Source organism: Magnolia sinica, chromosome 13 (assembly GCF_029962835.1).
Source record: "Magnolia sinica isolate HGM2019 chromosome 13, MsV1, whole genome shotgun sequence".
NCBI lineage: Eukaryota > Viridiplantae > Streptophyta > Magnoliopsida > Magnoliales > Magnoliaceae > Magnolia > Magnolia sinica.
This window is the reverse complement of record NC_080585.1, coordinates 38059170-38182321: the sequence shown is the minus strand read 5'-3', so window position 1 is coordinate 38182321 and position 123152 is coordinate 38059170. Positions and strand designations below refer to the sequence as shown.

At 40.6% G+C, this 123152-nt stretch overlaps 1 protein-coding gene across 4 annotated transcripts; it reads right to left on the bottom strand.

Annotated features, from left to right (window-relative positions):
- Window positions 1-50927: 50927 nt before the first annotated feature.
- On the bottom strand, window positions 50928-108621 carry LOC131223614 (uncharacterized). Of its 4 annotated transcripts, XM_058219061.1 has the most exons (11): window positions 108269-108621; window positions 88539-92282; window positions 85137-85266; window positions 84611-84699; window positions 68427-68671; window positions 55065-55151; window positions 54827-54926; window positions 54483-54693; window positions 52622-52949; window positions 51574-51637; window positions 50928-51476 (listed from the first exon to the last, which is right to left on the bottom strand). In XM_058219061.1, the coding sequence occupies exons 1-11, from the start codon at window positions 108599-108601 to the stop codon at window positions 51258-51260; spliced, it is 5550 nt and encodes a 1849-aa protein (XP_058075044.1). In that variant the 5' UTR covers window positions 108602-108621; the 3' UTR covers window positions 50928-51257. The 4 variants fall into 4 exon arrangements, 3 of the variants coding, with proteins under 3 accessions (XP_058075044.1, XP_058075045.1, XP_058075046.1); XM_058219062.1 differs by lacking the exons at window positions 50928-51476; window positions 51574-51637 and adding an exon at window positions 53997-54096 and having other exon boundaries at window positions 52801-52949; XM_058219063.1 differs by lacking the exons at window positions 50928-51476; window positions 51574-51637; window positions 52622-52949 and adding exons at window positions 54007-54096; window positions 54188-54256.
- Between the last annotated feature and the right edge of the window lie 14531 nt (window positions 108622-123152).

Below are 123152 nucleotides of genomic sequence, written 5' to 3'. Positions count from 1 at the left end.
AGACAACTGTAGATGCTATCTGAAATAAGTAAATCAGTATGTGGAGGAGGAAGATTGTGGAAGTTCAAAATTCTCTTACAGAGTTTTCGATCTTTATCTACGTAATGTGCGGTTAATGAAATGTATCTTTTTTTTATTGGACGTCATTCATAAATCAGACATCAAACTTATTCTAGATACTAAAGCCAAAACTTCTTTCTATTTCATCTTCTCTTTTATGTACTTCTTCATGCACTCTCTCTGCACAGTGACGCGGGAGACATTCTCAACTCGAGGGTTAAGGAATTGACAAAAAGACCTAAACTCTTTACTTTCTATCATTCTGAAAGGTTTTTCTTCGAGAATCACTAACTAGCATACTACTCTTTTAGCTTTTCTTTATCAAACATATAAGTGGATACTACGCCTTGTGAGTCATCTCCTTCTGAGTTGGTAAATGACAACAATTGTTGGCCTGGAGGTGGGAGTTTTAATCTCTTAGAATATGCCTTCAAATGTCTGTTTAAATGTGTTGTTAATCCTCGTGGAATCTTACTGTATAGCAACTTGCAATAAATACACTTGATCTTCAATCCACCATTAATCATCACTTCTTCAAAGTTATCCCACGTTGTTAATCTCTTCTTTCCTTTGCCTACAGCTGAAAAGGTGTCTCCCTCTACGATAAAAGGAGATGTGGCTGATGTACCCATACCGAGAGTATTTGGGTTTTTATTTTCACTAGTCATTTATAAAATAAAGTTCTTGATATGTTATAATCTTCACTACACCACTCTATATAATTGCAAGATGTAATGCTTACCTTACTTACCTATACCTAGACGGGCATACTTGCCTAATCGTCTAAATCAATCACCTATTTAAGGTTGGATATATTGTAATGCCTTTATTTTTCAATTTAAATACTACATCAAAATTCCCGCAGTATCTCCCCTTATTTCTTTAAAATATATTCATCATGTATTTGATTCCTATGTCAAGCATCAACACAAAGTGTGGACATTTGAAGACGGAAATAAATACAAAAAATACATCCAGAGAAAAAAAAAGAAAAGAGGAGAAACCAAAATAGACATGCGTTTAAATTGGAATAAATGAAGACATTATAACATATCTAACTCTAAACTATCCAAAAATAGGACAATTTGATAATTTCTATGTCTCCAAGAATACACTGTAACTATTCCTGGCAACATAGAAATCCTCAAATGGGTAGTTAATTATCTATCATTATTCCTTACAATATATCTAATAATAACATATAAAAAAATAACTTAACTAATTAACAAATTAACATTTACATCTATCTAACAAAATAATATCACAGATTCACAATTCTCACAATTTAACAAATTAAAGACAATTTAACTAAAAAATAACTTGGCAAATATAAATTAACAAATTAACACTTACAGTTACAATTTCATCTATGATTTATCCAACAAACACAATCTCATAATTTAATAAATTAAAACTAACAAAAACAATTTAACTAAAACATAACTAATTAACAAACACAATATCACAATTGTCACATTTTAGTAATTTATAAACAATTTAACTCAAAAACAACCTAGCAATTAAATTGTAAATTAACACTTACATCTAACCATCATCCAAACCAAATCATCCATACACTTACATCCATCCATAAGTTCATACACTTACATCCATCCATAAATCCAACCATCCCATACATGATACATCCATCATCTATGACCATGATCCATTCATAAAACTAGGCCACCCATCCTTTTACTAGCTCATTTTAAGGCAAGAACCTAAAAATCAAGTAAATTTGAAGCTCAAGTGGACCACATCACAGGCAACTGTGGATTGTCTGCCCACCGTTAAATATTTTTTTTATCAAATTAATATTTGTGTTTTCCCTTGACCTATAGGACAGTGTGAACTTACCAATGGTCCACTTGAGCTTCAAATCTGATTCATTTTTGGGTTCAAAAAACGAATGGACAACTTGGATATAGACAACCAAGTGGGTCGTACCATGGTTGTATGACCAATTCCATGTGTAGCTCACTCGATGATTGGTTCGGCCTGCTTTCCAGAGCATATGATCTTTGTTGCAAGCTGCACCTTTTGGATGTCATACACAACTAAGTGGGCCCTACAATGATCTTCAGCAACACCACCTAATCCCCCCATAAATCCATACACTTACATCCATCCATAAATCCAACCATCCCATAATGACCCATTCATCAAATAAGCAATTTAATTATTTTTAAATCTATAATACACACACACACACACACACACACACACACACACACACACACACATATAGTGGGCTATAGCCCACAGCCACCAGGCCAGTGGCGTCCAACTGTCTGACTGTACCAGATCCACCATTGGTTGGGGTCTGAGACGTCAACCATCCAATTGGGTCATAGCCACCGTCCGATTGTACCAGAGCCACCCGACTTGTGGTCGCTGGTCGGGTGGGGTCCGCTAATTGGACGGACACTACTCGACGGACAGACACTGGAAAAATGGAGAGAGAGGAGATGAGAAGACTCACTTTCAGTTGCCTGTCGTTCGGACAAACGCTAGAAGGAGAGTAATCGTCGGGCACTGGAGAACGGAGATGGATTTAGGCAAACGGCGAGGATTTGGGTGAACGGCCGAGAGGATTTGGGCGAATTAGGCGAAAGGGGGAGAGTTGAGACAATTTGGGCGCTGGGTTAGGGTTGGGAGAACGGGTCAGGGTTGGGCAAATAGGTAATGACTAATGGGGTAACAATTTTTTTTTAAGCTATATATATACTTAACTCAAAACTCAATCCAAGTCGATCTGAGCCAGACCGAGTCGAATCGAGCTCAATACCGAGTCGAGTCGAGTCAAGCTAGGTCCAGCTCAAACTCGACTTAAAATGTTCTGACTCATTAAAACTGGCTCAACTTAGCTCGAATATAATTTCGATCCGAGTCAAGTCGAGCTTTTTCAAATCGATCCGAGTGAGCTAATGAGCTTCCATCAGTCCCAAAACTTTTGGTGTATTAGTTAGGTTCTTGATAAGTAGTATCATAGGTGTCAACACTACATCATGCTTTCTTTTTGGCCATGAAAAAGGCAACATATGAAAAGGGCAACTTAGACAAGAGTAAAAGTTGTCATGACATGAAGGGAGCGACCAAGACACCCAGAGTGTAGTTGTCATGCATGTAAAACGCTATTTGGAAATAATACTAAAAAAAATGGACAATGCCACCACAAAGTGAACCACTACAGACGTCGGCCGTTGAGCATAGTAGAATGTTATAATCCTAAGGATTTCATTGCCTAACTTGGCGTGTTCCATCAGTCTTGATAACATGTTCCATGACATGGAGAGGGCCACCGGACAACCAAAGTGCAGTTGTCATGCATGAAAAGAGCTACCTGGGAAAACAAAAGGGCAGAGTGAGTTCCACCGTATAGTAGAGTATAGTGTGGAACCTTACAATCCCAGGGGCTTAATTGCATAACTTGGCGTCTTTCATCAATCTTAGGAATGTGTTCCACGACGTGGAGATGACTACTAGGACAACTAGAGTGTAGCTATCATGTATGAAAAACCATCATATAATGGACCATGACGGGTGTAGCTGCCAAGCATGGTGGAATGTTACAATCCTAAAGATTTAATTGTATAACTCGATGCATTCCATCAATCATGGCAACACATTCTATAATGTGGAGTTAGCACCGTGAAATGTTACAATCCCAATAATTTAATTGTCTATTTTGAAGCGTTTCATTAATTATGGAGCTTTTGGCATATTGGTTAGGTCCTTAAATGGACAATGGTTGCATTGTCGCATGGGACATGGGTTTTGTGCCTTGTGCCAAACCCATTGTATGCAACATGTAAAACACCTTAGATCTGCAGGGCCAGCTCATGATGTGTGTGAAATCTACTCCATTGGTTGCATCGAGCAACACCATATTCACTGGAAAGAGCAAAAATTAATTGCATTCCATACTCAAGTGGCCCCACAAACAAGCTTTTACTTTCCTCATTGATCTATCAAAATCTTGGCCCCTAAGCCTAACAGAAAGGGGTTCACCCAATAACAGACTGGATGTCACACACAAAGCATGATGTGGCCCCACATATTTCAAGTGCTATGCTATTACAACTGTGATTATAAGGGGTTTACCAAAGTATCACGCTTTATCATAAAAATAAATAAAATTAAAAATTAAAAGTTTAAGAAAAATAAAGAGTGGTAATTGGAGATCCTTTACTAGGGAGCAGATTGTGTGCGACGTTTACAGTGGGGCCACCTTAATGTATTTATTCTACATCCCCACCGTCCATCCTTTTTTCCGAATCATTTTAGGACATAAGCACAAAAATGAAGTAGATCCAAATCTCAGGTGGACCATACTATAGTAAAAAGTGGTGATTGAATATCCAACCATTAAAAACTTTATAGGGCCCAATTTAATGTTTCTGTTATTTTTATTTGTCATCCAAGTTGTTAATAAGGTCACACAAACCTGGATGAAGGGGATAAACAAATATCAGATTGATCCAAAATTTATGAGGCCCACAAGAAGTTTTAATGATCAATCACCACTTTCTCCTATGGCATGGTCAACCTGATATTTGAATATGTTTCATTTTTGGGTTCATGCTATAAAATGTTCTAGCAAAATAGATGGATGGCATAGACATAGAATACATACACCAACGTGGGCTCCATGGCAAGGGCCGCACCATCTTGGGTGAGGGGGGACCACCGGACCGCACCTAATCCTCCCCCTTTATTAGCCTTCTCCCCAAAGATTGTGGGGGTACCAAGACTTGTGGATATCCAAGGACCCGACCTGATTTGAAATTCAGTCAAGTTCAAATTAGCTACCTCTTGGACATTTTTAAACTGATTGAGCCTTAATAGTAATAATAAAAGTACATGTATTAAACAAGAGAAACGCTCCAATGATCTCGTAACAATATAAGTTATAATACTCCTAGTTGCATTGGAACACATTGCTAGTTCTATTAATCCATATAGATTGTTCATTAGGCCCAATGCAAGTTTTAGTAGCCATCGTACAAATGTCACATTGATCTGACAAATATTAACCAGTAGATTAATGCCTTTTAATATAGATGGTCAAGATTATTTACACAAAATAGGTTCACTGAACAATTTCATCCTTTGGACTATCATGGATGGCATATGATTATAAAAAAATCATTTTTGTTTGGTAATCGCAACCATTCACTTATGGCTTGGAAAATGATGGCTTTAGAAAATAAGGTTAAGTAAAGGATGGATTGGATCATGTTGGGATTCAGACCCCCTAATAAACCTAGATTAACTCTATTTGGATGTTGTTTTCTGCAATAGGTGCGCAGGCATGTTACAATTGAAATTGCAGCTTCAATTCAAACTAAACAACAGTGACCCTAAGCGCCAAGATAGGCAGACACGTAGTGTATGACCGAGATCCAAAGAAATCAGTCACCTATTCAACCTCTCTCTCAATGTGTAAAATCGGGTCAAGCGATATTTAGATGTAGGTTCATCCTCTGATAATGGGTTGCAAATTTGCCTTCCATATGAAATGACTTTTCAATATAGACAAAATTGAATGAAAAAGAGATTCTTACAGTCGATCATGAAGAACAGGCGTGGAACACTCTTTCAATTGAAGAATTAAGTTCAGCGTGCGAGAGTAAACTCGATTTATAGCTAAAGATTATCAGCTACTCGATTACCACTACGGATTATACTACGGAATATAAAACAATAAGCTTGAAAAGTAAAGATTACACTATTAAATGTAATTTTCTCAACAAGGTAAGTGAAAGATTACACCATGGAATTAATGTAAATTGATAGGACAATTGAAAGGATAATTAAAAGATAAGTTTGGTTTGTTTGGGTTGGTATGAGATGATTTTCCTTCTTGCATTCATCTTCTATTTATAGCTTTGATCCAAAACTATTCTGAATCCTTCTCACATCTCGACGGTTACCATAACTGTTCTCCATTATTGCTCTCAAGATGCTTCTCACGTGCTTCGTTTCCTTTGCTTCTCCTCTTGCCACCTATCATATAACCTCTCGAGCACAATCGTTTCTCTATCGGCCGCACCACCTGATACGTCCTAGCTACACTTATCGAGAAATCTCTTCCATACATATCTGCATATCTTCGAATGCACTATGTGTATCTGTACAGATCACACGTAACTCCATCTGGTTGGTCATGACATGGTATGGCAATAATGGGGATGAACAAACTCTGAGTATTAAAAATTCAGATTTAAAACTATGATCAATTTGTGCGCTTTACGGAAGCATATAGAACGAAGATGGACTAATAGAATAAAAAAAATCAATAAAACAATCACACAAAGAACATATCAATATTTTTATGTAGAAAACTCTTACGGAAAAAAAAAAACCATGGCACAAAGAGATAAAAATCCACTATAATCATAATCTTAGAATTTACTGACTCACCTTCTTTGATTACAGATGTATTTGATTTCCCTTTATTATGCACAACCCCTCGATAAATCCTTTCCAAGCCCTTAGAAGTGTTGGAAACTCCCCTCACCTTTTGAAAACCCTCACCCTTAGAGAGAACACTCATAAATGTGATAATACCCAAGCCCTAATTGCACTTAGAACTTAAATAGTCATATTTCCACAAATCTATGAAATAGATCTGGATAGACCGAACATACTCGTCAGTCGGAGCAAATCAAAATGAATGGAATTTCAATCGAACTGAAATTGACCAAAACATCATAGCAACTTGAGAATTCTCCAATTTTCAGTCGAACCAAATCTGAACTTCTCTGTACAACAAATTTGGTAGAATCAAGGCATCCCATAAAACAATATCCACCTTGACTTGCATTATTCCAAATCACCTTGAAGACCTCCTATGCAACCTCCACTATGAGTGTAAACCTCTCCGTGTACTCTCCACTTGGAACATAGCTCCATCTACGCCCCTATGTAATGGTGTCCAATCTCATCAATGCCTGGAGAGATTATCAAGCCCAAGCAGTGCTTGAAATTCTTTCTGGTCACCGGCTTTATCGACATGTCCACGGTATTCTCATTGGTATGAATATTCAAAAATAGAATCTCTCCTGAAGTAATGAGCTCATGTATCTTGTGGAACCTTATGTTGATGTGCTTGGTTCATGCATGACACACTTGAGTCTTATATCATCTACATAAAGAATCAGTAGAATATATGAACCATCTTTAAGTACCCTGTAATAAATACAACAATCGTACTCACAATTGTTATACTCAATCTCTACCATTTACAAATTGAACTGCTTGTACTATTACCTTGAAGACTTCTTTAACCCATATAATGACTTCTTCAACCTACACACGTGGCTTTCCTTACCAAGCTCCTCGAATCCTTCAATTTGCCTCATGTAAATAACTTTCTCCAAGTTCCCATGAAGGAATGTCGTCTTCACATCGAGCTGCTCCAATTTCAAATTGGATTCCGCTATCGTCGCTAATGGCACCCTTATTGAGGAATATTTTACAATCGGATAGAAAACTTCATTGTAATCTACTCATTCTCTCTGTAAGAACTTCTTTCTTACGAATCTTACAATATACTTTTCACAACATTTCTCAGTTAATGCTTCATTCTTATTTTAGACATATTTCACTTTATAGTCCATTGACCTTTTGAAAGTTCCACCAACTCGTATGTTTAATTCTTATATGGAGATTTCATCTCATCCGTCATAGCCGACATCCACTTGTCACCATCCTTTTCAAATTTCGCCTATTGAAAAGTGGATGACTCTTCGTTCCTTGTGAACAATGCAAAAGAGACCATATCCTCGAACCCGTATCGAACTGGAGCTCTAATGATTCTTTTCTACATGTTCCTAACTATACATTCTTATGTATAATGCTGATTATTTTGCTCAAAAATTTCGGTCTCACCATGTTTTTCTGACTTCTCTGCGGCTTCCTTGTTGGCCTTTAACATTAATGCGTCATCGAAGATAACATCTCCTAATGACCACTTTCACTGAAACTAAATCTCAAAGCTTGTCACCCTTAACACTTTTTCATACCTGATAAAGATGTGCTTTCTAGACTTTGGATCCAACTTCGACATTTATCGACTCTATACATAGACATATGTTGAACACCCGAAGATCCTCATTCCTAAGTAATCGACATCCTTTCTTGTCTAGACTTCCTCTGCAACTTTAGAATCTAGGGCTGTAAATAGTGACTGATTAACAATGTAGCATGTCATGTTTAACGCTTCTACCCAGAAACTTTTAAGCAACCTCGCATGCAACTGCATGCTTCTCGCCCTCTCCAATAGAGTTCTATTCATCCTCTCTGCCACCCCATTTATTATAAAGTCCCTGGAGTTGAAAAGTACCTTATGATGTCATGTTCCTTGCAAAATTCCATGAATCCTACCTATCTATGCTCTGTACCGTTATCTATCCTAAGACACTTAACATGTCTCTCGGCTTATTTTCTACTTTCACCTTCCATTACTTGAACCTAATGAACACTTCAGACTTGTGTTTCAAGAAGTATACCCAAACCTTCCTCGAGTAATTATCTATAAAGGTCATGAAGTATCATACCCCTCCCTTAGACGGTATTGTCACTGTCACCCAAACATCGAAATGAATATAGTCGAGCACATCGTTCATAGTGTATATAACAGTCTTGAACCTTACCCTATACTACTTCCCATATACATAATACTCACAAAAATCTACCTTGCATGCCTTAACTCCCTTCAACAATTTCCGTTTATGGAGTTCCATCGTGCCCCTCTCATTCATATGCCCTAATAACATATGCTACAAATTAGTGACATCTGTGTTTGATTCTGCATGTGAGGTGGTAGCGGCCTCACCTATTACCATGCTCCCTATCAACTTATACAAATTTTCTATCTTATGTCCCTTCACTAACACAATTACGTCTCCCGTGACCTTTAATACACTGCCCATTGCGGTGAACGTGCAATCATTCATATCTAAAAACCTTCATAGGATATTAAGTTTTTCTTTAGATATGGGACATACCTAAAATCATATAGAGTTCGTATGACTCCTTCAAATATCCTTACATTGTTGGTTGGCCTTTCATGCTACATTATTCTCTATTAGAACACTTCCACTATAAAAGACTTGTAGGAATCGAACCAAGCCCTATCCGGGCACATGTGATAGGAACATCCAGAATTTAAAATCCATATATCTGAGAGTTAGCCTGTATATTAGGAGACTGAGAGGTCTCCTTTTGGGCTCTCTTCTGCTACACTAGTTGATTCATGTGTTCTCTTTTCCTTTATAGCTCATCCTTTCATTTTTTGCAGTCTCTCTTGAAGTGTCCTTTAATGCCGCAATAGAAGTATATGTCATTTGCTTTCGATTTCGATCTAGACTTTTTCTTCTTATCAAATCGAGATCTCTCCACAGATTAGCCATGTCCATGCCCCCCCTTTCGCGACTAACTCTTCCACATAAGATTCCTCATTTCTCGACTTCTTCCTCATCTCCTTAGAAATGAGAGTCGTGGTGATTTCTTCTCGCTTTATTGTATTCTTCCCATATAGAAGAGTGGTGACAAGATGGTCGTATGATGTGGGAAGCAATGCTAGAAGTAACATTGCTTTATCTTATTCCCTGATCGTCTCTCTGAACCTTACCAACTCGTTACACACCTTTATAAATGTATTCGTGTGCTCCGGGAGATCTAACAATTCCTTCAATTTCAACATAAAAAGTTATTTATTCATAAACAACTTATTTATTAGTGATTTCGAAATGTATAGGTCTTCTAGTCTCTTCCTCATCTCCAAGAGAGATTCCTCATCGAGAACGTTGTACATGACTTCGTCCGATAAACATAGACGGATAGTGCTCATAGCCTTCTCCTTGAGATCACTCCAATCATCCGATATCTTTTTCAATTTCATCTCCAACAACGCCTTATTCAGCCCTTATGAGAATAAAATATCATCTACCTTCCACTACCACAAATCAAAATTATTCTTCCCATCAAAATTCTGAAAAGGTGAGCTTAACAGTACTAGAGGGGAGGGTGAATAGGACTATGCCAAATAAAAATTAAAGAGCATAAATAATAAACAAATCTGAGATCTCAATCGCACTAGTATTGAAAAATTGATTCAAACTAGTTCGTAGGACAACCTACACCCAAAACAAAGTTTAGTTATGACAACCTTATTTTACGAATGTTTGTAAGAATTAAGATCTCAAACCAAGCAAGACAAAGTAAACCTATCTATTACAAACATTCATCACTTTTGTATAAAATAAATTACAAAAATTCTCCACAAATATAAAAAGAAAACATTCACCACAAAACACCAAGAATTATAGTAGTTCAGTGTGTACAACAACTGTTCTCAAATAGCCACACCTACTCCACTCCCAAGATTACTAACCTCGTAATCTGGGCTTTCACTATGAATAAGGTTTTCACAGGGTCACCTTAAAACCTGATATAGTTATGATTTTAACGAGTTATCATAAACAAAGAAACCCCTCTCTGAGATTTTCAGGTTATCTCAGATAAAACTTCTAATGAGATTTTTTGGTTATCTTATAAAAAATCAAATACAAAAAGTAAAATGATACTTATCTTCACCGAAGAAGATGCTGTAGCGATAAATCGCTTTTCTTCAATGACGAATGTTCGATGTTCAGTCCAATAAAAAAGGTTTAGGGTTCTAGTTGGTTTTAATTAGATTTAAACCTAAAGGCTACTTACATCGATTCCCTCAAATCTCAATAAGAGTAAACACTCTTTTTAAAATCAAAATGACAGAGTTTTGAGATAAAAAAATTAATAAAAAAGCTATAAAATAAATTTATAAATACCGTTTGATAGTTTGACAGTAAATGAAGCTTCTCTCTTTCTTGAATAAGGGTTTTGATAGGCTTCAATTGTATTTTCGGATTGAGAAAAAACCTTTATTTATAGTCAGAAATTTTGTTCCTTCGACTGGTCAAAGTATCGGATTCAGTTCCAACAAATTTTCAAATTCGAACGGGATAAAATTTAACAGATCTTCGACTAGTTGAAGAGCCTGTTTGACTGGTCGAAGGTGACCCTCGATTGGTCGAACAATCTCTACTGATTGAGCAAGCAGAATCTAACTTGATTTTAGTAGCTGGACTTCAAGTCGAGGAACCTTCGACTCATCGAAGGGGGTCCTTCAATTGGTCGAGGACTCTACTCGACTGGTCGAAGACGCAACAGAATTTCTATTAACTTCGGCTATTTCTTGTACTAATCGAGAAATTTCTTAAACTGGTCAAGGCAGAGTTAGACTAGTCGAAACTCAGTCATTATAAGTATAAAAACTCAATTTAAATATGTTTTGAAAACCCCTAAACCTAAGGTCTTTCTAGGGTTTAAAATACCTATATAGACTGAACTTCATAGGATTAGAAACTTGAAGTTTTCAAATGAGTTTGAACTTCTACTAGTTAATTCATCAGTAAGAGTTGAACTTGTCGATGAAGCTTAATCTTCTTGTAGCATTTTTAGTAGAACTTGAACTTATACTTGAAGGTGAACTTTCCATCTTGATCCATGTGACTTGAACTTATACTTGAAGGTGAACTTTCCATCTTAATCTATGTGACTTAAACTTACACTTGACTTCAACTTGAACATAAGCTTATCTTTAACTTAAAGAACACTATGCTAAGTTGTTTTAATAAGACAAAATTTGACAAACCAGGTGTAAGATGTGCTTTAAACATAATAGCACTTACAAATTCTATATATCAAATTTTGACCTTGACATCTTTACTGAATTCTTGAATGTCTTAAATTCAACGCTCTGATACCACTTTGTTCGGATTCAGACCCCCCAACAAACTCAGATCAACCCAAGGTATTAGAAATTTAAACTAACACCATCGTCAATTTGCACACTTTACAGAAGCGCGTACAACAAAAAAAGAACAACTAAATACAGCAGAATAACTAATAAAATAATCACACACAGAACACAATGATATTTTTATATGAAAACCCCTGTGGGAAAAAATCACGACACAAAGCAACAAAGATCCATTATAATCAAAACCTTAAAGTTTACAGACTCACCTTCTTTGATTATAGATGTACTCAATCTTCCCTCACTATGCGCAACCCCTAGAGAAATCCTTCCCGAGCCCTTACAAGTATTGAAAACCCCTCTCACCTCATAAAAACCCTCCTCCTTAGAGAGAACACCTGTAATTATGATAATACCCAAGCCTTAATCGCACTTAGAACTTGTTAGACCCGTACCATTTTGTAGGCTTCCGCGGTCCTCCCGGTCGAATTCCAGCGATCCGTGATCTGTTATCATCGTTTGCGCGCGATCTTGAGACGTGTCTCGTATATCAGAGTCGGCTCGACCCGAAACTTGTACCCTAGCGATCGCGCTATCACCACAGTTCCAACGCCGCGCCGAGGCGATACCCGGGCCAGGAGATGTGGGCCCACGTTCAGTTTGAGGAAAAATGCTGTGCATTACAAATCCTAGGAGAATGTCACATCAATCACTTCACTTGTCAAAGTATACCCATTACTTTATCCCATCTCTAAGTACCAAAGCAACCCTTAAAAGTCAATTCTATCTCTTACCCAAGTACACCCATCCATCCCTCTCTCTCATCACTCCTCTCCCATCATCTCTCTCTCTCTCTCTCTCTCTCTCTCTCTCTCTCTCTCTCTCTCATTTTTCCTCCCAAGCAACCCACATCCAACCTCCTCATGAGAGAGCTATTGTGGCCCACCTTTCTACCTCCGATCTCCACCATTCAAAGTTCATCTTAACCGTCGAAATCGTTTCCTTGGAGCTCTGAAGACTATAAGTGGAAGAAGGAAGAGAAAATCAAAGGTAGGTGTTCATCATCTAGGTTTTTGGAATTAGGGCCCACTTGTAGTGGGACCCACTTGATGTATGCATTGTATTGAGTATAGGGAGGGCCCATAGCGGCGGGGTCCCTCCCATCTCCATCACACGTCCCTCTCTATCTCTCTCTCTTTCCCTGATTAATGGCCCCACCTTACTGACCTCCCTGTTGTCCGTTTGGACAGGCATGGATGAAGGGAAATATAAATATCAGTTTGATCCAACCAATGGTGGACCATCACGTGAGACCCACCTTGATGTCGTGTCCATACAGGCCGTCGTCCGCTGGACATCCAGCGTGCCTGGACAGGTGAATGAAAACACAAATATTAGCTCAACTTTGAGCATGTGGGACCCACTGCCTGGAAGCCGAGTGGCTGGTGTACCTCAACCAGGTATATAGCTGCAGTAATGACAGCAACGTACGTGGGCCCATGTGATGTTTATCCTCACCATCCTTTTTGGACAGGTGGAACGCCACCATGATGTAAGTGTTTTATCTACTCGGTCCATCCATGCCTGCCCTGGTGGCACGTGGCTCCACACATGGGACCCACATAATGTATGTGTTTCATTCACATGTCTAGTCCCTAGACATGGACGGTGGCCCACCTTGATGTTTTGTTATCCACGCTGTCCACTGATGGGCCCCACGTGGGACCCACCTGTCTGGATGGATTGGCTGGTGTGGTGTACGTTTACACCAGCTATATAGTTGTGGCGCTGACATCAACAGGTTGTGTGGGTTTGATCCACACCATCCATTTGCATGGACCCCACGTGTTGTGTGGATCTGATCCACACCGCCCATTTATATACCCCCCACCAGCACCTGCAACAATAGCTGTTGTATGACATTAATGAGTTCTGTGTGGCCCACCTTGATTCCATATGTTGCATCTACACCGTCCAATCCATGGATGATGGATGCGGTTGGTTAGAGTACCTCACGTCCACTATATAGCTATTGACTAGCATCAGCAAGTGTTGTGCCACCATGATGTATGTGTTTCATCGTACCGTCCATCCGTGGCCCACCCCACACGTGTGGGTGAACCCATGTTGATGTATTTATTTTATCTGCACCGTCTAGATCTTCTAGACGGTGGCAACCCACGTTGTATGTGTGTATACACTGTCCAGGGGCAGGGACCGGACGTTTTTTAAAAAAATAAAATAAAATATAATATAATATAATATTGTATATATGAATATGCACGTGAGTGATGGCCCCATGTGGGACCCACCTAGATGTATTTGTTATATCCAAACCGTCCGTCCACATGGACAGTGGGTCCCACGCTGCACGACATCAGCAAGTTCTGTGGGTCCCATTTGATGTATGTGTTCTTCACATCGTCCATCTATTTTGCCGGGACCCACCATAACGTATGTTTCATCCACACCGTCCACGGGGTCTGGATGGTGCTGGACGATGTTCAGACCGTGCTGATTATTATGTCCAATGTTTGGACAGTGCTGATCATCATTATTAGGCCATGTGCTCCACGCAATGATAGTGTACAGTGGTACACATGTTACACCTACAACTATTAAAATGATTTTTGGAGTAGTCCAGGCCCATTGGTGCAGCCCATCCATGAGGCCCATCGTGATATATTTTGGCCCATGTGCGGGGCCCACCTGTTTGTACTTTTGGCCTATGTAATGGGGCTCATCTGTTTATGTTTGAAGCCCATATGATAAGGCTCATCATGATGTATATTTGAGGCCCATATGATGGACCCACCTACTTGAATCTGAGGCCCATGGGTAACACCCATTGTGATGTATTCGAGGCCTATGGCCAAGGCCCATTGTGATGTATTCATGGCCTATGGACAAGGCCCATTGTGATATGTATTAGGCCCATGATGCGTGGCCCTTTTGATATATATGAGGCCCGGATACGTGGCCCATTTGATACAGATGAGACCCACGTGTAGGGCCCACATGCTATGTATATTTGAGGCCCAAGAGCAGGGCCCACCTGTTGTGTATATAGGCCCACGTGTAGGGTCCACTTGACGTATATGAGGCCCACTAGTGCGGCCCATGTGATATGGCCGACTCGATATATATGAGGTCCATTGCGATGTGTGATTACTCTACAATGTATGTAATGATGATTATGGTGGGCCATGACTTGGGAGCAATGATGCTTTAATGTCCACATTGATGGGTGATGGTGGTTAAATGTCCACATCGTGACCTTCTCTTAGGCCCTTTGCGAGGCCGATTCTATTTGTCGAGGCCAATTTCGATTGTCGACTCCGAATGTCGATCCCAATTGTCGATTCCAATTATAGAGGCCGAGTCTGATTGACGAGGCCGATTCTATTTGTCGAGGTTAATTTTGATTGTCGATCCCGATTATCGATTCCAATTGTCGAGGCCGAGTCTGACTGACGAGGCCGATTCCGTTTGTCGAGGCCGATTCTATTTGTCGAGACCGATTTCAATTGTCAATTCCGAATGTCGATCCCGATTGTCGATTCCGATTGTCGAGGCCTAGTCTGATTAACGAAGCCGATTCTATTTGTCGAGGCCGATTGTTAACGCCGATTTCAATTGTCGATCCTGATTATCGATTCTTATTGTAGAGGCCGAGTCCGATTGACGAGGCCTATTCCGTTTGTCAAGGCTTATTCCGTTTATCGAGGCTGATTATTAAGGCTGATTCTGATTATCGAGGCCGAGTCTGATTGACGAGGCCGATTCTGTTTGTCGAGGCCGATTTCGATTAACGAGGCCAAGTCCGATTAACAAGGTCGATTCTGTTTGTCGAGGCTGATTTCAATTGTCGATTCTAATTATTGATCCCGATTGTCAAGGCCGAGTCCGATTGACGAGGCCGATTCCATTTGTCGAGGTCAATTGTCGAGGCTAATTTTGATTGTCGATTCCGATTATCGAGGCTGATTCCGATTGTCGAGGCCAATTGTCGAAGCTGATTTCGATTGCTAAGGCCGATTGTCGAAACCCATATGATGTATATACGGCCTGTAGATAAGGCCCATTGCGATGTGTATTTGTCTTGTGTTTGAGGCCCAATGTGATGTATATGCTACTCATATTTGAAGCCCATTGTGATGTGTATTCAGCTCGTGTTTAAGGCCTAATTTGGTGAATATGAGGTCTATGTGATGAGGCTCATTATGATGCATTTAAGGGCCAGGCGATGAAGCTTATTATGATGTATATTAGGCCCATGTGAGAGGCACATCGTGATATATATTAAACTCTTGAGTAAGGCCCATGGTGTTGTATATTAAGCCATTATACGAGGTCATGGGTCCACTATATGTTAGGCTCTATGTGGGTCATTCTTTGGGGGTAATGTTGGTTAAATGTACACATTGTCGAGGCCAATTGTTGATGCCGGTTATTAATACCGATTATGAGTATGTGACAGCATAACATCATTATACATGCCCATATGCATCATCTGCATATTTGTTATGAGATGCGGTTGACCATTGCATATGTCATTGGGTAGGTTGTTATGAGACTCCCTGATAGGCGGAGGTTATCTCACATGAGCACATGATATGCGCAGGATTGATGCATGACTAGATTGTATGACTCATACATCTTGCATTATGTGTTGTGACTACTGTACGCCCTAGCGACATCAAGGCCGTAGCAACGGGCTGTCATAGATGGCCCTGGGTGAAAATCCCTAAATCTCCTGGCCAGGAGACGCCCCAACGTCGAGACCGAGTGAATATATGAGCACATGAGGGTCGTATACTAGTAGGCCGCGTCTCCCACTGTGTCGTGGTTGGTTGGGAGGGGGTGTGGCCTTACCCGCCCGAGGGTAGGGGACATAGGTAGGCTGAGTTTGACCAGCTCGTAATTTGGTCTGCTATCGACGTGTCGGGTAGATATTGGCTGACTACTAGCCAGGCGGATAGTGAAGTCTCTTCCACTTGCATGGTTACGTGTCCAGTGGGCGGCGATTGCATGTAGAGTATACTAAACTCCGGTGATGATCTCAAAAAGAAATCGTACTAATAAATGGACCTATCGAGTAGGAGTTGCATATTCATTCATTCATTCACTATCCATTCGGGTTGGTGGTGTGCAACTAATTGTTGTGTACCTTCATAATGGAAAGGATTTCGGTTGGGCGCGCGACTAACCTGAGATCAGGAGTCTACTACATTGAGTCTGGCTATCCAAATTTAGGTATGGGACTGGTTTGGATAGAAGTCCCTTGTGATGGACCCCATAGCCTGTGATACTACGTACTATCATCCCGACTTCACTCCAGCTTGGTCATTTCATTCACACCGCATATTGCATTATATCATCAGCTTCTGATATTTGGCTTACTATCCCCGTATGACATAGCAAATCTATATTGCTTCATCAGTATATGATATTATTTTTATTATATTTTTGCATCGCATAGCCTGGATAAGGCTGATGGTATTTATGGGCCTATCATCATGTTTTCGCATTACTCTGATATCGTATGATTTATGATCTTTCTAGTATTTCTGAAATTGTATGATTTATGGGCTTATCAGTATTTCTGCTTACTCTGATTACCCTGATATCGCTTACTTGGCATTTACCTTATGCACACACTTTCACCACCCACTAAGCTTTCTATAAGCTTATGCACGATAGATGCGTGCAGGTGGTGTTAGGTTGCAGCAACGTTGAGCTTGGAGCATGCAGCGGACCTCTGGAGCTTTGATTTTGTCATATGTATTTTCCTTTCAGCACTGTATTCAAATGTTTATATTAGTGGATATGTGATGATGATGTTGTCTTTGTAATTTGGGTAAACTTGTGGTTATGCTTATTACGAGTTAAATGTACATTAAAAAATCCTCTTTGTAGGAACCCAAGATCGGAACCTGACGTATGGATATTGAGAACTGAGAATGGGGTACTACGGAGGCTGTTGGCACCAAATTCGGTGATCGTAAATTTTATGAGCCCGGTTTCCGAATTTGGAGCGTGACAGAACTTAAATAACCCGATTTCTACAAATTTGCGAAATATATCCAGTTAGACTAAACATACCCTTTGGTTGGACTGAATCAAACCAGCCAGAATTTTAGTCGAACTAAAATCGGCCAAAACATCACAGCGAACAACATGAGAATTCTCCAATTGTCGGTCAAACTGAAAATGGTTTCGGTGAAGCTGAACCTGAACTTCTCTATACAATAGATTTGGCAAAATCAAGGCATTCAACACAACAAATCATCCATTCATACCCATTTTTTGCATGGTGGCTCGTGACATGTATTTTGGAATTAATGGACATTTCAGATCAATGCCAGATAACCTAGGCTACTAGGAACAGTAATCCCACATTGCATTTGTTAGATGGGCTCATCGTGCAAGCCACTCCTGATCTCAAAGAGGGGGAAGCAGGCTATTCGTGCACCAAAAAAGAGCAAGGAGTAGTTAAAATCCAACTCATCTATTAACAACAGGACTAAAATCCAAGCTGCCCATTTATAAGCACACATATTTTCAAATTTTGTAGAGTCAAAGCATTTTTTGTTATGTATTGTAATGGAGTTTTTAGCCCCATATCAAATAGGAGAAGGGAAGAGAAACCTTTTATATTAGATCCCTTTTATTGTTGTTTGTATTAGAAAATAAAACATGCTAAGAGATCAACCATACATGCGCGCCCTTATAGGGTTGTAGTGGTGGTGTGTCTTTTGAGTCCGGAAATTTTAATTTTTTTCTGCATAGATGATATCATGCGCATGAACGCATGGGCAGAGAGCTACCATGCACTGACACAATAATATATTAATTGTCATACACTAACATGGCATTAAATCCTTGTGACTAATTTTTGTTTCCAATCTCTTTAAACGGCCTTCTCATTTTCTCATTTCACACATAGAAAAATTATCTTCTTCTCATTTGATCTCTCTAGTTCTGGTTACTCTCTAGATTGTTTATCTATATATCCTAAGCAAATTAGAAAGAGTATGTTTGAATTCATGTGGCTGACATCATGTGTGCACCTGATCCAAATAATCCATCATTGAGGAGGGTTGTTGTATCCCAAGGATGGAGTGACATTTACCTAATGCACCAAAGATCTACCTTGTAAGGGAAAATATATCTTTAAGATAGAGATCGTAGCATACCTCAACTCTCTAAATAATTCTTTTATTATTTCTTGTATATGATATTTTTGTCTTCTGTTATATCTCTTCATTATAACCAACAACGTGCACATAAAAAATAAAAAAAAAAACCTCTTTTATACACGTAGTATGTGTCAAAATGGCATACATGTGTGCACCTAGCATGTGTTAAAATGGCATGCATGCATGTGTGCGGCTAATCCATCCCTGGGAAAGTTAACAATGTAAATGCCCTTTTTTTACCTAAACCCAACCCAAAACAAAAGCCCAAAAGCCCAAATGGTACCTAAACGCAATCAAATCTGGATCCGAGTTCAAGTCCTTAAAAATGAGACCCGGACTCACAAGGGACATGAACCTAGCTAGCAAGATCTGAACCCGTTCTACTCGAATACCAAATTCTAGTTAGTGGCCCAAACTCAAAATTTTGAGAGCCAGGCAGGAGACAGCACTTGACCAGATTTTAACCATCCAACAAATGGACATTTCCTCATTTAATGGGAATTGTTCATTTGTACGAGTAGACTTGATGATTCAATGACATGGACCATCCTAGCCATCTTAGCCTTTTGTATGAGCTGGATGTGGACCCTTGTTTTGTTTGTTTTCCAAGGCTCTGAAATTGCAACTATTTGACAGATTGGATCCAATTGGCACAATGTCAATCCATCTCCGCATCGTATTTTAATGCTGAAGTGTCATTGGTGGGTGGACCATGTCGTGAACTTTTTCTACACCAATGAATGTCCATTCAATCCAAATGAGAACACTAACCAACAGCAATAACGCTGATGTGTCACCCATAGGACCAACCTTTTCAGGCACTTTTTTTCCACCCTTGATGGGGCATCTCAGCTAACTTACCTACTTCATGGACCATCAACCAAGAGGTGGTATCAAATAGAGGCAAACTCTAAATACTAGATATGACTTGAAAATTAAAAGAGTTACGTAGCTAGATGGGACCTTTTTAGATTGGAGTGTACCGAAAGAAATTTTGGGATAGATTTTATATTCTTTCGGGATAGATTTTATAAGGTTCCCTTAAAAATTGGACATGTGGCCTACAATCCATGCGAACCATGGTTAAAAAACTAGGCTGCTCTAACCAACTCGTTAGCCCTAAGTCAAGTTGAGACTCTCCCAAGTCAGGATGACTCATTGAGCCGGATTGGGTGCTACTGAGCCCAAGTCAACTTAAACAAGTTATGTCACAGGTCATATCAAACTTGTCCAAGTCTTAAAACTATGGTAGGGATTGATCCTGGATAATGCATTTTGGAGTCTCACCCAAGTCAGGACCCACGTCGGGAATGACTGAATTGAATTGGGTGCTACTGAGTCCAAGACAACTTAGACTATTCATGTCACAAGTCACATCAGACTTGAAGTCTTTAAACATGGTAGGGACAGTTCCTACCGGATAAATTTTAGAGTCGGGACTCACCTGAGTCATGGATGACTGTCTCCAGTCAGGTGCTACTGAGTCTAAGTCAACTTAAATGAGTCATGTCACCAGTCATATCAGACTTGTCTAAGTCTTTAAACCATGGAAGGGATTGGTCCTACCTATTATATTTTCGAGTTGAGACTCACCAACTCACCTGAGTCAGGGATGATTCCCAGTCTGAATCAGATTTGCTGTTATTGAGTCCAAGTCAACTTAGATGAGTCATGTCACAAGTCACATCAAACTTGTCCAAGTTGATCTTTAAACCATGGTAGGAAATGATCCTACCCATTTACATTTTCGAGTTGGGACTCACCCAGGTTAGGGATGACGACTCCATGTCCCAAATTAGATTTGGTGCTACTCAGTACAGGTCAACTTAGACAAGTCGTGTCATATCAGACAACTCCAGACTCACACGAGTTAGGGATGACTCCTGGTCTCGAGTCGGAGTTGGTCCTGTTGAGTCCAGGTCAACTTAGATGAGTCATGTCACAAATCATATTAGACTTGTCCAAGTCTTTAAACCCTAGTAGGGATTGATCCAAACCTTATACATTTTCGAGTCGGGACTTACCCGGTGTTGAATTGTGCGCTACTGAGTCAAAACCGACTCATGCAAGTTGTGTAACAAGTCATATCAGACTTATTGAAGCCTTAAAAGGCTGGTAGGAGACAGATTCTACCTAATACATTTTATTTATTTTTAATTGCTGGTTAGAATTCTAGCTTTTTCAAAGTGGTAACTTATTAGGAGAATTTTGAGACATGGTCCTTTGCAATGGACCATAAAAAATAGCATCTCTAGATCACTTAACCATGGGTCCCACTAATGCAAATTGAGTGAATGATGTTGCGATATCCACGGTCGAAGATGCTGCATTCATCCGACGAAGCACGTATGATTGCCCAAAAACACAATCGCAGTTTTAGCCATGGTTAAATGACTCAGCGGCTTGGATGGACTGGTTTGGTCTTGAGTTGCGTTGGAGAGTGAGTCGGGAGTGGATCAGCCTGACTTGCCCAAGTTTTGGGTGACTTAAGAGTATAAACTAGCTTGAGTCTGATTCGTGTTGGACGAGTTGCATGAGACTCACTCCAAGTGCTAAACGCATGGTTCTAGCCAGGAGCGGTTTAGGTGAGACCTTGGCCTCACCCAAGATAGTGCGCCCTTACCATGGGGCCTACCTTAATGTATGTATTATGTATCCAAGTTGTCCATCCATTTTTCATGTCATTTTAGGGCATTATCCCAAAATTGAAGTAGATCTAATAATCGAGTGGGCCATACCAAAGGAAACAATGGTAATTGAATGTCCTACCATTATAACTTCTTAGGGTGCACCTTAATGCTTCCATGCTGTTTATTTTCCTCGGGGTGGGGGGTTGTAGTACCCTAAAATGATATGGAAAAATGGATGGATGGGGTGAGCCCCACGGTAAGGATCACACCATCTTGGTTTACGCGGGGTCTCATCTAATTTGCTCCCATTCTAGCCACCCTCTTGTGGGCCCTTGAGGTCACTAGTCTGACGGATGATATTGTACAATCCGGGCAATTATATTTATAGACCCTATTATTGGTAGGGCCCATAAGATAGTTTGTTGCTAAGTAATGAAAGGATTTCTACCGAGCAATGCCCCACTAGGAAAGATTTAAGGTTATCTCCTCCACCCACTTGGCCACCTGTATTGTAAATATGATTGTTCATCCATTAGGCCCATCATGTGTCACGCCTTGCAATGCGGATATAGTGTGCACTCACAGACTCGAGTTATGGTCCATGACTCATATACTAATTGTGCTTAAACTAGTGAGTCATACCGTTAATCAGAAGCACAAAATTATATGTACTCCAAGTTTCCTTTAAAATCCATCATTCACACACAAACATCTCTAATGTCCACAAATAACCCAACTCATATATAAAATTTCATTCATTAATTTGAATAGGTCCACCCACTTGAGACATTAATAATAATTATTGTTCATAACCACTACATAGTTCATATCCAGCTAAGAAATTTAAGAACATCCACAATACCAAATTCTAAGTAAACAAATGATTTGAATAGAAACTAAGATCTTAAGTAGTTCACTTCCTTTATAAAAAAAAAAAAAAAAAACAATCTAATCATTCTAATGCAGCGACTTCATCTTCAGTTAAGTAGGGCCACATATCTTGTGGATCATTCATTGGCTCAGCGTCGTTCTCCCTTGCCTGTGCCAAAGGTTCATCCATGATCACATCTATATGGTTATTCATCAACAAGCATAAGCTAGCCAGGCCTAGTGAGAGAACCCTGGATAGTTCGTGCATGCTAAAATTAAAATACTAAGACACAGCAAAATACAAGATAACCAACAAAGTGCAAAAATACTTGAATATGTATGAATGCAAGGATGTTGTGCAATGCAATCATGAATGATGCACGTGATGCATCAAGTAGGAAAACCATACACTTGCTTGGGTTGAAAAACCATTAACCCGCATATGGGCTTGGCAGGCTTCTAACATACTGGGTAGGCATGGGCAAGGCCCACATTTGCCCCTTGGGCAAACTTCTATTTGTCGTAGGCATAAAGGGATGGTCCCTTAAGAACTCAACACAAAGGGTGCATGCAATTCATCTAAAGCGAGCTTTTAGGAATCAGCATGAAGTTTGTTATGCAAATGATAAATGCTCAATCATCAATGCACCAACATATATATTCTTGTCAACATCTCATCATGTTAAAGGCAATACTTATTTCATGAATTCAGTGATATAATGACTCGGTACAAGGCAGTTCTCAATAGTAACAATTCAAATCAATGTTCGTTAATCAATAAATCAACGTAGATCAACAATAATATATCAAACATATCAATCACATCAAATCTATCTTAATTCTAACGGTGAGAACATGTTGGGATCACTCACCTGTATTTTGGTGACGATGATTCCGAGATGTTACCTGATTCGATCAACTTATGATTTTTCCTAATTACATTGTATAATCAAATCATACTTTCATTTAAGTTCACATGGGCGAACCACCTTTGACTAATCAAGTTCTATTTTGAGGTCCATGTGAAGGATTACATATATATAAATTAGATTCCTTTATATCTCACCCTTAACATAAGATTTGTTATTATTATTTATCAATGTGGGCCCACTTGATTAAATCAAAGTAGCTTAAGTATTTCAGCATCATTAGAATGATTTAAGGTTGTTTAATATATCATAAGTTTATACTTCCATAAATTAAAAATATCAATATTCGAGTCTGTAAAATAAATAGAATAGTACAATAGTCTACCAATCGAATCAACTCGCATCAATGACCTGTTGATTGATTGAGGTTCAATAAAAAATCCTTCAATCGAATCGAAAATTTTCTTAATTTCAACCTTTGGTCTCTGGATATTTTTTTCCTCCTTCAATAAAATCGACACCAATCATTGATCGATTGAAATTTGTTAGTTTTAACTCGATTTTGACGTTCCAACTTAGAATATTTGGATTTCCCTTATTCTTTATATACTATGGATTGATCACTCATATTGATTAAATCCAAACCATCCATTGGCTTCCACAACATCAATTTAGACAGTAGCTAATGGATCAATTAGATCTGGACTATCCATGATCCATCTCCTTATAACATATTTTAACAATAACCTTCTTGTGATCAGCGTGGACCACCAAATGATCACATCCATCTAATATTCTAGATGTCATTGTACATATATTCCAGAATAATGTGGATGGTATAGATCAGATCTAATGCGTTTGATGATTCATTATAGAACCAAATATACAAATTAACATCTAAGATTAAATCCAATCGTTGTGGCCCATTTGATGGTCAGATTGAATTGACAATTGGGGCCCTAGTATGTTTTGGCTTCAGGGATCATATGATATGTGTAAATCAGATCTAATACATCAAGATGACCCCACACTAATCTCTACTATAAATAGATTTCACATGAGATTTCAATCTTTTTATTGTATATATTAATAGATTATTGTGATGAATGTGTGGCCAATATGCTCCGTTCATTAAATAGATCCAATGGAATTCAAAAAAAAAACAAAAAACAAAAAAAAAAAAAAAAAAAAGAAAAGTCCATATGACCTATCGATTAGAGCTTCTCCAAAGTCTCTCTGCTTCTCTCAGTGCCATAGATAGATAGGCTTTCTTATAGATAAATTAGAATTCTCTCCCTCTCACGTCTCCTTCATTACCAAGGAGAACCCATTACAATAGACAGAGATTTGAGGCAGATATAAAGACAAGGGAATCGGTTCTCCCTCTCAAACTTGAATTCGAAATTTCTTTTTTTCTTTTTTTTAATTTTAAAATTCTAGGGCCGGCCCAAAAACCACACAATTCTCATTAATTGCGAATGTTGGCCTTTTTCACTTGTGGCCCATAGGATCATCAATGAAAAGGTCTGATCACCTGGCGTGGGCCTCACTCAGCACGGTGGTCCTGCAAGCTACCATTTGAGGTGCTCCTCCCTTCACAGGGTAATCGTAAGTGTGCGTTTGTTACCATTCATTAGATAATGACGACTCATTATCCACCGTACATGCACCAGAAATATGCATTAATCAAACCATACCAGTCACGGGCCCCCATCATGGATGGAAAATGGTTAGCGACTTAAATCAGCAACTGAAAATACATCTGCCTGACTATTTTAACCTGTAATTAGTGGCCATCAAAATGGGCAGTAAACACTGAATGACCAGTGATCGGAATCTCAGAGAAAATCGTGTGGTTAAGAACATCAGATCGGTGTAATTTCCACACTGCTGTCCATCTACAAAGGACCCTATGATTTGGATGGTCTGGATTGACAAGCATGCATGCCACGTGTATTGCACTAAGCTTTGTTTAATAAATGGTGGCAAATCCTCACCCTAATCAAGCTTAGCAAGTTGGTCGTCAATCCCATTGAAAAAGGCCCACTGAATTCATGAAACTTTAATTAACACCTAATCAATTCGGACAGATCAAATCCATCCATTGAATGAAAATATAATCAACGGTTGGAAAAGTGTCCGTACTCCTTAGACCAGCTAGACATGTGATCAGCGGCAGCTGGGCTGAGAGGAATGTTCCCTCTTGATTATTAAAGAGTAATTCAAGTTTTCCATAATACAAAGGGACACCCCATGTGTGCTCAGGTGGCCCACCATATCTGCCTCCTAAATGTTTAAGATTTGTTTGATACATTGGTGGAGTATAACTATCCATACACATGCACATATCCACCGGACACGTGGCACATGCGTACATCAATCTAAACCTTCCAATGAATTGGCACCTTTGCCAGATCGTCCTGATCCGAAAATTCTGCAGAACCGATGATCATTGCTGTCCGATTGGTGGATGGTTGGAATTGCATAATGGGTCAGGTTGACCTGACCGGCTTAAACAATGGGCTAGGGCTGAATTTATCAGGTTTAAGTATGTGTTTGGTCTTACTCAACCCAACCTACCCAACTAATTCAGGTTGCATGGGGTTAGATTGGGTTCATTTGGTTCAAACTAGTACATATAACTAAGCAAACTAACACATAAAATAAAACATGACAGGCAAATAATTATTGAAGTTACACATGTAACTATTGAAGTAATAATAACAAAATAAAACTTACAATCTTAGCCTTTAATTTTAAAATTAAATGAGAGCCATTGAAAATTTCCTCCATTATGCTAAATTCATCTACAGATAACAATGTCACAATCTTTCATTGAGTATAATTTCTTATGGCTCAAGAGTATGGACAGTTCCAATCAATGGACCACTAACATGTGAACCTTAATGGGCAGAATACACCCTACATCTGAGTTACAACTGAGGCAAAATGCACTCTTCTAATAGGGTTGTGCGATTCATGATCAATGATCAATGAAGTGCCCTCAAATGAAGGGTTTGGAACATGGGTGAAAGAATCCAATGACCAGCAAACATGTAAGAGTTCTTCTGTTCCATTCACCAAGTTGTGCACGATGTGCATATGTCATGGACCAAAAATAATGGTATTCCACTAATCATGCAAGTTTGACTTGCATGAAACCAATTTCCTATATATCTAGGCTATGATTTTACATTTATATCATATATACCAATCATAACACAGTTGTGTATTGTATACAAGGTTAGGTTAGGGTTAGGTCAGGTTGCCCAAGGCCTCAACACAAATCCAACCCAACTTGGGTTAGGTTGAGAGTCAGGTCAGAAGATTTTCAACCCAAGCTCAATCCAACGTGACCCAGAGTTTGGATTGGACCAATTGAGTTTGGGTTAGATCCAACCCAAGTTGCACCCTTACCTACAACACATCCCGACTATAGCCAAGACTTTGTATGTCACAAGGATGTTAGCCTTTAAATTTAGGTTAATCTTACCATGAATTTTGGGTTAGACCCAACAGCCCAAAACTATGCCATGAACCACACACTTGTGGTAGGATGTGGACGTGAACGTGGACATGGACGTGGTACGGGTGTGGTATGGTGTGGTGTGGTGCTTGCGTGCTTATATATTTTTTTGCTTTTTGCATTTCCTTTTTTTACAACAGTTGACCAAAAACGGCCACTTTTTGAAATTTTGAACCAACAGTTATCCCCTTTGAAAAAATCCAACAGCCATGTCTGTTGGCAAGGATGCTTTTGTACCCCTTCATGGCAACCGTTAAAGTCTATAAAAGGGACTTCTCCGTTGCAATTTAACAAGAGTGCGAAGTCTTTTCTCTCTCGTTCGTTTTGGTTTTGTATTAAGGTCTTCATACATCGAGTGTGTCGGTGTGACAAGACAACATTCGAGAGTATCATGGAGGTCGATTGCCCGGTATTCCTATTGCACTACAGACAACGTCTAGAGGAGGGCAAATCAACTTCAAGCCAAGTGAATATCGTCACGCCTTGAATCTTATAAGTCTTTTTATTCTTCCTTACTTGAATTTCTAATTTCTTTTTAAATATTCTTTTACATTTTTTTAATCCAAATTTTCACAACTACCTATTTACAGATCCAATCTATGACATGAACCACACACGCGCGCTAAGACACGGACGCAAATGTGGCGCGATGTGTAGTGCATGCGTACGTGCACAAGTATATGTGCCTAAATTTTTGTTGCTTTTTGCAATTCCGTTTTTTACAACGGTTGACCCAAATGGTCACTTTTTAAATTTTCAAACCAACAGTCATCTCTTTTGGAAAAATTCAACAATCATGTTTGTTGGCAAGGGTGCTTCTGCACCCATTCATGGCAACCATTGAAGTCTACAAAATGGACTTCTCCAATTCTAATTTTCATAAGCATTTAGTTTTTCTGCAATCTGAAGTTCTAGAAGAGTACAAAGTGTTTTCTCACTTGTTCGTTTTAGGTTTGTCTTCGGGTTAAATAAATAGTGACAGTTTGGGTCTTCGCACATCAAGTGTATCGGTGTGACAAGACAACATTTAAGAGTATCATAGAAATTGATTGTCCAGCATTCTTGTTGCACTACGGACAGCGTCCAAAGAAGGACAAATCAACTTCAAGCTAAGTGACTTTCATCATGCCTCAAATCCTATGAGTCTTTCTATTCTTCCTTACTCGAACTTCTAAATTTTGTTTTAATTTTCTTTTACATTTTTCAATCTAAATTTTCATAATTATAGATTTACATATCCAAAATTTCAATAATCTTGAAGTCGATCTACTGATTTGTACATCTGTAATAGTGGAAAATATCACAGTAAACCTGGCTACCAAATTATCCAAAATTGAGCCATTTTTTGGATGCCATTTTAAAAGTTGGAAACAGAAACTCATATTTGCTTTAGACACTTTGAAAGTATTATAAGTATTGTCTAATACTTTCCAATATAAAGTCAATAAAAAATCTATGGTAAGGGATGGCCACAATTGTAAAATTATATCATAAATTTCCTTTCTAATGAAATATATGATGGTTATACAACATACGAAAGTGTCAAAGATATCTAGTTTGCATTAGTTAAGAAATACATCTTAGAAGAAGATGGTGGCAAAAAACATGTTATTTTCTCTTTTCTTGACTTTTCTATACTAAATAATAAGCCCGTTTCTGATCAGATAGTTGAGTATCAAAGTTTATTACACTGGATTATATTTGAAGGATTAAAAATGGAGGATGTTTTCTTTAGAGGTCCTCTAATTGAAAATTTTCGTCCCTCTTGAAAAGAATGAAAATATAAGATGAAACACAAGAAAAATGAAATGTCCATGAAAAATATTATTGTACGCATCCATATAAAATAACCTAATCATATACGAGATCAAAAGGAAAATGCTACTGCAACTGCTTCTAATACCAACTTAGTTGAAATGACTCAAGAGAATAAAAAGATCAAAGGATATTTTTCTCATTGTGGAAAGGCATGTCAACTTCTCAATCAATGTCGATACTTGAAAGGGACATGTTTCCATTATGAAAAACTAGTCCATCATGTTGAATAATAAAGGCTAAAAAATAAAAAAGTGAAATCGGTATAAAAAAAAAAAAATAGTATTTTAATCGTGACAAACTAGGCATCATATTAGAGAGTGCGGGCATAAGAAGAATGCTTCTAAAGCTTAGACTAATCTAACTAAACAAGATGGATATGATGAAATAGTCATTGTGATATCAGAAGTAAACCTTATCAATACAATTCATTGGGTACCAGACACTAAGGCTATGTGTTACATATATAAGGATCAAAACATTGTTTGCCTCCTAACAAGCAGTAGGAGTTGAACAAGTATTTATAAAAAATGATTGAACTTCCTTAGTAGTTATAAAATGAAAAATAATCTTAAAACTCACTTTTGAAAAGACCTTTGCACTGAATGATGTTCTGCATGTGCCTGACATTAAAAAGAATCTAGTTTTTGGCTCCCTCCTGAATAAAGTTGATGTCAAATTAGTTTTCAATTTAAAGAAGGTTGTACTGTCCAAGAATGGGACATTTGTTGGGAATGGTTATTATTGTAATAGATGGTTTGTACTGAATATATCCTCTATTGATATTAATAAGATAAATTTCAATTCTACTTACTTGATTGAGCCACTTGATTCATGGCACAACAGGTTAGGACATGTAAATGTAGATGTTTTAAAAAGAATAAGAAAACTCAATTTTATACCTAATTTTTGAAATTAAGAACCAAACCAATATGAAATGTGTGTAGAATCCAAACTCCATAAGAAATCTTTTAAATTAGTTTTAAGAGAATCTGAAATTCTAGAACTGATCCATATCGACTTAGATGATTTTAAGAATCACATATATAAAAATAGAAAAAGATACTAACATAACCTTCATATATAACTTTTCTAGGTATACTAGATTATATATACTAAGAAGTAAAAATGAAGCTTTAGAGTTCTTTCTCAAGTATGAGACAAAAGTTGAAAACTAATTAAATAAGAAAATCAATAAACTTAGAACAGATAGGAAATGTGAATATGAATCCTTACATTTTAAAAAATTCTATGAAAAGAACGGCGTTATACCTGAAACTAACGTCCCCAATAGGATACCTTATAAGATATAGTAAAGCAGAAAAATAGAACTTTGAAAGAAATGATGAACAAAATATTGAACAACTCTAATTTACCCTTAAATATGTGGGGAGAAACCATTTTTCTTCTTGTCACATTCTAAATAGGATATCTTATAAGGTTACAAGTAAGACGCCCTATGAACTATGGAAGAAACATCATATTATCTATAAATTGATGGGATTTTCCTCCTCAGGTCAGAGGAGATGTGGTGCAGTTTGGATGCCACAAACAGTGGAATCACCGCACTGCTCGACCAGTCAAGTGAACAGTGCTCGACCAGTCGAGGACTCTGCTCAACTAGTCAAGCTTACGCAGATTTGAGTCCGGATCTTGTGCGAACTGCGAAAATTGAAGGCGGTTTCGCAAGAGGTGCGAAACTATAAATATGGGTACCTAGGGCCTTTCTAGGCAATGCAAGAAGGTTTTCTAAAGCTTTGCAAGGGTTTGCTAAAGGGTTTAGGGCTATCAAAGGTGTGAGAGAGAGAGAAAGAGAGATAGGAAGCTTGTAGAAGGAGGTTATGCTCGTGGAGGTGATCTAGTATGTAATCAACATCTCAGCGCTTCTATGTCCTCGTAATTAATGAGATCTCTCCGTTTTTCTTTTATTCTCTTATTGTTTATCCACTTCTGCGTGAGTGAAGTAGGTTGTAACGTTCTACTTCATAGTGGATTATTGATCTGGACGAGGTCCCGTGGTTTTTACGTCTTTGAGGGTTTCCACGTAAAAAATCTCTTATGTGGTGTGGTTTATGCTTTGATTTATTTCATTGCTTTATTATCCCATAATTCTGTTTTGTTTTGGGAGGGTAGATCCTAAGGTTTTGTGTAAGGCTCCCAACAAAGTGGTATTAGAGCCAAGTTTATTAAACGGAGTGGGATCGGTTTTGAATTGTGGAAGGTGGCTTTTCAAGGATGATCAGCCTCAATAGTTCTAACTGGATCATATAGAAGGCTAAGATGGAGGACTTGCTTTATTGCATGGACTTATATTCTTCAATTTTAGATATATCAGCAAAATTCAAGGATATGTCTGATGATGATTAGACGAAGATGGACCGGAAGGCGGTAGGGTTTATTAAACAATGGTTTGGACGATTCCGTATTCCACCATGTGTCTACGGATACCTCAGCCGCTAGCCTATGGCTGAAATTATAAGGGTTGTATGAGAGGAAGACAGCTGGTAATAAAATTTTTCTGATAAGGTGACTTGTGAATCTTAAGTTCAAAGATGGTAGTTCTGTATCCGAGCACATGAATGAGGTTAGCAATATAGTGAACCAGCTCTCCATTATGAAGATGGTCCTAGATGGTGAATTACAGTCTTTCTTATTGCTTAGTTCGTTGCCTGACAGTTGGGAGACATTGGTGGTGTCTCTAAGTAACTTCGTACCAGATGGAAAGATATCCATAGAATAAGTTACTAGCTGCCTCTTTAATGAGGAGACAAGGAGGAAGTCTCAAGGGTCTACTCAGCAAGAGGCTCTTGTGACACAGGAACGGGGGTGAGGAAAGAACAGGAAGGGCAGGAAGGCCCGAGATAAATCAAGAGGCAAGTCGAGTAATAGAAAGGATGTTGAATACTGAAATTGTAGCAAGAAGGGCCACTACAAGAATGAATGTCGTCAGAATAAGAACGACAAGAAAGGAAAAGGAAAGGAGAGGGAAGTTGAATTAGATTTCACTACGGTCGTTTCAGATGGCGATGTTGTAGTTATTTCTTCAACAAATCATGATGTATATCTCACGGCTACAAGTCAAGACACCGACTGGGTGATAGACTCAGGAGCCTCGTTTCATGCGACTCCACGTAGGGATTTCTTCACAAGCTATAAGTCAGGTAACTTTGGGACCATGAAGATGGAAAATTCTAGCATATCAAAGATCGTAGGGGTCGGTGATATATATGTGAAGACCGATGTGGGCTACATATTAGTTCTCAAGGATGTGAGGCATATCCTAGACCTTCACCTCAACTTGATGTCGACGGGAAGGTTGGATGATAATGGCTATGAAAGCTGATTTGTTAGTGGGCGCTAGAAGCTCATAAAGGGCTCATTGATCACAGCCAGAGGAAAGAAGTGTTGCACCCTTTATAAGGTAAGTGTCAGTGTGTGCAAGGGTAGGTTGTACGCAGTGAAAGATTCAGCTATTGACATATGGCACAAGCGCCTAGGACACATGAGTGAGAAAGGGCTTCAAGTACTAGCGAGGAAGCGGTTCTTTTCAGACGTGACAGGTATGCCTCTCAAAACCTGTTTTGATTGTTTATTAGGGAAACAGCATAGAGTTTCATTTATTAAATCTACTTCTCATGTTAATAAAGTGCATGCATTAGATTTGATTTATTCTGATGTTTGTGGTCCTATGAGGACAAAAACTTTAGGTGGAGTATTATATTTTGTTACTTTTATAGATGATGCATCTAGGAGGATTTGGGTTTGTGCTTTGAAATCCAAAGACGGGGTCTTTGGTGTGTTTAAATTATTTCATGCTATGATCGAGAGAGAGATAAGTAGATCATTGAAGTGCATCCGCACTGATAATAGTAGTGAATACATCTGTGACTTCCACGAGTATTTTAAGTCCCTGGGTATACAGCATGAACAGACGGTTCCCAAGACCCCCCATCATAATGGTGTAGCTGAGCGAATGAATCGCACCATTGTTGAGAGAATCAAATGCATATTATCCTATGCGAAGTTTTCCAAGACATTCTGAGGAGAAGCAATGCACACAGTAGTATATCTGATAAACAAGTCTCCATCAGCCCCGTTGAATGGAGAAGTACCCAAGAAGGTGTGAACTGGATAGGATCCATCGTACAGTCATCTCAGGGTGTTTGGATGCAGGGCATCTGTTCATGTACCAAAGAACGAGAGGTCCAAGCTCGATATAAAAATCAAGCGTGTGTGTTCTTGGGGTACAGTGATAAAAAGTTTGGTTACAGATTGTGGGATCCGACCGAGAAGAAGCTCGTCAGGAGCAGAGATGTGGTTTTCTTTGAAAATCAGTGTATAGAAGATATTGGTAAGCCAGAGAAGAACTAGCCTAGTTCAGGTGAGCTAGATGACATGGATCTGATTAATCCTCCCATGGTACCTGATAACGGGGGAGTACAGTAAGGTGCAGAGGACGAGGGAGTTCCTTTAGAAGATGGACCAAGGGAGCAGCCCCCACCTGATCCACCTGTTGAGCCACAGGTGAGGAGGTCATCTAGGGACAGACAGTCATCCAAGAGGTACTCGCCGCATAAATACATTATGTTGACTGATGGAGGAGAGCCGGAAGATTATTCTGAGGCCCTAACTGACAAACATAAGGGGGGATGGTTGAAAGCTATGTAAGAGGAGATGGAATCCTTGCATAAGAACCACACCTATGATATGGTGAAACTGCCTAAGGATAAGAAAGCTCTAAGCAACAAGTGGGTGTTCAGAAAGAAGATTGAGCAGAAGAATTTATAGACGAGGTTCAAGGCCAGACTTGTAGTGAAAGGGTTCGATCAGAGGAAAGGTATAGACTTCGAGGATATATTCTCACCAGTGGTGAAGATAACATCCATACAGGTGTTGCTTGGGTTGGCGGCTAGCATGGATCTGGAGATAGAGCAGTTAGATGTTAAAACTGTCTTTCTCCATGGTGACCTGAAAGAAGAAATCTACATGCACCAACCAGAGAGATTCGAAGTCAAGGGCAAAGAGCATATGGTGTGTAAGATGAGGAAGAGCTTGTATGGGCTGAAACAAGCTCCACGGCAATGGTACAAGAAATTTAACTCATTTATGTTGAAGCATGGGTATAACAGAATGGAGTTGGACCACTATGTGTTCACACGCAAGTTCTCAGATAGTGATTCTTAGTTCTACTATTATACGTTGATAACATGCTCATCATGGGAAAAGACATCAAGAAGATCGACAGACTGAAATAAGAGTTGGGCAAGTCATTTATGATAAAAGACTTAGGCCCGGCTAAACAGATCCTATGAATGGAGATAACCCGTGACAGAAACAGCAGGAAGCTTTAACTGTCACAAGAGCAGTATATTGAGAAAGTCCTAGAGCGGTTCAATATGAATGCAGCAAAATCGGTCAGTACTCCACTGGATGGTCACTTCAGATTAAACGACAGACAGTGTCCCAAGATGAAGGCAGAGGTGGATGAGATGTAGAAGATACCCTACGTGTCAACTGGAGGAAGTTTGATGTATGTTATGGTGTGTACACGTCCAGACATAGCATATGTGGTTGGTGTTGTAAGCCGGTATATTGCCAATCCTAGCAAAGAACATTGGGCAGCGGTGAAATGGATACTGCAATATTTAAGAGGCTCATCCAGGTTAAGCCTATGTTATGGTGATGGAAAATCTATGTTAGAGGGCTACATAGATGCAGATATGGTATGTGACGTAGACTCCAAAAAGTCTACATCGGGGTTCATGTTCACATTTGCAGGGGAAGCGGTCTCTTAGCAGAGCAAGCTACAGAAGGTCGTAGCATTGTCGACGACAGAGGTTGAGTACATTACAATCACAGAGGCATGTAAAGAGATGCTTTGGATGAAGAGATTCCTACAGGAACTTAGCCTGAAGCAGGAACAGTATGTAGTCTATTGCGATAGTCAAAGTGCTATACACTTGAGCAAGAATCCAAGTCAGCATTCCAAGTCAAAGCACATAAAGATTCGGTATCATTGGATCAAGGATACTTTGGAACAGAAGGTGTTACAGCTTGAGAAGGTCCACACAGACGATAATGGGTCAAACATGATGACCAAAGCTTTGCTCAAGGGTAAGTTTAAGGTTTATAGAAATCAGGCTGGCTTAAAGAATGTGAATTCCTCCTGAGTCAAAAAGGGAGAGATTTGATGGGGTTTTTCTCCTTAGGTCAGAGGAGATGTGGTGCGGTTCGGATGCCACAAACAGTGGAATCACCGCACTGCTCGACAAGTCGAGAGCACTGCTCGACCAGTTGAGTGAACAGTGCTCAACCAGTCGAGGGTTGGCTCAACCAGTCAAGTGAATAGTGCTCGACCAGTCGAGAACTCTGCTCGACTAATCGAGCTTATGCAGATTTAAGTCCGAATCTTGTGCGAACAGTGAAAATTGGAGGCGGTTCGCAAGATGTGCGAAAGGGGGTTTCCAAATCTATAAATATGGGTCCTTGAGGCCTTTCTAGGCAATGCAAGAAGGTTTTCTAAAGCTTTGCAAGGGTTTGCTAAAGGGTTTAAGGCTATCAAAGGTGTGAAAGAGAGAGAGAGAGAGAGAGAGGAAGCTTGTAGAATGGAGGTTATGCTCGTGGAGGTGATCTACTGTGCAATCAACATCTCAACGCTTCTACGTCCTCGTAATCGATGAGATCTCTCTGTTTTTCTTTTATTCTCTTAGTGTTTATCCACTCCTGCGTGAGTGAAGAAGGTTGTAACGTTCTACTTCATTGTGAATTGTTGATCTGGATGAGGTCCTGTGGTTTTTACCTCTTTGAGGGTTTTCCGTGTAAAAAATCTCTTGCATGGTGTAGTTTATGCTTTGATTTATTTCATTGCTTTATTATTCCATAATTCTAGTTTGTTTTGGGAGGCTAGATCCTAAAGTTTTATGCAAGGCCCCCAACATAAATATCTTAAACTGTGGGGATGCTGAGCAAAGGTAGGGATATCGAAAACTAAGAAAATGAAGTTATGTCTGAAAATAATAGACTCTGCGTTCATAGGCTACGCAGAAAATAGTTTAGCTTACATATTCTTATTTTTGAAATCTAAGGATAACATCCTAGACCCTTACACTATCATTGAGGTAAAATACGTATAATTCTTTAAGAATATTTTTCCAATGAAAGTTCATCTAAAGAAACTAAAGATAATGATGCTTTAGATATTGTCTCAACTAGTAAAACCATAGAAAATGAAAACATAAAAGAAATATATAGAACCAATGAGGAGCATAATGGTTAGAAAATACAGTAACCTAGGAAATGAGTTATATACCATTCTCATTGAGGATTATCCTTTACCTTATACAGAAGCTATCAATTCACCATATGCATCCTTTTAGAAAGTAGATATAAATGATGAGTTAGAATTTATTTTGTCCAATGAAACTTAGGAATTAATAAACATGTCACCTGAGAATAAGTCAATAGGCTGTAAATTGATTTTTAGGAAAAATTTAAAACCAGATGATATCATTGACAAGTTTAAGGCTTGATTAGTGCCTAAGGTTTCATATAAAAAAAAATTTTAATAGACTACTTTACCTTTAGCTAGGATCTCTTAAATGGAGATTTAAAAGAATAAATATACATGGATCAACCTAAGGATTATAAAATTGAAGGTAAAGAAAATAAATTATGTAGGTTGATCAAATCCCTATATAGTTTAAAACAAGCTCATAAACAGTGGCATACAAAATTCAACAATGTTTTAAAATATAGTGGATACAAAATAAATGACGCAGACAGATGCATATATAGTAAATTCACAAGTAATGAATAAGTTATTATTTGTTTGTATATAGATGACATACTCATTTTTTAAACCAGTCTTAAGTTGATTTACTCTACTAAGAAATTCTTATAATCACATTTTGATATGAAAAATCAAGGTGAGGCCAATATGATTCTTGGAATAAAAATAATTCAAAAAGATAATGGTTTTATTCTGACTCAGTCTTATTACATTGAAAATATGTTAAAAGGCTTTAATCACCTTGATAGCATACATATTAACACTCCTTATGACTATTTCATACATGTAAAGAAGAACATAGGTGAAAGTGTATTACAACTTGAATATTCCAGAATCATTGGTAGCATGATATACCTAATAAATTGTACACAAGGTCTAATATGGCATATGCAGTAAATAGATTAAGCAGAGATACTCCTTACCCTAGTCATGATCATCGGAATGCTTTATCTAGAGTCTTAAGGTATTTAAAGGGTACTATTGCATATGGTATACATTATATTGATTTTTCCACTATATTTGAAGGATACAACGATGCTAACTAGATTATAGATTCAAATGAAATAAAATTCATAAGTGGATATGTTTTCATTTTGGGTGGAATTATCTCGTGGAAATTCACCAAAGAGACTTGCATTGCTCGATCCACTATGGAATCTGAGTTCATTACTTTGGAAAAGGTTGAAACAAAAACAAAATGTATTAGAAATCTATTTGTTAATATATCTTTGTTGCTAAAACATGTTTCAGCTATATCTTTACATTGTGATTGTCAAGATGCTATAGTAATAGACAATAGTAAGATCTATAATGGCAAAAGTAGGTATATTCGAATCTAACATAATATAATAAGATATTTACGATATGGTGGAGTAATAGCTATTGATTTTATGAGATCATATGAGAACCTGACAAATCATCTGACTAAAGGACTTAGAAAATAACTATTCCTATATACATCGAAGGGAATGGGGTTGAGTCCAATACCATGAGTTATCGATGTTGGCAACCCAATATATATAAATGGAGATCTCATATGATAGGTTTCAAATGAATAAACAAGAAGACACTAGGAGATGTTAAACACTTCAATTAGTAAGCCCCTTATAAGGTGTAGACAGTATAAGTGGGTAATTAGTAAGGTTGAGTCTTGAACTCTTAATGAATCCATATATTATGTATATTTGTAGTGTATTCAGTTGTTGCATACACTTGATAGAATTCACTTATACGAGTGTGGAAGTGGAGTTGCTTCCTCTGAGAATTTGGACTAATTCTCTAGAGCACTAATAAAATCCAAGTAAAAGTCCATGGCCAAAAAGCACCAAACCACATAACCATTTGTAATGGAACAATTGTGTGAGTGGCATGTGTAGTTGTTTTATATTAATAAGAGTCTAGTTGAAAACTGTTTGTCACCTAACTCCTATGAACTCACCTTGTCTATTCTAAGTATCGATTCAAGTTTGTTAGACATTGATATAATGCACAATTACTTCTGTCTAACCCAAAAATAGTTATTTTGAAACATGTGAGAGATTGTTGTACTTTATGTTTCAAAATAAAATTCATTATTTTGTTTGAAAAATAAATTTCCCTCTAAAAATTTTTAAAAGTAACAAAAGATTTTTTGTCTTGTAGTGGTGTCAGTTTAGTCCCACATCGGATAGAAATGGAGAAAACTTGAAGATTATAAGAGAATGAATTTGGATAGGAGGGGGGCATGTGAATTTGGTTGTTAGGGGGAGACTATACCAACAGTCCCAACCTGTGCCATGAACCACACACGGGCACGCATCGGGCTGAGTTGTGGATGTGGCAATTCCATTTTTTACAACGGTTAATCGGAACAATCACTTTTTTAACTTTCGAACCAACAATTATGTCCATTGGAAAAACCTAATAGCCATGTCTGTTAGTAGGGGTGCTTCTGCACCCATTCATGACAACTGTTGAAGTCTATAAAAAGGACCTCTCCGATTCCCATTTTCATAAGCATTCAGTTTTTCTGCAAAAATACAAAGTGTTTTCTCTATGGTTCATTTTGGTTTTGTCTTCAGATTAGACAAATAGTGACAGTTTGGGTCTTCATACATAGAGTCCATTGGTGTGACAAGACAACATTCAAATGTATCTTACAAGTAGATTGTCTGGTGTCCCTGTTGCATAGAGAACAATGTCAAAAGAGGGCAAATTGTTGGGGGAAAATATGACAAGTCAATAAGTCGACTTATACAATAAACCAATTCTACTGACATGGCCCGGACTCACTAGGCACTGAGCCTGACCAAGGCCCACATGTCTAGATCACCGAAAAGAGAGACATGGCCCGGACCCCCTAAGCGTTGAGTCAGACCGAGGCCTACATGTCCAGAGCCATGAGGCGAGACCTTCAAGGAGGTCGATGCACTTTTGGGACCCTCAAAGGGCCTCACAGAGGCCACTCCATACCGACCCATTTCATAGGTCGGGTATCAATCAAGCATAAACCAACCAGGCCTTGGCCCAACCTCAGTTCGACCTATTTTCTAGGTCGGCCAATAGGACGATCGTTAGCCAATTATAGGTCGATTACGGATCGATCGTACCCTATCTAATAACTGATCAAGGGTCAGCCATTTACCAACATTGACATGGGTCCATATACTAAGAGACTCGGCTAACGTAAGCCATTTGAGAACACCAATGCTCTGAGGTCGATCGATGATCAGCCGAGCTCCATCACTTGGTTCTCATTTGGATGCTCATCATCGTATCTCGCCCTAAGCCGAACCAGGAAGTCGGCTCAATATTAAAGATCTCCTTCCAAGATCCTCGGAAGATAATCCTCGATCCCAAGAATTTAGGGATCGAAGATCTTCGGATCGTTCAAGATAATGATCAATCCCCTTCAGGGAAGATCCCGAAGCCATCGGATTACATCTCCTCTATAAATAGAGACGCCGAAAGGTGAAAGGTATACACACATTCTCACCTCTAACCCCTTATCAAATTATTAGACCCAGAGTCCAGGCTTGACTTTGGCATCGGAGGGTCCCCTGTGCTAGCCAGGGTCTCCTTTGTCCCCTTCCTATGCAGGTTATGAATAGCAAAGGGGTTGAGCCAGAAACTGCATTAACAGTTTGGCACTATCTGTGGGAACTCGACATTATAAGTCGTTTTCGCTCTACCAAGAACACTACAGAACCAGCCATGGCAAGAGGAAAAAAGAAAGTTCAAACCCCTCCTGAGGTGACCCCAATCGCAACCCTGCCAACGACTGGTCATGCCCCAGCATGACATTCACAGAGGAAGATGCATGGGGCATCCATCACCCACATGATGACGCCCTGGTCATCTCTGTCACCATTGCAAACCGTAAGGTCTTCAGGGTCCTTGTGGACACCGGATCATCCGTCGATGTACTGTTCACTTAGGCATTCGACAAGATGAGTATTGAACGGTCCATGTTAGGACCAGTACAAACTCCCTTGATCAGGTTCTCAGGTGGACAAGTCCTCCCAGAGGGAACCATCCAACTCCCCCTCACTGTTGGGGACGCACCGAACCAAGCAACGGTCATGGTCGACTTTTTCATAGCTGACTAATCTTTAATCTACAATGATATCATTGGCCGACCCTCACTATGCCTTCTTCGAGCCATAATTTTAACGTACCATCTCTCTATGAAGTTTCTGACCGAGTAGGGAGTCGAAATCGTCAAAGGGGATCAGCACGACACTCGACGATGTTATGTTACAGCTCTAAAAGCTCCATCTGAGGTAGCGATGATCGAGTCTCTGGACTCTCATGACGAATCTCCCGAACGGGGCCAGCCAGTAGAAGATCTCGTCCATGTAGCACTGAACGAGTCTGACGCCTCTAAAACCATTCAAATTGGCTCGCCCTTGATACCGTCGTTGAAGGATAAGATGATAGCACTGCTGCGGCGATATGCTGATGTCTTTGCATGGTCTCATGAAGACATGCTGGGCATCAACCCTTCAGTCATCACTCATCGCCTCAACATCGACCCGATTTACAAACCGGTCTGACAGAAGCAGCGCGCCCTCGGCCCCAAGAGGTATGTCGTGATCGAGGAAGAGGTCACTAAGCTCCTCAAGGCCAAGTTTGTCGAGGAAGTGTACTATCCCAAGTGGGTAGCCAACATCGTACTAGTCAAAAAAGCCAACGGAAAGTTACGGGTCTATATAAATTATACCGACCTAAATAAAGCCTGCCCGAAGGACAGTTTTCCTCTTCCCAGGATTAACCAGTTAGTCGACAGTACTGCGGGGTATGAGTTACTTAGTTTTATGGATGCTTATTCAAGTTACAACCAAATTGTAATGCACCCATCTGATAAATCAAAAATCACCTTTGTCACCAACAAAGGTCTTTATTGTTACCGAGTGATGTCATTTGGGTTAAAGAACGCAGGAGCGACCTACCAAAGGTTAGTCAATAAAATGTGTGCCCGCCAAATAGGGAGAATGATGGAATATACATCAACGATATGCTCGTCAAGAGCATCAAAGTGATAGATCATATTGCTGATTTTGAGGAGATGTTTCTCGTCCTTCGGTAGTACCAGATGAGACTGAACCCGAGTAAATGCGCATTCGGCATAAGCTCCAGTAAGTTTCTCAGTTTTCTAGTTAGTCAGCGAGTGATCGAGGCAAATCCTGAGAAGATCCAGGCTTTACTCAACATGGACTCACTGAAAACGATCAAAGACATCCAGAGGCTGACTAGAAGAGTTGCTGCGCTCAATCATTTCGTGTCTTGAGCCACAGATAAATGTCTCCCCTTCTTCAAGCAGTTGAAGGGTCGGCAGATGGTAAGCTGGACAGAAGAATGCGAAACAACCTTCCAACAACTGAAAAAATACTTAGGATCGCCGCCCTTGCTCTCCAAGCCCAATCCAGGCGAGACACTACTGATCTACTTAGCAGTATCTGACGCGGCCGTAAGCTCCGCCCTGTTCCACGAATATAAAGGAAAGTAGTTTCCAATTTGTTACATCAACAAAGCTCTTGTCCCGGCAAAAATGAGATATCTGACCTTGGAAAATGTGGCCTTGGTGCTGGTCACCTCTTCTTGACGCTTACGATCGTACTTTCAAGCTCATTCGATCGTCATTCTGACCGATCAACCATTGCGGCAAATACTTCAAAAATCGGAAGCCTCAGGGCGACTCATGAAATGGGCAATCGAGCTGAGCGAGTTCGACATCCAGTATAGACACAGGGTCGCAATCAAAGGCCAAGCAGTGGCCGATTTCAACGTTGAAGTCACCCAGCAATCCGAGCCAAATTCAGTCAACCCTGATCAAGTCAACTCTCCTAGAGGGTCAGCTACTCGACAAAAGTCTAATCCCACTTCAATTCCTGCCCATTCCCATTGGCGACTATATTTGATGGCTCATTCAATTCTAAGGCAAGTGGGGAAGGAGTCGTCCTGAAAATCCTAATCATACATACATGCAGTATGCCTTAAGATTTGGATTTCAAGCCTCCAACAACACAGCGGAATATGAAGCTTTGCTCCTCGGACTTTGCTTGGCAGCTAGTTTGGGAGTCACTCATCTCGACGTATACAGTGATTCACAGTTGGTTGTCAACCAGATAGTCGATGTCTACCAGCCTAGAAAAGAGTGACTGAAAGCCTATCTACAAAAGGCTAAAGAGTTTATCGGTGATTTTCAACATTGCCCTGTCGTCCAGATTCCGCGAGCAAAAAACTCCAAAACCAATCTACTAGAGAAGCTCGCTAGAGCTGACGAAGTCGAGATCCCTCAGTCCGTTCTGATTATGTTCATAACTAAGCCGAGCGCCAATGAAACCGATGCCTCGACTGTGCTTCCAATCCACTCGGGACTCACCTAGGCCGACCTAATCGTTCGTTATCTCAAGACCGGCGAACTTCCCGAAGATCAAACTGAGGCCTGGCGACTAAAAATTCGAGCCTCGCGTTACACCATGCTCGGTGGGATACTGTATAAGAAAGGATTCTTTATATCGCTCCTAAGATGCCTGTGACCCAATGAAGCCGACTATGTCCTAAGAGAGATTCATGAAGGCATCTGTAGAAATCACTCTGGAGAATGATCTTTAGCTCATGAGGTTATACGACAGGGTTATTACTGGCCAACCATCCAGCATGATACATGGAAGCTTGTCCAGAGTTGTGATAAATGTTAGAGATTCACCACAGTCCCTCATTAACCACCAGAGGAGCTCACCCCCATGGTCAGGACATGGCCCTTTACTCAGTAAGGAATCGACATCACAGACCTTTCCTTACAGGGAAGGGTCAGACCAAGTTTGCTGTCGTCGTCGTGGTCTACTTCACCAAATGAGCCGAAGCTGAGCCGTTGGCCAAGATAACTAAGAAAAAAATCATGAATTTTGTTTAGAAAAACATTATTCGCCGATTTGGGATACCTCGGACTATTGTCTCCAACAACGAGAAATAGTTTGACAACAAGAAGTACCAAGAGATGTGTAAAAATCTCAGGATCCAACATGTATACTCGTCTCCACGCCATCCATAGGCTAATGAACAAGTCGAGGCTATCAACAAGATCATCAAGCAACACTTTCGAACCAAACTCGACAGAGCGAAAGGAGCTTGGGCCGAGGAACTCCCCAAGGTATTGTGGGCCTACCGAACCACAACCCGGATCGCGATAGGAGAGACCCCGTTTTCCCTAGCATATGGGTCAGAAGCAATCACCCCCGTGGAGATCGGATTACCGACTGCCTAAGAAAGCTCATTCGACGAACAAGACAATGAGGAGCTACTAGCGCTCGGCCTCAACCTTCTGGAAGAACGGAGAGAATAAGCTCAGCTTCGGATGATCGTCCATCAGTAGCAAGTAACTCGGTTCTACAATGCTCAAGTCAAAGTTAGAAGGTTCCGAGTGGGAGACTTAGTCCTCTGGAAGAGATTACAAAATACCAAGGAGGTTGGTAGGTACATTGAGGCCCAACTGGGAAGGACCCTACGTGATTGTAAACACCGTCCGACTCGGTACATATTAATTGAAAGATCTGACCGGCCAACTATTGCATCATCCTTGGAATGCCGAGCATCTCAACATCTACTATCCCTGAGTCGGCTGACAGACAATCATTGCTCAACCTTCATCGATAAATATACAAGGATCCATGACAAACAATGTAAATCGAACAGTGGATTACAAGGAAAAATGTATTCATTGATCAGATAGAAATGTTACATCGGCATTACATCAGCATTTGCATCGGTGTTACATTGGCAAAAAAAAAGAGAAAAATAAAATACATAAGATCAAGGGTGGACAACGCTCGCTTCCTTATACACTCTCGGTGTTCGGTGTGCTTAAAGTGGTTGACGCTGCAGATGCTCTTGAGCTCGGTGCTTGGCATGCTTGAAATGCCTAAAGCTAAAAAAGGGAACAGAAAGGAATTTTGCTTCGCAAAATCAACTTCGAGGCTCGCCTCCGCATCATGGGCCGAAGGGGCTACCTCGGGAGTTGTCTCAGGAGTGGTCTGGGAGATTGCCTCGGGATCAACCGCAACCTCGCCATTAGGACCGTCGGACCCCGACTCACTCTCGTCGAAGCCAGAGAGGTTGAGCTCGGGAAAGCTCTCCTTCATCCCCCTCACGCACTCAATGTAACCTTGGCAAAAGAGAGTGTTCCTCTCATCCTTGAAGGCATGGGACGACTGATATTCCGCCACGGCCTCTGTCTATGTGACGGTGAGAGCGGCCTTGGTCTCTACTCTAATCCGATTGGCCGCATCATGAGCCTCGACACACTCCCTGCAGCATTTATCATATGCCCTCCTAACCTCTTCCAATCACGAGGCTAGATGGGCCCTTTCCACTGCAGACTCCTCAAGGGCAACCCTCGTCACCTCTAACTTGGCCTCAGTAGAGGCGACCCGAGCCTCGGCAGACGATAGTCGAGCCTCCGCCTCTCCAGGCTGCCTATTGGCCCTGGCCAGCTCAACACGGGCCTTCAGCACGCACGGTGCAAGCTGCAAAAAAAAAAAAAGCTCAGTGTCGAGCAAAGAATCTGAACAAACAAGTAACAACAGTCATGGTCTTACCTCAAGGAGCATCATCGTCATCCTAGCGAGCGTCCACTCCATGGAGGGTGGCTCGAAGAGGCCGTCAAACTCCTCCTCGATCCCTTGGCGATTCGCCCAAGGGAGGATCCCCTCGACATGCCGAAGGAAGCTCCCTCTCTCTTCCTCCACTACCACCTCCCTTAGAGGCTCCTCCTCCTCCCTCCTCAGGGGTGTAAGTGTTATAGTTTATATCCCTGTCTGTTGTCAAATTTGTGGTGCCAAAATCACTGTTATATATAACTTGCATAAGTGAAGCTCTCTCAAGGATCAACATTCATAAACAAGCAAAGCTCACAAGACAAGACTCAAGCTGCAAGACTTCAAGAAGAGTTCAAGGCAGTTTGTACACTTTCAATATTGAGCTACATCAAGGTTTCAACTACATCAAGACTTCAAGGCTCATACTTCAAGGTCACTTGTTCCTAATGTTTCAATGTCCATACTTCATGGTTGAGGTTTGACTGACCATAGGTTGACCTTAGAAGTAGGTCATTTTGGATACATAAATCGAATGTTTATTTTACCTAAGTTTGGTCTGTTCTTCGACTAGTCCTAGAGTTGCTTCGACCAGTCTAAGAAATTCCTCGACAGTCGTGAGTTTGTTACAAATTTCAGATGAAATTTGTTAGGCTTCAACTAGTCCAGGAATCTGTTCGACCAGTCGAAGGAACAGTGTCGACTGCATCTTCGACCAGTCGAAAATCTTCGACTCGAAATACAGCGAGGTTTTACAGGTTCTTCGACCAGTCGAAGGAAACCTACGACCAGTCGTAGGTGACCTACAACCAGTCGAAGGAGACCTTCGACCAGTCGTAAAACGGTCAAAGCTTATCCCGCCGAATTTTTCAAATATCTGTTATTGCTTCGACTAGTCGAAGAGCTCCCTAGACCAGTCGAAGACGCGATCTGCTCACCTATAAATAGTGCACGAATCTCAGAAGAAATCATTGAATTAAGTAATCCATTCAAGCCAATCTTCGTCGAACTTCTGAGAGATAATTTTGTGCTCCATCTAAGCTAAGTGTGCTTATTTAATATTCTCTTTCCTTAGCTTTATTTAATTGATTTTGTTTCTGCTATTCCAATCTAATTTGATAAGAAGAATTTTTATTCTCTTTCTTTGGAATCAAAATAAATTAAGGCAAGCTCTATTTGGTTTAATTTAAAATCTATTAGAATTAGAACCATTGTAATTGAGTACTGGACATTGAACTTGGACATTCAATCATCTACTCTGATTTGGTTCTACCGGGCTGCTACAACGAAGGAGATAATCAGGTATTTTACATTTAATTGTAAATTCCTTTCTGTTTTGGTTTCTTTCAAGATTTGCCAGAAAAATCTTGTTGTATTGGTTATCTGAGGAGAGGCAGGAAAACTCAGAAGTGGGGTTTTTTAATTGTGTAAGCCCACGGACAAAGACACAATTGTAAAGGTTTTGGGTGAACCTGGGAAAACCTATTTTGTTAGTGAACGCTAATATCCCCTGTGTGAGGATATTAGGAGTGGGGTAGCATTTTGTGTGGCTGTTGTTTAACAGTTGGTGAACACACAGGCGAACCACTATAATCCCTAGTGTTGTGGTTGAATGATTTATACTTCTAATCTTTAATTATTCTTTTGTGGGATGTATGTATGGTGGTGAATGTTGTAATCATTTAATTCAAGCATTGTGAGAATTTTGTAATAGATTAGAATTTATTTTCTGTTATTCCTTTATCAGCTTGATATTCAATTTCCTTTAAAAGTTGTTCCAGCAAGGTTGCCCTGCCATTTTTATGGTGTATGGCTGTCCCTAGAACAATACATTTGTGATTATAATTTATTTCAATTCAGTTTGTATTTATTTCTGTATTCATCTTTGGTTTGAGATTTGATACAAAGATCTTTCTAGAAATAAGGTTGTCCTACCATAAACTCTGATTTTTGGTGTAAGGTTGTCCTTAGAACAACATTTGTATCAACCTCTCAAGATCTGAATTTTGAGGCTATTTTACTTTCTTGCATTGTGATTTATTTTGGCTATCATATTCTTTTTAATTTCGCTGTTATAAGTTTTATTTGGCATTGTCCTATTCACCCCCCCCCCCCCCCCCCCTCTCTAGGACATATAGCTTGGCCTTTTCAAGGGGGACCTGTTCTGCAACAGGTCCTAGCTTGAGAAACTCCTAAGGTTCGGGAGAAACCGCCTCCGCCACCTCCGTACCCTCGTTCACAACCTCAATTACAGTCGAGTGAGGAGGGGCGGCCTTCCCCTTGCCCTTGGAGGATGGCTTCTACTTCATCGAAGCCCGAGGATCGCCCCGAGGAGGACCTCTGACTTTAGAAGGAGGACGAAGGTAAACCGATCTTCAGACATCTCTGTATCGGAAGTAAAAATGATGTGTCAATGAAATCATCATCATAAAAAAATTTTAAAAAAAATAATCGAGCCAATTCCTACCAGTCAAAACTGCGTCAAGACCCGACTGAAGAAGACGTTCCGGTTGGAGAAGCCTTCTCCAAGATCTGCTCTCCAGACTTAGGGCTCGTAGGTCCTGGATCCGAGCTAAGGAACCAGGATCGAGCCTCGGTGGCTGCTTAGGGACAACTGACAAAGTATGAACAAATGGTCAGAATGCATAATAAGACGAGCCAACCGACCAAAACGATAAAAGCAAGTGACTGTTTAAGATACCTTCCCCAGAGAAGGCTCGGGGAACGAAGGGCCTGAAGGGCCCTGACTTGGCCGTTTCCCAACGACCAAAGGCCCAGAACCACCGATCCCTTCAGTTTTTGTTGGAGGATGGAGGGTCGGTTATCAGAGCCCTGCCAGTATTCCGCCAAGAGCAGAAATAGTACCAGACGAGCTGCTGAGGATTTGATCGTACTTGATATAGGTGGAGGAATTCATCCACGGTTAGCTCGGGCTACTTCATCTCTACCCAGAGAACCATGCAGCCGAATAAGTCCTTCCACCCGTTCGGGGTAACCTGCCCTGGAGTCATGCCGAGGCAACCCAGGAAACGTCGAGCAACCTCCTGAAGTGGTAGATGAAGGCCGCACTGTAGCGTGACCTGTTAAATTGTGACCACTCTAGGAGGGGTCGGTCGGGCAGCTCATCCGGCAGAGGGAGACGCAGGATGACCGACTCGGGAATGTGATACCCGATTCGGATCCGAGACAAGTCATCCTCAGTCAAAATTGAGGGCACCGGCCCCTTAGACCCTTCCTCTACCTCGGCCTCCTCAGCCTCGTCCTCGGCCGGAGGGTCAGACCGGCCAGGAAAACCTTCCATTGTTGTCTCCCGCCTGGGAGACAGATTCAAAGCCCTAACAGACGCCGCCGGCCTTTGCGGCGGAGAATCCAGTACTCTCTACGAATGACGGAATAAGGCATCCGCCTCCACCACTATCTTTGCTAGCAACGAAGGTGATTCTAAGGCAGCTCAAAAGCCACTCGCTTCACCTTTTTCACCGTAAACTCCCTCCCGAGGGCTTACGGAGCCTGACATTTTTAAAATTAAAAGAATGGGAGGGAGAAAGAGCTCACCGGAGTTTTGTGGAGATGTCAGAGAATGCATAGAGAGCAGAAAATGGAGTGCAGAGGACAAAGAGAAGAAAAGTAGAGAGAGCAGAGAGATCAGAAGAGAAGATAGGCATGAAAATGAAAAAGGGAAGGCACTAGGGCATTCCTTTTTATAGTCATGCCACGTGGCTTTGACATTGATTGGGAAGTCGAATCGGCTCCTCCTTGGACGCCCCGGCACAACACGTGGCACCACACCATGCGCCGTTTGGATCCGCCATCAAGCTCCCTGCCACACGTCTTCTTCCCATTCATCCCGCCGCTGAAACGACAGCCTCACGGCTTGTGCGACCTTGGGAAGAGAACCGACGCATGTTAGAACGAGGTAACGTCCTGATATTCGTGGTTACCGTCGTACTGGCAATAAATGCTTCATCATAAGCTCGGTCTAAATATAATCCGACCCAATTTCGATGTACTCCTCGACCTCCACAGGTCGGCACAAGGAGTAGGTGGCTCACTATTGGGGGAAAAATATGACAAGTCAATAAGTCGGCTTATGGAATTGACCAATTCCACTGACATGGCCCGGACTCCCTGGGGGTCGACCCTGACCGAGGCCCACATGTCTAGATCGCCGAAAAGAGAGACATGGCCCGAACCCCCTAGGCGTTGAGCCTGACCGAGGCCTACATGTCCATAGCCATGAGGCGAGACCTTTGAGGAGGTTGATGCACCTTTGGGACCCTCAAAGGGCCTCACAGAGGCCACTCCATACCAACCCATTTCATAGGTCGAGTATCAATCAAGCATAAACTGACTGGGCGTTAGCCCAACCTCAGTTCAACCTATCTTCTAGGTCGGCCAATAGGACGGTCGTCAGCCACTTATAGGTCGATTACGGATCAACCGTACCCTATCTGATAGCTAATCAAGGGTCAGCCATTTACCAACATTGGCATGGGCCCATATACTAAGAGACTCGGCCAGCGTAAGCCATCTGAGAACATCAATGCTCCGAGGTCGGTCAATGACCAACCGAGCTCCGTCACTTGGTTCTCATTTGGATGCTCGTCATCGTATCTCGCCCTAAACCGAACCAGGAAGTCGGTTCAATATTAAAGATCTCCTTCCGAGATCCTCGAAAGATAATCCCCAATCCCGAGAATCTAGGGATCGAAGATCTTGGGATCGTTTAAGATAATGATCAATCCCCTTCAAGGAAGATCTCGAAGCCATTGGATTACATCTCTTCTATAAATAGAGACACCGAAAGGTGAAAGGTACACACACATTCTCACCCTTAACTCCTTATCAAATTATTAGACCCAGAATCCAGGCCTGACTTTGGCATCGGAGGGTCCACTGTGCTAGCCAGGGTCTCTTTTGTCCTCTTCCTGTGCGGGTGTTTGAGTAGCAGAAGGGGTGAGCCAAAAACTGCATCAACACAAATCAACTTCAAGCGGAGTGATTTTCTTCATGCCTCAAATCCTTTAAGTCTTTTTATTCTTCCTTACTCAATTTCTAATTTCTATTTTAATTTTCTCTTACTTCTTTTTTTAATCTAAATTTTCGTGATTACAGATTCGAAGTTCCAACACATACTATGATGAAGTTCACGTTGAACAGGGAATAGTGAAAACTCTCCCGTTGGAATGTCTCAGTAATCGCATGAAGATTCGTCCTGAGTCCGATACATGAAGACTCGCCCGATACTTGGTTTGACTCAGGTTTAATCGGCACCGCGCGATCTTTGAAGGGCAGGATAGACTTTGGGCTGACTTCAGTCAGCTCCAGCGAGTCGCTTGAGGCTCGAGCAAGTTCGTTTGAGTCTGTTCCATGTGAATCAGCCCGACTCATACCCTTTGCTTTGCAATTTTCTTCCATTTCCAACCATTTTCATCTCGAGTCCCTAGAATTAGGTTATTGAAGTTTCTAGGGATGATTTAGGATCCTCCCACAAAGTTAGTAATTTAATACAAATATATTCTTTAAAAAGATAATAATAATAATCTTACTTATTCAGTTTCTAGGCATATTTGAATTTATTTTTTTATTTTTTTTACACTTTGTTTTTCTTTTTTGTGTATGTTATTGGAAAGGGGACGACTTGGCCAAGCCAACCCTGACTCATCCAGTACATCTCAGCCTCAGTATCAGATGAGACCGTCTCAAGTCCCAGTCTTAAAACCATGATTTTAACAATTCAATCAGTTAGCCATTTGAATCCATGATTTTAACAATTCAATCACTTAGTCATTTGATTATGTACAGTCCCATTTCATGTTGGGTCACGACAACGACAAGACCCGACAAGTCGCCATAGATGGGTCAGCTCATAAAATGAGCCGACTCATCATGACTTGCTTGAGAACAACAGATTCATTGGTAAAATGCAAAATATGAATATGTAAGAACTCAAAACTTGCAACCATTTAAATATATCCACCAAGCACCCCTTGCTTGTACTCAAAATATATCCAACAAGTTTAATATTACCCAAACAATATAATTTATGTTTTATTCTTAATATTACTTATTGGGTCAAGTAAAGACTCATTCAACCCAGTTGGACTTCGAGTCGAGCTCCAGGTTTTTAAACCAGTGCCCAAACTGGTCCAACCGGCAACTCCAATCTGAGTCATAAACATTGTTTTGATTCACAAGGTTGGTCCTCAACATCCTCTAGTATTCAATATTTGACCACTGATCATCAGACCCAATAAGGTCCAACCATGCCTACCTATGTAATAAAAAATAAAATGATGTGATTTTTTACCTTTTAAATTACGATTTCGTTCATGAAACTTCCCTCACATATCAACCATTCTCTTCTTTCTCAAGGAAACAAATACAGTAAGGGGGGGGGGGGGGGGGAAGACCTATGGAAGGTAAATAAAAACATGTAGGGGAGGAGATGCACTCTCATGCCACAATAACGTGGATATATGCTTGCACTCTCCCATCTCCAAACCCCTCAGTCTATACAAAAATCTTGGCCATCGACCAAGCTCCATAAACAACTCCCGCTAGAAGACCATTCTACAAAACGAATCTGTACACCTTGCGTAGTAGATTACTCTATAATATGTTAATGCTCCCATCCGATTGGATTGATGATCTCTCACTAGCTAATATCCTCCTGCGCTTGTAGTACTTGGGAAAGTGATTAATGCAGCTCCGATTATGTTTCCTTGCATTGAAGCCCTTAATTGTGCACTTTGCTATGGTAACCATCTTTCTTTTGCGTACATAACATACCCCAAAAAACTTGAATTTGGGATCGGTTCTTCGTTTCACCTGCGGATGTGAAACAGTGGTCAGCAAAATCCAAACTATAAAGTGGATCGTCGTGATAGCAGATGACCTCCAAATAAGAAAAGAAGAGGGTTGATACCAAATTGATTGTAGGAACGATCTCAATGATTCCGGGTTTGCCTCTCCCCTCATCTACACTGACACTGGCAACACAGTGATTATCAGTAAAAGGACTCAAAAGGCTCAGATTGCCCATTATTAGCGACCCAATTTCCTCCCTTGCACTCAAAGTGGACAAATGGCGTGAGAGATTGTGATCCAAACAATTCATCTGGTGGGTCCCACCATGGGAGAAAAGAAATGACAGATTGCTGGCCTACGGGTGGAGAAATAGCCAATCTTAACTGTCATAGACAATAAACAGACCAGATGATCTTACAATAATTAAAAGAAAAAAAAATGGACACAACACACACACAAGCACTGCCGGCCGTAAGCACGCTTTATTGGAGTGATTGTTGAGCAGTCAAGGAACAACATATTCATAGGATGAGTGTGGCTGAAATGAGGATGTCGAGATGGATGAGTGGCAAGACGATGAAGGATAGAATTATAAATGAAGACTTTGGAAAGAACTAACGTGTAGCACCAATAGCTAATAATATGAGGGTAAGTAGACTTTAGGGCCCATTCGGAAACACCCTTAAAGGGACATCTGACACCAAGTAGCCGTTTTAAGCCGCCCCAAGAAATGCACTGATTAGGAGTGAGTTGGATCAAGTTGAAATCCCTAAAAGGGCAAGCAGGAAGGCCCGAAAAGACCTGGGTAGAGGTAGTAAGACAAGACTTCATGACCTATGGTTTAACTGAGGATGTGGTCCTTGATAGAGTGGCATGGCAGAATAGGATTCATGCAGCTGCCACCAACTAGTTGGGTAAAGGCTTAGATGATGATGATGATTGCCAACTGTCAGCATCAAAAAGGTCCATGGATCAGAATGGTAGATCATCCGATCCGAACATTCCACAGATATTGGCCCATTCATAGTGGTCCCACCAAATAAATGATCAAGATTATGACTGCAGCACCACTTCCAATTTGAGTGCAACCAAACAAGGGAATTGGTCCATTGAGTAAGTGCAATATTTCCCCATTAAGAAGCAATGACAAAAACATGAAAACATACTCTATTGATATCTGCTTCACCATTTCGCTCTGCTTAAGAAGTTTAGCATCTTCAATAAGCACCTCAGGGCTTAATCCATCATTGCTGCTCAGAGAAGAATGGCCCATGATCTCTTCACCTATACTGGCTTCACCGTGCAAAGGATGCTCTTCGACATCCATTGAGGGCAATGTTGCAATAGGCACCACTGTTTGGATTACTTCAGAAATAGAGGGCAATGTTGCAATAGGCACCACTGTTTGGGTTACTTCAGAAATGACCATGTGTCTATCACAACCCATTTCATTTTTACTTTTGCGTAGCTCATCTTGAAATTTATCTTTTTTGCCTGCCAAAAAGAGAACATGCAATATAAATGACTATGCCCAGTGATTTCTTTTTAATTTTTTTTTTTTTTAAAAAAAAAAAAAAAAAAAGAAGAAGAAGAAGAAGAAGAAAGAAGGACAACTAAAGAAAAATCAAAAGATTAGTTTTATGATTGTCAAGCCCAGTGCATAGTATTCTCAAGCCCCTAGCTTGGAAATATGGGGCCATTGATATGTGATCCATATTGCTAATCTGATGGGCCCCACTGTTATGAACAATTCTAGCCCTCTTATCATTTGCCTATGGACAGAAGGTTTTTTTTTTCCTTGAAAGATGATACTTTTATTGAAAGAAAAGAAGGAAACAAAACAAACAAAGAGGAGAAAACAGCAACATCCACATTCAACAGATGGATATGAGCCTGCGATCTGAGAGATGTATGATCTATCCATGTTGAAGCCAAGCAGATCAACAACCTTGATTAATAAATCTGTGCGGCCCATTTTTCCAAACTCAATGCTCCAGGATACTGGGTGGATCCCTGGCTCGAGGATCCTGATCAACAATGACCGAGTTAGGACTGACCCGAAATCGATCCGACTCGGTACCGAGTCTAGCATGCCTGACCAGATCCGAGTCTAGGTCTGGCCTGGACTGATGCGGACTGAGTCCGACCCAGTCGGAAGTACCGAGTCAGGTCGAGTTGGCACCATGATGGATCAAGAGATGAGGGAGAGAGGGAGTGAGGGAGTGGAGAGGAGAGAGGGGAGGAGGGTGGTGGTGGTGGTGGTGGTGGTGGGTAGCTGCCAGGCTTGGAAAAGGAGGAGGATGAGGGAGGGAGAGAGAGTTTGGGATCGGGTCAGGGTTAGGTGCGGCGGATAGGGTTAGAGATAGTTAGAAATTAGGTTTTTTTTTTAAATTTTTATTTTTACATATATACCCGAACCCGAGTCGAGTCGGATTTCAGAATCAAGTTTCGGGTCGAGTCAGGTCGAGTTACTCAGTAACTCGGACTCAACTCGATATGAGTTTGGATTGGGCGAAGCCTACTCGGTTCGGACCAACTCACCCATTCAGTTCAGGTCGAGTCAGGTCTGAACGAGTCGGACAAGTCGAGTCAGCATAGTCGTCACGTGCCCAGCTCTTTCGGCTCAAGGATCGTATAATTCCTTAAATAAAAAAACAGATAGTGACGCTCTTTACCGAGTTCTGCCAAAAAATAAATAAATAAGAAAGAAATTGACTTGGAACTCGGGGTACCAGACTACATCTCAGGCAACTTCTTGAGGACACCAACAACTTGGCTGCGTCGATAGTCCAGATCATGTACTAACATATCAACTAAAGATATTAAAAGAAGGCATTTTCTAAATAATCAACTCGGTTGATTTTCATTTTAAGATAGAATCAAATCTTCAAAAAAATAATAATAATAATAATAATTAAAATTTTAAAAAAAAAGCCAAGATTACAGAGTAACTCGACCAATGTACTTTTAGCCTGAGTACCGAGTTTCTAAATCAAGGTCCCAGTATGGAAATAGGAGAACATGTACCTCTTGATCTTGATTCTGCAGCTTTGATTGTACTTGGCATCAGGACTTTCTGGCACATGACAGTGCCTTGAAATTCTAGAAATGTGTATTCTAGAAATTTTAATCTCTCAGGAACCGACATCTTAGTAAACCCGAAGGAAGTAACCCATTTTGGTAGCATCTGCGGGGTTGCTGGCAAGAACAACCTTTCCACCCCTAAATCAGACAACATCTGTGGAACAAATGGGCGAAACAATGTAGTGAGTTAGTGTCCTGTTTGCTAGAGTTTGATGTTAGAAATAGAGAATCGGGGTGGCGTAGCTAGAAGCTCCCAATTATAATACATTACATATTCATGAAATTACCTTCTCTAATTCATTCATAAGAAGGCGGCACATTCCTTGTTGTCGATATTGAACGCGGGTAGCGATTAGAGGCATTTCTGCAACCTTCGCACCAAAGATCCTGAGAAGGGAACATGCCAAATCAGAGGGTCATGTTTCAAGATACCATAACCAAAGGACAACCAACCAACCACCCACCCAACCCAAAAAAAAAAAACTCACTTCCGACAAGTAATGTGTAAGACATGATAAAGAATACCTGACTGTGGCCACAGATATCAGTTCATCCCCGCGCTCCAAAAGCATAGTATAGAACCCCCGAAAGTTCAGCCGCTTCAGCTCTGACCTGAACTGAAAATAAGCTCAGCATCATGCAAACAATAATAACCAACTACACAATCCAAATAGTCAATTATGAATTAACTTTAAAGTGTACCAATGTCCCACATGTGCCAATGTGTCACATGTGATAACAGGACGCATGTGCCCCAGTCCATCTTCAACACAAACATGTGTCATCTTCTGTCTTTGAGTAAAAAATTTATAAAATTTTCTTTTTTCAATGAACAAAATTGGAAATGAAGATAACTTTTTCAAGAAAATCTTGTTTTTTCTTTTGGAAGATAATGGCAATTTTATTAACAACATGCCAAAGGCATGAAAAAAATAAAAAGCAACCCAGAGGAAAACGGGGAAAACCAAACTACATCCAACAAGATTTCAAGAAAATCTTATTGAAAAATAATCAAGAGAAAAGGGTTTTCATTCCTTTTTCCTCAATTTTTTCCACCAATCCAAGTAGGCCATAAGCAAAAACAACCAAGCTAGAAAAATCAAGGCCATGGTAGAACAGCCATTAAAGCCAAAAATAGAGCATATTCCCTTGTAAAAGCTTTCTTATTGATGCAAAAGCTGGCTAACAAGTTCAGACTAGATAGACACTGAAGATTTCAAATGCATCAACACAACTATGAAAATAAAGAAGCCCATTGAGCACGTGCCCAGCATGCCATGGTTGCAACGATAAAACAACAGGCTGCATTTACATGTACAAGTGTCAGAACCCGAGACCAACCCAAAGTCTAGAGGTTTGCCTTGCCTAATCATCGGCTGTGGATTTGGAAAATACATTTTAATTAATCTTAGAAATAAACATTTTTAAATAAAAGCAAAAAGGTCTTTTTCTAGAAGAGCATGGGAAAATTCCTCATTAACAAACATTCCTTTTCTTACTAGCAAGATAATGCCTTTTCAAGTAAAAAGTCATATGACACATAGGTAATTCCTCATGTACAGTTGTGTCGTAATGAAACAGGTAAATAAGCCATGCATGTTGCAGGTAGAGTTGGCCATCAGACCGAGTCGGATAGGATTGGGTCCAACTCGAACCAATCCGAATTCTGCATGGCCTGACCCGAACTCAATCCGATCCGGGACCAAGTCCGGGTCACCTGACTCGAACCGATCCAAAATCTACATGGCCTGATCCGATCCGAGTCCGACTCGGTCAAGAAAACCGAGTCAGATCAGATTGGGCACGATTCGGATCGGTCCAGATTTATTTTTATTTTAAAAAAATAAAAAATAAAAATAAAAATAAAAAATAAAAAAACAACAACAAAGTACAAATGAACGAGGTGGATTTCCCACAAACATTACGGTAGGCCCCACTTAACTTCTCGCAGGAGGGAATCCGCCTCCTTCCATCTAGAGTACGTTTTGCCTCTGTTGCAACTCAGGTTTCAGCATTTGTTGCCAGCTGCTTGGGCCCATCAGCTGAGATAGATCAATGATTTCAACCGTCCATATCACAGTTACAACTATAAATAAGCTATTTTCTCATTATCGACCTTCATTGATCATCTTAACCTTTGATTTTTAGAGTTGAATGCAAGCCATTGGATGATTTTTTTTTCATTGTTCTAAATTCATCCACAAAAAAAGATGGTCATAGTCATTGGATAGTTCGGATAATCAAACTACTCAGCATGTTGGCCTCAATGGGTAGCAACACACATTGAATATTGTATTGCCAGGAAGGCAAAACCACAACTCGTTCTGGTGGGTGATTTCAGATCGGGCGCAAACGGGCTGATAGAGAAGAAGGTTAGGGTTTAAAGAAGAGGGTTAGGGTTCAGAGTTCAACGTTACTTACCTGATTCGAGTTGGGTAGGCAGGGACGGCCGGACGAGAGGAATACCGTCGGCAGGCAACAGCAGGTGGGCTTCGGATTGACCTTTGACGAAGAAGAGTAAAGGATTCCGGGCAGGCAACAGCGCACGCTAGTTCGTTCGGGCAGGAGAGGGTAGGGTAAGAAAGGGGTAAAAACAATCGGGTAGGGAATAGACTTTTTTTAAATGGTAATATGGAACTTCTACTTCCATTAACAAGATAAAACGAGAATCACAACAGAAGGAAGAAGTCCTTATTGAATAGAGATTGGAGCAGGACCCGCTCCTACGCCCAAATATGTTGCCGCTTCATTTCGCGCTTCACGCAACTATAAGCTGGACCCCAAGTCTCACTAAGCTATCAACATCACTATTTCCTTCCTAACTAGAGTGGACGAAAAAAAAACAAAAAACAGCTGTAACATCCCTCATTTCCCTTATTTCCTCCATCAAGTTCAAAATCCAAGGAAAGATTGTGCAGAGGAATCCCATTTTACCACATTTGAAAAATCCCTCTAAAAATGTGGCAACAGATGCAGACATTTTACTTCCTTCAACGGATCGATAAGGTCCTCACCTCTACCTCATTAGGATCATCCTAATAGGGCCCATGAAAATGGCAGCGTACTTTATATGCACTCTACTTACCACCCGATGCCAAACTTCCCAATCCAGCCATGCACTCAAACTGCCACCAGCACAACACCTTCCAATTTGTTCCCAAAACCCCAACTGATGTGTACTTTCCTATCAACCACAACACATCCAAAAGAGAATCCCCAAAGAATTCTTCCTTCAGGTGACTTGTATCCGAAATTCCATGCCACGAGCAACTTAGCCATTGATAAAGGCAACATCCAATAAATCAAATAGATTAATAATATGCACTAGACCCCATGAACGAACAGATGGTAAATGAAGTGACTAACGGATTCCATTGCTCTCAAGCACTATTTCAAAATTGTCAACCAAAAATAAGAACCCAGAAAGACCATTTGTCAAGCTAGTGCCAAAAGCATTTTGTATCACCATTGCATGTGAGCTTCATTTGAGAGGAACAAGCAGCAAATACTCCAATTGGCTCCCACTTCCAAACCATGCCATCACTTCTTTTTGAAAGGCGGCAAAATTTATTTTTAAAAAACAGAAGAAAACGAAAAGACTGCCAACAACCAAGTGACCTCTAGCAATCAAAGGTGGCAGAAAGCAATACGAATCCAAAGACCTCACACGCACAAAGGAAGGCAAAACTACAGACCACTACAACCCACCCAAATTGCACAAAAGGACCACCACTGTACACCCACAAAACTCCTAACCAGTTATCTGTCTTCACTAGGATAAACATACAACCCAAGAGCTGGGAGAACAATTTGATCTCCTAATTTCTGAGATTTTTTCCAAGACGAGGATTCCACACTACATGCTCACTTATCTGTGTGAAGCAAAGATCGATCATACTTTACTTCACTGGAGGCATCTTGTAAACATGAGCTTTGCTAAGCACACATGCATGTGCAAGAAAGCTCGTGTACATGCCACACATGTGCCATCATGGCACATACGTACAAGATCTAATCCATCCATCAAGTTGGTCTGGCCTTCTACATGTTTTTCCAAAAATAAATTTTGGTCCAATCAGCATGTGGGCCCTAAAATTGAAAAAAGGAGGATGGGTTAGAAAAAAATTCAGCCAACTTTTTTCAGAGCCATACATTTGTTTGCAAACCCTGGTCCAACTGACCAGTGGATCAACCTGATTCTTGGGCTAGGGCTTCAATATAGTCATGCCATTCTGATGGATGGATTGGGTAATAGACCTATCGTGCCATGCTAGCACATGTAGGCCGTGTACATGAGCTTTATTGCACACACGTGTGGTTTTAGCAAACCTCCATAAACATTCCTGAAAAGAAAAAATAGGACAGTCATCCCGCAATTTTGTTCCAATTCCATTCCCAATGTATCTTATATTGCCCTGTTGAATGGCATCCCCACTTTATAAATTGCTCTCGAAGCCACTAATATTCTGCATTTCGGACCAAGGCATGGGACCCACCCTTCTTCCCTACACCCTATACTTGGCACTAATCACCTTCTTATTACCATCTTCATGAGAAAATTGCCAAAGCCATTTGCCTAACAATGCCATATTCATAAGCTTCAGTCTTCCGATGCATGCCATCCCTCCGTCGATTTTTTACATTCTTTCCACTCTATAGGTGATATTTCCCCTCCTCCTTCCATTCCTCACCATAGAAATTATTGTTGGACCCTCTCCAATCTATCCATAGCCATTCCCTAAGGCCAAAGGTGGGGCCAAACCGTCATTCCAGGATTTGCAATCCGATATATTTCCATTATGTAATACAGCCAAACCCACCACCTCAAGTGCCAAAGTCAACCCTAGACAAGAAATGAAACAAGTCCAAATGTATAGGCATGTTGGGTAGAACCGCTTTTATTGAGGTAAACAATCTTTCTCCAATAATTCCACCATCAGATCCCAAAGGCCCTTAGGAGGCTTTCCAATACAGAGCAGCAAACCCAAATATGTTGATGGTAAGGAGCCAGCCTTACATCCCAAAGCAGAGGTAAGAGAAATGACTCACCCTCAGCCAGTCCCACTCCAAGCAATTTAGCTTTAACAAATTCACCTTTTGACCCGAGACTGCCTTATAACATCACACTTTAATTCTTCTATGCAGCACTTGCTCTCCCATAATGTCACAAAATAGTTTATGTGCAGCCACACGAGATACGTGTACTATTTTGCGGGCATGCCAGAACCGACTATGATCACCATTGACCCACGGCGTAGAGATAGAGCGGTAATTAACCAATCAGTTAGTAGACAAAGACGTCTATCCAGCCAACAGTGCGCGTGTGTGTCAATCAGGCGATTTGCGAAGATCGAGGCTCTTCCTCCAAATGAACTCTTTTTTTGTCTTGGAAACCAAAGGACTTGCGGAGGTGCAATAGTTGTATGGTCAAACGGAAACATAACAAAATGGTAGATGCAGGTGTGAATGTGACTTACTACTAAAAAGAGATCATCGACCTGGTTAAGAGCAGCAAGGTACTTCCTAGAGTAGTGTGCTGATGAGCAAGATCAAGGCAAAAAACTGTAGATTACAACTATAGTCGACCCAACATAATAGCATAAGTGGATGGATCCTAAAGCTACGGTCTTCTTTCAGATCCAGCTCGCATGCACGGATGAAAGGGAGTTACCACTACTGGCTACGGCTAATGATCAATCTGGCATATGCGCAAGGACAAATTGAAACTAATTCTACCGTAAGGGTCCACTGTTGATGAGCGGAGAAAACTAAACTAAGATAAATAACGTTGCGCTGGATTGGGTTGTTTGTTGGATTGAGGATTCTACCTTTTCTTCGTATATGCCTCTGTTATTTATAGCTTTCCAAGGAGAAATGTGAGAGCAACAGCTTGTCCATGTGGCACCATCACTTGTAACCAACTGGAAAGAGCGGTTACACTTCCTTGATCATAATCTTGTCTTCGTTGGAGGCTTGACACGTGTTCTAGCACTGACGTGGCCACAACGGCTTCTCAACCTTATCTAGAGATATCCTAAACATCAAGGCAAATCCGTAAAAGTGATTTGTCTTTTGTATCTTCAGCACATGCTCCTCGAATATCTTCCATGCCATGTGGCTCATCCTACATCATTGATCTGGTCTGCCAGATTTTGGTACAAACAATAGCATAGCACCATTCATGAACTGTAGCCGACACACTGGAAATCTAATCCGTCTACCTTCAAGGAATCTACTAAACCTAGATTTATGCCTTCGTTGATATTCTATTGAGTACTTCTGCCACCAAAACACATAGTAAGGGGGGGAAGAATATCCCAAGCACCCCAAATTTTGGAAAAAGCCTTTCGACATATCAATTCCTGATACATAGGCTTATTAATTTAAAAGGAGGAACAAAATGAACGTTTATTAAAACGAGAGAGAGAGAGAGAGAGAGAGAGAGAGAGAGAGAGAGAGATTTTTTAAGAGTAATCCTATAAAGAAGTTGTTTTTATGTTTTGAAGTGTAACTTTTTCTTTAATAAAAGGAACCACTAATACAAAGACAGATTGAAAGAGTGTCTCAAGCCTAAGGTATTCCATAATAGTAACAATAGTCATAACAGTCGTTAGTATTTTTTTCTTTTTTTTTTCTTTTTTCTTTTCTTTTCGTTTTTTTTTTTTTTGGAAAAACCTATTTCTAACCTATTATGGGTCAATTTTTCTGCAGCGGCCATTACTACCCCCATACCGTTACAATTATGTAACCATTTTGGAATAACTTGCTCAAGCCCCTTTAACTTTGAATAAAAACCCTTCTGCACACCAGTTTTCAATAAGTAGACTCGTTAACTTAACAATAAGTATTTGAAGGATACAAAAATAATAATAGAGATGCCTCCCCCATTGCTATGATACGGGCCATAATGACCATCAGGGATATATATATATATATACATATATATATATATATAGAGAGAGAGAGAGAGCGAGAGAGAGATGCTCACACACACACACACACACACACACACACACATATATATCTAGAGAGAGAGAGAGAGATGCTCACACACAACTAGTTGGACCGTCCAACTGGTTCTAATTAATTAATGCTAGTTAATTTGGAAAGAGAAATTGGACTTTGTTTGGCGTTAGCTTTCAAAATGATCATTGGCTTGAGTGGGACCTTCTGTGCTGTTAATGTAAAATCCACCCCAACCATAATGTGTGTCACATCGTATTAGACTTAGGGACTGAAAATAAACTCCATTGGTAGTTCAGATGGAACACACAATTGTAAACAGTATGCTAAAAAAGCTCACCCTCCAAAATGATTGTTTGATGAGGCCCACTTGAATCACATATGGATATGATTTTTAAGTCCCGCACCTAGCCTTTGCTTTCACATCTAATGGTTGGAGTGGATTTCACATGCTCATGATTGGGGTCCTGTCAAAATCAAAGGTGGATGTCCCTCCCTCAAATATTCCATTGGTGTGGCTCACCTGAATTACAAATCTACATTATATTCTCTCTAGACCTACAATGAGGTTGCACATCAAAAATCGTAGTAAGCTCTCTCCTACGGTTAAACTTCTTCGTATTCCCCGAGAAAAAAGGTGCCTATTCCCAAAAAAGTGGAAGTACATTGGGTGCAGCCTATACACATGCAGTTCTATGCATCCCTCATCCTGGGCCTACCTTGATAAACGTGTTGTATATCCATTCTCTACATCTATATTTTTAGCTTATGATAAAACAGGATTCAAAAAACGAAATAGATACATATTTCAGGTGGACCACACCATAGAAATAGTGGTGATTGACCATTAAAAACTTTTTGTGTGCCAAAAGTTTTGGATTAAGCTGAAATATATTTTTATTTTCCTTCATCAAGGTCTTTGTGACATTATCAATAACTTAGGTGGAAAGTAAAAAATTAAGTTGGGCCCTAGGAAATTTTAATGGTAAAAGTTCAATTTTCACTATTTTCTATTTGGTGTGGACCACTCGAGATTTATAATTGGTTTGTTTTTGGATCAATGTTCTAAAATGAGCTGAAAAAAACAATGGACCGCGTGAATATACAATACATACATGAAGGTGGGCGACATGGTCAGGGACAAACTGTGTTGCATAAGCAATGGACTGCACTTAATCCACTCTTTATATTTTTCCGTAAGGAAGCCGAAAGAAGCTTAACAGTGGAAGAGGAATGCCTAACCTTATTTTTATTAGGCCGACCATGATGTCTTGATGTGCATGTGAGATCCACTACAACCATCAGATGTGTGATCTTATTCTAAGTCTAGAGACAAAATATCAGGCTGACTTTTGATTTAGGTAGGACACACCAATAGAACAGTAGAGGGAGAGACATCTACCTTTGATTTTTACATACCCACGATCATGAGTAAGTGAAATCCATTCCAACCATTAGATGCCACATCAAAACACTAGGCATAGAAATCAAAAATCAGGCCCATACTTGATTTAAGTGTACCTCATGAAAGGAATTATTTTAAAAGGTGAGCTTTTTTTTTAACACTATTTCCAATTGTGCGGCACACTTGAACCATGGATGGAGTTGGCTTTTGGTTCTTAGATCTAACATGGGTGACACACGTGTTGGTCAAGGTGGATTTTACATTAACACCACAGTGGGGCCCACCCAAGTCAGAGATCATTTTCAAAAGACCTCTTAAAAGGCTAACGTGAAGCAAACGCCCCTCTCTCAACATTAATTAGCATTAGAGAAAATTGTTCTCATTAAATGCCTAGCTAGTTGGACCAAAACTCACGGTCCAACTAGTTGTGTGTGAGCATTTCTCATATATATATATATATATATATATATATATATATAGATATCAGCCCCATAACAGACCATTACAGCCATTACAGGACCATTATGGGTCAATTTTTCCATAAAGGCCGTTACCACCCTGTAACACGTAACGGTTACCACCGTTGTTGTTACGTAATGGTTGTGTTATGTAAACCATTTCGGAATACCTTGGGAGAATGAGGAATCCATTCATCACCTATTCTTTCACTACCCGCTCACTACGGAGGTTTGGAACCATTTCTTCAGCATGTTTTGAATTGGACTCTTTCGGTGGTCGAGGAATTGCTTTTCTGCAAAAGGTAATATCTTATGAAAATGATTCCCTATGCCATAGTGTGGTGCATGTAGTAAGAAAGGAATGCAAGGATTTTTTACAAAAGGTTCATCTTGCAATGCTATTTAGAGAAGGATTGCTATAGTTGCACGAAGCATGAAGAGAAGTAGCAACAGATTCCGGTGGTGGCGAGGGGAGTGTTTGTTACAAAATGTAAACAAGTATAAAAAGGTACGAAGCAGGAGTGGGAACAAGAGTCTGAAGTGCGATTTGAAGCAGCAGCAGCACCTAATTAGAAGGATCCTGCAACTAAAGGATTGCCTCCTCAATGGCAAAAGGAGCCAAAATGAGTTCTCCTAATTACCAATCTATTTGCCCACTAGTAGTTTTTAGCCACATGGTTAAATTTAAATCCATAAGTTTGCTATTTTAACTCCAATTAGTGGAGAGACTTTCTCAGCAGGTTACAATGAGTCAAGTTTAAACTAGGAGAGCAAAATGTGAAGGTCTGATTGTCTATATATACTACACCATATCCATGGTGTAGAGACTCTTACTTGATGATTAAAAACTCGTTTCTTTAAAACCCAAGGTGGATTAACTGGAGGGCTGTCATGCTCCTTTAATCTAGTGGCGTGATGCCCTAGACCATCTTTTATAGAAGTGATATTCCGCTTTGTTCATTTCCTATGTTCTTTAAACTCTACAAGTGATTCATTGCATTTAAGATCCACGTTAAGTTTCAAAATCTGGTACATACGATCTGAAATTTATTCCTACATACAATCTGAATTTTATTTCCTTTAGTTTGGGCTCAACTTCCTCTACATTGTTTTTTTGTTTTTTTGGAAAGGTAACACTACCAAGGTTTGAACCCTGGATCATTCACACACACTATACTGTCTCCACCAGCTCATCTAACAAGTGGGAGACTAGTTAAATTCTAGGTTTGCTTCAAGAGATATAAGAAGGTTGGTATCAGTGTGTGGTAGAATATATGAAGAGTGCTTATTGTTTATTTATCTTTGTACATGCCAAAAAAATAAAATTGTATGGATCCTTTGGGGTTTCAGATATTTAATCTTAGTAATTTTTATTTTTATTTTTGAGATTTTTACTGTAAAGTTTGTCCAGAATTGTGATTTTACAAAACAATGCCTTTGACTAATTGAAGGTCCCAGAAAATGCTTTTTGGAGGGTGAAATGACCAGAATGCCATAAGTTCACTTTTTTTTTCTAAAAAGTTGTGAAGTTGAGCATTGTGGGGATAAATGACCAGAATGCCAGAATTGTGATTTTACAAAACAATGCCTTTGACTAATTGAAGGTCCCAGAAAATGCTTTTTGGAGGATGAAATTACCAGAATGCCATAAGTTCATTTTTTTCCTAAAAAGTTGTGAAGTTGAGCGTTGTGGGGGTACATGGAAAACCCATCCAACAGGTGCACCCCACCATGACAATCAAACGAACCAAATATCAGGCCAATCCAATCACCAGGTGGAAACTAAACTTGTTGCTGGAAATTCATTTCTAGTCCTGGGATTCATGTTCAGCTGAAATTTGTGGTTAACTGCAGTTTATTTGATTATTTCTCACAAAACATACGTATTTGGGAGGTGGAACCAATGTTTTAAATATCGCTATCGCGTAATGTATCGCACCTACGGATACATATCGGTTATCACATGGGATATATCGGCTGTATCATGTAATGTATCGCTGTTGTTGGGAGACATGGGAACATTAGGAAATTGGTCAAATTTTTCATGGAACTTCAAGGATTATTGAAAAAGACATCAATACACACTTAGAAATCAAAACATTACAAAATAAAAATAAAAAAATACACATAATAAGGGTTTCCTTTGTATGGGGTCCTAATACATGCACTGTCCAATTGAACAAAAGCAAGTATATTTAAAGTCTATTCATATAATTTATAAACATAAGAAGACATGTATGGAAACACAAGCAATACATTCAAAAGCAAAAGAAGATTCACTAGATCAAGTATTATGCATGTTTGATTTTGTGTTTGGATGCAACGATTTGCAACTGATTTGCGAGAAATTTCAATTTTTTTCAATTTTCCGCAACTTGCCCCATCTCCCCCAAACCTCGAAATCGAAGCTCCAAATCCATGATTTTTCATTGAAAACATGAAGAATCATAAATTTGTAACCATTTGACATTGATTTAACGTGATTTATAGCAATATATATATATATATATATATATATATATATATATGGATCAAAAATCGAAAATGCTCACCGAATCGAATAGGTGGGATATATCGCCACTACCTGTGCATTTCGTATCGCACAGGTGGGATACAAGATATATCGTGGGATATACCGGCTGATATTGTCAATATTTAAAACACCGGGTGGAACTTGTCATGGAACCATCCCATCTATGTGATTGAAGACTCCAATTAGCCAGGTGCATTTAAATCCTAAATAAATTTCATTAGAAATGAAAATGATTATGAGACGCAGCTATAACTTTCTTCAATGAAGCATGCACTATACTTCAGCATTGGGAAAAACTCGTGATTTAATTATGAAAAACCAAAGACTTTTGCATCAGCTGAAAACTGATGTTAGATTCTTTAATATAATTGTTCAGATTCATGATGGAAGTCAAGGCATAAGTTTGATGATGGCTGCCAACCTGACACAACCCGCCTTTATTTGGGCTTGGGACCAAGGTGTCCCGTATCGGTATCGGTTGGCGTAACGGTGACCTCCAAAACCGATACGGATACGGGGTCGTAACGGCGATACGGGGGCGTAACGGCCCGTAACGGCGTAAAATTTTTTTTTTGCCAAAAAAATATAAAAAAATATATATTAAATCCGGAATATTCTAAGCATTCCAAATATGCATTCATTTATAAATTGGAACATGTTTATGGTGGTGTAACGGTCCACTCTTTGGTGAGAAACTGTATCGGACTGTCTGATTGATTTTTGAACCAAGTAACCTGAATTTGACTACAAAATGTATATATTTAATTTTCTAAATATCTAATTTATATACTTAACAATTTAATATCTTTCTCCTAGTAGTTCTTTAAAAAAATGAAATTAAATTTAGGTAGATGGCATTGCCAATTTCGGGCTGACTTGGAGGACCAATCTATGCCCCAAATTAGCCTCAAATTCATGCAATTTATTGTCATTATCCCACTTATGTATTAGTGGACATTTATTGGATAGTGAATCATGAAAAAAACCAAAAGGCCCTATTTTAAAAAATAAGAGTACACCGAATAACAATTAAAAACTATTCAAATAATTTGATTTTGGCATTGTGAGTTAGCAATTGCAGTTTATAATTTAATTAGTAAATTTTAAGTTAATATGTCTTTGGTACAATTTTTTATGGCCTCAAATTAGGTGAGACTTGGATTGTGAAGTGTAGCACACATGTCAAAATTTTTTGGGCCCCACGCATGATGAATGTGTTATATCTAAACCGTCCATTCATTTGACGAGTTGTCTTAAGACTTGACACGAAAAATAATACAGATCTAATTATCAAGTGGACCACACTGCAAAAAGCAACGAGGGATTGAACGTCTACCATTGAAAACTTTTTTGGGATCACATGACTTTTAGATCAATATAAAATTTGTTTTTCCTCTTCATTTGGGTCTTTTTGACCTTATGAACAGATTGGATGGAAAATAAATGTTACGGTGGGCCTACGAATTGTTTAACGGTGAAAATCATCACCTCCGCTGCTATTTTTGGTGTGGTCCGGACGATCTTTGGATACGATTCATTTTTTAGGTAATGCTATAAAATAATATTTAAAAATAGATGAACGGTGTGGATCTAATAAATACATCACTGTGGAGCCTATAAAACTTTGATCTCCTTTGAACCGTTCGTACAACTCGGAGCTCGAGGAGTGTCAGCGCTCGTCTCAGCGTGACACGTAACGACGGCAGCTTACGCTGCCCAAAAAAAAAAAAAAAAAAAGAGGGAAGGAGAGAGGGAAACCGAAAAGAAAAAAGAGGGAAAGAAGAGAAGAAAAAAGAGGGAAAGAGGGAAAGAACAAAGAGGGAGAGAGAGAGAGAGAGAGAAGGAGGAGGAGGAGGAGGAGGCCGCAGCCGCAGCAGGGCCGTAGCAGGCCGAGAAGAGGAAGAAGAAGAAGAAGAAGAAGAGAGAAGAAGAAGAGGAAAAGAAAGGAAAAAGGTTAGGGTTTTTTTTATTTATTTTCTTCTTTTTTTTTTCCAAGGCCCGTAACAGCCGTTACGGGTCAGTAACGGCCGTTACGCCCGTAACATGCCCGTAACGGCCGTTACGTGTACAAAAAAACGACTCGGCCGATACATAACCGTTTTGGGACACCCTGCTTGGGACTAGCAATGAAAGCACAGAATTCCCACAGGCGCAATGTGATAGACTATTACATGGGTTGATTACAATCAAGCGCTACATGACAATAAGTCTCCTTGGAACTTATGATACTAAGCTTACAAATTTTGAACACTGACCAAAATATTGAGATTTTAAGATGCAACATCAGATCATAAATAAATCTTTTCCACTTGCTAGTAGACAAGACAAAATTTCCTGAATCCCTTGAGGATTAGGCAAAGGATGCCACCGTAAACATGTAGAATCTAGAAAAGATAAATAAAAAGGGAAGGCACAAGAAAATGGCATGGATGCAAAGTTTACACGTATCTACACAGTACAAGATAATTTCCCATATTCTAGACATATAAGGACAGTAGCAATAGCCAGTAAGAGAAACAAGGTCTCACCCTTGATTGAAAATAACATCTGTAACAAGATCTCTCTTGGTGCGTGGTTCGGTAATAGGTATAAAACATTCGTGCAGTACACCAAGTGCAACAGATAGCTTGCTATGATACTCCGTCATTGCCTCACCATCTAATGTATTGAGATCACAACTGACATCTTTCCTTGGTCTCAAAAGGGTCCAAGTTAAACCTGCAACGCCTGTTTGTTTTGACTTTCCTATAAGTTTCTGGATACGCATAAATATCTGCAGGAAAAAAAAAAAAAATCAGTATTTGACATTAAGATTGTCGTAATTGAGGAAATAAAGGGGAAAAAAAAAATCAGTATTTGACATTGAGATTGTCGTAATTGAGGAAATAAAGGGAAAAAAAAAAAAAAAAACGATTACTTATTAACACTACCATATCAGTCCCTGGATAAATAGCAAATACAGGAAGAAACATTCGACAAGCTATCCCAAATGGGAATGCATATGAATACTTCCAATCGCAGTAAAATAAAACTGAGATATTGTTGTGGTGGTGAAAATTAATGGGCAAAAGGACCAAATACTGCCTCACAGTGCTAATAGGACGAACTGTCCCCTGCCTTTATTTTTGTTCCAACCTGCCCCTAGATTTAAGAACTACTTCCTAAACACCCCCTGGTTAAGAAAAAAACGAGAAAAGAGGCATTAAATTTTATTAAATTCCAATTATACCCTTATTCAACAGCAAGATCAACATTTCAGCACCATTTTAAAAACAGTGTTGACTCTTCAAATGTATACATGACATAGTTTTATCATTTATCACAATTTAGACTGTCCAGATCACTTCAACAATTGTGGATTGCACATAACCCAGAAGCCACACTAACAAAAAGATAGTAACCATTGATTTTGCACTTAAAATTTAGATCGCTTACTATTGTACTTTTAACCATGCATATGCTCACCATTAAACATGGTTAGTACTGCTTGGTCAGTGCCAACTTAAGAGATATATCCATCCACAATGCATCCCAGAGCTAAGATGGTCTAGACTGTACTCATGTGGGGCATAAGTCAACACCATCCTTATAACATTCTGAAATATCATTGGAGTCTAGCCCATAAGGTATACCATATGGCAAACAACTAACCTCTATTTATTGTTATTAGGTATTACAATAAGTCAAGGCTATACCTTTCAAGAATATGTCCATTGGATTTGTGGTCTTTTTTGTGATTGAAATTGTTGATTTGACAAGATTAGCAACTGATGGCAAATGCCTTAAAAATCTTCAAGATTAGTAGAACCTAAACTTCCTATCAGCAGCATGCAGAATAATGGTTAAGGAGATGGTTTGCATTCAAAGGAATGTCCAAGGGTTGAAAAATTCCAACCTAAGAATATTTCTTTGGGGCATCTCCATCCACAGTGAGGATCATCATATACACGATCTGGATCATATATACCCAACCGGCTGACCCCAAGGGGATCATCAAAGACCTTTATTGGATTAATGCTTAACAAGGAGCTCCAGTTAACCAGTTACTGATAGCGGACAACCGACCAGCGGACCAAAAGCTCCAGAGCTGATGAGGAAGGACCGATTTATCCCTATATGCAGGCCCTCCTAGGAAAACCCAGGTAAGACCTCCCTGTGAACAACCCCCGCTTCACACAGGTCCCCAAGTCGCACGGCCCCACAGTGGGCCCCACCTCATGGCCATTCTACATCTCATATACCCCCACCTCATGGGCCACCCCACCCCAGTATGGAGATACGGTGCATCATTGGAATCACACCAAGATGGCCCCACATCAATTACTTTCAAAGGGTGGGTAGGAGTGTAGTTTGGTGTCCCTCATCTCACGGAGATTTGAAGGACAGCAAGATGCGGGCACTTGAAAACCTGTTTAAGAGAATCCTATTTATGTGCCTATTAGCAGGATAGGCTGAAGAATCTGGGTGCCAAATCCAGGTGACCTAGTGAAATCTTTGGCTATTTTATTGTGAAACTGTAAAGAGGCTAGTAATCAGATCCAGGTGACCTAGTGAAATCTTTGGCTATATTATTGTGAAACTGTAAAGAGGCTAGTAATCAGGTTCTAGCAAGGTATTCAATAACAGTAACAATGGACCTAACTGCCACCGCCGTTACCATTAGGATATGAGCCGTAACAGCCATTACAGCCCTTAACAGCCTTTTTTTTTTTAACAAAAAACTCATATCAGCCCGTAATGGGCCATTATGAGCTATTTTTCCGTAACAGCCGCTACAACCTCGTAACACATAATGGTGCCCCACCATTACCATTACATAAACGTTTTTGCATATCATGGGTTCAGGTATATAATAAATTTCAGAAAGCTCCTGTTCCCCTTAAAATACAGGCTTTTGTCTGAACAGCTCCATTGGACAAGAATCTGCCAATTGATCACCTCAAGAAGCGCAGAATGAGGAAATGGTGATGCTGAATACATATTGCTTTTGTTTTCCAATGAAGAAGATGATCATGCCTGCTGCTCCACTGTCCCTTCTCCAGGATGGCATCGATGGAAATCCTGTCTAAGTTTGGAATTGATTGGGTCCTTATGTATTCAATTATTGTGATGGTCAGCGGGTGGATAGCTAAAGGGTGAGGAAACATGGGCTGTATCATGTGCAAAATGAACCTACTCGTGACACTCTGTTCGTTGTGGCTGGAAAGAAACAAAAACTTTGCAACGGTAGTCAGGAATTGCTGCAGATTGTAGCATTCTGGGCTCATTTGGAACCTTGTTTCAAGGGGTATTCTGCTTCTATGATTATTAACAACTGGAAGAGATTTCCACGTGTGGGGTTGGTATATCATAGTTGCTAGCTACCTGGAAACCACCTACTGCTGGATATGTCAATATTAATTTTGACAGCAGCTCCTTTCCAAATATTGGGTTGGCTGGTATGGGGGGGATTTTGTGGGATGCAGATGGCTCAGTGCTAATGGAATTCTCAGGGCCTATTGGGGTAGCAGAACTGTTGCAGAAATCTAAGCATGCTCCAAGCTATAAAAATTGCAGTCCGTTTTAATGTTGGCTGAGTCATCTTTTAAGGAGACTCAAAAAATGTTATTTCTTGGAGAAATGGGGAGTTGTTTTGATGCAGGACAATTAACCACTTGCTCTAAAAGCTCGAACTGATAGAGCATGGCGAATCAATCCCTTTATCTCAAAGCTCAGGCCCCACATCCCATGGATTAGGACCTCGGTTGAACCCCCCTCGTGGGCCCTACTTCACATGGGTTCCACTTCACACGAGCCACCCGCCTCACACTGGCCGCCCACCCCAAGTGTGCCCCTGCATCCCACGGGCCACCCCACTCGAGCCCGGTTTGAAAATGCCCCTCCATTATGTTTTCTGGGCATATTGCTAATCTTATAGAAAAGACTTAATGACCTATGTTCTAACTGAAGTTATGGCCCTAAATAGAGTGGTATGGCATAAAAGGATTCATGCAGTCGACCCCAATTAGTCGAAATAAGTCTTAGATGATGATGATGATAGAGAAGCAAGGTGTGCCGTATCAGTTTCGGTGGGCATATTGGTGCCCACCCAAATTGATATGCATATCAGCTGTTACAGGGCGTAATGTCTATGATGGTTGAAAACCTTTTATTAAGAAAAAATCTAGAAAATATTGGAAATTTTTGAAATATTTAGAGGATTCCAACTATGTATTCTGTTGTGGTTTTTAACATATTTATGGTGTAATGGTCCACTCTTTGGTAAGAACGTTGCCTCGAAATGTCTAATGATTTTATTAACTCGACGAGCTTAGATTTACCCCAAGTTGGCATGAAATTCATGCAAGCTATGGACTCATCCCACTAGTTCACATCTCTAAACATTTAACATCATTTCCCAAAGAAATTTTAAGAAAGAATTAAAATTATATTCAGATTAATATTCTTGCCGATTTGGGGTACCACTTGAATGCCCCCAAATTGGCCCAAAATTCATACAATATATGGCACTCCTCCCACTAATGCATACCCCTAGGCATTTGACCCCCCCCCCCCCCCCACAAAATAAAAAAAGTAATTATAAGAAAAAATTAAATTCAAATTTAGATGAATAGTGTCCCAAATTTGATGTCCATTCAAATACCCCCAAATCCACCCTAAATTCATGCAATATATGACACCCATCCCACTAATGCATATCCCTAAGCATTCAACAACATTCTTCCCAAGAGATAATGGAAACTTTATTAAAGGCCCATAAGCAACAACAAGCACGAAAATAATACAAGGACAGGGAGACCCCCGAAAGGCACCAAAAAAACAAAGCCAGAACAATTAACAATCCCAGATCTTCAAAAGTGAGGCCCACTTGAAAACAAAAGCCAAGACATTAGCAATCACCGCTTCAACTAAACATGAAATATTGTGAAAACAATGCCTACTAAATAGCCAGCAGGATCAAGTGCCAAACAACTACTTTCTTTCTTTCCAAACCAGTCTCGTGCCAGGACCAAAGCAAGCCCCTGACATTTCCTGGCATAGCCGATGACATTTTGAACCAAGAGAGGGAGTGACATCATAGCTCGAGCGTGAACAAGCAAAAATAAAGAGATGATCGATCATCTCCACTGCTTGCTTTGCAAAGGGAGCACATGTTTGGGATGATCAAGGACCGGTTTTGCAGATCGTCGATCATGAAAACATGAACTATTGTGAAAACAACGCCTACCAAATAGCTGGCAGGATCAAGTGCCAAACAACTACTTTCTTTCCAAACCAATCTCATGCCAGGACCAAAGCTAGCCCCTGACATTACCTGGCATAGCCGATGACATTTTAATGCAACAGAGGGAGGTGATATCATAGCTCAAGCGTGAACAGGCAAAAATAAAGAGATGATCAATCATCTCCACTGCTTACTTGCAAAGGAAGCACATGTTTGGGATGATCAAGGACCGATTTTGCAGATCGTCGATCGTCAAGACTTTCTTCGTACCCACCAACCACATGAACACCACAACCTTAGGATGGGCACCATAAAACCCAAAATAATAGGCATGGCCTTTGTCATTACCCACTTCAATTGGGCGAATCATGTTGAAGAATGAGCTAACTGAAAAACACCTAAATCCGTCAAATACCCCTTCTACACTAGGGGGTCCAACACACAACTGGGCCTCTTGCGGAAAAGCAATCCGCCACTTTGATATCTATGGAAGGCGCTAGCCAAGCTAGATTAGGTAACGCTTGAGATAGGAGCAAATTTCTGCACCACACGTCTTCCCAAAGTCTTAACTCCATATCCATCGCTGATAGAGAAAGATATGCCTTTCTTAAATTCCGCCTTGAGAGACATAATAGGCTTCCAAATATTAGAAGCCTTATCGAGAGAGGATACCTTCACTTTCCAACCACCCGACTGCAATCCATACTTGGAAGCGATGACATCCCTCCAGAAGCTCCCTTCTTCTGACCTAAACCACCAAAGCCATTTCCCAAGGAGAGCTAGATTCATAATACAAAGATACCTAAAACCAACCACCCCCTGACGCAGCTAGCCAATGGGAAGGATTTGCCCAAACATAGGACTTTCAAGCTAAGCACAAGAATCACAGGCAAAGCAAAGCGATAACTAGAAAATTCCATTCATTTCTAAGGTGCCTCGATACTACTCATCCTAAGCTCTTAAATAAACTTTAAGACATACAAATTAGGAAGATTCTTAATGCCATTGACAACCTATGACTTATTACAAAAATGGAGAAGTCATAAAGAGATACCCAAATGATAAGAATGCATTTAAGAAGATTTGACTAATTCATTATTATATAACTAGCCACCTAATTCTTGAGCCTCCTTATTGATGAGCCAGCTATGGGGGCTTCGGCCTAATGGACTTGGGTCTAACCTATAGATCTTAGGCCCAGTTCAACCTGCATCAATTCTCCTCGACTTGAAAGAACTCCACTCCGGCAAGTTAATGACCCGATATTGCTCATAGGGGTCGAGGTTTATGTGCTGGAAGTCTACAGTTGTGATCCATGTGGCATCAAAGAGTGGTTGTCCTTGCCAACGGACAAGAAACTTCTAGTAACCACATTGGCGCGTGGAGACAATTTGGTCATCGAAAACATCAATAATCATGTATGTAAGTGGCAAAGTGGTTGGAAGTGTGATAGCTTGTTCCTCAATATCGTTATCAGTATGATGCCCATGATAGATCGAAAGATCTCCCACGTTGTAAGTAGGACTGAGAGATAAATTTAGCGAAAGATCTAAAACAGAAGCATTAGCACTAATCTTCTTTATGATTTTGAACAGGACCGCATTGTAAGGATGGAGCTTCTTTGAGGATCCAGGGGGTTACCGTTTGGAACAAATATGGGCGATAACTATGTCGTTTTTCACAAATTCAACATATTGATGTCTTGCTTCTGCATGATACTTATAACTTTCATTACTTGCAGCGATATTGCGTCTAACTTCGTCATGCACCTGTTACATATAGCGGATGAAGTCATCAGCTTTTGCATTTGGTTTCGACTCTTTGGGTAGAGGAACCAAATCTATGACATGTTGGATATCCCGAAGCAGAGGCAACTCCTCAAGCAGATCATCAAGGACCAAATATTGGAAGTCAATTTGACTTCATTAGGAAGAGGCTCATCCTAGTCATTAACAGGCTCATACACCTGTTTTGTAACTACAGCGAACATTACACTTTCTCCTTACTCTCTCCTTCAAACTTCTGCATGGTGAGAACATGGGAGTTAGGAAAAGTGACCAATGTCGACGATGAGGGCGTAAATAAAGAATGCGGCATAAGTTGCAGTAGGCGAAGGTGGATCCAATGACCTCACCATAGAAACGTATGCGTGTTGGCCTCACCATCACTTTGTGCCTTCCGATGAAAAAGTCAAGGTTGACGGAGAAGGGTGTGGGCAGTGTTCGAGTTGTCGGTATCGCTACAAGTTTCGCTGGCCAGAGATAAAGATATAATATCGTTATCGCCGATAATATCACCGATAACTGGAAATGCAGGGAAAAAGGGGGAAACATGGAAAAAATGGTGGAATTTTTCAGTGAAACTTCATGACATGTCTAAATACACATATTTACATATTTAGAAATGAAAAAATTACAAAAAGAATGCATTAAATAAGAAGTTTCCATTTAATGGGGGCCAAAAGGCACGCATTGTTGTAAGAAATCACTCAAATAATAACCAAAATGAGTTTATGTAATACAAATGTAAGCTTATAATAATTAAGACATGCAAAAGTAAATGCATTTAAAAAAAATACACATTTATGGCCACATTTCATCCCTACATAGAATGACAAGGTGACTCGTAATCATTGTTCAGATCTTATGGCCATTGAGAGTAGTACTGTGGCCCACTATGAATGTGCGCAGGTTATCCACGTTGGCCATCCATTTTTTCAGCTCATTTTAATAGTTGTTTCGAAATTTGAAGCATGTCCAAAGCTCAAGTGGACCACACCACATGAAACATTGGTAATAATGATTTTCAGAGTTGAAACCTTGGTAGGGCCTACAGTGATGTTTATTTGTCATCTAACCTGTCCATAAGGTCACAAAGACATGGATGAAGGAAAAACACAAATAATATATTGATCCAGATTTTCTTAGGCCTCATGGAATTTTAGACGTTATAATTTCAATTCACACTGTTTCTGTGGTGAGGTCCACTTGAGATTTGGATATAATTAGTTTTTGGGCTAAAGCCCTCAAATTATTTGTTAAAATGGATGGACGGAGTGGATAAAATATGTAAATCATGGTGGACCCCACATAATTTACTCAGTACGCAAACACATATGTACTCGAGTCGGTAGGGACGCGGCTTAGCTACGACAGGTTGAGCGGCAAGACTTGCCACCGTAGTGACGTGTAGCTGTTATCTGGCCCACCATGGTTTATGTTTCGTATCCACACCGTCCAACCATTGGAAGATATCATTTTAACGTAATAGATAAAGAATGAGTCAGATCCAAATCTCTAATGAACCATACCACATGAAAACAATAATGATTGGATATCCACCGTTAAAATCCTCCTATGGCCCACTGTACTATTTATTTGATATTCAATCTGTATGATTACGTCATACAGACCTAGATGAGGGCAAAAATCAAATATTAGCTTGATCCAATACTTTTATAGGTCCCAAAAGGTTTTTAATGGTCTACATTATTCCTGTAATGTGGTCCACTTGAGATTGGGATATACCTCATTTTTGATCTCATACTCTAAAATTGTCTCGAAAAATAGATGGACGGTAAGGATACAATACATACATCATGGTGGGGCCTACAGAACGTTATGGTGGCCCAACGAATTGTTTAATGGTGAAAATCATTATCTCCGCTGCTATTTGTGGTGTGGTCCACATGATCTTTGGATATGATTCATTTTCTGGATAATGCCCTAAAATAATCTCTAAAAATAGATGAACGGTGTAGATATAATAAATACATCACTGTGGGGCCCACGTAACTTTAATCTCCTTTGAACCGTTCGTACAACTCGGAGCTCGAGGAGCGTTAGTGCTCGTCTGCGCACGCCACGTACCTACAGCAGCTATACAGCTACTGTGTGTACACCACCCATTCCACTTCCCTTTTTTTGATAAACCGACCCCGACCATGGCGATTTTAAAGCTCCCAAAAATCTCTCCCCAAATTCCGATTTTTTTTTTTCAAATCCCAAATCAAATCCCCGTAAGCCTAGGTAGAATCCAGTTTCCTTTCAAAGCTATTCCATTCGAAGGAAAAAGGGGATTTTAGGTTTTTCGTTCTTGTGAAAGATCCGGCGCTGTTGACCACGATTGGACAACCAAATTCAGCCGCTTCTTCTTCTTCTTCTTCTTTTTATATATTTTTTTCCGAATAAGAGGGTCGTCGCCTAATGTCGCCGAAAACACGGCATTTGTTTTGCCTATTTTATCGAAATCTATAGGGGAGATTTGGCCAGTGATCCGAAAATATCGCCGATAATATCGAAAATATCGGCGACATCTAGAAGAGAAACGAAATATTGGGGTTTCGGTATCGCAGGTCTGGCGACACCAATAATATCAGCGATATTATCGATTTCTCGCCGATAACTCAAACACTGGGTGTGGGTGACATTCATTGAATTATATCACACCAAATAGTGTCCTCATATATGCCCCTTTTAAAGTACACCAAACACCTTCAAGTCATGGGAATGGCAGTCTCATCAACCCATGTAACCTCGTAATGGGCTTGGGCTTGGGCAATGGATCTTGGGACTAGTTTAATAAAAATGGGGAACCACTCGATGCCCGAAATCGGCTCCAAATTCATACAATCTATCACACTATCATGCTAATGCAATCGGCCTAAAATTACTCTTATTTCATCATCCAACTATAAGATCAATGGACATTTATTAGACAATAAAACCGAAAAATATCTAGTGGTCCTATTTCAACAAACATGTGTCCAAAAAAAAAAACGGTTATGATCATTAAAATAGTTTGATTTTGGGACTGTGGCTTAGCAACAGCAGGTCCCACAATTTAATTAATTTACTTTTGAGTTAATATGTGCCACGTGTACAATTTTCCAAGGGAGCAGATTAGGTGTCACCTATGTAACACATTAGTGGGTATTGCCCTGACCGTAGGGCCCACCTTGCTGTATGCATTGTATATCCATGCCGTCCATCAATTTTTCCAGCTCATTTTAGGGCATGGTCCCAAAAATGAAGCCAATCCAAATCTCGAATGGACCACATAGTAGGGATTGCATGCCCACAATTAAAAACTTCTCGGGGGCCACAAAAGTTTTGGATCAAGCTAATATTTGTGTTTTCCCTTCATCCAGGTCTGTGTGACCTTATCAATAGGTTGGATGGCAAATAAACATTACGATGGTGTTTTTAATGGTGGGTGTTCAACAACCACTATTTCTAGTGGTGTGGTCCACTTGAGATTTGGATTTGCTTCATTTTTGGGACCATCTCATAAAATGAGCTGGAAAAACACATACATCAAGGTGGATCCCATTGTCGAGGAAACACCCACTAACATGTTGCCCAGGTAACACCTAATCCACTCCCATTTTCTGCAAGAGCACCTAGCATCATACACCGCCAGAGTATAAAAAATTTTAAAAAAAAAAAAAAAACCTCCCTTTTAAAACTTGGCTCATAAAGGGCCGCATACGCAGGGTTGACTGAGAGAGAGAGAGAGGGGGGCAGCATAGCAACAGCAACAGCAAAACAAAAAGAGGAGCTGCAACCCCGCAGCAAAAGAAGAAGAAGAGAGGTGCTAATTTTTTAACTTTTTTTCGTTTTCTTCGCAATTACTGTGCATAGTGACCCTAAGCAGGCTGTTTTGACCCTGTATAACGGATCTGTAACGGCCATTATAACCCTGTAACGGTTCATTTTTTCAGCCAGGCTGTTTTGACCCTGTATCGCGTAATGGACTAAGCCGTTACAGTTACGTAACAGTCGCTACAGCCGTAACCAATATGACATGTCTCCTAGAGATGGCCCGCGAACTTTGCAATTGCAAGGATTTCTGCTTGTTTGCATTTCCTGATGCCAATTTGGAGGCTGAGCAGCTCACCAAAATGGGTGTGGAAAGTAGTTCTGTATTTTTGATACACAGTCGAGTGGGAGGGGGCTAACTGCAGCAAGCAGTTGGTTCAGATTCACTACCTTTCAGGTTGGCTTTTGGTCTGTTTACTAAAGGCTGGTGGCCCAGCAAGGGTGCTCGATTGCCTATTTCTTGTGTTTTGCTTCTTGTAATAAAATTACATCATTCTTCCAAAGAAAACAGACCCTGGATCCAACTGCTATGATCCCTGCATACCCCAGAAATAAATTAGTAAGCGTGAGTGAACTTGGTGCCCTGGAGGCATGCATTTTCATGCCTCTACGTACTTTCAGCATGCAGCATACGCAGTTACAGCAGTGACCCAACTATAGTCCTAAAATCAAAATGTTTGGACTATGGATTAGCGGCATACAAATTAATATTGATAGACAAAAATCAGCAACATGGATTAAAAATTAATTAATTAATTAGAAGGTTAGGATAGTTCAGTGAGGGAAATTTTGGTGAGAGTCTGATCACAGGATGCCTGGTTCAGATCATACAAGAACACTCACAAAAGTGCACCTAGGTGGAAGCTGTCTTGTACATGCACCACGATGATGAAGAGACTGAAAGGAGACGGAGAAAGAAAGAGCCAAAGAGGTTAGAGGCCTTCGAGGGTATTTTGAGAAAAATATAAGAGTTAATATGATGTTTTATTTGTTACTGAAAGCAGCTTGGGCCTTGGGGCATGGTTTAGAGCATGTGGGAGGGCATCATTGGTTCCTTTCCCAAAATAAATTCAAAAGGCAATCAGATGAGTGTCCCAATGGGTATCCCAATTGTTGGCGGTCAAAATTCGGCACTATAAAAGCAAAAATATTCATCTACACATATTAACTTGGATATACATGTCAAACCCTAGAAACTGCAGCTCATGCGATTCAAGCTCAAATTCGTTGTTCATAGTTTGACACTTTTCCAAATTCCTTTGTTCACTAGGTAGGCTCATTTAGTTCATTTTAAATTCACTCACTTTGCAATTCAAGAATGCCTATTTCGGTAAACCAGTGCGATACATTAGTTCAAAACCAATTCATATACAAATATTTTGTATCATATTCAAAATGTACATTTGCCCACCAATGATCAAACAGATTTTTAATAGAAGGCATCTAAACTATAGGACCCACATGATGAGTGGATTGAATCAAGCACACATGTGACGCATCACATGTGTGAGTGGAGAGTGCCAAAAAAGTACACTCACACCAATGCACTTGCCATGTACTCGAAAAAGAACAACATAATGGTGGTACTTGGTAGCAATTTGAAAGGTGCCATTGCAGGTCTGTCTTTCTGTGTGGGCCCCATCAGTCAAAGACCAGAGTATGCCCTGATGGATCTGTAGTGGATGCTTCATCATCCTCATCCTCATCTAAGTCTTATCCCAATTAACTGGGGTCAACCAATTGATGCCTCTAAAATGAAAAATCTCTCACAATTGAAGACCCTACCCCTTCCAATTAGTTGCATGCAAATAGGTGATGAGAAAACCAATGTTCAAAATATCGGTATCGCGTTTCATATCGCATCCTTGGGATATAGATACGTATCAGTTATCGCACGGGATATATTGTTCGTATCGGGTAATTTATTACACTTTTGGGAAACATTGGGCAAATTGTTGAATTTTTCGATGGAACTTCAGGACTTGTTAAAAAAGACCTTAATACACATTTTTAAATCATAACATTCAAAAAAAGAAGTGCACATAATAGGTTTCCTTTATATAGGGTTCTAAGCTATGAATTAATGCAACTATATTCAAATTGAATGCATAACATTTAGAGTGTATGTGATGATCATTTCATCAAACACTCCTAAATACTTCAACATTAGTCTCAATTGAAAGTTGGTTGAAGGGAAATTTTGATATAAAAAAATTTAATAATTTTTTATTAATTTTTAATTAAAATTTATTTTTATTTTCCGAAAATTGACAATGACTTAACAAATCAATATATCAGCCCTCATACATGTTTGATTCCATGTTTGCAATGCAAAATTGCAAGCAATTTGGGGAAATTTCAAATTTTCCCCGAATCAAACCGCCTACAATCAAATTTTGAAATAAGAGTGATTGCAATGATTGTTTCATCAAATACTCCTAAATATTTCGCAATTAGTCTCAACTAACAGCTGGTTGAAAGAAAATTTTGAAAAAAAACAAAAAACAAAAAACAAAAACAAAGAGAACATGAAGAACCAATGGATATCGAAATCAAAGCTCCAACTCCATGATTTTTCATGCAAAATATGAAGAACCAATGGAATTATAACCATTTGACACTAATTTAACATAATCTCAACAAAAAAAAAAAAAAAAAGGACCTTAAATTGAAAATGCTCTCCGGATCGAACATGTGGGAAATATCGGCACTAGCTGTGCGTTTCTAATCACAAAGGTGGGATACAAGATATATCGTGGGATATATCGATATTGTCGATATTTAAAACACTGGAGAAACAACAATCATCATTCAATGTAGCCACACCAAAGATAGAAGCATGTGGATCTTCTAGCATTGAAGACTTCGATGCATGCCCCATTCAAAGCAAAGCCAATTATATAAACAATTTAGATCAACGATATGCAATCCCACATGTAGAACTGCATGCTCCTCACTTACTGCGCTATATGAAAAGTTGTGGAGTGCTGATGTAAATTGCAACAGTTACTTTTGGAGAAAAACTGATATTTTGGCATCGTATAGTAACTAATACTCAGGCCCTGCGAGAGTGTACACATGGGAATATAAATAATTTAGATTGAACCATCCAATTTGTGGGGCCAATCTAGATGGATCCTTAACAAAAAATTGTACTGATTTTGATAATATAACTAGCCTTTTTGTGGACACTTAAATAAAAGCCATCAGCCTGAGCGATCACTTATGTGATTATGCGATGGCATAAGTGATCAGCCTAGGCTGATGGCTTATGCAATTATATGCGATTTGACAACATTGCAGCCAATGTTTTAAATAGCAAATAGCGTGTAGCATAGCATTCACCCCTCTAAAGCATGAGGCGTTAGCTACATAGAATGTATCATAAGCTACACGCAACTTCTAGATTTTTAATCAAGGTTGCACTTGGTTGCACTAATTTCATGATATTATGCACCAAATTAGACTGATTAATAATGTAATTTAACAAAATTTCATGATATTTGGTGCAATCAAATGCAACCTAAAGTAGTAAGAAGTTCAATCATTAAGTATGAGGGTACAAAGGTATAGAAAGACCAACAAAACTAATTAAATACTTCTTTTAAAGATGATGCAATTTATTAGGGCCAAAGGCCAAAAAGAAAAAGAAAACCATACAAGGCAAAAAAGGAAAAAAGGAAACAGCGAAAGAAACACAGCCAAAGAAAAGAGATGAGACAAAGCCCCAAACACTAACTCAACAACTAATTTAATATTGTTACTTATATTATTTTACTAAAAGCATTGGAAAGATTGATTAATTTTACTAAAAATAGAAAAATGTAACAAATCATCGTAAACAATAATTGATTTTAATGTTATAGCGTAAAATAACTTGTAATGTGAGCTACATCGTGTATAGTGTAGTCTATGTAGCATGTAGCGTATGCAGTGTTTGAAATATCAACGATATCGGCCGATATATCCCACAATATATCTTGTATCCCACCTGCGCGATACGAAACACACTAGTGGGATATATCACACATGTTCAATCCGGTGAGCATTTTTTTAATTTTTGATCATTTATATATATATATATATATATATATATATATATATATATATATATATATATATATATATCATGTTAAATCAATGTCAAACTGTTACAAATCTATGATTTTTCATGTTTTGCATGGTATGAAAAATCATGGATTGGGAACTTCGATTTCAAGATTTGGAGGACTCAGATGCGGAAAATTGAAAAAAAATCAAAATCAAACATGTACGTTACCGAATCTAGTGATTCTTCTATTGCTTTTGAATGTATTGCTTGTGTTTCCACACGTCTTCTTACATTTATAAATTATTTGAATAGACTTTTAATATACTTAACATCAATTCAGTTAGACAACGCATAGATTAGGACCCCATACAAAGAAAACCTATTATGTGCACTTGTTTTTTGTAATGTTTTGATTTGTAAATATGTATTGATGTCTTTTTTAACAATCTTTGAAATTTTGGTTGAAAATTTCGACCAATTTCCAATGTTTCCCCATGTTTCCAACAACAACGACACATTACGCGATGCAACCGATATATCACATGCGATAACCGATACGTATCTATATCCCGAGGGTGAGATACATAACGCGATACCGATATTTCGAACATTGAGCGTATGTAGATTATCATGTAGCGTAGGCTACACGCGACTTGAGCTATTTTCATGAGCTATGTAGCGTTAAGGCTAAGCTACGTTATGTAGCATAAGCACATGCTACATAGTGTAGCTATTTAAAACACTAGTCAAGGCCATTATGGTGTCGTAAGGCCTGTAACATGTAACAGCTCCACAGTTACCTTTACGTAACAGCCAGTACGTAACGATTTCAGAATACCTTGCTTCCAATTAGACAACAGAAAGGGTCACAGCTGTAGGCTGAACCATGACCTGAAAGATTGGATTTTTCTTCTCTTTTTTTTCTTTCTAAAGTTACATAGGGCCTTTTATTCCTACATGAAATTGCCCACATTAAGAACTTTTTAGAGTAATTTTTGAGTTCTGTTTTTTTTTATTTTTTCAAAACACTAAACTATTCAACAAAGCAATCAAAAGGTCGCCTTGGTTCAACAAAGTGCAGATAAGGCTTCCCACTAATTCCGGCATCTTTTTTTTTTTTTAGAGAGATGACAAAAAAATTATTAGGAAGGCTCGCAAAAACGAGCAAAGAATACAACACCAACCCGACCAAGTCAGGCCTAGCACTCTAAGAAACTGGAGATAGACGACATTCGAGATTCCTTAGGGCCTGTTTGATTTGATGAAATTCCTGGCAGATGAAAGGAATTGTGTCATCATTGCGATTTTACCACAAGTCATATCAAAAACAGGAATGGTTGGTCAAATGCATGTATTCAAGAGACAGAATTTGTAAACATTGCACAATTTTATGTAATTACGGTGAAAATTTCCTATCAAATAACAACATTAGTGTATTTTGGTGATTAACTGATGTTGAAGTAATGCAAAAAATGTCATCATTTTTATTTTACCGTGGATAAGCCAAACGTGCTAATATGCAGTCAAGCGCAGCTGACGTCGGCAGACAAGTAATTTGACCATTACATATTTCCTTTAATTTACCAGAAATTTCATCAAATCAAACAGGCCCTTAATGACCAAAAAAGTTTTTCTTTTTTTCTTTTTTCTGAAGGGTGACATTAAAAAAGTAATGGGAAGAGAAGTTATCTACATGTGGAAAGTTGATAAATCATACACAAAAGCAGGTGAATACACTCCAGCACTGGTTAGGCACAACCATGTGCCACAAGTTCTTTTCAAATGGTACAATCTGCTGCACCACATGACAGAATCTGAAGTGAAGACTTACGGTACCTTTGAACATTTATTGCTGCAAAACCAATTTCCTTCTGGACAAGTTTCTAGCCCCGCTGTGCCTCTTCTTCTCAAGCATCCAACATGATCTGGAGAAAAAGAAATGGATAAAACCATACTTTAGATAGTTCCATATATATAGTTTGGCCACATAAGTAAACATAGGGCCCGTTTGGGTAGTTGAGAAAGTAAAGAAAAGAAAAAAGAAAATGGATGAGTTTTCTCATGATGGGACATTTCATTACACTTGGATAGCAAAAGAAATATTAAATTTCAAAAAGCAATCATTACCCAAAAACCATAGTCAAACTCTCATGCACAAGATACAAGGTGATCATTGTGAGAGTTATATGAGATATTCCACCTGCTATCCAAATAAGACACTAAAAAATGGAATCCATGACAAGCCATTCAATAGTGCTCATGGAAATCTTGGGAAATCATAATTAGACAATCATTAAAACTTTCTTTTCATTTCTTTTCCCACTATCCAAACAGGCCCATAGAGTCAAAAGTGTAAACCCACATTCACGCTCGCACTGATCACAATACAGAATTGTTTTCGCTGTGAACTGTTCACTGTCACCATTGAAATCACTCTTGCCACATATGCCACATCGACAAGTTGGGCAGGACCATTTTCCTTCAGGCACATCCTACATAAGCACCAAAAGTATATTTGCATGTTACCAGAGAGAATTTTTGTTATAGAGAATATAAATTTCTTAACAAGACCGGTTTAGAGCAATAACAGAGTATCAATAATCCAACAAAGATCTTGCTAAGTTTTCATGCTTGAAACCAATTCATATGCATGCTTCCAGCAGGCTTTTGTAAGTAAAACAACTATATAGCGCAATAATGAGAATCAATCCAAGCATGCAATTATTTCATAACCTTTCCCCAGTCACACCACTTCAACCATAATATGTAGGGATAAATGCATCTGGTGAAATAAACAGCATGCAAAAACAATACCATGTTCATAAACACACCAGAATTAAAAGGGATAATCATGAACACGAGTGCATCTGACTTACAAACTAATATATGTGTGAAAAAGTTAGCTTGCATCATTTCAAAACTCATTAACCCATTAAGGGATTTCAAGGTTTAATCAATTAGGCTGATACACGAAATATTGATTTGATGGATTAAAGGTTGATCCAGAATGTAATTCAACTTTAGTTTGATCTACTCAGCTGAATCAGACCCAAATATGCATGCAAAACAGCCAAATTTAAGATTCCTATTAAGGGCTTGTTTGGATCTTTGTTGCACAATCGTTGTAACTAGGTTCCGCTCACACTTCAAAGTCACACTCCCACTACCATTTCCTATCTGTTTATGCATGAAAATTTTTTAAATAGACGCTTCCCTGCTCCCACAACCGAATTTGTGGCTGCTTCAGTGCAATATTCATGCAATTATAGTTTGGATACAGGGAAATGTGCATGCTATTCCACTGACAAAATTTGCTAGGGATCAGTACAGAAATGTATGATCCACTGATTCCTCACTTCAACAAAGGAAGCAAATGCTAGGAAGGGCTATCCAGCATTTCTTAAGATTGTAAAGTGTTAAGACTTCATTGGCCACAAATAGCCAACTAAACGCTTGGACTCTTGGAGTGATGGGGTTTCTCCATACTTTGGCACATGGGAAGCACCTGTCACTAGGGCAATGCCTTGGAAGAGGGATTAGGTGGAGAATCTTCCACCAGAGGAGCAAGACCAGATTTTTGTCTTTACCGTCCACGTCTATGAATACCTCATTGAGGACAAACATGAGGTTTCAAACTCTACCATTTCTATGAAAGAGACATACAGGAAATGGTACACGACCTTTACCACATTGTACTACAGTGTAGTAGTGTACTGGCTCTGGTGGGTTTTTTTTTTTCTCCAAGGCATGGACTTCTCATGGACCTTTTTTTTAACCTTCTTATTGCTGTACTTAATCCCTTCAGATAAAGGTGTAAAAGGCGTTATTGTACTTAAAGGTGAGGGAAATCTCCCTCCCTCAACTCATGGTAGTTCCCTCGATGCACGAACCTTGTCCTCAACCATCCAATTGTGGCTGCTAAAAGGAGGGTTAAATGTAAAATGTTAGGCTAGAAAAATTAAATAAGCAGGATTAGATGGTTTAATACCATCCAATCCGAGTGATGCTAGGACCATCATCAATCCACGATGGGGCTCGTGATCTAGAAGATGTGGATGGAGGATATCAAAGAAGTCACATTTATCACGATCCTAACCATCTAATTGACAACCACAAAATGAACAGTTAAACAAAATATTACACCAAAACTGATGTCCCAACTACCTGACTGGCATCTGATGACCATCGATCCCACACATGTACCACGGTAGTTTGTCCGGTGGATTTAAGTTTGGCGCTTGAAGATCAAGAACCGGTAATTTCGATTGGTAAAATGAAAGCAGATCACTAATTACCCATAACCTAGAACACGTAATGATGGGGACATCATGCGCACACACGCACGCACACCACCCCCCCTACGCACGTACGTACGCAGAAGGAGGGGCCCATCATCGATCTGGCTCGATGACGACGTCCAGGGAGGGCCTCCTATCTAGAAGACGAAGTTTTGGTTCAAAAGGGTGGGTTCAATAGTCAAGAAAAGCCCATCATAGGATCTCATGATCATGGCCCACTCGTCGGATTAATTTCATATTTTAGGTTTTGCTTATTGTTATTATTTAGAACATCGTGAACGCTTTAAATTTCTTTGTTTGGTTTTTATTTTACTTTACTTCATCGCCAAGTAATAGGTTGCGCACATGGTGCGAGTTTTTAGGGTATAGGGTTTTCCCTATAAATAGGCACCCCTTGTAGTTCTTTTCATTCATTCAAGTTTAATAAAAATCCCTGCTTTATTTTTTTGTTCTTTTCGTGAGTTGTGGAAGAATTCAAAAGTGGGTGTGAAGCCCTCCCTTCTTCGAAGGGCTAACTACCGTAGTACAAAGTCACATCTATCTCCATCCGCCCCTACCCTCTTCCATCTATATCTCTCATCTTCTATCATCATTATTGCTTTGAATTTCCCAACTTTTGCAGTTATTCATCCCCTTACAGCTAGTTTCCAAAATCTGGACCTATAGGAGGGCTGAAACTTCGGCGGAGCACTACACCTCGACCTTACGTCTGATCGTCGTCAAACTTGAAGGGATTGGAAGTCTCCCCTGGCTGACCAAGGCTTAGGTGTCACTTTGGGGACGCGGGCTTCCATCACACATGTGGCCAGCCCACCCACGCACATGTGTCAGCCCCAGGTCACCATCTGCACGCAGGAGCTTTCTCCGAGTCAGGTCTTCCTATGGTTTTCCTCTTTTCATTCATATTTCCTAAACCCTAGCCCTAGTTTGCATTAGCCCTAATTTATTTGCCCATTTTTTTCACCATAGGGTTCCTTGAATTGAAATTGGAGAATCCCTTGGATTAAGGATTAATTTTTATGCATGTGTAGTTGATTTCTATTTCCCTTTAACATCGTTTGGTTTATAATTTTTATTGGTCCAGTCTTAGCCTATGTCAGCCTGAACCCGCATAGATTCCCTTTTTTAATTAAATGATTTGGATTGTCATGTGGGAAGGGATGTGGAATTTGTGTAACTGTTTCTGAATTGGTATGATCTAAGCCTGAATTCTTGCATCTCATACTTAAATTTCATGTCCTGCATCACGTAATGTCGAATGGAAACCATTGGGGGTTGGCAATTTACGTAACAATGGTATAAAGTTATAATATATTTTTGTGTGTGGGTGGGTGGGTTGGGAGAATGAAAAATCATATAAAGAAGGGACACAACTGAAGTTTTCTCAAAAAAGAATTCCTGAAATATTTCACTGTAATGGAACTATGTATCAGAAGAGAACATCAGAAGGAAAACAAACAACACACCTTTAAATCAATGCAGCTTAAATGAAATGAGGCCGGGCAGTGATCACATAATACTAATTTACCACCATAGCGACAGATAGAACAAATATTGTCACTTCTCCAGCGAGAACGATCTCTCTTCATTCGTGCATCTGGATCTGATCTCAAGCCCTTAAGCTTCCCATCACGTACCACTTGCATTTGACACTGCAACAGGGACCTGCCATCTTGCAAGAAAATATGGGCAGATGGCCGGTGATTACTGCTGCCAGCATGAACCTCAAAACCAGTCAGACTGTACACCTTTTTGCAGCACTTGCATTTGATTCCTTCACGAGTGATCCGCCCTTCAGCCACAACATGGCGATCCTTTCCTTGCATATAACATACCTTCTGCCTCGGTAATACTACATCATTATCTATCAGCCAAGACAGAACACTTCGAACCATGTGCTGGCTGGAACATGGTACTACGGCCCGTGGAGCTCTTTTGCTTGATCGCAGCACATGTGTAAGGTATCTGCTGTCTGATTTATCGCCTCGTGTAATTCTAGCACCAGATGACTTTTGTTTCTTTCGCTTCCGAGAACCAGAAGAGCTGTCTCTTGAATGTTTTACTGTTTCATCACACAAAGAAGACAATCCATCTGGTTTGACATTTTCAACTATAGGTGACCATGACAACAAATGAGCATTTCTTTCATGAGGTAGTAGTTGAGAGGCAACAGCAAATGAACTGTAGTTTCTCCTTTTCCGGCATTTTCTAACACCAGTGAGTCTTACCTCACCAGATCCAAGTTCACTTGACAGTAACGAACCAAAAGACCAACTAGTACCATTGCAAGACCGCCCATGTAACAGCTGTGCATTTCTCTGAATCTCAAGGCGAGGAGTCACACTGTTCACACAATTCTTGCATTTCTCACTGATCGGACTGTCAAATTTCTTGCTGACAAGCTCGTCTCCTCTTGAACTAATACCGGAACTCTTATCAATCCCTAAATTTTCTGTCCATGCCTTGCAGGCTGCCCATAGAGAATTAAAGCCACCACCATTGGGTAGACCGTAACGTAAATCAAGCTTTTTTCCTTTTCTCACATACCAAAGCTTCCAGCCTTCAGCCGAAAGGTGCATCCTTGCTTTTGACCTAACTTGTTTAATCTCTCTGCATGAGGTATTTCGTTTATATTTCCCATCTTTTCCACATTTGTAGTAGTCTATTACGGCTTGAGGGCAGTATTCTGGTCTGAAAACTGCGGTATCCTTCTGCTCAGAACCGTCATGGACCTTCTTTTTTTCACCCAAATGAGAAGGGCTACCTTCTGCACCCTGCTGTTGGATTTCAGGCAACTGGATCTGTCGAACATCTGAATCTGATCGGCCATCAGAAGTTGCCATTCCAGTGGAGGATCTCCCTGTGTCCTTGTGCAATCCATCATTCCTCAAGTCTTGATTATCCCTGAATAACTCGGGAGAACAGCTAGAGTGCTCTTCTCGGAGCATAATTTTCTTCACCACCCTAGAATACCCAAGAGGGTCTTGTGGAAGAAAGTCAGGCTCAGGATGAAATGTTGCCACTGGCGGTCCATCAACTTTACAGCCTGGGTGATCCTCTACACTTCCATGATCATTTCCGCGATGCCAAACCTTCACTTCTTGTTCCTTCAAATATATACAGGCCGTATGAAGGGATGGGTAGGCTTTTCCTCCAGGTGAAATATAACGCTTCCTAACACATTTTTTGTCTGGTTTAAATTCCAACTTCCAACCAAGAAACAAAAGATGCAGCCTTGCTTTTAAAGATGTACTGCGTAGATTCTTTGAGCCAGCGAACCTTCTTTTTTCTTTCTTTTTTTTCTCTTTCTCTTTTAAAGATGTAAGTGCACAATATTCTGCTATTGCATTAGGAAAGTATTCAGCCCTAGAAAGTAACTCCTTACCCACAGATTGCCAAGATCCATTTCCTCCTGATGCTTCATAAGCCTCCTTTTCCAAAGGAGCAAGATCACTGTTCAACTCAGCATCTTGGTCAACACGCATTCCAATATTTTTACCCTCATTACCATTCAACATATCATGAACAATCCCATCGTCTTTCCATGCTGTACAGGCTTCAGAAAAAGAATAATAGCGACTCCCCCTGGGTGAAACATTATGCTGACAGTTAATATCAGTTGGACCATTGCCTAACACCCAACTGGTGGCCAAAGGTTGCATTTTGGCTTCCAATCTTGCACTGTCACCTGGTACCAAATGCGGCTGGACACAATGATTATCACCATATGGAGAAATAGAATCTGATGGTGCTTTAGGTTTGGGAGTTTGGGGGTCTAGATCCGAAGGTAAAGGTGAAATACCTTGGCTACGTGTAGAAAAATCCCTGTGAAAATGAGAGCCACAAGCATTGGCGCTAGGATTGTGAACATCAATCAAACCCTCCAATCTAATATTCTGAGAGGGTTCAAGTGCAGCAGTATTTGGTACAGAAGGAAATGCCAAACCATGCTGGCGTAAATGGTTCTCTTGACCAACACATTCTTCAGACCGGTCCAATGTATGCTGTACACCATAATCTTCAATTTGGTCTCTCAAAACTGACCTGCTTGCTGAAGATTGCACCATACAGGTTTTCCTTCTTTCACTCACACGAGTAGTCAAATCCTCTTCAGATATGAAGTCATCAGCCACGAGATCAGACCCTCTAGGTCCAGACAGGTTCTCCTGATCATCCTCCTTGTGAAGATCAATAGAATCCTCTGATCCAATATCCAAAGCAGGTTCAAGAGCAACAGCATTCAGTTCAGAAGGGAGAGCCAAAACAGGTTGGCATATTTGCTTGTCTTGATCAATACATTCATCTAAGATCTGTGGACACTCCTCTATTTGGAATTCCGAATCTGCCTCACTTATGGAATTTCGTGATTTGCTTATTTTCCTCCGTTTACTCTTCCGGACAGCCAAATCTTCTTCGGCCACATTAGATCCAACTAACATCGGTGGACTGTACTCATCCATTTGGACTCCCAAATCTGCCCCACTAACCAAAATTAGTGATTCACCAGTCTTCCTTCTAGTCTTGCACGCAGCCAATTTCTTTTTGGCCACAAAATCTGACGCAGGAAAAGGTTGCCCAGCAGCAGCATGCACATTCTCCTGAACAGCTTCCAGCACCAACTTTTCCCACACACATGTCTCTCTGCAAGTCCACTCCAAACTTCTGCTTCTGAGACAAACATTGGCCCTCATATCGTACCAAATTTGCCTGACTGAAACAGGTAATGATCCCTCCTGCTCTATTTTCTTAATAAACCCAAGAAACAACCAGTCACCACGATGTCTCCAACCTCCCAAAACCTCATCCCAATCTTGGGAAAGACGCAAGTGATCAACGTTGATCCTTAGTTGATCACCTTCGTCGGGGAAAAAAACCAACCTTTCCCCGGCACCTTCTTCATGATCGAAAACAACTCCTTCCCACCATGCATCATTGACAAAAGCATCAACACAAAGTCCATAACTAAGTCTGGATTGCTGGATGTTAGAATGAGGAGGCAAAGGTCTTATGTGGCCTCGGAAAGTTTTTGGGGTCCTACAAACAGTGACCATGCCTTCAACAACAGGTGAAACAGAAATTAATTCTATGAGTTTTGAAGAGCCATTTTCGCTGAGAAGATCAGTATATTCAACATGGCGGACTAATCTTTCACATCTGATGACAACTCCTGTTGACCATGACCCTTTCAGTCCATCCTCAAATTGTCGTACCTACAAAAAATAGTTTGAAATCTGAGAATGATGTTGCACTTGAGCGAAGAGACCAGAAACAAACTTTTCTAGCAGGTGTAGTGGTGCAAAGAAAAAAGGCAAGGAAGAACAATAAGAAAAATGATAAACAAGAACTGTAATTTTCAGGAAGGGATAAATTTCATGCCATCATTTGTGTTTCAACATAAACACAAGTTTGAGAAAAGGGATGAGGAAACAATGACAAACACAACAATCTTTCTTTCTTTTTTGTATTTAAACATGAAAAACAAGAGCTCTAAATTAACCACAACCAGATAAGAGAATGAACAGGACTCAACATATTTTAGTACCAACTCCCGTTATGTCCCACCAGAAACCAATATGGGCTGATATGAGCCTGTATCTGCCCCCAGTATCGCACATCGGGAGGGGGTAATACAGAGCTGATACAATCATGCAGCCATGTTGGATCCAATATTTAAAACCATGGTAACATTGCAACCCTACCATAACAGCTGCCATTATAATGGCTAGTATGTGCTATAGTAGTACTAAATAATAGGATAACAATCATTATCACAGTTCCAAAACTTTACGAATATATTTTCCTTTTTTACCTTTTTTTAATATACTTTTGTATTAAATAGAAATCTATCCAACTCCTCCTAGTAACAATGCACCAACCAGTCCCCCAAACAGGGTAAAGGAGGGTCGATGCCCGGTAGCAGCTGATAGTTGAATTTTTAACCAGCAACCAAGAGACGCCAACCCCAGAGTCCAGACAGCTGCTTCAAAGCTATGACAATGATGATGACGACAACGAAAATGAAGGTGTGATGATTAATAAAGACGAAGATGTACTTGCAAGTCACAACAGATTTTCAATGGTAGGCAGAGAATGTTTCAACATTGAGGTCTTGGGTACAAGACTTTACCTATTAAAAAAGGACACTATTGTCAAATGTCAATTAATGTGTTAATAGTCATAACAAATTTCTGCGGCAAACATGTTATTAAAACAAGTGAAAAAGGGAGGGGGAATGATCATTATAACCATTCTAACAAAGGATGATGGTAACACCTTCTCCATTGCCATGGTTATAGAAGGTTACAAAAACAATCTGTTGTATGCTTGGCTGAACAAAATGGTTTGGCCCAGAACAGTACGGGCAGTACAAAATGGTCTGCCCATGTAGTAGAGGATCATACAACCTTTCAGATATCTGATCCTTTAATTTTGCAAGGCCCCCCATTAATTGAATGGCATATGTATGAAAACTAATACATTTTAGCCATTCCTATCCGCCTGATTGGTGGCATTAAATCAATAGCGTAAACTTAACATTTAGTGGTCAAAGGAAAATGAAAGATAGGTATCTGATAAGTTTGACTTTGATTTTGAAACATAAACCATCCTTATTAGGGCCCAATACATGAAAGGACTCGACGGATAGTTCACCCTGCTACATTCACTGTGCATCATGCCGGTCATTACTAGTACCACAAAAAGTTTATTCAAAGAATGAACTTAATTGTCCAAATGGCATCCTGCAAATGGACGCAGATTACCTGCAACCCCAAGTCAAAGGAAAATGAAAGATAGGATTATCTGATAAGTTTGACTTTGATTTTGAAACATAAACCATCCTTATTAGGGCCCAACACATGAATGGACTCGACGGATAGTTCACCCTGCTACATTCACTGTGCATCGTGCCGGTCATTACTAGTACCACAAAAAGTTTATTCAAAGAATGAACTTAATTGTCCAAATGGCATCCTGCAAATGGACGCGGATTACCTGCAACCCCAGATCCAGCTAGGTGGGTGCAACCAAGCCCGTGGGGCCCACCTCGATGTATGCATTGTATATCCATGCCATCCATCCATTTTGCCAGCTTATTTTAAGACATGATCCCAAAAATGAAGCAGATACAAATTTAATCTCAGGTGAACCACACCACAGGAAACAGTGGTCCTTGAACGGCCATCACTAAAAACTTCCTAGGGTCTACTGTAATGCTTATTTGCCATCCAACCTGTTGATAAGGTCACACAGACCTGGATGAAGGCAAAACATAAATATCAGCTTGATCCAAAACTTTTATCACCCCCAAGAAGTTTTTAATGATGAGAATCCAATCCCTACTCTGTGGTCCACCTGAGATTTGCGTCCATTTCATTTATGGGACCAGGGCTCGCAAAATGGATGGACGAGGTGGATATACTATACATACATCAATGTGGGCCCCACAGTCAGAGTCTCATCCACCTGGTTGGATCTGGGGCCGCAGCTAATCCACATTCCCTGCAAATGGATGCTTTACCCAATAGTCCACATTCACCAGGAAAGAAACCCAGTAACCCACTGGACATATCAGCAAGATTATTATTTTTAAAGCAATTTTTAGATATATGATGTATCAAGATGAATGGTTCAAATTTTCATATAGCAGAAAGGTGTGAGACCAGCCTGTACAGGAAACAAATAAGTAACAAAAAAGAAAGCAATAAAAACTGCCTGTACTCCGGAGATAGAGAAGCTAATAAATTGGTCACCAGCTGATAAAAAAATTCAAAAACTGAAAATACAAACAAAGGAGAAGAAAAAATCAACTGCAACAAAACCCGGAATAAAAAGAAACCAAGAACCATACACTCAAAAAAAAAAAAAAATGTTGCATCATCAAACCAATCAAAGTCTAAGCAATCTGCCCTGCCCTCTTTACATCAAGTAATCATCAGATGATTTCAAGAGGAAATATAGAATGCTCAGCGTGAAACAATGATGTTTTAGTAATCGGCATTTCAAAAAGGTGGGACCCACTTGTCAGTGACCCAACCATTCCTTGGTGAGCACCACATGATGCTGGAAAAGTGCCTTCACTGAATAATCCTACACAACCGAATTTTGACCATCTTTGTCGCTGGTTAAAAATAAAAATTAGCAGCTGATACACCCCCAACGGGAACAGAAAAGGCCACAAATCAGGTAAGCGTCACTGACTGATGGAGGAGAAACTTAATTCATGACCCATCCACTGTGCAGCACATCAAGAGAAGTTAACAAAAGGTCTGGATCACCTAATGGTGGGCCATGTTCATACAGGATGCTGGCACAGGCCATGACACAGCTGGTTGGGGACCAAATAAAATGTCATTCTTCACAAAGCGAGCTAACATAAATATGGGCCCACCTTTCTGTGATCAAGGTCGTTCGTCTGGTGGGACCTGCCCTGCGGACAGGCCCCATTTGCAATCCAACTATAACATCACTTTTCTTTTTCTTGCAAAATGTGCAACATGGACTAAACAATCATCGGATAGTCGATATCCAGATGACATATGACACCCAATACACAGGACTCAATTATGGAACCGCTAAGCCATGGTTCTTGACCAACCATAACCTCTGATTCATGGACACTTGTTTGTCGAAATTGGACCATTTGATGTTATTGATGCAGGCTGATCTGGGCCACGATCCATGGGCCAGGCCCATCATTTCCAACCCAATAGTTGGCCCGTCAATAAGGAGGCCCAAGCCTCTTATTTAGATAGCTAGCCTATTTAAGTAGTTAGCTAGCAAAATCAATCAGCTAGCTAAGAATAATCCAGTAGACATGTTTTTAATGCATTCTTATCTCTTTATTATATTTTCCATATTTATAATAAGTCATTGGTTGTCAATGACATTATGTTTTTCCTTGTATGTACGTCTCGAAAGCCTATATAAGGACCTACGACGAGTAGTATGGAGCATAGATGGAAATATTGATAACATATCGACTGATACGGGTGTATCGTATCCATATCAGCCGACCATGTCGGGGTCGTATCGGTCTATATCGGCCGATACGGGCACATCAGGTCCGATATCCTGCACGCGTGATACAGGCGTATCAGGTCTGATATCCTACCCACGTATCGGTCAACCCCGATACGCATATAAAAAGCCCAAACCGGCCATTTCTTTCCCCTTGTCGATCTCTCTCCCTCATTTCTGCTCCAATCTCTGCAATACCTCGATTAAATCATTCCTAAGTGATTTTCGGCGCCATTAACAGCATCTTGGAGGATCAAAACATCCAATTTCATCCAATTTGAAGGATCGAAACATTTTGGGGCCGGTTTTGAAAAAGATTGAAAAATAGGTTTTTAAAAAACTCCATTTTTTGTTGTCAATCCTTCTTCTAATCCATTGTTCTGGTTATTAGACACCTAGATCTACCAAAAAACATCAATTTTGAAGATTGATTTGAGCTTTTTTGGGCATTTACGCCTGACTTTTTTATATTTTTCAAAAATCATTTTTTTTATCTGATCTCAAATCTGTACTCTCCAGCCATTTTCGATCAGATCTATGTAGATTTGATCAGAATATATATATATATTAAATCTATTGAAAAATATATAAATTTCAATTTATTTTTTTTTAATATGATGTTTCTAATCACAGATCTGGAGAGGCCATGCATTTTTTAACGGATCTACATCATATCTGATAAAAAATGTAGTTTTTTTTTTTTTTTTTTAGAATTTCGAGATTTATGGAAATTAAAAAAAAAAAAAAAAAAAAAAAATTCAAATGCATTGCTTTCGGGGAGGGGGGTGGCTAAGTTTATTGTTTTGGGTTTTTTGAGTTGTTTTTTATCATATCTGAGTAGTTTGGTCACCATTTTTCAAATATTATGTCTAGTTTTTAATTATTATTTTTTTGCTATTTCTTTTAATATGGTGATGTCTTAATGATGGAAATTGATGATACATTTTTTTATTGTTTGTGGTGTTTGTTTGTGGCTTGTGCAGACTGTAAAGTACTAGAGTGGCCATTGTTGTATAATTGTATTTGTTGAGATAGTTGGAACTGGAAATGAGAATGAGGATGTAGGGTGGAAGTATGGTGTAAGGATAGTTGGGAGTAGACAACAAATAATGTGCAAGTTTTGTAGGAGTGTGAATGGGGGCATAACCCAATTAAAAACAACACTTAGCCCATCAAATGGGTCAAGTTTCAGGGTGTCCGAGTGTCCCTCAGGCGGTAAGGGAGGAGATGAAGAACTTAGAAGAAATTAAAGGTAAAAGGGCGATGAGAGAGAGAGAGAAGAAGGCTACGTATTGCGAGGGCATTTTCACACCGGGCTCAAGTGGGGTTGCCTGTGGGATGCAGGGGCACACTCGGGGTGGGCGGCCCGTATGAGGTGGGTTGTTCATGTGAGGCGGTATCAATGTGATTTGGGGCCCACGAGGAGGGGTTCAGCCGAGGTCCTAACCCATGAGATGTGGGGCCCGGGCTATGAGACAAAAGGATTGATTCGCCATACTCTAACATTTCGAGCTTGGTTAATTGTACTGCATTAAATTGGTATTAGAGCGAGAAGTCTCTTATTCGAGACTCCTCACCGGGGGTGATTAATGCGGGGGCATTTTCACACCGGGCTCGAGTGAGGTTGCATGTGTGATGCAGGGGCACACTTGGGGTAGGTGGCTCGTGTGAAGCGGGCCCCACCCGTGTGACGCGGGTGGCTCGTATGAGGCGGTACCCATGTGATTTGGGGCCACGAGGGGGGTTCGGCCGAAGTCCTAACCCATGAGATATGGGGCCTGGGCTATGAGATAAAATGATTGATTCGCCATGCTCTAACAGTTCAAGCTTTTAAAGCAAGTAGTTAATTGTCCTGCATCACTACGCTTGACCAATGTAGAGCAAAGGTGTTTAAGGATTCTACGTTGTTGCCTGATGACAACATTGAGTCGAGAGGATTCAGATAGGGAGATGACAATTGCGATGAGGGAAAGTTTACGAATTCACCATGAGGATGAGGAGCAACGTTGAATGTTTGGGAAGACCGGTTCGGTTAGTGATGTGGGTGGGGGGAGTGGTGGTGGTAGTGGGCTTGATAACAGAGAATTATTTGGGGGCATTAGGGTGGGGTTACGTCGTGCCTTTAGCACGCGACCACAAGATCCGCACCCTTCTCAACCTAACCCCTCCCCTCATATTCATAATCTTGATTATGAGAGGGAGCCACGAGCACCTCCTAGTGATGAAACGGTGTTTAGAAAGGCCACTAGCACACTGAAGAAATAGAAACATATATGGTCAAAGCAAATAGTAGATAATCTTGGAAAGGCAGCTGCAAAGTTGTTCTTGCACAATAGTATTCCTCCATATGTTATCGATTGCCCATACTTTCAGGTGTTTATGGATGCAGCAGCTAATGCGGGACCTGAGTTTAAAGCCCCTAGTTCTTATGACATAGATTCAAAGTATTCAAATGAAGTGTACTAGGAAGTGTGGGCTTATGTACAATCATTTAGAAGCATATAGGCAAGTAAAAAATGCACAATCATGTGTGATGGTTGGACTGGCCCAACCAGATTGAGTATGATAAATTTCAGTCTACTCCCACCTGAGTACATTCTTCATTAGAGCCATCGATTCATCAGATGAAGTGAAGGATGCTAAGTATATAATTGGCCTAATGGATAGAATTGTAGAAGAAATTGGGGAAAGTAATGTGGTGCAAATTGTCACTGATAATGAGGCAGCATATGAACTAGCAGGAACACATCTTATGGCGAAGAGGCCTCATGTGTTTTGGTCACCTTGTGCATCACACTGCATTGATCTCATCCTTGAGGATATTGGGAAGAAGCCTAATGTATCGATACTGGTTGAAAAGGCAAGATCGATCATATATTTACAATCGCAATTTGATAACTGCTCTTATGAAAAAATTCACAGGTGGGCAGGAGTTGTTGAGGCCTAGGGCGACTGGATTCGCCACAAATTGCATAGCCATGGATAGTCCGTACAATCATAGAGGGGCACTTAGCGAGATGGTTGCATCTCGACAATGGCTCAACTCAAAGTATGGACAAAAGCCTGTGGAGATGTGTGCGATTATAAGGTACAACACATATTGGAAGAAAGTCTAAGAAATTATGAAAGCGATGGAACCTTTGTTTAAGGCTTCGACTGGTGGACAGTAATTATAGACTGATGATGGGCTTTCTTTATGAAGCAATGGACAGAGCAAAGTTGTCAATTCAACATGATTGTAAACACTACAGGAAATATTGGAAGCTCATAGATAGGCGCTGGAATAGACAGCTTCATCATGATCTCCACGCGGCAGGTAAACATAAGTTACATACTGTGATTAAATTTAGTTATTATTTTTCCTTCGATTCTTTATGTAGTGTTGAACATTTGATATGTTCTATTGTTCTCTTTTTTAATCAACTTGCAGGCTTCCTTTTAAACCCACAATTCTGATATGCGACTACATATAAAGATGCTGATGAGATTACTATCAGTTTGAAGAATGTTAGAAAAAGGTTGGAGCCAGACATTAACCGACAAGTTAATGTTATTAATGAAGTTAATAATTATTTACATATGTAGATCGTATTGTGTAGAGTCTGAGACTGGTAGTACTTATTATTAGCTACTATTTCATGGGTAAAAGTGTATGAACTAGCAATGGCAGCTTTGGAGACCCACTTGCATGCGTTGCAATACAAAGAACCAATCCAGGTAGGTGTATTAAGTTATAAACTATAAAGTGTGTTTTTACAAATTTAATAAACTAAATAATTAATATATGATATTAAGATATATTTCTTTGTTATTTATGTAGCTCAATACTGGGTCAATTATGGAGAAAGTGCACCTACGCTAAGGAATATTGCAATAAAAATCTTGAGTCAATATACATCTCGTACTAGTTGTGAAAGAAATTGAAACAGGCATCCACACTTAAGCAACGGAATCGATTGAATGCGATAAAGGTGCAAAGAAAGGTATTTATCCATATAATGTGAGGCTGCATTTGAAAAACATGAAGAAAGCAAGAGGGCAAGCTGACAACCAAGCGCAATATTGTCCAATAAATTTGGACTATATTTTTGCTGAAGACAACCCTCTTCTTCTATAGCTTGAACATGGGGAGAAGCAAAAAAGTAGATGAAAGTGAGGAACTTGAATACCCAGAACTCGTTGCAGAAGCCGCTCAGAGCCATCCTCCCAGCCGATTATTGAAGAAGCTGACGAAGGTGAACGTAGCAGTAGTGCGACTCAAACTGATAGCCATAGCGGTGACAGTGGCGGTGGTGGTGGTGGTGGTGGTGGTGGTGATGCATATGCTGCTTGTGTTGCTCAACACACCATACAGTCGTCTACAGATCGTGAAGCCGATGAGCACTGACGTGGTACACAAAGCCGGACTTATAAGTGTACTGAGTCACAATATAGCCAGCCAAGGGAGGAGGAGCATCATTGAGAGACTGGCACCAGTGGCACTCATGGAGCTCGGAGGCTTACAGCCCTTACGGATACACAGAGCTTGTTGCGCCACTTTCGTGTTGGGGTAGTCCTGATCATCGGTGTGGATATGGATATCCGGATCTAAATCCAAGTTATTTGTCATCAGTCAGCAGTAAGAGCAACAATATGGCGATTCGCCTGGTGTTGGTGGGTATCCTTACTTGGGATTAGGGACGGCTCCTAGAAAGGATCAATCTTCCTCAAGTTTCGTTTACCTACTCTTTCCATCCAGCCCAGGTTATTATGGATAAACAGCAGCAGCACCTGTTGCACAACCACAGGCACAGTCGGACAATGACAAGGACGTGGAAGTCGACCAACCACAAGTAGCCAGATTTTCATTTTGGTGGTGATTGGTGAGTTTTTATTAAGAATTAAGAGTAATGTTTTTTAGAGATTATTAGCATTTAAGAAAATTGGTAAGTACTAAGTATTTCTACATTTATATTGTTATTTGTTACATACACCTCGCTTGTCACACATTCTCCAAGCAAACATGTACGACGTATGTACTAGTAAATAGACTAGTGAGTAGTGAGTACTGAGTAGTGGTACTTCTAGAGTTCTTGGACATGTTAGACTATTAGCAATATATTATATCAATTTATGACATAAATCAACAGTTTATATAAAGAAAAAAATCAACAGCAAAACTTATGGTAGGTCAACCCGCTAGGACAGTATTCTTACCAAAGGATGGTCCGATACACCATTGAATAGATTGTCAAAATAAAAATAAAAATAATAATAATAATAATAATAATAATAATAATATGATAGATTCATGAATATCTCATTTTATCCTATTTTTCTAATAATTTTTCATATTTTTTTGCTTAACAAAATTCTGACCGATACGGCCAATAAGGGGCCCGATTTTGATAAGCGACATCGTATCGTATCATTTTTCCACGGGGCCGATACGGCGGCCGATACCGTCATTCAAAACCATGGTATGGAAGGTATCTTGAAATTGAAACAAATTTCTTGAGTTGTTCTCTTCTATTTGTTTATATTCTTGTGCTTAAGATTGAAGGTGCCTATGTTTGGGTGAATCCTTCCCATTAGCCGGCTACGCCAATTTGGTATCAAAGAAGGTTCCAACAGCTGGGTTAAAGTCCTAAAGCAACAACAATCTCCCTATTATTGTTTCCAAGTTCTTTGATCATAAAATTCTGCCTAATCTCCTTTATTTACTTCATTGCATCTATTTCTCATACCTCCATTCACCTTTTTTTCTTTTTTTTACAAAACCCAAAAGTCCAATTTACAAGAGGAGACTCTGTCGAAATTTTTTTCAACCATCAACCCCCAAAATCAGCACCATTCCAACTCATTAAAACCCCAAAATCAGCCCTAGCCAACCCATTAAAACCCCAAAAATCAGCCCTAGTTCGCCCATTAAAAAAATCCAAAAAATCAGCCATATTGCAACCCATTAAAACCCCTCAAAATGACAAAATCAGCCATATTCCAGCCCATTAAAATCCCAAAATCAGCCCCACTAAGACCCAAAAAGCAGCCCATTCCATCCCATAAAAACCCCCAAAACAAAAGAAAGGAAAAGAAAAAGGAAAAAAAAAAAAAAGGGAATAAAAGAAGAAAAAGAAATTAATCGTATTCTGTCCATTACTTTTCGGCGTCACGATGTCTACCCGTAGTGGTAACGTCTATCGATGGAGACTTACTGATCAACAACAAGACAATCGCATCACCGAGCTATTCACAAAGGTAGCCAGCCTCGAAACTGTTGTTGACCAACTACGTGGAGAACAACATGGTGAGCAACTTGATTCTATTGGAGATCCTGATGCTAGTCCAAATCCACAACAAGAGCTCCAACCAAAACCTTCGATGAATCAAAATGGTAAGAGTCTTTGGGAGTCTGTTTATGACTTCATGCAATGGCTCTTTGCAAAAAAAGCTCATGACACCACGATAGAGGAGCCCGAGAAAGATGATATTATCAAGAAAGTACGGATTGAAGTTTCGGACTTCACTAGTCGTCTTAATGCAAAGGCTTTTGTCGATTGGATTACAATGCTAGAAGATTATTTTGCATAGTACAACATGGATGATGCCCAGAGAGTGGCCTTTGTCAAGGTCAAGTTGAAGGGCCCAGCAAGAATCTGGTGGCGAAGCATTGACGACAACAACCTCATCATGGGTCATCCTGCTATCACCAGGTGGACTGACATGAAGAAGACGCTAGAAAGTAAGTATTTGGCTTAGGATTACATGGATACTCTTCTCCAAGAGCTCCTTGCATTCAAACAAGGAACTTTATCGGTGGATAACTGCACCAAAAAGTTCAATGAGCTTTTTGTCTATTGTAAGCTTGTAAAGACAGACCGCGTAACAACCAACTGTTATAAGGCAGGGTTATGCTAAGAGATCCAGCGCGAGATGGTCATGTATGATTTTGAGTCAGTTTATGATGTTCATAGAAAGGCTCGACGAGTTGAACAGCAGCATACTCTCCGACATTTTGGTTCTCCAGTTGAGGAACCTTCTATGAGAAGGGGTTCCGATCCGCATCCCAACCGAACTCCACCATAGGGCTACCAACCACCTCCTCACCCTTTTCAGCCACGCCCACATATGCAAACTCCTCTTATAAGGCAACCTCAACATTTGCAACGCCCTTCACCACAGAATTCATACTAAAAGCAATCGGCAGTGTAGGGATATGACACTAGGGGGCAAGATCTTAATCCTAATCCTTCCCTCAGAGAGAGGCGAGTTTTGATTGTTATCGTTGCAGACAAATGGGGCTCTTTCTAATGAGTGTCCGCAAGCCAGGAACCTACGTTACTACGGTAATGAGGAGGATCCCTACTATCTGAACGGCCATGAGTATTACGATGAGCACATTGAGATAGAACATCCTTATGTAGAACTTGCATCACAACCAAATGACCCTTCTATTGAAACTATACTAAAAGCTAAGAATGAAGGCCGTACTCTTATCATACACCGCCTCCTTACCACCACCAAGGAGGAAGAGGAAGACTGGCGACAAAACATTGTTTTCCGTACACGGATAAAATGGCAGGGCAAGTTATGTCATATGATCATTGATGGCGACAGTGCAATGAACATCGTATCTCAAGAGGTGATTGATAAGCTCAAGTTGCCAACTGAAAGGCATCCAAAACCATATGAGGTTGTGTGGGTCGATGACACTGCTATCCCCGTGACTCGAAGGTGTTTAGAATCATTTAAAATTGGCATATATGAGGATGATATTTGGTTTGACATAATTCCGATGAATGTCGCCAACATCCTTCTCAGTCGACCTTAGCTCTTTGACCGAAAGGTACAAAACGACGGTGAAGCTAACACGCATACTTTCCTATGGCGAGGTCATTGCATCCTTCTTGCCTGTTGCAACCTACGTCACCTCCTTCATCTACGCCTTCATCATCAACATTGGCTGCTCTTTCAAACTCCCATGTTCTCACCATGCAAAAGTTCAAAGAAGAGAATAAGGAAAAAGGCATAATGTTCGCTCTAGTTACAAAACAGGTACAAGAGCCTGTTATTGACCAGGATGAGCCTATTCCTGATGAAGTCAAATATATGTTGCATAACTTCCAAGATTTGATCATCGATGATCTGCCTAAGGAGGTGCCTCCATCGTGAAATATTTCGCATGCTATAGATTGGGTTCCTATAGCATCCTTACCCAACCTACCAACATACTGGATGAGTCATGTCAAGCACGCCGAGTTGAAGCATCAGGTTGACGAGTTGCTTAAAAAGGGCTATATTCGATAGAGCCTAAGCCCATGTGTGGTGCCAGCTCTCCTTACTCCTAAGAATGATGGAAGTTGGCGCATGTGTGTAGACAGCCAAGATATTGATAAAATCACAATGAAGTACCTTCCCCATTCATCGGCTTGGTGATATACTAGACTTAATGTCAGGTGCTAGCATCTTTTCCAAAATTGATCTTCGCAGTAGATACCACCAGATTCGCATCCGACCTGGTGATGAATGGAATACGGCATTTAAGACAACTACGAGTGGCTAGCCATTCGGTCTCACAAACGCACTTAGCACTTTCATGCGTGTCATGATGCAGTTGTTGCGCCCTTTTATTGGTAAGTTTGTCGTTTTCTATTTCGACGACATTCTTATCTACAGTACATCAAGAAACAAGCACCTCAATCACTTACGTCTTATGTTTAGACTCCTTCGTCGTGAGCGCTTCTACATCAACTTTAAAAAGTGTACCTTCATGACTTGAGTCGGGAGGGCCATCCAATAGCTTTCTTCAGCAAAAAACTCTTTGATGTGAAGCAGCAATATTCCACTTATGACTTGAGTTTTATGTTGGTGTTCAAATTTTGCGGCATTGGCATTACTATTTGGTTGGCAATGAGTTTGTCCTATACTCTAATCGTGAAGCACTCAAGTACTTAAATTCCTAGCAGAAGATGAGTGCTTGTCGCGTCAAGTGGAACGCTTACCTTCAGGAGTTTTCTTTTGTCATTCGTCACAAGGCTGGTAAGGACAATCAGTTTGTTAATGCATTAAGTCATCACACACATCTATTGTCATCGATGGCGGTCAATGTTCCAAGATTCGAAGAGATACAGTGTGAGTGTGCCGACGACAAGAATTTCGGGCGTATTTATACCGACATTCTTAGTGGAGAGCATGCAAGATACCCACATTTCGGCATTCATGATGGTTGCCTACCCAGTAGATCCATCCATGAGTATGTTGTGAGAAAGTTACATGCCTGTGGGTGTTACTTTTGGCCTCATATAAAACGGATGTTGCCAAGATTTGCCAGTTTTGCAGGGTTTGCCAACTTGCTAAGGGTCAAAAAAAATAGTGGATTATATCAACCATTGCCGATCCCACATGCTCTATGGGAAGATCTGAGTATAGACTTCGTCCTAGGTTTGCCAAAGACCGCTCGGAAAGTTGATTCAGTATTTGTGGTAGTTGATCGATTTTCAAAGATGGCTCATTTCATACCATGCTCGAATACAGCAAATGCTCTCAAAATTGCTCAATTATTCTCTCGAGAGGTTGTTCATCTTCATGGGCTTCCAAAGACAATTGTGTCTGATCATGATACTAAGTTCACGAGTTATTTCTGGAAAACTGCTAGGGCAGCGACGCAAACCAAGCCTCAGTTCTCTAGTGCCTACCACCCTCAGACCGATGGTCAGATAAAAGTGGGCAACTGTAGCTTTGACAAGTTACTACGGCGTCTTGTCCGCGATTATATAGCTACATGGGACGTAGTAATACCAATGGTTGAATTTGCTTATAATAACTCGGTCAACCGGTCCACAAGGATGTCACCTTTTGAGGCAGTAACTGGTACACGACTGTGTCTCCCAGTCAATTTGGTTCCTTTACCCTTAGAGTCGAGAGCAAGCGTAGATGTTGATAACTTAATCCGCCATATGCCATAAAGTGCATAACGGAGCTCGACGCAATATCATCGCAAGTAATGAAAGTTATAAGCAGCATGCAAATACAAGACGTCACTTTGTTGAATTTGCGAAAGGTGACATGGTTATGGCCCATATTCGTCCTGAACGGTTGCCTCCTGGCACCTTGAAGAATGCGGGACCATTCAAAATCATAAAGAAGATCGATGTCAATGCTTATGTCTTAGATCTCCCACCAGATTTACCTGTCAGTCCTACTTTCAATGTGGAAGACCTTTCCACCTATCATGGGCACCATACCGATGATGGTATTGAAGAACATGCCATCACACTTCCGATTGTTTTGCAACCTACAAATACAATCGTTGATATTCTCGATGACCAGATTGTCTCCATGCGCCAAGGTGGTTACCAGCATTGTTTGAATTATCTCCGATATTATCGAAATATCTCCAATATTATTGTTATCTCTAACTTAGTGATACCGATAACACTAGTAGCGATACCGATGACACCGGTAGTATTAGAAATTCCAGACATCAGCAATGTATCACTAAGTATCGCCAACATATCGATATCGCCAATATTTTCAATTGTGTAAATTTCAGGCGTCGCTTGTATTGCCAATGTATCAATATCGCCAATGTATCGCCAATATTTTCGACTGTGTAATGACGATTGTATCACAAGTGTATCGGCAATATTTCAATAATATCACCATGTAGAGATATCACAGAAAGTGTGTTTACTAAAAAAAATATATATTTCAATTTTTTTATGATCGCATTGTTGTATGCAATTTTCAAATCGTCGTTGTTAATATTGATAATATCTCAATATTATCATTATCGCAACATACTCAATATCAAGACCACAATCTTTCATTTCCTTTCCAATTGTTAATGATTTATTGGCAAAATATTGTGAGTTGTTGATATTCTGCAATATCGATGGATGATTGGATGGTTAGATGGGATCCATGGGACGGTTAGACTATTTCTTATGACGACACATGCTTTTAAGCCCCCATTAAATGGAAACTCAAGGTGTATACATTCTTTTTACAATTTTTTTATTTCTAAATATGTAAATATGTGTATTTTAGCATTTGCTAAAGTTTCGCTAGAAATTCTACCATTTTCCCATGTTTTCCCGCATTTATGGTTATCAGCGATATCGATATTGCTTCCGTATCCCGGCCAACAAAAATTGTAGTGATACCTCTCTCCGATGCTACATGGACCACAGCTACCGACTTCCAGCGTCTGAATCCTAATCTCTATGAGCAATATCAAGCCATTATCTTGCCAAAGTCGAATTCTTTCAAGCGGGGGAGGACTGATGCAGGCTGATCTGGGCGACAATCCATGAGTCAGGGCCAGGCCCATTAAATCTAAGCCCAATAGTTGGTCCGTCAATAAGGAGGCCCAAGCCTCTTATTTAGACAGCTAGCCTATTTAGGTAGTTAGCTAGCGAAATCAATCAACTAGCTAAGAATAATCCAACAATCAGACATATTTAATGCATTCTTATCTCTTTAATCTCTTCTCCATATTTGTAACAAGTCATTAATCATCAATGACATTATGTTTTTCCTTATATGTACATCTTAAAAGCCTATAAAAGGGCATGAGACGAATAATATGGAGCCATCTTGAAATTGAAACAACTCTCTTGAGTTGTTCTCTTCTATTTGTTTGTGTTCTTGTGCTTAAGATTGAAGATGCCTACATTTGGGCGGATCCTTCCCATCAGCCGGCTGTGCCAGTTATTCAGTCTTAACCATCCGATAAATGCCCACCAATTCGACAGTCGAATTATCAATTGCAACTAATGTTCAGTTCATCATACATCTAAACTGTGACCCACAGGGGCAGTTTAATTTGAATTACTCGAATTCCACATGCAATTTCAATACAATTTATAAGCGCCTGAGCGCCATCATACATCTAAACTGTGACCCACAAGGGCAGTTTAATTTGAATTACTCGAATTCCACATGCAATTTCAATACAATTTATAAGCGCCTGAGCGCCAGTGTATCATCCACTACACTCTGCCAAAGTATAAAAGTTCTCCTCTTTTTGTAAGGCATTAACAAAGCCGAGAGGGTATTGAACCCTGAAACTTAAAGGAAACAAGAAAATGCCATTAAAACTGAAGAGAGAAGAAGGAAAACAGCACAAAACACCGACAAAACAATCGGAAACAAAAAGCAATACAGGGAAAGAGAGAGATGAGAAAAAAACACGAACCTCGACCTTCTCTCCACAAAGAAGCTTTCTTTCTCTCTCCTTTTTCCTCTTCCTCTTCTTCGTCTTGCAGGCATCAGTGCTTACCAGAGCGGCCATGGCCGACCTGGAGGAGGCAGGGGTGCGTACGATAGCGGGGGAGGGGGTGCGTAGGATTAGATCGGCTTCGCAAATGAAGTTCGAAAGAGTTTGTAGGGGTTTTGTTCTCAAATCTTGGGCGCCAAGAATAAAAACAGTACGCCCCCCAAAATCCCCTCCAGCTTTCCTATTTCTTCCTGAGCAGTGTTCACATACAGCCGCTGCATCAGAACTTCTGATACATCTATCTTTTCTCATTGATGTATAATTCTTATAGAATATCTTATCCGTAGAAAAAGTATTCCACAACAAGATTATAACATTTATATAATTTTTCGACAATCTATAAGTGGAACCAGACAAAATTCAATATGTATTTACAACGGATAGTATGATTTTTCCTATTTTTATGGTCAATTCAACCAGTGTATAGATGTAAATTTTATAAATTTTAATTAAAATTATTTTTTAATTATTTTAAACGGATAAGATCATAAGATTATTTTAAATTTTTTTGATACAAGGAAGATGTATCATAATTTTTGAAACGAACTATATGAACGGTTCATTTTTTCCTGTTTGAGCTAGAGACTCTTCTCCTAGTTTGCGCCATTTCAAATTTTAAAACGGTGGTGAACCATGCTTCTCGCATTTGGCAGTGAAATACAGCTATCCGGACCATCAAAATTTTAGGTCTGATTGTGGATGGTGAATATTCTAAAACATCACTGCTTTAAGATATTCTAACCGTCCGATTATTATCCACCAAGTGTTTGGTTAAAATCAAAATAGTGAGTGGTCCAATTTCGAAGAAAAATCATAAAATTATATTTATTTTATCACTAAAAGTTTAATATCATTCTCCATCTACAATTCGGTCGAAGATTTGGACTGTCTGATTGCCGTACATATGTGCCGTGTGTACGTTTGAAGCGTGACAATCGTTGATTAAAATGGTAGTAAAACTTAGATAGGAGTCCAGCATTCTTTTGTTTGTGTGGCCCATCTAATAAGTTGATCAGTCTGATTTTCAAGAAAGATGATCATCGTGATGTAATGCATATTTCTTACGGATAGGATTATACACGTGCTAACAAGTTGGCGGGAAGAAATGGTTGTATCATGAGCCCTGATACAGCCGCTGCACCCCCATTGGCCTTTTCACATTACATTTTTTCTTTTTCTATTTTGGTTAAAAACGTTGATGCTCCGGCAGTGATTGTTGATACGCGGGCAGTAAGAGCTTTGATTGTCTGGCTATCTTAGTGGTGACCATTGAAGCGACGGTTGAAATGAAAACCATCCAATGGTTGGAATTCAACGTACATGTATCCATTAATTAGGGGTTAGGATCGTTCAACCCTCGTGAACTTTGGATGATGACCTACTCACGATGGGTTTTCAACTCGGACGGTTTAGAATGACAAATGCATTCCACGTGTGCAGTTTCTAAATGCCCGCGTAGCATCTGTCATTCTCTACGGAGTATCAATTACATCTTTTGTTTTTCCAACGACAGAATTACCAAGAGAGTCCAAGGAGAGAAGGAAAGAAGGTTCGTTGCACTCCAGCTCATGGTTGCATCGGACACGTGGACAAACGGTTGATCTGGACTGTCCATTGACCAGAATCCTCTGCAACAACTGTTTTACGTAAAACATCCATGCAGCTTACAACTTACCATGTTATACATGTGAAATCCACTCCATCCATCAGATGGGCTCCATGGTGCTAGGTCCTGAGGCAAAAAATTCTCCCGCTCAACAACTGGGGTGGGCCACGTAACAAGGAAAAATGGAGATGGGACACGGACCATAGGTTTGTGTGTGGATGCACCATGGGGCATATCTTTCATCAGGTGTGGTTCACCAGGATGAAGGGAAGATCCTAAAACATGTCTGGTAAAAAAATCTCATGCAGGATGGTTTGAATCTATGTGGTGAACATAATCAAAAGGTTATACACTCGGTCAGATACGCACCAGTCTCACGTGGAGGAGTAGCATCCTCAAGCTGGGAAGCAGGGATTTATAGCGATGGAGTGGGAGTCACAGGTGGTAGAGCGGGAGTCGTAGGTGGTGGAGCGAGAGTCGCTCGGGTCACTCTCCTGGGCGGCATGTCGTATAGGAAAGAACAAAGGCGCCTATCAACGTTGAGAACTTTTGAAGGCACGCACGTTAGGGAACTAAATCAGAAGGTTATACACTCGGGACCTAATTATCCTGAACTCATAATAGATATGTGATGTTATCCTGAGTTATTCCCAAGTTATGCTTTGATACCAACTTCTGTCACGCCTCAAACTCGGAAATCGGGCTCACAAAATTTTCGATCCCTGAATTTGGCACTGATAGCCTCCTTAGTACCCCATTCTCGGCACCCGACACCTATATACCAGGTTTCATGTGAAACCCGTATCCTTGCCCGTACTGTTACGTAGGCTTCCACGGTCCTCCCGGTCGAATTTCGGCGATACACGATCTGTTATTGGCGTTTGCGCGCGATCCTAAGTCGTATCCCATATATTAGAGTCGGCTCGACCTAAGACTTATACCAGTGCGACCGCGCCATCGCCGCGGTTCCGATGTCGCGTCTCGCACGCTGATGTGATACTGGGCCAGGAGATGTGGGCCCGTGTTCAGTTCGAGGAAAACGCCGCACTTTGCAAAACCTAAGAGAAATATCCCATCAATCAATATCATCAATCACCTCACATGTCAAGTATAACATCCCATCCCCAAGTACCAACGCCCATCCCTAAAGTCAACTTTCTCCCTTACATGTCAAGTACACATCACTCCATCACTCACCATCCCTCTCTTCCACCACCCCTCTCTCTCTCTCTCATTCTCTCTCTCCATTTTTCAAGCAACGCCCATGATAGGTGGATGTCCAAGCTTCCATGAGAGAAGCTAGTGTGGCCCACCTTCCTACCTCCCATCTTAACCATCCAAAATCCATCTCGACCGTTGAATCGCACCCCTTGGAGCTTTAGGTCGCATTGGTGGAAGAAGGAAGAGGAGATTAAAGGTGGGTGTTCATCCATCGATTTTTAAAAAATTGATGGCCCACTTGTGGTGGGACCCATCTTGATGTATGCATTGTATAGAGGGACCCATAGTGGCGGGGTCCCTCCGCTACTTCGATCTCCATTTCTCTCTCTCTCTCACTCTCTCTCTCTTCCCTTTTTGTGGCCCACCTTGAAGTTGATCCACACCGTCCACGTTGATGTGGACCCATCATGATGTATTTATTATACCTGCACCATCTAGCAGAACTGGACGGTGGAGATCCACCCACCTGATGTGTGTGCACGTGTGCAGTGCACTGGTCATGGTGCCACCTTGATGTGTATGCTTTATGCACACCGTCCAACAATCTAGACGGTGCAACCCACCTGTCCGTGTGATTATTCACACTGTCCTTTGCATTGGACGTGGGGCCTCACCTTGATGGATGTGTTAAAGTCCAAGCCATCCATCCCAACTAGATGGTGGGCCCTACCATGATTATATGTGCTTTATCCTACCGGTCCATTCATCTGGACCGTCCATCTATGTGGACCACACCAGCCATATGGCCGTTGTAGGACGTCAGCAGTACAGGTGGGCCCTCATCGTGATGTATGTATTCTTACACCCACACCCATCTGGACAGTGGGTCCCATGCTGTAGGCTGCTGCTGCTGCCTGCCCTGGTCATCAGCAATTTTGTGGGGCCCACATAGCTCTCAGTTGCATCACGTCAGCAGCTGTGGGTCCCTGCATGAGGTATGTATTATATCCTAACCGTTCATCTACTGGGGCTGTGCAGTAGTTGCTGTATTGATGTGGGACCCACCTTTGCTGTATGTGTATATCCACATCGTCCATTGACGGTGGGACTCACCTGTCATGTATGTGTTTCATCCCTGTTGAGGGACCCTCTTGCTGACGTGTTGCAGGCCAACACGTGAGAGCCACACATGATAGATGTGTTTTATCCCTGCTGCGTTGCAGCCATGGGACCCACACACATGTGGACTCCACCATACTGTATGTATTTCATTAACACCGTCTAAACAGTGGGCCCCACATCAGCAGCTGTAGCCGCTGCTTTGACGCAGCAAGTCCTATGGGTATCATCATGAGGCTTGTGTTTCATCCTAACCGTCCGTTAGATCAATGTCCAACCTCCTGGACGCTGCCTCATTCAAACACAAAAAATAATATATAATAAATATACATATGTATATAATAAGTAATATTATATCATATTATATGTGGTGGGTCCCACGTGGGACCCACCTGACGTGAACGGATTGGCTAGTGTGTGCTGACAGCGGCAATATAGCTGTTGTCATGATGTCATCAAGTTTTGTGGGTCCCACTTGTATTGACGTCAACAGGGTCTGTGGGACACACATGTGGTATGTATGATATCCAACCTTTTCATCCATTTTGCATCCACACCGTACACTTGTGTGGGCCCCTCCATGATGTATTGTATTTGCAAGCCGTCCACCTGCTCAGTCTCGTGCAGCAGGCAGCTGCTGCTGCCCTACACATCAGCGGTTTTGCGGGCCGCACCTTGATGAATGTGGTGTATGCACACCGTCCAGCAAATCTGGATGGTGGACCACTCCATGATGTATTTGTTTCGATCCACACCGTCCAGACAGTGTTGGACGGTGTTGGACATGTTTGGGTGGTACTGATTTACATGGGAAATGTTTGGATGGTGCCGAATTTACCTGGACAATGTTTGGACAGTGCTGATCATCATTGGTGCCACGTGCCCCATAGAATGATAGTGTACTGTGATACACATGTTACACCTACAACTATTGAAATGATTTTTGGTGTGGTCCAAGCCCACTTGAGGCCCATTGGTGCGGCCCATCCATGAGGCCCATCATGATGTATATTTGAGGCCCATGTGCAGGGCCCACCTGTGATGTATATAGGCCCATGTGTAAGGCCCACCTATTGTCTATTTAAAGTCCATGGGTTGTGGCCCATTGTGATGTATTCGAGGCCCATGGGCAAGGCTTGATGTGATGTGTTTATGGCCCATATGATGAAGCCCATTGAGATGTATTCCCAGCCCATATGGCGTGGCCATTGTGATATTTTGTAGCCCATTTAATGAGGCCCATTATGATGTGCATTAGGCCCATGAGTTGTGGCCCATGGTGATGTATATTAGGCTCGTATGAGCAGCCCATTGTGATATATTTTCGGGCCATGCGTTGAGAATCATTGTGATATATTTTCAACTCGTATGACATGGCCCATTTGATATATTTCCGGCCCATTTGGTAAGGCCCATTGTGATGTATTTCCGGCTTATTTAGTAAGGCCCATTGTGATGTATTTGTGGCCTATGGGCAAGGCCCATTGTGATATGTATTAGGCCCACATTGGTGCGACCCATTTGATGTATTTGAGGCCCACATGATGTGGCCCATTTGATGTATATGAGGCCCATTGGTGCAACCCCTTGATATGGCCCACTTGATGTATATGGGTCCATTGGTGCGACCCATATGATGTGGCCCATTTGATGCACGTTGGCCCATTGGAGCAGCCCACTTGATGTATATGAGGCCCATTGAAACGTATTTGAGGCCCATGGGTTGAGGCCCAATGTAATGTATATAAGGACCATGAGTGGGCCCAATGAGACGTATGTGAGGCCTTTGTGTGGACCGAATGTGATGTATATGAGGCTCATTGCGATGTGAGATTCCACCATGATGTATGTAATGATGTTTATGGCGGCCACTGCTTGGAAGCGATGTTGGTTAAATGTCCACATTGATGGGCGATGATGGTTAAATGTCTACATTATGACCTTCCCTTAGGTCCTTTGTTAGGCCGATTATCGATTCCGATTGTCGAGGACGATTCCGATTGTTGAGGCCGATTTCGATTGCTATGGCCAATTATCAAGGCTGATTCCAATTGGCGAGGCCAATTATCGAGGCCGATTCCGATGGTCGAGGCCGATTGTCGAGGCCCAATGTGATGTATATGCGACTCGTATTTGAGGCCCATCGTGATGAGCATTCGGCCTCGACTTGATGCATGTGAGGCCTATGTGATGAGGCCCATTGTGGTGCATTTGGGGGCCAGGCGAAGGAGCCCGTTGTGATGTATATTAAGCCCATGAGAGAGGCTCATCGTGATGTGTATTAAGCTCTTGAGTGAGGCCCATGGTGTTGTATATTTGGCCCTTGTGTTAGGCTCTATGTGGCTATTCCTTGGGGGCAATGTTAGTTAAACGTCCACATTGTTGAGGTTGATTGTCAATGTCGGTTATTGATACCGATTATGAGTATGTGATAGCATAGCATCATGATACATGCCCATACGCATCATCTGCATGTTTGTTATGAGATGTGGTTAACCAATGCATACGTCGTTGGGTAGGTTGTTATGAGACTCTCTGATAGGCGGAGGTTATCTCACATGAGCGCACTGTATGCGCAGATTGATGCATGACTGAATTGTATGACTCATGCACCTTACATTGTGTGTTGTGATTACTATATGCCCTAGCGACATCAGGGTTGTAGCCTCCATAGGCATATCGTGGATGGCCAGATGGGACACCGAAAATCTGTTATTAGCATCGGGCTACCATAGATGGCCCTGGGTGAAAATCCCTAAACCCTCTTGGTACCAGAGGATGTCCCGACGTTGGGACCTAGTGGATACATGAGTGCCCAAGTGCCGAATACCAGGAGGTCGCGTCTCCCACTGTGTCGTGGTCGGCTGGGAGGGGGTGTGGCCTTACTCGCCTGAGGGTAGGGGGCATAGCTAGGTTGAGTTTGACCAGCTCGTGAATGAGTCTGCTATCGACGTGCCCGGTAGATATTGGCTGACTACTGGCCAGGCGGATAGTGAGGTCTCTTCCACTTGCATGGTCGCGTGTCAGTGGGTGGCGATTGCATGTAAAGTGTACTAAACCCCGGTGATGATCTCAGATATGTATAGTATTGATTTGTGGAGCAGGGGTTGCTTACTTATTCATTCATTCTTTCACTATCCACTTAGGCTGGTGGTGCGTAACTATTTATTACGTGTACCTTTGCAATGGCTAGGATTTCGGTTAGGGCGCGTGACTAACCTGACATCAGCAGTTTACCACATTGAGTCTGACTATCCAAATTAGGTATGCGACTAGTTTGGATAGAAGTCCCTTGTGATGGACCTCATAGCCTGTGATACTACGTACTATCATCCCGACTTCACACTCCAGCATGGTCATTCTATTCACACCGCATATTGCATTACATCCGCGGCATATGACATTTTGGGTTACTGTGTTTCTGCATTTATATGGTCTAGGTACGGCTGACACTATTCATGAACTTATCAGGAATTATATATTGTATTGCATCCCCGACATCTGATATTTGGCTCTTTATTACTCTTCATTTGCATAACTGATTTGTATTGCGTATTCTAATATTGATTTGTATTACTCTTCTAATATTGCCGCTTATTCTGATATTGTATGATTCATGATCTTACCAGTATTTCCGATATTGTATGATTATGGCATTATATTGAATACTTGGTACCTACCTTGAGCACACTTTCACCACCCTCTAAGCTTTCTATAAGCTTATGCACGATAGATGCGTGCAGATGGCATTAGGTTGCAGCAACGTGGAGCTTGAAGCATGTAACTGACTTTTGGAGCTTAATTTTGACATATGTATTTTCCTTTCAGCATTGTAGTCAAATGTTTATATTAGTGGATATGTGATGATGATGTTGCCTTTATGATTTGGGTAAACTTGTGGTTATGCTTCTTACGAGATAAATGTACGTTGGAAAATCCTCATTATAGGATCCTAAGATCGGAATTTGGAGTATGTGCATTGGAGCAGAGAATGGGGTATTATGGAGGTTTTCGGCACCGGATTTGGTGATCGAAAATTTTGTGAGGCTGGTTTTCGAGTCTGAGGCGTGACATTCCGATCCTAAAATCCTACAAGGAAGATTTTTTAACATAAATTTGATTCGTAATAAGCATAACCATAACCATAACCCACGAACAATAACCAAGATACCATCACAAAATCCAATATGATAAAAAACTTTAAGGTACAATGCGCATAAAGGGAAATACAATAACAGAATCGGAAGCTCCAAAAGTCTGCTGCACGCTCTAATCTTAATACTGCTGTGGCGTCCTAACGTCACCTGCACGTAATGGTTGTGCATAAGCTTCCGAAAAGCTTAGAGGGTGGTGAGAGTGTGTGCGCAATACAAGCGTGTTCAAAATGCAATATAAGAGTAATGCGAAGTATGCTGGCGAATCTATAGATACTATCAGCCGTATTAAGGCTATGCGATGCAAGACATGAATGCTATCGGCCATATCAAGGCTAGCGATGCAAGACGTGAATGATGTTGGCCATACTAAGGCCATGCGATGCGAGATGCGACTCAAGCATACCAGTCCTCATTTGAATCCACATATCAATGTAGCTCATCACTAGAGCATTAAATATCAGTACAGTTCTCATGCTGGACAATTACCGGGGTTTAGTACACTTTATGCTAGCTTGTCGCCCCTATCCGAGCACAAAATTGGGTAAGTGGAAAAAACCTCACTATCCGCCTGCCAATATCGAGTCAGCTCGTCGATAGCGGACTCATTCCTCAAGCTGGTCAAACTCAACTTAGATATTGCCCCCTCACTCAGACGAGTAAGGTCACACTCCTTTTCAACAAACCACGACACAGTTGGAGACGGGACCTATTGGTATACGGCTCTCGTGCGCTCGGTCTCAACATTGGAGTCATGCTCTGGTACCATTAGGTTTAAGAATTTTCACCTAGGGACATCTATGGCACCCCGATGCTAGTAACAATATTTTTGGTATCTAATCCGGCTCTCCACGATGTGCCTATGGAGGCCACGACCCTAATATCGCTAGGGCGTATAGTAACCATATCACATAATGCAAGATGTATGAATCATACAATCCAGTCATGCATCAATCTTGTGCGTATCGTGCGCTCATGAAGGACAACTTTGCATATCAGGGAGTCCTATAAATAATCTACTCAAAGACATAAGAAATAGTCAACCACATCTCATCACAAGCATGCAGATGATACGTATGGGCATGTGTCATGATGCTATGTGTCACGCCCCAGACTCGGTAACCGGACTCACAAGGAACCCAATGGCCGGTTCTGGCCGCAACAGCCTCCGTAGTACCCCATTCTCGGCTCCTGAGGTAGGTTCCGATCCTGGGATCTTACAAGGAGGATTTTCATAACAGTATAATCATTTCCAATACGAGCATACCCAAGATCACAGCAAGTACATTTGAGAATAACAAAGGCACACATCGCAAAATTCACTATAAATTTGAACTTTTACATCATCCATAAGGTCTAAAAGGACATACATGAGAATAAAAGGAAAAGAGAGAGAAATCAGCAACACTGGAGTCCTCACTGCTCAACTCTACTCCACGCTCTACTGCTACGACGCCTACCTAGAGTCTCCTGCACGCATCAATCTTGCATAAGCTTATAGAAGCTTAGAGGGTGGTGTAAGTGTGTGACAATGGTGCACAGAAGAATAGTAGGAGGTATAAGGAGAGAAGCATGATCAATGAGCATATCACTAGCCTTACTAAGGCTTACCATGAACGCGATGCAATGAGTAATGGGTGCCATATCAAGGCAATGCATGAAGGGAGGGCTTGTACAACCAATGCTAATGCGATGCAAGTAATGTCAGTGCTCATATCCAAACCATAAGTCAAGTACATTTCCAATCATAAGGAAATCACCGGGGTCCATTACACTGCTGAATGACTGCCGCTCTGCAGACCCCGCACAGTCAAACGAGCGTAAGAGACCTCACTACCGGCCTGTGGACAACTAATCACCAACAGGGCCTGAAGGTAGCGGACCCATTTACGAGCTGGTCAGACTCAGCCTAGCAATGCCTCCTCACACCAGGCAGGTAAGGCCACACCCCTATCCAACCGACTACACGATAGTGAGAGTCGCGGCCTAACGGTATAAGGCCCTCGTGCGTTCATGTATTCCACCCGGTCACGACGTTGGAGCAGATCCTTGGTACTATAGAAATTTTAAAAATTTCACCCATGGGCATCCTATGCACCCAGTATGCTCAACTAATATTTTCGGTGTCTAGACATACAACCATCAACGAATACCCCTGTGGAGGTAAGGCCCTGATGAAGTAAGGGCGGATATCCACAAGTTATCTAATGCTAGATGCATGAATCACACAATCACCCGTGCATCAATCCCAAGCATCCATCTCTCGGGGAGATACCAACATTTCCTACACAATGGCACAACCATGGCCAATCACACCTCAACCAAGCATGCATATGATGCGTATGGGAGTGGGCAATGAAGATAAATAGGGGTGCCAATGAGATGAAGATGAACTCTCTGCCTAACCATGAAGGGTCTAGGTACTTAACCAATTCCTCATAAGGAATACAACCTCTAGTGGTGAGCCATATACCTGGGGTAGCCTACGAGACTAAGGAGAACAATGATATGGGCCTAAATAGATGAAACGGGCCTAGCAAGGGTCTATGGTGGACCTTTAACCACCCATAGAAGCCCATGGGCCTACCTTAGGGCCACCAATGTGGACATCCAACCACAATTGGTCCCCAAGAGGTAGCCCATCTCTAATTAATCATGGATCAAGGCCCAAGGCCCACGCAACAATAGAGATAAGAAACAGGCAGCCATAATCATACCACAAATACTCATGTTGGGCTTCAGAAAGGCGGCCCAAGGCCTATCTAAAACATGCGTCCAAGGGAAACACACATAGCCCAACCCATATATGCCACTATGGGCCCATAGGGGAAAGGTTAGGGCCCAACATAAAGGCCACTAATCCCATATATTGTGGTGGCCTAGTGGGCAGCCCATTGCTCAAACCACATGGGCAAATGTCATGCTCTTAGTCAAGTAAGTTGGGCCTACAACCCGGCCCAAGTATTAAAGTTGATTTGGTGGGCAATCAAGGGCCCATCTACTTGTGTAATCCAGCCCACTAACCCAACACAATAGTATGGTAAAATGGCCCAAGAGTTCAATGGGCCTATCTGGAAAGTTCCAGATCAATTGGGCCTAAAGAGTTCAACAATTAGCTACATTCGTGGACCCAATTAAATTCAACTATGGTGGGCCTCAAAAGTGCATTTATTAAGCCCAACATTTAAGGAATTAAAGGTATAAATTATTCCCTCTAAGATCTTCACAATGTGGTGGGCCTCACTTCTCAAAATTTCAGCCCAAAGGCCAATCATAATTATAACATGTTGCTATCCTAAATTTGGGCACTCCATTGGAGTGGGTCTAGGGCCTCTAAAACTCTGAAAATTGAGGGCCAAGGCCCCTCATTATGCATACAATGAGAGGAAACTCAAAAAGGTGGCCCACCATCAGATGAAATATTTTTGAATTATAGTTTTATCAAGGCATATTGCTGGACTGCTCAACAGAAAATTTGGCAGTCCAACTATCTTGGCCCATTCTTTTGAATGCCCAAATGAGGTCAGTTGGGGTTGAAAGTTTACAGAGTGATATTCCCATAGGTGGGTCACGCTCTCACAAAATTTCAAAATTTTTGGACATCTATAAATATTTTAATTCATTTAAAGAAATCAATCTGTCCTGAAAATCGGACTGATCAGGACACCACGTTGTAATGAGCCGGTCCAGCCATCACTATGGTGTGTACAGGTGTCTATTGGCCCCAAAATTTTGTAGTTAGGTCCCACCATGGGTGATCCACCTTCTGTAAATTTTTCATAATTTTTACACACCCAAAAATATTTTAATAAATTTTAGAATTCTAACTTGTCCAGGGTGGATTGCTGCTGGAACAGTGCAGAAAATCCAGACTGTCCACCTCACTTGGACCACACCTTTGGGACCCCAATGAATGTTATATGGGGCTGAAATTTGGGGGACATCAAGATGAGATCCCCACCTTTCAGAAAAGTATATTTGGTGATTATGAATACTCCCCCAAACAGTCCCAAAATCTGGTCCAAAATCAACCAGAAACTGTCCAGAAAATTCTGGACAGCAACATGTACTTGGATAAAATTAATTATATAAGTTAAATAAAAAGGAGAAATACTCCAAGAACTAGGTGTTATGGCCCTCCCTAGTGGGCCCCACAAATGTCCAAAACAAATCCCAAGGTTACCACACTTGCATGCATCAATAAAGGTCAGCAAATGGGACACCCAACCATAGTGTAGGTAGGTATGGATGTCCCACCCTAGCTAGACTTTTTTGGACTATCTAGGCCCATCAAGTGGACCACACACATCATCAGCAATCATAGGAAAGGTGGAAGAAGATAAAAAAATATTCCGGCCATTGGGAGAAGGCTCCGTCACTATTGAGCCTTCCCCAACACAATCACACTCATACATTGCATTTCCATCTATATTTCACCATGAATCTTCATCATGCATGATCTACACTTGAGATGAATGGATGAGATACCATCCCAACCATGATGCAAGGGTGTAGATGACCCATCATGTTATGGAATGTGGAGAACCCTCCATGATGGGGTCCATCAAGAGAAAACCCCATGCATGGGACATGCATGCATAAGATGGACCATTTGGCCACATCCAAGAAATTGTGTAGGATCTCCACCATTGATTGGTGGGTCCTACACTTTTCGAATGAAAGAAGAAGAAGATCTACACTATGGAAAGGAGATTGCATGGAATAAAGAAGCACCCACCTAAATATCTTCACCAAAACTTGGATAACCAAGCTCCAAATGCTCCAAGGAACCAAGATAGATGGATGAGATGGGTTTTCAATGGATGGATTAAGAGGAAAATGAAGGAGAAGGGGCTGGAGAATTTGAGAATTTTTTGGAGGAAGGTTGCTAGGGAAGAAGAGAAGAGAGAGTGAAATGAGAGGAAAAGAGAGAAAAATCTCTTTTAAGCTAAGTAATCATGAGTTTGTTACCTTGGATAGAGAAGAGAAATCATGGCAATAGGGAGTTAGAAACAATGTTGTAGGGTTAGTAGGCTTTTTAGGTTAGTGGGTGGTGTTTTAGAGATGGGTGGTGTAGGGATAGGGCCTAGGTAGTGTGTGTGTAGTGTGTGTTGAAAATAGTGTAGTGTGTTGGAAATAGTTCCAAGAGATTGGACCTACCTAAAAATCTGTGCACACCACCCCTAGGTGGGCCACATGATCATGATCAAGGGCTTAGAAAATAAAATGCACCCAACTTCTGATCCACACATCGGATGGACGCACAAGATGCATCGTTGGAACCGCGGTGACGATGCGGTCATAATGGCATAGGTCTCAACTCGATCCGAGTTGGGCTCACAGATGACCGCAAATGCTATTCAAGGGTCACGGGTCGCCGAGATTCGACCGGTAGGACCGCGGGATCAAGATGAACGGAATGCATACTCACACACACACATACACACATGCGAACTAGGGTCGGGTCTCACACCATGCTACTGCATACTCCTAGTCAACATCGATAACCGGCCTATAGACAAAGCAAGGTCTATAGAAGGACCGCGGATCTGGTCTGAAATGATATACTACCCCATATTACGGTTGGGCCTAAGTGACCTACTTATAACTAAGGATCCGAAAAAGGGTACCTTCACCATAATATTTCATGGCCCGCTAAATGCCCTTGGGGGCCCAAAACAAGTCTTAGATGGACTCCAAAATAAAAGGAAAACCCTACTAATAACCAATGGGGGCCCAATATCTTGGGTTATCCCAATGAATGGATGGATCATGCAATATCAATGGGGCCCAGTGATTTAGGTTGACCCACTTAGAGAATGACGAGATGGGCCTAACAAGGCCTAAGGGAAGGTCAGAATGTGGACATTCAACCATCATTACCCATCAATGTGGACCTTTAACCAACATTGCTCCCAAGGGATGACCCACATAGAGCCAAGCGTCTAGTGGGCCCACGACCTCACACAAGGGCCTAATATACATCACAATGGGCCTTACTCAAGGGCCACATATACATCATATCGGGCCTCACTCATGGGCCTTATATACATCATATTAGGCTTCATCATATGGGCCAATATACATCATATCGGGCCTCACGAAATGGGCCACAATTCATCAAGGTGGGCCAAACGGATGGGCCACAAATACATGAAGGTGGGCCTCATGGATGGGCCACAAATACATCAAGGTCGGCCTCATCACATGGGCCACACTAATGGGCCTTATATACATCACATCGAAGGATCATCTAGACTATACCACAATTAGCAGTGGAGATAATAATTTTCACCGTTAAACAATTCACCGGGCTGGGGCCCGCCATCACGCTTATTTCCATCTAATCTGTTCATACGGTCACAAGAACCTGAATTAAGTGGAAAAACAGATTTCATACTGATCCAAAACTTCTGGGATACCAAAAGGGTTTTAATGGTAGCCGTTCAATTCTCCACTATTTTCTGCAGTGTGGTCCACCTAATATACAGATCTGCCTTATTTTTAGTCTCAAGCCTTAAGACGAGCTCACCATGTGGATGGACGATTTGGATGTAACACATACATCTGCGATGGGTCCCACCGTCCAGTCATCTTGACTGTGTGGATTAGACCCATGCATCTGGTGGGTCCCACGAAACTTGCTGATGCCACTACATCAGCTATACAGTTGGTTGAGGTACCCCAGCCAATTCGTCCTGCAGGTGGGTCCCACATTGGGGCCACCACGTACATATATATATATATATATATATATATATAT

Excerpts from the sequence above, each read along its gene's own strand:
- LOC131223614 (XM_058219061.1), bottom strand. The coding sequence starts at position 108,601 with ATGAGAAAAGATAGATGTATCAGAAGTTCTGATGCAGCGGCTGTATGT. Across the intron at positions 92,283-108,268 it reads TTTGTGGAGAGAAGGTCGAG|GTACGACAATTTGAGGATGG; the intron begins GTTCGTGTTTTT and ends TATTTTTTGTAG. Across the intron at positions 52,950-54,482 it reads TGCAGAATCAAGATCAAGAG|GCAAAAAAGATAAATTTCAA; the intron begins GTACATGTTCTC and ends TCTTTTTGGCAG.